Below are 121896 nucleotides of genomic sequence, written 5' to 3'. Positions count from 1 at the left end.
AGTCCCGATCTAGAAAGGGACGCAACTGGCGAATCAGGCGAACCTGATGAAAAATCCTCCTGGTCACGGCCGTCAAGTGCTCTTCTAAAGACAGCCGCGAATCCAGGAGGACGCCCAAGTTACGAGCCCTTTCCGTGGGGGCCAATGATTCGCCCCCAATAGCCAGCGATGGCGCCAGCTGACTATATCGGGACGTCGGAAACCACAGCCACTCGGTCTTGGATGGGTTGAGCCCATGTTGCAAAATTCTCGGAAATACCACTATCCGCCATACTGTGTGGGTGGGTGCCATTCAGATATTATTAAGTTCTTTTAGTTTTGGGCTAGAAAACAACTTAGAAATCTATCAAGCATAGAAGTGATTGAAATGTTAGGGTGTTTTTTCCCCCCCATAAAGGCACTGATTGGCACTTATGCCTTTTCTAAAATAACTTTTCTGGATTTTTGCTGGGTCTAAAAAAAAACATTCCATCGATCAGGGTCCATGACGCATGGATGAAAATAATAAGAAACGCCCCATCAGGAATAACAAGGGTGATTTTTCTTTTTCTCTCCTTTAACCAGCCAGCATAGAAATAACATAGGATGCGACGAGAAGTGTGAATACATTCATGCAGAAAAATGAGGAAACAGCATGTGCGAATGAGTCCCTTGGAATGGAGATCCAGAATGTTTTCCCCAAGCCGAGGAAAACAGGAAATTGAAGAAAAACTCTGTTCTTTCATCGACGTAGTTATGAATCTGGGGTTTTTTCCCCCCAGTGTACAATATACAAGGTGGACATTTGAAAAGAACAGAACAGAACAGAACAGAATAGCAGAGTTGGAAGAGATCTTGGAGGTCTTCTAGTCCAACCCCATGCTCCAGCAGGAAAGGATTGTCCAATCTCTTCTTAAAAGCCTCCAGTGATGGAGCATCCACAATTTCTGAAAGCAAGCCATTCCACTGATTAATTGTATTCGCTATCAGGACATTTCTCTTTAGTTCTAGGTTGCTTCTGTCCTTGATTAGTTTCCATCCGTTGCTTCTTGTCCTGTCTTCAGGTGCTTTGGAGAATAGGTTGACCCCCCTCTTTTCTGTGACAGACCCTCAAACATTAGAAGACTTCTATCATGTCACCCCTAGTCCTTTTCGTTAAACTAGACATACCCAATTCCTGCAACATTCTTCATATGTTTTAGCCTCCAGTCCCCAAATCATCTTTGTTTGCTCTTCTCTTATTCTCTTTTATTCCCGATCCCTTTCTCTCCAAAATCTCCAGGGTATCAAAGGTCACTTTACAAGATGGGAGAGTAGAACTCAGTCTTAGAAGACTTCTATCATGTCACCCCTAGTCCTTTTCGTTAAACTAGACATACCCAATTCCTGCAACATTCTTCATATGTTTTAGCCTCCAGTCCCCAAATCATCTCCGTTTGCTCTTCTCTTATTCTCTTTTATTCCCGATCCCTTTCTCTCCAAAATCTCCAGGGTATCAAAGATCACTTTACAAGATGGGAGAGTAGAACTCAGATCTTCGATGACATCGTTGTGACTAACATTTTGAGTTTTTTAATATCCTTTTCTCACGGACATTTCTTTTGGAGGAGACCCCCCCCCATAGGGTGACGTCCCCACTCAACATCGACACTGGATTTGGATTGCAAGCAAGTCCGCAAGTCTAAAGAAAGAGTGGTCCTCCTTGCAAGGCGATAGCCCAATGTCAGGGGTTGTGTGAATGCTCTGTCGGCGATCGCAAAAGCTACAAGCAGTGGATTTTGGTTTAGTGAAAAGCCCGCTGAGGAACGGGAAGCAAATCCAAGTGTCTGCATTGATTCTGGTGTGGTGGTGGGTGTGTGCCCACATGCCTGTGTATCTTTGGGTTTCAACCTTGATCTTCGACTTTTCCTATCAAACTTCAGGTTCAACAAGTCTCCCCGTCTTTCCTTCTCTCCTGGAGGCGGAGCTTTGCCTACAGAAAGTGTATCCAGCCAGTTTCACAGCAATCTTGAATGGGGCTGGGGAATTCGTCTTCCTCGGCTACGCATGGAGGCGGCCGCAGAGAGTAGTTACGTCCCTGGTTGTTGTCCCAGAATTCCTTCCCCCCCACCAGGTAGCAGAGGGCAAACTCGAGTACCACCCCTGCGGAGAGTGGGACTGGCAGAGGCAGGCGGAAGGCAAAGCGGTCGGCGTGGTCCCGGTCCCGCCCTGCAGGGGCGGCATAAGAGGCGCGAGCTTCGTGCTCGGTAGCCCAAAAGTCCCAGGTGTATCGCACAGAAACCCTTTTCTCATAGGCCAGGTTGATCACACGGATGGTACCAGAAACGCAGGATCCCTCGGCCCGGACACCCTCCAGCAGCACGCACTGAGCCAGAAGACGGGGCAGGAAATCGGGCATGCTCACAGGATCTGGGAACATTGGCTCCAGCAGCCGAGTCTGCAGGTTCAAAGATTCCTGAGGAGGTAAACGACGGGAGAGCAAGGATTAATCATCTTCTTTTAACGACCCCATAATACATCTGGGCAACTGAATGGAGCTAGCAGAGTGTTTTAATGGCCAGATGCCTTTCCTGTCGCCAATGCGGAGTTTTGTTCAGCAGATACATTCTCAGTGTGCCCAGAGAGAGAAATATCTGCCTCTACTTAGGATCGAACTCATAACCTCCTGATTGTGAGGCGAGGGCTACACCTCTAGGTCACCGCACCACTCTGCAAGGAATAATAAATGGAGAAATTGTAGCTTCGTTGCAGTATTAGAGGTAGGGGGTGTGCCATGGAAGGTCAAAAAAGTCAAAATGGTGGCCGTCATGCAATCACAGCACTGCCCTAAGGATTAGAACAGTGATCCTTAAACTGGGCTAATTGGAGCATATTCTGGGGGGGGGGGGGCGGGGGGGCAGTAATGGATAAATTTGTAATTGCTCATTTGTGAGTTGTGGATCCAGTTTAGGGCTGTGGTTGCCAAAGTGCTTATAAAAGACGATTCTGGGTATAATAACATTTTTGGAGACCAGGTTAGGGATAGACCAGGGCTATCAAGAGCCTTGATAGCACAGTGGTCTAAGCACCCTGTTATTAACACAGCTGCCTGCAATTACTGCTGGTTCGAATCTCGCCAAGGCTCAAGGTTGACTCAGCCTTCCATCCTTTCTAAGGTAGGTAAATTGAGGACCCAGTTTGTGGGGGCAATAAGCTGACTTTGTATAAATATACAAAAGTAGGAAGGCTATTGCTTAACGCATTGTAAGCTGCCCTGAGTCTCCGGAGAAGGGCGGCATATAAATCAAATTAAAAAAAAAAATTGCCAATGCTTCAACAATATGCTGGAAATGTGGAAGGGAGGTTGGCACCTTCTTTCATATGTGGTGGCCCTGCCCTGAGACAAAAAAGTTCTGGGTAAAAATACAAAATTGGCTATGAGAAATAGTGGAAGAAGATATAAAACTTTCCCTTGAAATTTTTCTATTAGGAATGATTGGAGATGGACTCCCCAAAGATAAGATACATCTAACAATACATGTCATTACAGCAGCCAGGTTAATTTTTGCAAAATACTGGAAAGACAAACAAACCCCTCCAGAGGTGGCAATAATAAACAAAATTCTAGAATGTGCAGAAATGGTAAAATTAACAAGTGTTCTTAATGATGATACGAATTCAAAATTCAAGGCAGTATGGGAAAGGTGGTATAAATGGTGGAATACTAGAATGGGATTGTAAGAATATGTATATGTTCAATAATCGCAGATTCGAATGTAATAGATATGTATATAATGTATATAACACAAACATGTAACTATACGACACCTCAGATGTTAACAGTGATTGGACGTTTTCTTTTAAAAAAAAATTTTTTTCTTTAAAAAAGTCAATAAAGTATATTAAAAAAAAAATTGGGTTAAACAATTTAAGAATCACTGGATTAGAGGGAAATTGGGTTGATGGGAAGGAAAAAAAATTACAGAAAGATAAGGAAAATGTGTAGGATTGTAGATGTATCAGACAGGGAAACGATGAAAACAAGTACTATATGAGAGATTAAAGGGTGGTACGAATGGATGGGGAAAAGAAATAAAGAAGGTAATAGAGATTAAATATTAACTAATTAACAAAATCTATATGAATAGTATTATATTTAGTCTTAGAGAGTTGAGCACTATTATCTTTAAGTGTTTTGAAATTAAATCTAGCTTCAAGAAACAATATCAAATAAAAGACAAGTAATAATGCATGCAGATGTATATATGTATGTAATTGCACCAATGAACCGAAAATGTACTGATTGTATCACTATATGTTATAATAAAAATTTATATATATATAAAAAAAAGAGAGATTGAAGGGAAGGAAGCGTAAAGCGAAAGGGACCAAAAGAGAGCAAATGATCAAAACCCTGTCTAGGAAGTATAGAATAAGGGAAATGGGGAGAACCAAATGGGATTGCAAGGCTAGAGGAAGAATCAGGAGGAAATGTAATGGAATAGATAAAATAGGTGATGGGGACCTTAAGAGAATATAGATACAAGGGGGAGAGCTGGAATAAGGAGAATCAGGCTATCCCTGAGCAGACGGGGATGAGCCTTCCAGCTGGTGCGCTTGTAGAGAAAAGGATGAAGAGATGATGGGGGGGGTGGGGGAGAGGAGACCAGAAAGGGGAATAGGTCAGGGGAGAGAAAAAGAGAGGAGAAGGTGGTAAACCAAGAAAGATGGGGGAGCTAAGAAATAGAAAGTCAGCAGAGAGAGAGAGAAGGAAAAGATGGAAGGGGCGGGAGAGGGAGAGAGAGAGAAAATATGACAGCAAGATTTTTTTACCTTAAAGCTCTAATCAGTTGGAATGAAGAAATTAATTACCGCATATATTTCAGTTTGGGGCAGATTTCCAGGACCAAGGAGCCTCACTTGGAGCAGAGAAAATGGCATTTTTAGGCTCGCACGATAGAAGAGCCATCCACACAGACCAATCGATAACACGTCTTACTTTCCTTCTTTAGACTCCGAAGACACAGGACCAATTCCACGGTGTTAGGAGCCTTAAGAGCAGGGGTGAAATCCAGCAGGTTCTGGAGAACCGGTAGCAGAAATTTTGAGCAGTTCGGAGAACTGGCAGTGGAAATTTTGAGCAGTTCAGAGAACCGGCAGCGGAAATTTTGAGTAATTCGGAGAACCAGCAAATACCCCCTCTGGCTGGCCCCAGAATGGGGTGGGAATGGAGATTTTGAAATATCTTTCCCCCCAGGAGTGGGGAGGGAATGGGGATTTTGTAGTATTCTTCCCCTGGAGTTGGGTGGGAATGGAGATTTTGCAGTATCCTTCCCCTGGAGTGGGGAGGGAATGGAGATTTTGCAATATCATTCCCCCCAGGAGTGGGGAGGGAATGGGGATTTTGCAGTATCCTTCCCCCCATGAGTGGGGTGGGAATGGGGATTTTGCAGTATCCTTCCCCTGGAGTCGGGTGGGAATTGAGATTTTGCAGTATCCTTCCCCTGCCACGCCCACCAAGTCACGCCCACCACGCCACGCCACGCCACACCACGCCCAAGCCACGCCCACAGAACCGGCAATAAAAAAAATGTGGATTTCACCACTGCTTAAGAGATTGGTCCCTTCCACCCGCATAGCTCAATAATATCTAAAATCCCAAAGCCCAGCTTGAAAAAAAAAAAAAAGAAAAATGAGCAGAAAAAAAAATGTTGAATTGCTAAACCCAAGCCTTTCGGCAGCCGAAACTATGGCTACTAGCCACAATTTCCGAGGATGGCTCATTTCCTGGTAGCCTGCATCTCTAAAGCCTTGAAATGTTCTTTGCGTACCCTATTCCTAGAATTGGTTTTCTTTTCTTCCTGATTCAGATCTGGTTCAAGGCCAGGTTGTGAAGGTGGTAATGCACTGACATTATTATTATTATTATTTTAATTAGAAGGAATGGAAGCTGCCGTCCTTGAATAAAGCTCCTGACCCAGCCTTAACTTCTGGATGGTGCATTATTCAGCAGGTTTAAATGTCCTAGCCCTGTTGCCATGACTTGGTTGTTTTCTCTCTAATGGACTACCGTAGTCCCTTCCGGCAAGACCATCGTGCAAAATAAGGGATGAGAAAAGCTATATACAGAAAACTGCGGTCGTCTCCCGGACGGCTAGATTTTTGCAGCCCACCTTCTCGTCTACATTAACGTTAGCGCCGGGAAACGTCACCCGTAAGATTGTACAGGGGTGTCTGGAAGACATGGTCAAAAAAGGATGGAGAACGAGGCTCTCGTCGGTGGGGTCCAAACTACCTGCTTTTTATGCGCAATAAAAAAAAAAAATCCACAGAGCTTTAACCTGTAGCTATCATCTTATCTTTTTTTGACCCGTGGACAACCCTGTATGATAATTTTATATAGGGAGAAAACTTAAAACGTTTTGCTGACTTAAACTCTAGATCTGAAGGGACCAGGCACGTATTAATTCACTAATTCATGAATTCTGGTGGGACCGGAAGTTGGCAAACGGGCTGTTTCTGGCCTCTGGAGGGCCTCCGGGGGTGGGGGGTGGGGAACGCCGTTTTCGCCCTCCCCAGGCTCCTAGAAAGGCTCTGGAGCCAGGTGAGAGAGAAAAGCGGGCCTTCCCCACCACCACCCCCGAGGCCCTCTGGAGGCAGGAAACAATCTGTTTCCCTACTTCTGGTGGGCCCAGAAAGCCCAAAAATCAGCTGGCTGGCGTGCACATGCACGCTGGAACTGAGCTCGCATGCCCACTGATATGGCTACGCGTGCCACAGGTTCGCCATCATGGGTATAGGTCAGTGGTGGGTTCCTCCTGGTTCGGTCCGGTTCGGCCGAGCCGGTAGCGGTGACGATATGACGTCACCGAACCGGTTCTCCCCCTCCCCGCCCTCCCACGTTATTCTTACCTTTTATTTGGTCCCACCCCCAATCTATTGCTGCCTCCTGAGTCCCAGCTGATGACTAGAGGGAAAAAAACTGTTTAAACTCTTGCCGCGGGGCTTCAAAGGGCCGTCCTACAGCTGATCAGTGTTAAAAGCAAACAAATGAGTCGGGTCGTAAGTGCAAGGACTGGTCGTAAGTGCAAGGACCTTCCAGAAATGACTCTGACCAGCTAGCCACGCCCACCTAGTCACATGACCTCCAAGCCACACCCACAAAATAAGCTACGCTCACAGAACCGGTAGTAAAAAAATTTAGAACCCACCTCTGGTATAGGTTCTCCTGCTTGAGCAAGGGGCTGGACTAGAAGACCTCCAAGGTCCCTTCCAGATTCTATTCTATTCTATTCTATTCTATTCTATTCTATTCTATTCTATTCTATTCTATTCTATTCTATTCTATTCTATTCTATTCTCTCAAGGAAATGAATACCCTGTTCTCCTTTGCTGAGGAAAAGAAAACTCTGAATTGATTGCATGGTTCTAACTTTTATGGAAGGCTCACCCAAACCCACCCCAAGGTGCTTCCGGGTAGGACCGACCCCTGTTACCTTCACCGGTGGGCAGAACGGCAGACACGGCGCGAAGTGGCTGAGTGAGTCGCGCCTCAGCTGGTTGTGGACCCTCTCTGGCACCTGTGGGAGATCGTTAGGCCAGAACTGCCGCACGCTGATCAGCTCCAGGCCCAAGGAGTCGGCGAAGCGCACCCTCTTGCGAGTCCCAGGGCTACGGCTGCGTGATACTCCTCGTATCCTACCCTGAGCCGGGGCCGAGCGAGTCCGGCGCCTTCCCCTCCTTTTGGACCCCTGGAAGAGATGACGGCGTCTCCTCTGGGTCCTGCCTCGTGGCCTGCCCTCGGACTCAGATTCGGAGCCTTCGGTTCCCGAATCCTCCGCGATGCTCGGACGGGCCGTGCGATAATAGGCCCTCTCGTACAAGCCAGCGATGTAGCTTAAGTTGCGGGGAATGTTGCTGGGGGTCAAAGGGGAAGGCGGAGCACGGGCCATAGGAGCAAAGTTGCCGACCCCTCTTCCCTACAGCCCAGCTCACTTGCCCTGTCCAGTCGATTGTGATCGTTTAGTAGTGGTTACCTTTAGGGATCACAGTCCTTGATCAACCCTTCCACGAGACTCGTCCTTGCTCTCACGGTGCTAAGGGGGGTCCCGTCCTAGATCTCCTTGGGTGGGTGGGTGGGGAAGACTTGCCTCTTGATCATTCTCTTGCACGTCTTCTGATCTTCGGAGTGCTGAGATCTCCTCGTTATCCCGTTACCTCCTCGGATCACGGATTCTTAATTCTACTTGCTCCTCTGCAATTGTTCTGCTACTTCACAGGAATTTACACGGGGTGGGTGAGGAATAAACTCTCCCATTGGTGACCTCTGTTTCTCCCATGGAGTCTTCTGCCTGATTTCTTTCTAGGAGTAGAAAAAATGGAATCGTCTGCGCAAGACCTGTGACTTGTAACGTTAGGACCTCTCCTTCAGTGAAAATGTCTTATGTCTGCCTGATCTCTGCTTTTGGTCCTATTGCACCAGCTGTCTAAGCTGTCCTCTGTCCATTTTGATTATCTGCGTCTCCTTGAGCTTAGGCAAATGCTGAGTCTTCAAACACCCTCTCCCTTAGGCTATTGATCGAATGGAGGGGGGGTCTCTTTGCCTCTTGCCAAGGGCTCAATCGTTCCTTTCTGCCTTCTAGCTGTCACTCACCCCGTCCGATGGACTCTCTCTCTCTGGCTCAATCCTTTTATATCTCCGCCGAAGCATGCCCTGTCTGTACAACGACGTGTTTTCCTTGAGAGCTTGCAAGCTTGTGAGCGGGGTTTTTTTTTAGGTTCAGTCCATCCAAAGGTGACTTCAAAATTACTCTCACCGCCAATCGTTGAAAGCCAGACTTCTAGTTTCTGACTGGCTCGATCCTCGAGCAAGGAATCCTTGTGAGAAATCCCAGAATCGCACCCAAAATGAGAGGTTTGGAAGAGCGGAGATAGAAACGTCTCTAGGACGAGACTCCGAAAGGTTTTATGACTTCTGGAAAGGGAGGTCCAGGTGCCAAGGACAAAATGTCTCTTTAAAAAGAGATTCCGTGCCCAGAAATGTTTCCAAGGCGATGAATAATTCAGAAGATCAAATGGAGTTAATGCACTGTCAGAGATATCGAAAGGAGAAAAACCTCACACTCACCGAGGAAGGAGAGTGGACCGAGATTAGGGTGGGGGTGGGGGGGGTCATTGACATGGATCAGTTTGGAAATGGGAGATCAGAAATGGGATCCTGCCATGGGTGGCCTCCATGTTGGCCTGAGGGGTAAAGCAGAGGCACTTTCTGGGCTCCCCAAAACATTGTATAACCTTGGATGTCAAGGAGAAGGGTTGGCTTGGCTTGGGGGATCATTAACTAGGAGTTTCTGTTCATATCTGAATCATCGAATGTTTATTTGTTCAGTCATGAATAATGAAACTCCCATCTTGGATCTACTGAAATTCCCTTGAGCTCTTTGTCATGCAGCATAAAAAGGGTTGAGCTATGCAATTAAAACAAAAAAGGGGGGTTGGTCAATGCAAATTGACCAACTGCCTCCAGTCCACCTGTTTCTGGCCTTCCCAAACTTCTAGTAGGCCTGTTTTCTAGTAGGCAGTCCGGCCGGTCAAACCAGAAGAAGAAACTTTAGGGCAACTTCAGAAAGGTACCTGAATCCAGCTATTTCTTTCTGTCAAATTCTGGAGAGATGGACAGAATTTCTTGGCTGTTCTACAGTCTACGGTAGTAGCAGTTTTAAGACGGGTGGATTTCAACATCCAGAATGCCACATGCTGGCTGAGGAACCAGCTTTAAGATGGGTGGACTTCAATTCCCAGAATTCCCCATGCTGCCTGAGGAAACAGCTTTAAGACAGGTGGACTTTAATGCCCAGAATTCCAGATGCTGGCTGAGGTACCAGTTTCAAGACGGGTGGACTTCAACTCCCAGAATTCCCCATGCTGGCTGAGGAACCACTTTAAGATGGGTGGACTACAACTCCCAGAATTCCCTATGCTGCTGAGGAACCAGCTTTAAGACGGGTGGACTTCAACTCCCAGAATTCCTATGCTGGCTGAGGAACCACTTTAAGACGGGTGGACTTCAACTCCCAGAATTCCTCATGCTTCAAGATGGGTGGACTTCAACTCACAGAATTCCTCATGCTGGCTGAGGAACCAGCTTCAAGACAGGTGGACTTCAACTCCCAGAATTCCCCATGCTTTAAGATGGATGGGCTTCAACTCACAGAATTCCTCATGCTGGCTGAGGAACCAGCTTCAAGACAGGTGGACTTCAACTCCCAGAATTCCCCATGCTTGAGGAACCAGCTTCAAGACAGGTGGACTTCAACTCCCAGAATTCCCCATGCTTTAAGATGGATGGACTTCAACTCACAGAATTCCTCATGCTGGCTGAGGAACCAGCTTCAAGACAGGTGGACTTCAACTCCCAGAATTCCCCATGCTTTAAGATGGATGGGCTTCAACTCCCAGAATTCCTCATGCTGGCTGAGGAACCAGCTTCAAGACAGGTGGACTTCAACTCCCAGAATTCCCCATGCTGGCTGAGGAACCAGGTTTAAGACGGGTGGACTTCAACTCCCAGAATTCCCCATGCTGGCTGAGGAACCAGGTTTAAGACGGGTGGACTTCAACTCCCAGAATTCCCCATGCTGGCTGACGAACCAGGTTTAAGACGGGTGGACTTCAACTCCCAGAATTCCTATGCTGGCTGAGGAACCACTTTAAGACGGGTGGACTTCAACTCCCAGAATTCCTCATGCTGCCTGAGGAAACAGCTTTAAGACAGGTGGACTTCAACTCCCAGAATTCCCCATGCTGGCTGAGGAACCAGGTTTAAGACGGGTGGACTTCAACTCCCAGAATTCCTCATGCTGGCTGAGGAACCAGCTTCAAGACAAGTGGATTTCAACTCCCAGAATTCCCCATGCTGGCTGGTGTCAGAAGAAAAAAAAATCTGGTCCGGTCCCAAGCTGGGAAAAAGACGCTGAAAATAAAATGGAGGCTGGCTGTAAGGAGAGGAGGTCTGTTTATTTGGATGCCAGAAACTTTAGTGACAGCAGCATGTTTTTGGGGTGGCTGATCAAATGGGGTTGGGATAGATGGGCTTTGATACATTCTTCGGGGCTTTGTAATTCAGATGCTTGTCTCTGTGTCCTTTAATATTTTAATGGCTGTTGCCAGATTCCTATGGGGTCATGGCTGGCTGTTCAGACAAAAGGAGAAATGCAAATCCTAGGTGTTTGTCTGAGCTAATCTTGTCAGTTTTGGCTTGCCTAATTGTGCTGCTTATCTGGAGTCTCTTTGCTTCTGAATAGATTGGCCATTATCCATTCTTTCTGAATGGATACAAAATCTCCATTCCTAAAGACTAGCCTCTTCAAGCTTCTGCTTGAGGCTGTTTTCCTGTGGCAGGAAGACTGGGGGCTGCTTTCTGCCTTTAAGAACATTTCTCCATTTCTCCTTTGGAAATAAAGTATTCTGCCTCTTTTAATATTACCAAAAATATTTCATTCTCTAGGAGGGGCTTCCCACACTGGAAAAACCAGCTTCAAGACGGGGGTGGGGTGGGGACTTCAACTCCCAGAATTCCCCATGCTGGCTAGGGAACCAAGGTCCTGCATGTACACGTGTTCCCAATCTTAAAAGATGTGATATTTGAACATAAGGTCTCTTCTCTCTTAAACAAGTCCTATCTACCCATAATCCTTCCCAGCCTGAGTTTTTCCATTTGGATAGTCCTCAACTTACAACTATCTGTTTAGTGGACTTTTCAAGACCAGGAAATCTTTCTCCTTTGAGGTAAAGCCATTTTTGGGGAAAAAATAGCTTATTCGGAAACTTAATACTTGGAAATATTATTCTGGAAGTCCTGGAATCAGAGGTGGGTTTCAGCAGGTTCTGACCAGTTCTGGAGAACCGGTAGCGGAAATTTCGAGTAGTTCGGAGAACCGGTAGTAAAAATTCTGACTGGCCCCGCCCTCATCTATTCTCTGCCTCCCAATTCCCAGCTGATCAGGAGGAAATGGGGATTTTGCAGTAACCTTCCCCTGGAGTAGGGTGGGAATGGAGATTTTACAGTATCCTTCCCCTGCCATGCCCACCAAGCCACGCCCACAGAACTGGTAATAAAAAAAATTGAAACCTACCACTGCCTGGAATACACATGCAAATATTATGAAATACAGATTGTCCTCGATTTACAACTTCAACGGAGCTCAAAATTTCCGTTGCTAAGCGAGACAGTTGCGAAGTGAGCTTTGTCCCATTTTACGACCTTTCCTGCCACAGTCGTTAAAGTGAATCACTGCAGATGTTCCGTCAGTAACACCGTTGTTCAGTGAACCTGGCTCCCCCGTGGATTTTGCTTGTCAGAAGGTCGCAAAGGGGACCCAGGGATGTTGCAACCGTCATAGATATGAACCAGTTGTCAGGTGGCTGAATTTTGATCACTTGATGTGTCCAAGGGGATGTTGCCGTGGTTGTAAGTGTGAAAAATGGCCGTAGGTCACTTTTTTTTCAGGCCGTGGGACCTTCAAATGGTCACTAAATGAATGGTTATAAAGTTAATTTGCCACTTGCAGAAGGTTATTTAAACCCATATGTTGGAAGTAAAATCTGGTCCAGGTCCATGCTGGGAGAAAGATGCCGGAGCCGATGAATTTGGAGGCAAGCCGCAGTAAAGGAGGTCTCCATTTACAGGTAGTCCTCGACTTAGGACCACAACGGAGCCCCAAATTTCCATTGTTAAGTGAGACATTTGTTACGTGAGTGTTGCCCCATTGTGTGACCTTTCTTGCCACGCTTGTTAAGTGAATCACTGCAGTTGATAAGTTAATAACCTGGTTCTTAAGGGAATCCGGCTTCCCCTGTGGACTTGGCTGGCCAGAAGGTCGCAAAAGGGGATCGCGTGATCCCGTGACACAGCTACGGTCATAAGTATGAACCCATGGCCAAGAATCTGAATTTTGATCACACGAGCATGGCGATGCTTCAAAAGTTGTAACTAAACATCCGAACTGCAGTGTTGTTTCTCTGCATGGTTATGTGGGCATATGCCTAATTATGTATGTATGTATGTATGTATGTATGTATTTTGTCTTGTTTGTAGGGTATATTGGAGTTGCCGACCATTTGAGAGCTATATGCAACGAAATTTCATTTTATCATATGCCGATTAGCGTATCTCCCTAACTCTCCCTTTTTAATTGGCTTTTAAACTGGCTTTTAAATTGGGTTTTAAACCTCTTTAGATAAATTTGGATGTTTTTAATCTTTGAGCCTAAATTACTTAATCTGTTTCTTAATAGTTTTTAACTTCTATATGTATTTGTATTTATTATGGCTGTTCACCGCCCTGAGTCCTTCGGGAGTAGGGCGGTATACAAATATGAAAAAATAATAAATAAATAAATAAATAAATAAATAAATAAATAAATAAATAAATAAATAAATAAATATAAATCTAAGTGCTATTGGTATTAAGGCCTATTTCCGCCGCCCCCCCAACCTCCGAAAAGAAACCGGAAGTTGTGCTGAAGGGTCTATTAAGATCGTAGCCCGTCCGCGCGGGGCGGGGCCAAAGGAGCCGTTAAACGTTCTTTCCTTTAAGAGCCAATCAGAAATGTCGGCTTTCCCACCTCAGTGTGGAAAACGAAAGGCGGGCCAAAAGAGATTAAAAAAAAAAATCGACCAATTAGAATAGGAAAAGAGGAACGCCGTTCCCGCCCAGTGGACTAGACCGTGTGCAAAGATTTGCAAAACGTCACTCATTGATGCAATTTGGTTTTGGGGTTGATTGGCTCAAGGCGGGCTGGGAGGCCCAATGAAAACATCCGCCGATAGGATTGACACATTACTTTTCCGCCAATAAGCGACGGCTTTACCTTTTTTTTAAACAAAAGAAAAACTAATCATGCCAAACGACCAATCACGCCTCGAGGATTAAGATTGGCGAGGAAAAGGCGGGCAAAGTCCACCTTCCCTTGCCTCAAACCTCCTTTCTTTCGCGCCCAGCGGGGCCTAACAGATTGACACCCACCTCCTCCATTCAGCTCCGCAACCCCCGAGCCAACAAAAGTTGGTGGTGGTCCCTCCGTCCCAATCAGCGAGCAGCAAACGCTTGAGAGGGGCGGGTCGTCTCCCACTCCCCACACACACACACAAAAAAAACCCCTGAAAAGCCCTTCGCCTCCAAAAATCCACCATTTTGAAGGCGGGTCGAAAGTAGCCAAACCCTTTCCCAATCGCCGACGGACGCCTCTTGATTGACGGCCGAGCCGGGCCAAACCAAGAAGCCGAGCTGAAGGCGCGAGGCAGGGAGCCAATAGAGAGCGTCGGAGCCGAGCCAATAGGAGCGGGCGCGAGACGGGGTAGCCAATCGGAGCGCGGCGGCGGCGGCGGCGAAGGCGGGCGGCCAGTGGTAGTGGCGGCGGCGGCGGCGGTGGCTGTGGTGGCGGCAGCGGCAGCAGTAGCAACAGCGGCGGGCTCTATGGCGTCCGTGAAGGGCACGAGCGGCGGCGGCGGGCGAGGCGCTATCGCGGCCTTGGGGGGCGACGGGGAGCCGGGCGGGGGCCCCGGCGGAGGCCTGCCGTCGCAGTACGGGAACGGGCTGGGGGGAAGCGGCCCCGGGGGGGAGCAGGGCGGGGGGCTCCGCGTGGAGGAGGAGGAGGAGGAGGAGATGCTGATCGAGACGGCGGGCGGAGGAGGCGGCGGCGGCGGCGGCGGCGGCGGGAGCAGAGGCGGCGGCGGCGGCGGCCCCCGGGGCGCCCTCACGACAACGTCGTCCTCCTCCTCCTCCTCGCTGCCCTCCCGGGTTGGGCCGGCCGGCGTGGGCGCCCCCCACCACCACCCTCACCCCGAGGAGCTGGAGGAGGAGGCCGGCCTGGGCGAGGGCGACCCCGGCGACTCCGCCATCGAGGACCCGGTGAGCATCATAATCTCTCCCTCAGTCCCCCCCCCTCAAAAACATACCCACACTTGGGGGGGGGGAGGGAAGAAAGGGGGTCGGGGACTTGGGTGGATGGATGAATGGATGGATGAAGGGAAGGGGAGAGAGGGAGGGAGGGAGGATGAGTGGAGGGGAGGGGAAGGAGGGAGAAAGGGAAAATTTTTTTTAAAAAAAAGGATTAAAGAGGGAGGGAGGAGATGGGGATGAAGAGAGGAAGGAGAGAATTGTAAAAAAAAAGGAAAGAAGGAAGGAGATGGGGATGAGTGTGGAAGGGAGGAAGGAAAGAATTGCAAAAAGGAGAAGGAAGGAAGGAGATGGGGATGAGTGTGGAAGGGAGGAAGGAAAGAATTGCAAAAAGGAGAAGGAAGGAAGGAGATGGGGATGAGTGTGGAAGGGAGGAAGGAGAGAATTGTAGAAAAAGGAAAGAAGGAAGGAGATGGGGATGAGTGTGGACGGAAGGGAGGAAGGCAAGAATTTTTAAAAGGAAGATTAAAGGGAGGGAGGAAAGATGGGGATAAGTGTGGAAGGGAGGAAGGAAAGGATTGCAAAGAAGAGGAAAAGAGGGAGAAGGAAGGAAGGAGATGGGGATGAAGAGAAGAAGGAGAGAATTGTAAAAAAAAAAGAAAAAGGAAAGAAGGAAGGAGATGGGGATGAGTGTGGTAGGGAGGGAGGAAAGAATTTTAAAAAGAAAAAAAGATTGGGAGGAAGCAAGGAAGGAGATGGGGATGAGTGTGGAAGGGAGGAAGGAAAGAATTGCAAAAAAGAAAAGGGAAGGAAGGAAGGCGATGGGGATGGGGATGAGTGGAAGGGAGGAAGGAGAGAAATTTGTAAAAAAGGAGGAAGGAAGGAAATGGGGATGAGTGGAAAAGGGAGGAAGGAGAGAAATTTGTAAAGAAAAGAAGGGAGGAAGGAAGGAAATGGGGATGAGTGGAAGGGAGGAAGGAGAGAATTGTAGAAAAAGAAAAAGGAAAGAAGGAAGGAGATGGGGATGAGTGTGGAAGGGAGGAAGGAAAGAATTGCAAAAAGGAGAAGGAAGGAAGGAGATGGGGATGAGTGTGGAAGGGAAGGGAGGAAGGCAAGAATTTTTAAAAGGAAGATTAAAGGGAGGGAGGAAAGATGGGGATAAGTGTGGAAGGGAGGAAGGAAAGGATTGCAAAGAAGAGAAAAAGGGAGAAGGAAGGAAGGGGATGAGGGTGGAAGGGAGGAAGGAAAGAAATTTAAAAAGAAAAAAGGGAGATTGGGAGGAAGCAAGGAAGGAGATGGGGATGAGTGTGGAAGGGAGGAAGGAAAGAATTGGAAAAAAGAGAAAAAGGGGGAAGGAAGGCGATGGGGATGAGTGGGAAAGGGAGGAAGAGAAATTTGTAAAAAAAAGAAAGGGAGGAAGGAAGGAGATGGGTATGGGGATTAGTGGAAGGGAGGAAGGAAAGAATTGCAAAAAAGAGAAAAAGGGAGAAGAAAGGAAGGAGATGGGGATGAGTGTGGAAGGGAGGAAGGAAAGAATTGTAAAAAGAAGAGGGAGGAAGGAGATGGGGATAAGTAGAAGGGAGGAAGGAAAGAATTAAAAAGATTAAAGAGGGAGGGAGGGAGGAGATGGGGATGAGTGTGGAAGGGAGGAAGGAGAAAAAAAAGATTAAAGAGGATAAGTGGAAGGGAAGAAGGAAAGAATTTTAAAAAGGGAAAATTAAAGAGGGAGATTGGGAAGGAGGAAGGAAGGAGATGGGGATAAGTGGAAGGGAGGAAGGAAATAATTTAAAAGGAAGGAAAGAATTTTTAAAACTGAAAAAGGGTGAGTGATAGGAAGGAAGGGGAGATGGGAATAAGGAAGGAAAGAATTCAAAAAAAGCAAAAATGAAATAGGAAGGGAGGAGTTGGAGTAAGAAGGGAGGAAGGAAAGAGTTAAAAATAGGAAAAATGAAAGGAAGGAAGAGAATTCTTAAAAGAAAAAATGAAAGTGGGAGGTTGGGAAGAAGAGAAGGGTGTAGATGGGAATGGAAGGAAGGAAAGAATTTAAAAACGAAAAAATAGGAAGGAAGGCGATGGGAATAAGACGAATGGAGGAAAAGAATTTTTTAAAAAGGAAACATTCAAGAAGGAGGGTGGAAGGAAGGAAGGAGATGGAGTAAGTGGAAGGGAGGAAGGCAAGAATTTTAAAAAAGGAAAAAAATGAAAAAGGAAGGAAGGCAAGAATTAAAAAAAAAAAAAATCCTCTTCTTCCTCCCTGACCCGGATCTGTCTCTTCTTTGCCCCGCATGCTTGGCTGGAGAACAATAAGAGGAGGGATGGAAACCCCTCTTTCTTTAAAAAAAAAAAAACATATGATTTTAAAATTTTATTTTGTGGACTAGAGCCCGTTTGCTTCGGCGCCAGAGAAGCTGATCGGGGAGGAAGCACGATCTGTTTTATTTTTTTATGCGCATTTTGAAAAAAAGAAAAGAAAAGGGAAGGGAAGGGCGGCTCTTTGCTGGGCAGGAGGAGGAAAGATGGGATTGAGCCATGGGGCTTAATGGGAGATGAGGGGGTGGGGAGAGAGGATTGAAAAGGGGGGGGGTCTTAAGGCAATGCAGATCCTGGAGGGATTTTGTGTGTGTGGGGGTGCGTCTGGGAGACATGTGGCTGCTTAAAAACGGAATCAAAATTAGATGGAAATCAAAGCGGGATGCTTTGATGGGACGATAGAGCTCCAGGGCAGGGAGAGCCTCCATTGCTTCTCAGCGTGGGAACAAAGAGTGTTTAGCGGAGGATGGGAGCTTTCCCGCTATTTGGGCCAATCGGGGAGGGGGGGAAGACCCCCTTTCCTTAAAGGCTGAGGGGGCTTCTGCCATCTGGAACAATGGCTTCCGGGGGTGGGGCAGCCCAGACAGAGCTGGGCATTTTTGTGTGTGTGTGTGTGTGTGTGTGTGTGTGTGTATGTGTATACACATATACACATACACATAAATATAAAGAAGGGATGTAGTGGCTCAGTGGCTAAGACGCTGAGCTTGTCGATCAAAAAGTCGGCAGTTCAGCAATTCGAATCCCTAGCGCCGCCTAATGGGATGAGTTCCCGTTACTTGTGCCAGCTTCTGCCAACCTAGCAGTTCGAAAGCACATAAAAAATGCAAGTAGAAAAATAGGGGCCACCTTTGGTGGGAAGGTCACAGCGTTCCGTGCGCCTTTGGCGTTGAGTCATGCCAGCCACATGACCACCGAGACCACGTCTTCGGACAGCGCTGGCTGGCTCTTTGGCTTAGAAACGGAGATGAGCACCGCCCCCTAGAGTCGGGAACGACTAGCACATATGTGCGAGGGGAACCGTTAGCGAGGGAAAAAATCAGGAGGCAGAGGAGGGGTGGGCAGCTGTTTGGAATGGTGTACAGGTAACCCTCAACTTACGACCCCCAATTGAGCCCTGCAGTGCGGTCACTAAGCGAGATATCGGTGAAGTGAATTTTGCCTCCTTTTACGACCTTTCGTAAAAGTGAATCACTGCAGTTGTGGAGTTGGTAAAACGGTTCTTAAGCGACTCTAGCTTCCCCGTTGACGTTGCCCGTCTGAAGGTCGCAAAAGAGGGATCATCACCTGACCCCTGGGACGTGACAATGGTCGTAAACAGGAGTCGGTTACCAAGCACCCGAATTTTGATCACGTGACCGTGGGGAATGCCGCAACGGTCGTAAGTGTGAAAAACGGTCCGAAGTCGCTTCTTTTCAGTGCCGTCGTAACTTCGAACGGTCACAGAATGGACTCTTGCAAGTCGAGGGACTACCTGTATTACCCACAATTGCATCCTAATTGGCAATGCAATTAGTCCTTGATTTACAACCACAATTGGGGTCTCGAATTTTCATTGCTAAGGAAGACAGTTGTTTGCCTGATTTTACAACCGACCTTGCCATGGTGGTTGAGGGAATCACAGGGTGGTTAAACGAATCCGGTCCCCCACTTCCCCCCCATTGACTTTGCTAGTTGGAAGCCGTCCAAAAAAGGTCACAAATGGTGGAATTGTGTGACTCCAAGACAGTGCCACAATTGTAAATATGTGCTGGTTGCCAAAATTTCGATCAGCGTCACTGTGGAGATGCCGCCCTGGCCGTAAGTGTGAGGACCGGTGGTAACTCATTTTTTTCCCCCAGTGGCGTTATAATATCGAATGTCACTCAACGAATAACTATGTCAAGGACTACCTGTGGTTTTGCTGTAGAATGGATACAGGCGGCCTTCGACTTACAATAATTCATTTAGTGACCATTCAAAGTCACGACGACACTGGAAAAAAGTGATTTAGAACCGTTTTTCACATTACAGCATCCTCGTGGTCACGTGATCGAAATTCAGACCCTTGGCAAGTGACTCACATTTATGACGGATGGGGCTGTCTCGCGCAATCCCCCGTCTGACGAGCAAAGTCAACGGGGAAAGCCAGATTCACCGAACCGTCGTGCGACCAGCAAAACAACTGCACGGATTCACTTAACGGTGGCAAGAATGGTCGTAACCTTGGGGTTAACCCATGTCTCGCTTACCAACAGAAATATTTGGGCTCCGGTGTCGTAAATAAGTCAAGGACTACCTATACTTCTTTCAGAAGGAGCCTTTGGGTGGGACCACCCAAAGGGCATTTTATTTTATTTATTTTTGCTCATTGCTGCTCGCCCATTCCTCCCCAGGAGCTGGAAGCCATCAAAGCCAGGGTACGAGAGATGGAGGAAGAAGCCGAGAAGTTGAAAGAATTGCAAAATGAAGTGGAGAAACAGATGAACATGAGCCCCCCACCCGGAAACGGTGAGACCCCCCCCTCCCCCCCCCAGGAAATTCTGAATTTCAGCCATTTTCTCAATCAGGAGAGCCATTTTAATTATTCAGGACTGTAGACGCACACACTCGCACACAGTGTCTTAAATGGGTGTGAGTTTGGGTTTCTATCCGTGAGTATATATGACAACAGCCTCTCTGGTCTAGTGGTTAAGGCACCAGGTGAGAAAGTGGGAGATTGTGAGTTCTAGTCCCACCTTAGTCATGAAAGCCGGCTGGGTGACTTTGGCCCCCAATCACCAGGAGCAGGTGAGTTCTAGTCCCACCTTTGGGCACGAAAACCAGCTAGGTGTCTTTGGGCCAATCACCAGGAGACTGTGAATTCTAGTTTGCCTCAGGCATGAAAGCCGGCTGGGTAAGTTTCGGTCTCTTCCTGTCTCAGCCCAAGCCACCTCACAAGGTGGTGGTTACGGGGAAAATAGGAGGAAGCTATGTTGAATATGTTCACCGCCTTGAGTTATTCGTAAAAAACAAAAAGTGGGATGCAGATAAATAAAATATACGTGTCTTTGTGCACAGGGTATACCGGAACTCCGGTCCCATAGGCCAATCACAATAGGTTTTATTTATTTATTTTCTCAAGAGAAGAGATGATTGTGCTTTTAGAAATGATCACAGGTCATAAATTGGACCAAGCATTAAGGAAGTGTTTAGAAGGAAATGGCAACCATTCAAATACTTAATAGAAGTATATAGTCAAATAAATTATGGGCCCTCAGTTCTGGTACACCCTGTGCCTATCTAGGAGTGGGTCTGTGCTTGTGTGTTTGTGTATATATACACTTAAACACACACCCTCCCAAAAATCTCTAGATCGTCCCTCGCTGAGTTGACTGAATCGTATCTTTGCTCTCTTTAAGCTGGAACGGCCTGGCAGGGTGATGTTAAATGACACCTTGGGAGCACAGAAAGACAGATTGCCTTGGGATGATCACGTGTTTTGGTTGATTTCCTGTAAAGTAGAAACACGTACTTGTACTGAAAAGGAGTCAAAAAAATTTTTTGCATTAGCTAAACTTGACTAGGAAATTCGGGCCCTGAAAGAGAGGAAAAAGCAGTCTGTTGTTGACTTGGATCTTAGGCAGGGTGGATTTGATTTAAATCGAGTTGATTTAAATCACAATTTAAATCATGATTTAAATCACTAGTAAAAAGGCTTGATTTAAATCAACTCGATTTAAATCATAATTTTTAAAGAGCAACTGTCATCTCTGCTACTCCTTTGACCCATTGTTGACTCACCGATAGTCCCAGTGTTGCAGAATATACAGCCTCGTGCTCCATAACTAAGCTCCATTTCATGCTGAATAAACTAAATTATTTATGTATCCTAAATAGAAAACTATCTTACGATAGATTTTTACCCCAAAAGTTTTTTATTAAAATAAATTCGATAAAAATCAAAAAAATCCGATTTAAATAAAAAAAAATCTGATTTTTTTTTTGATTTTTTAAAAAAAAATCATTGATTTTTATCCACTCTGATCTTAGGCAGAATTGCTACCTTCAGAGTCAGGATAGATAGATAAACCTAACCCTAAACCAGGAGTAGGCAACACGCGGCTCTGGAGCCGCATGTGGCTCTTTCGTCCCTCTGCTGCAGCTCCCTATCGCCGGTTGGCTCCACAATTGATAGGACTTTCAGTTAGGACAGGTAGAGGAAAAAAGACGCCACGCTAGGAGGAGACACTATGGTGGGGGAACCGGACTTCCGATTGGCTTCAGAATTGAATGGGGGGGTGGGGCTTCCGGTTAGGACCTTTGTGGCTCTTTTGAGTATTTAAGGTTGCCGACCCCTGCCCTAAACCCTCATCCTTTACCTAAGGCTGTTCCTGAATACCGGCAGGAAGGACTAAATTCTCCCACGGCCTCTCAAAGTTGCTTTTTTAAAAAGGCAACTGGAGTGCTTTTTGTTAAGGAAGAAGAAAACATTTCGCTTCTCATCCAAGAAGCTTCATCGATGAGGTCTTCTAGTCCAACCCCCTGCCCAGGCCGGAAACCTTATACCATTTCAGACAAAGGGTTGTCCAATCTCTTCTTAAAAACTCCCAGTGTTGGAGCACCCACAACTTCTGGTGGCAAACGGTTCCACTGGTTAATTGTCCTCACTGTTAGGAAGTTTCTCCTCAGTTCTAAATTGCTTCTCTCCTTGATTGGTTTCCACCCATTGCTTCTTGTCCTGCCCTCAGGTGCTTTGGAGAATAGCTTGATTCCCTCTTCTTTGTGGCAGCCCCTGAGATATTGGAACACTGCTATCATGTCTCCCCTAGTCCTTCTTTTCATTAAACTAGACATACCCAGTTCCTGCAACTGTTCTTCACATGTTTTGGCCTCCAGTCCCCTAATCACATTTGTTGCTCTTCTCTGCACTCTTTCTAGAGTCTCCACATCTTTTTTACATAGTGGTGACCAAAACTGGATGCAGGATTCCAAGGGTGGCCTTACCAAGGCCTTATAAAGTGGTATTAACACTTCACATGATCTTGATTCTATTCCTCTATTAATACAGCCGGTGTTGGCTTTTTTGGCAATGTCTTCTAGACATAAGAACGGTTTTTTCCTGAACGCCATCTCTCTGCTGAACAAATAATTCCCTCAACACTGTCAAACTAGTTACTAAGTCTGCATTACTGTTATTCTTCTCATTGTTCCTATCTCTCATCTCCTCCCACTTATGACTGTATGACTGTAACCTTGTTGCTGGTATCCTTAAGATTTATATTGACTGCTTCCCTATGACTATCATTAAGTGTTGCACCTTATGATTCTTTTTTTTTTTTTTTATGTACTCAGAGCGTATGCACCAAGACAAATTCCTTGTGTGTCCAATCACACTTGGCCAATAAAGAATTCTATTCTATTCTATTCCTCACGGAAAATACAGTCTGGTTGCTTTTTTTGAAAAAGCACCTTTGCGACAATGATGACCTGGACATCTCTGGAGATTCCTCAGTCATCCAGGTCATGGTTGTCCCAAACGTGCTTTTCCCAACAGGCAACTGGACTTTCTGGTTTTTCTTTGAAGACTTCTCTTTCGCTTCTCCTCCAGGAGCTTCTTCAGCTCTGATTGGATGGTGGAGAATGGAAGGATTTACACTCCTTGCAGACAGCTAATCATTTTCCATTTGCATCCTTTTAGCCAGTCCTTAAAGCCACCTGGAGGTATGTTATCGGTTACCTGCGTGGTGGAAATGAGTGTGGAGCCTTCTTGGAACTCTTGAAAGGATTATGTTGTAGATTGGAGGTAGATGACATCATATCCCTCCCCCTCTGTTGAGAGAAGGCTGTCCAATTTTGACATAGATGACCTTTTTTTGACCCTTCTTTCAAACCAGTGGTCCTCTCTGTCCAAAATGGAGACTTTTGCTGTCTTCAAAAGAGTGGCCTCTGTCTTAAATGAGGATGGATGGCTGGATCTTGTCCTGATGGGTTTGTTCTCCTTTATTGTGCCATGTGTTTCAGAAGTGGCTGTTTTGTTTCCCCAATGTCCAGATCTGCACATGGCTCGCTGCATTATACTGCATATACCACGTTGCTCAGTTTGTTTCTAGGTGTTTTTATCCTTGGGGTGGAAAAGCCTCTGCCTTAGTGTGTTCTTGGGTTTGAAGCATGCACATATGTTGTGTTGGCTGAAGATCCTCCTGAGCTTTTCCGATGTCCCTGCAACGTATGGAATGACGACGTTGCTTCGTTCATTGTTCTCTTCGTCGTCTTGTTATGGAGGAGCTCCTGTGGGATCTTTTTTTTGAAGATTTGATGAAGGCCACACGTTCCGAGGGTTTCCTTGATGTGTAACTGGTAGGCTGGACTTGACCTCGGCGGTGTAGGGTTCTGATGACGTCCATTTTGTGCTCCATTGTGGGTGGTGGGAATCAAAATATAAATATTGATCTCTGTGTGTGGGTTTTCTGTAAACTTCAATGTTAAGGCTTCTCTCTTCCTTAATGTGTACTGCACAATCCAGGAAGGCTACAGACTATTTTCCTTAACATCTTCCCATGCGAATTTGATGTATCCGTCCACAGAGTTGATTCTGTTGGATGAAGGCTTCCAGTTCCTGTGTTTTGATCTTGAGCCAGGTATCGTCCACATACCTATACCAATGAGGGGGTGGAATTCCTGGGTGGATGGAGTCTAGGGCTTTGATTTCTACCTCTTCCATGTAGAGATTGGCCACCGTGGGGAGACCCATGGCCCAGCTGTGTTTTTTTGTCTGTAGAAACCTTCATTGCATTTAAAATCAAGCAGAGGTCCATATATGTGTGCGGTCTGGGCTGGGGTTGGTTCTGTCACCTAAGGGGCTGTCTTCAGAGGTGGTATTTAGCCGGTTAAAACCAGTAGTGACACCCGGGCGGTGATCGCTACCGGATCGCCGAACCACAGGGAAAAATCGCTACTGGATCGGGCGATCCGGTAGCATTTCACCCCTGAGCTGCGCCATGGCTTTACCTGCGTCCCCCATTGTGGCCAATCTCTACATGGAAGAGGTAGAAACCAAAGCCCTAGACGCTTTCCCAGGAATTCCACCCCCTCAATGGTAAGGTATGTGGACGATATTTGGGTCAAGATCAAAAAACAGGAATTGGAAGCGTTCAGCAAACATATCAATGCGGTGGACGGATACATCAAATTCGCATGGGAAGATATTAAGGAAAATAGTCCATAGCTGTGATGGTGAACCTATGGCGCGCGTGCCACAGGTGGCACACGGAGCCATATCTGTGGGCACGTGGGTGTTGCCCTAGTTCAGCTCCAGCGTGCATGCGCACGTCGGCCAGCTGATTTTCAGGACTTCCTGTCCCACCGGAAGTCGGGAAACAGGCCGTTTCTGGCCTCCGGGGGTGTGTGGGGAAAGCTGTTTTTGCCTTCCCCAGGTTCCTAGAAAGCCTCTGGGGCCCGGGGAGGGTGAAAAAACGGTTCTACCGGAAGTCGGGAAACGAACTGTTTCCAGCCGCTGGAGGGGTGGGGAAGGCCGTTTTTGCCCTCCCCAGGCTCCAAGAAAGCCTCGAGCCTGGGGAGGGTGAAAAACGGGCCCACCGGGCCATCACGTGCCAAAAGTGTGGGGAGCACGGGGGTTACTGCACACATGCATGGAGGCAGGGATCATTGAATTATGGGTGTGGGCAATCCCCCTCGAGCTTTCCCCCGCTTTTGGCATCACTGTTCTATAGCCTTCCTTGATTGTGCAGTACATATTAAGGAAGACAAAAGTCTTAACACTGACATTTACAGGCACCCCCCTCCCTTTCCATCAATATTTACATTTTGATTCCCATCAACCCACTGGAGCACAAACTGGAAGTCATCAGAACCCTACACCACCAAGCTGAAGGCCTGCCTGCCAGCAGCGATGGGAAAGAAAAAGGACAATACATCAAGGAACCTTGATGGTACAGTAGTCTAAGTACCCTGTTATTAACACAGCTGCCTGCAATTACTGCTGGTTCGAATCTCCAAGGCTCAAGGTTGACTCAGCCTTCCCTCCTTTCTAAGGTAGGTTAAATGAGGACCCAGTTTGTGGGGGCAATAAGCTGACTTTGTATAAAATATACAAAAGTATGAAGGCTATTGCTTAACGCATTGTAAGCCGCCCTGAGTCTCTGGAGAAGGGTGGCATATAAATCAAATTAAAAAAAAAAAAAAGGAAGCCCTTGGAATGTGTGGCCATGCCAAGTGGGCCTTCATCAAATCTTCAAAAAAGATCCCACAGGAGCTCCTCCATAACAATGGAGAGAACAATGAACAAAGCAACGTCATCTTTTCATACGTTGCAAGAATATCGGAAAACGCTCAGGAGGATCTTCGGCCAACACAACATACGTACACACTTCAAACCCAAGAATACACAAAAGGCAGAAGCTTGTCCACCCCAAGGATAAAACACCTAGACCAAACGGAGCAATGTGGTATATGCAGTCCAATGCAGCGAGCCATGTGCAGATCCGTACATTGGGGAAACAAAACAGCCACTTCCTAAACGCATGACACAACAAAGGAGAAGAAACCCTTAAAACCCATTTTTTCAAGCAAGCTGGGCTAGCTTAAGAAGAAATTTTTAAATGTTTTAAATGTTTTAATTGGTAGTGAGTTTTAATTGGGCCAAATTTATATATCTTTTAATTGTTTTTTAATATTTGTACTGCATGTTTTTTTTTTAATTCTGGCTGTACACCGCCCTGAGTCCTCAGGGAGAAGGGCGGTATAGAAATTCAATAATAATAAATAAATAAATAAACAGATCAGGACTTATTTCAGCTGTCCATCTGCAAATAAAAGACAGAGGCCAATCTTTTGAAGCCAGCAAAGTCCCCATTTTGGACAGAGAGGACCGCTGGTTCGAAAAAGGGGTCAAAGAGGCCATCTATTTCCAAATTGAACAGCCCTCTCTCAACAAAGGGGGACGGATACCACATAATCTTATCTCCAGTCTACAACACGGTTCCAAAAAAAGGCTCCATAGCCATTTGCACCACTCAGGTGACCCTGAGGGGATTTTAACGACCCCTCACTAAAAGGATGCAAATGTCCAGCTGTCTGCCAGGAGTATAAATCCTTCCGTTCCCCACCATCCTGTCAGAGCTGAAGAAGCTTCTTGGGAGGAGAAACGAAATGCCTTTGAAGAAAAATAAGCAGAAAGTCCAGCTGCCTCTTTTAGGAAAATGAGAATTTTGGGATGACTGAGAATCGCCATAGACATTTTTCCTTCCACATTGTTTAATAATTCTGCCTCTATTTCTCTCTCTCTCTCTCTCTCTCTAGCTGGCCCAGTCATCATGTCTTTAGAAGAAAAGATGGAAGCCGACGCCAGATCTATATACGTAGGAAATGTGAGTTTTTCCCCCCCCCTCTCCTAGCTTTCTTCAAGCGAGGACAAAACCAGCAGGCTCACCTCCTGAACTGTCCCGTCTTCCATTTCAGGTAGATTACGGGGCAACCGCAGAAGAGTTGGAAGCCCACTTCCATGGCTGTGGTTCCGTCAATCGTGTGACTATCCTGTGTGACAAATACACGGGCCATCCCAAGGGGTGAGTGGAATTTTTCTTTGGTGTGTGGAATTTGTCTTTTGGCTTGAAAGCTTCTTTTAAAGCTCAAAAGGTGGTACAGTAGAATATAGGTAGGCCGCCACCCTTTCGTTTAGTTGACCGTTTGAAGTTACAACGGCGCTGAAAAAGATGGGGGACTTACTTAACGACAGTTGCGGGGTCCTCATGGTCACATGATCGAAATTCGGACACTTGGCAACTGTATTATATGACGGTTGTCGTATGCTGGGGGGAGTCCTGTGATCCCCCCCTTTTTGCAAACGGGGTTAATGGGGGAGCCAGATTCATTTCACAGCCATGGTGCCAGGGGTGAAGTCCAGCAGGTTCTGGAGAACCAGTAGCGGAAATTTTCAGTAGTTCGGAGAGGCAAATGCTACCACTGGCTGGCCCCAGAGGGGGGTCGGAATGGAGATTTTGCAGTATCCTTCCCCTGGAGTGGGGAGGGAATGGGGATTTTGCAGTATCCTTCTGGAGTGGGGAGGGAATGGGGATTTTGCAATATCCTTCCCCCAGGAGTGGGGTGGGAATGGGGATTTTGCAGAATCCTTCCCCTGCCATGCCCACCAAGCCACGCCCACAGAACCAGTAGCAAAAAAAAAAATTTTTTTTTTTCACCACTGCATGGTGCCAAGCAGAGGTGGGATTTACTTACCTTCCCTACCGGTTCGCAAATGCACGGCCTTCTGCGTATACGCAAGAGTCGCACATTGCGGGTGGGCGGAGCCTCATGCAGTTGCTGCTATCGGTTCGCGCGATCCGGACAGAGCCGGCTGAATCCCACCCCTGATGCCAACTTAACCACAGTGGAGAGCAAGGTCGTAAAAAGGGGCGAAGCTCGCTCGAGCAACTGCCTCGCTTAGCAGCTGACATTTGGGGCCCAGTTGCGGTCGTAAGTCGAGGACTACCTGTAAGTGAACCCCTCCCTGCTTAATAGTACGAAGTGTCTAATCGTCCATCCCCCTTCCGCCCATTTTCTCCAGGTTCGCCTACATAGAATTTTCCGACAAGGAATCGGTGCGGACTTCCTTAGCGTTAGACGAGTCCCTCTTTAGGGGGAGACAGATCAAGGTGGGTATGCCCTTTTCACACACACACACACACACACACACACACACACACACACACACACACACACACCGTGCACTGTGCCCGACCCCTGAATAACTCTTGCAGCCAACCCTTGAACCCGAACCACCTAAGACTAAGTGAGAAGAAGGTGAGGTTTTCTGCTTCGGATCTCTTCCCTTCAGGATCACTCCAATCTGGAATTCCCCCTGTACATTCTCTCTCCCTCTCCCTCCCTCCCTCTCTGTCTCCCTCCCTCCCTCCCTCCCTCTGTCTCTCTCTCCCTCCCTCCCTCTCTGTCTCTCTCTCTGTCTCCCTCCTTCCCTCTCTCTCTCTGCTTGGTGGTTTTCTCACAGACGTTTCGTGACCCAGCTAGGGAACGTCATCAGTGCTAGAAGGCAGCAGGGTTTGTGCAGTGAAGGGAGAAGGAAGGAAGGATGATGTTGCCAAGTTTGGTAACGAAACATCAAGAAAATCTCCGAGCTCAGACAGCACCAGTGACTCCTCAATCCTCCTCTTCTTCTTTTCTCTCACTTCTCTTCTTCCTGCTTCACTCCACAAATCCCACTCCTTTGTAACACTGATGATATTCTTTGACTGGGTAATGAAGTGTCTGCAAAAAACTCCACCCAGCTCAGAGAGCACCAAGAACCCCTCACATGTCATCCTCCTCTTCTTTCTTCTCTTTCTCTTTCTCTTTCTTTTCTCTCGTCTTTTCCTCCTGCTTCTCTTCACAAATGCCACTCCCTTCTAGCACTGATGATGTTCCCTAGTCTTGAAACGTCTGCAAGAAACCATAGTCCCCCTCCTCTTTTTCCTTTTCCTTCTCTCTCCTCTTCTTCCCTTCTCCTCAACTCCATCAACCCCACTCTCTTCTAACACTGATGATGTCACCTAGTTGCGACACGAAACGCCTGCAAGCAAACCGCCTAGCTCAGAGAGCACCAAGGACCCCACAGTAGCAACTGTTCTCTTCTACTTGAAATTCCCTCTGCTAACAGACAGGTGTCTGCATTTTCTTAGGGTCGTGATGGCGAACTATGGCACGCATGCCACAGGTGGCACGTGGAACCATATCAATGGGCACACGAGCATTGCCCTAGATGAGCTCCGGCGTGCGCCAGCTGATTTTTGAGCCTTCCGGGCCCACCGGAAGTTGGGAAACAGGTTGTTTCCAGCCTCCAGGGGGTGGGGAAGGCACGTTTTTCGCTCTCCTCAGGCTCCAGAGGCTCCAAAGAGAGAGGCCTAGAAAGGCTCTGGAGCCTGGGGAGAGTGAAAAACGGGTCTTCTGGTCCCACCGGAAGTCGGCAAATGGGCCGTTTCTGGCTTCCGGAGGGCCTCTGAGGGGGTGGGGAAGGCCATTTTCACCCTCCCCATGCTCCTAAAAAGCCTCTGGAGCCTGCAGAGAGTGAAAAATGGGCCTTCCGGTCCCATCGGAAGTTCGCAAACGGGCTGTTTCTGGCCTGTGGGGGGTGGGGAAGGCTGTTTTCACCCTCCCCAGGCTCCAAGAAAGCCTCTGGAGCCTGGGGAGGGCGAAAAACGGGCCTACTGTGTGCCAAAAGCAGGGGGAGCACCGGGGAGGGGGTGTTGTGCACAGGGGAGGTGCATTGAATTATGGGTGTGGGCGTGCATGCGGCCCCCTCCCCCCTGGTGCTCCGGCCGTTTTGGCACGTGACAGCAAAAAAAGTTCGCCATCACTGTCCTAGGGCCGTGATGGCGAACCTATGACACGTGTACCACAGGTGGCACGCGGAGCCATATTAGTGGGCACGCCAGCTCAGCTCTGGGGCGCATGCGCGCGCCGGCCAGCTGATTTTCAGGCCTTCTGGGCCCACCAGAAGTAGGGAAACAGCCTGTTTCCTGCCGCGGGGGGGGGCGTTTTTTTTTCTTACCTGGCTCCAGATCCTCTCTGTATCTGGGAAGGGCGAAAACAGCCTTTCCCACTTCCTTGGAGGCCCTATGGAGGTTCAAAGGGCCCATTTCCCCACTCCTGGTGGAACAGGAAGTGATGTTTTTTTCCTGTCCCCAGCCTCCAGGGACTCCTAGAGAGGCTCCTAGAGACTCCTAGAGGTTCTGGAGGCTGGGGACAGCAAAAAATGTCACTTCCTGTCCCACCGAGAGTTGGGAAATGGGCTTTTTCAGCCTCCGTAGGGCCTCCAAGGGAGTGGGAAAGGCTGTTTTCGCCGTTCCCAGATACACAGAGAGGATCTGGAGCCAGGTAAGAAAGAAAAACGGGCCTACCGGGCCATCATGTTCCAGGAGCGGGGAGGGGGAGGAGGTTACGCACACATGCGCGTGGGCACGTGCGCGCGCGACCCTCCCCCGTCTCCTGGCACGCGATGGCAAAAAGGTTAGCCATCACTGTCCTAACAAGCAGAAAGATCAGGCATTCTCACCCACCACACCTCCTCATCCTTTTCTTACTACCACCCCCCTCACCCTTGAGTCTGACCTGCACAATTCTCTTCCTTTTTCAGGTGATTCCCAAACGGACCAACCGGCCAGGCATCAGCACCACAGACAGAGGCTTTCCCAGGACCCGGTACCGAGGGCGAGGCTCCGGCTACAGCAGTTCCAGGGCCCGTTTCTACAGTGGCTTCAGCAGCAGGCCGCCCCGAGGGCGTGCTTACAGGTCTGACCCTTAAAAGGGAACGGCATGTTGGGGAGGGGTGTATGTGTGTGTGTGTCGATCCACAGTAGGTGGTCAGATTCACGCAGATGGCTAGGTAGCAATCCCAGGCTTAAAACAGTCCGGCATCTCTTCGATCAAGTGAAACAGACCCATGAAAGGGCTCGTGCAAGCCAGATTACTTTACTTTTCGGAGTATAAGAGGCACTGTGGGCCCCCCCCCCAAAAAAAGTGAGTGGAAATGTCTGTCCATCTTATACAGCGAATGTGGCCGAAGCCCAGCCCCCACCCTTCGGCCTCTGCCTCCCAGCAATTTACCTCCTTGCAGCAAATAGCCTGGTCAGCTTCAGCGCAGCCTGATTTAGCACAAGCAGCTGATTGGCGGTTGGATCGGCCTCCCGGAATACCGCCGATCAGCTGTTCCAGGTTGCAGGGATCAGTATCGTCACTGCCCATCGCCACAGTCACCTATTGCTGCCTCCACATGTACCATTTTCGGCCCTCCGTGCTTCCCGTTTTTGGCCTCCGCACGCCCCATTTTCGACCCCCGCACATCCCATTTTCAGCCCATTCCAGGTGGCAGGGATAGGGGGTGGCAGCTGGAACGGGCCAAAAATGGGGCGCATGGAGGCCAAAATTGGGGCACACAGAGGTGTAACTAGATGACAGCGGGAATGGGTGCCGATGGGTGATGTTGATCCCCGCATCCTGCAACAGCTGATTGGCGGTATTCCAGGAGGCAGATCCAACCACCAATCAGCTGCTTGTACTAAATCAGGCTGTGCTGAAGCTGACCACACTGTTTCCTGCAAGGAGGCAAATTGCTGGGAGGCAGAGGCAGATTTTTTCCTCTTGTTTTCCTCCCCAAAAGCTAGGTGCGTCTTACACTTCGGAGCGTCTTATCGTCCGAAAAATACGGTAGTTGATTTTAGGTAAAAATGGAATTCCCTTCATTGATCCACAAGAAACAGATCCATGAAAGGGCTCTTGGAAGCAGGGTGGATTTGATTTAAATCAAGTCGATTGAAATCGCAATTGAAATCGCTAGTAAAAAGGGCTTGATTTAAATCGAGTCGATTGAAATCATGATTTTTAAAGGGCAGCTGTCACCTCTGTTCCGCAGCGGCTCCTCCTCTGACTCACCGCTGTTGACTCACCGATAGTCTCAATTTCGCAGAATACACATCCTCCTGCTACATAACTTAAGCTCCATTTCACGCTGCATAAACTAAAGTATGAATGTATCTTAAATAGCAAACGATCGTGAGATAGATTTTTTACTCCAAAAGCATTGTATTAAAATAAATTAGATAAAAAAACCAATTTAAATAAAAAAAGCCATCAATTTTTATCTACCCTGCATTGCAAGCCAGATTAGTTGATTTGGGTAAAAAAAAAAAAAAGAGTTTGAAAGCCAATTTAACGACGATCCGGCGATCCTAGAATTTGTCCCGTTTTCCTGAGCTTTCCAATCAACTGGCACTCCTCGATGTACGACCACCGTCGAGCCCAAAATGGGCGTTGCTACGTGAGATGTACGTTAAGTGAGTCCTGCCCCTTGCTAAGTTGAGACATTTGTTAAGTGAGTCCTGCCCCATTTTATGACATTTCTTCTTGCATTTGTTAAGGGAATCACTGCACTTGTCAAATTAGCCAAACGGTTGTTAAGTGAATCCGGCTTCCCTGTCGACTTTGCTTGTCTGAAGGTCGCAAAAGGGGATCGCGGGACTCCGGGATGCCGCAAACCGTCATAAATGCGAATCAATTGTCAAACATCTGAATGTAAATTGCATGACCCTGGGGAGGCTGCAATGGTCGTAAGTGTCAGTCCCGTTGTAACTTTGAACGGTCACTAAGTGAACTGTTGTAAGTCAAGGATTGTCTCTTGTCAGGTTCAAGTAGCCCTCGACTTACAACAGTTTGTTTTAACAACTGCCTGAAGTTACAATGGCACTGAAAAAAGTGACTTGGGGCGTTTTTCACACTTATAACTGTTTTTCACACTTATGACCATTGCAGCATCCCCGTGGTCATGGGATCAAAATTTCGGACACTTGGCAACTGACTCACACTTACGACGGTTGCAGTGTCCTGAGGTGACACGATCCCCTTTTTGTGACCTTTTGATAAGTAAAAAAAACAAGGCAGTCATCACTTAAACCAGGGGTCAGCAACCTTAAACAATCAAAGAGACATTTGGACCCCTTTTCCACAGAAAAGAAAACACCGGGAGCCACAAAACTTTCCCGTGCCTATTTCTTGAGCGGCCACAAAACTAGCATATGTAGTTGAATAGTTTTCTTGGATTTATCCATGGTTGGCAAGTTCAATAAATCGCGTGCTGGCGGGTGTCACACATTGGCGATTATGATGCATATTTTGAGTGACGGAGCTGCAGCAGAGGGGTGAAAGAGCCACATGCGGCTCCAGAGCTGCAGGTTGCTGACTCCTGACTTAAACTGTGTTACTAGCTTAAGAACCGCAGCGATTCGCTTAACAGCCGTGGCCTGAAGAGTCAGTCGTAAAATGGGGCACAGCTCTTTTAACCAATGTCTTGCTTAGCAACAGAAACGTTGGGCTCCCTCGCAGTAGTCCGTTGAGGACTACTTACCTTATAAACCTCATGTTTTTCAGGAACCTCTGAGAGTCAAAACGTTTTTTGACGTCATCAGGTTCTTGAATGAAAAGTCGATTAAAATTTCAAATTAGCTTCAGAACGTCAAAAGCCAAAGCAAGATAATTAAAAAAAAAAGTGACAAAGTCGTAGGGGCAGAGATTGCCAAAATTCTCAAGCCTTTTTTGGGAGATGCCGAAGCCTCCAGTTTTTCACTGAAAAATCCATTTTCTGTAGTTTTTAAAAGCTGCTTATTTTTATTTTTTAGAAAAAATACCTTTTTCATTAACCTGTTTCCTTCTTTTCTTCACAGGGGCCGGGCCAGAGCGACCTCATGGTATTCCCCTTACTAAAAACAAAACAAAAAAAAGTGGTTTTTTAGGAAGGAGGAAAAAAAAAAAGAAAAAAAAATGAAGATTGTTACCATGATGGAAAAAAAAATTATATATATATATATATATATACTGTTGGTGGGAGGAGGATGTTTCTTACACTGTGCAGAGAAAGAGGGTTGACATATACTGGAGGGAGGGGAGAAAGAAAGAAAGAGAAAGAAAGAAAGAAAGACGAAAAAAAATATTTGTGGGTCAGCCGAGCTGTTGTTAAAAAACACCTGGTAGTATTGTTGAAAGAGTTTCCCTCTCCGCCCTTCCTTTCCTTTTGCAGATTTTTTTTTGGGGGAGGATTCTTCCTCTGTGTTTTTAGGAGGGGGGGCAATGCTGGGAAGGGCGTCCCCATCCCCTCCGAAATTCTGTAATTCTTTTGTTTCTCTTCCACTGCTCCCTCGCTCCATTCTGTGTCTTCGTATGTCTGCGCATTTATTTCCCTGCTTGGTTCCCGCTGCCTTTGTCGCTTTGCCCTGCTCTTCTTTCCTTCCTTCCTTCAACCCAGACTAGCCAGGAAGAAGCTGGCATTCACGGCTTCGTCGCTACCTTTTTTCCAGACGTCCCTCGCCCGACCTATGTTTCCACCCGGGACATCTTCAAATGCCCCATCCCGTTCTGGCTGGAGGTTGCAGAAGGGATCCATCCCTGCCTCTTACTCTCCATCACCCTTTCGCTCCAATCTCGGAATTTTGTCCTGCACCCAAATGTATTGTTCTAAAAAAGACTGATTCCTGTTTAAAAAACGGGTTTCTTCCCCCTTCCTTCCTTCCTTCCTTCCTTCCTTCCTTCCTTCCTTCCCTCCCTCCCTCCCTCCCACCCATCCGGTGCCCACCATACAGGTTGTAGGTGTTCCCACACCCCTCATTCTTCCTCCCATGTGTGTGTCTCTTCTAGGGAGGGGGGGTTGTTATATGCCTTGTTTGAGTGTCTTTATCTTTACAGATTCCTTTATTTTTTAGCCTGAAGAAATACACCGAAACCTGATGCTGTAGAGAACCAGGGGCAGGGAAAAAAAAAAAAAAGACCACCCTGGAGGGGTTTTTTTTTGGGTGGGTGGGTGTTGAGAAAAGCCAGACTGACTTTTTTTTAAAAAAAAAATAAAAAAAAGGGGGGAGAGAGAAAAAAAAAAAAAGAGGGGAAAAAAATATTCCAGGTCGGAGGGAGGCTAAACAGAGGAAGAAGCAGAATGTTATAAGGGTGGAAAAAAAAATAAAAAAAAAAATAATAAAGATGTTTTTGGAAGAAACCAGTGTGGGGTGTATGATTTTGTTAGCCGATGCCGAAAGGCGGAGGTATATTCCCATACAGGTGGTTCTCGACTTAGCGACAGTTCGAGGTAACTGTTGTGGTCCGCCAGCAGCCTGCGGAGCTGGCAGCGGAGTCGGACAGTGAAGAGGCTGGGGAGGACCATGAGCCAGTCCTGGAGTCTGGGGAGGGCTCGGACGTGGGCTCTGTGTCGGAGGCAGAGAATGGAGCCAGGGCCATCTGGGAGTGATGCGCGGATTCCGGAGCCTCCAGAGTCGGACATCAGACAGGCAGAGGAACAGGAGGAGCCTGTTCCTAGTGCGCACATGTGCAGAGCTGCCAGAAGGCAAGAACAGTTAAAACAAAAGGGACGACTGAGAAGTAAGGCCTGAAGATGATTGGCCTCTCCCATAAGGCATAAAAGAGGAGCAAAGGCACATGGGCCCCTTGCAGGAAAGCAACATTGTTAATGCTGTTCCCAGTCGGCATCTCTGATTCTGGACACACTGTGGCTTTGCCAAGTAGGTCTTTGGCAGTGTGTCAAGGGAGATAAAGGTTGGTGATTCTCCCGAAGGACTTTTTGTAACTAATTGGGACTCAGCTGTGAATGAACGTAATTCACAGACTACGTCACAACAGTGGCTTAATGACTGTTTTTCTCTTCGAACGGTCTCCAAAGTTCAAACGGTCACCAAGTGAACTGTTGTAAGTCGAGGACTACCTCGTCAGGTTCACGTTTTCCACATAACAGTTCATTTAACGACTTCGAAGTTACAACAGCACTGAAAACAGCTCAATGACCCTTTTTCTCAGTTAATGACCGTTGCAGTGTCCCCAGATGCTCGCGTGATCAGAATTCAAACACTTGCTAACCGACTCACATTTACGACAGTTGCTGGGATGGGGAAAATCCCGGTGGTGTTTTTTTTGGTTTTTGGGCAACCTTTCGACAAGCAAACTTAACAGGCTGGGAAGCCAGATTCATTTTACAACTGTCTCGTTCACTTAACAACTTGCAGCGATTCACTTCAAACCCCTGGCAAGAAAGGTCATAAAATGGCAGTGAAGTTGACAACCGGAAAGCTTGAGCTCAATTGTTGTTAAGGACTACCTGCAGAATGGAGTGCTCCGGTTTACGACTGCATATTCCTCCGGGTGACCCAAGTTGGCTGATGCAGGCAGTCCTTGGCTTAACAACCACTCGCTTAGTGACAGTCCAAAGTTCACAACAGCACTGGAAAAAAGGTGATTTAGAACCGGTTCTCGCGCTTGCGACCATCACTGCATTCCTCAGGATCGAGTCATCGAGAGTTTGCTGCTTTAGAACAGGTTTCATCCAGGGGTCACATGACAGGCAAAGTTAGTGGTGGAAACGATTTGCTTAACGACTGCATGGTTTTCTTTAACTCGGGCGATTTGCTTTGTGGCTCAAATGATAATATTGGATGCGACTTTAAGCTCCTTGTTTTGTCACAAAAATCTGGTCTCGATTGTCGTAAATCGAGAACTCCCTATAGAGCCTGGCATTTCCTTATTCCTGCTTGGAGAATGTTAAAAAATTGCATAACTTAAGAAAGTTCTTATGATTTGCAAAGTGGAAATCCCTACTGATGAGAGCTGGGACTTGATTTACAACCGTCCCATTTACTGACCGAAATTACGATGCTGCTGAAATAAAGCGAGTTATGGCTATTTTTCACGCAACCGTTGCTGCATTCTCATGAGTCACACTATCAAAATTCATATGCTCGGCAACCAACTATTCATGACGATTTGCAGCGTTCCTGGCGTCATGGAATCCTCTTTTCACAACGCGACGTGAATCACTTAACAACCTCTTTACTCACTTAACAATGGCAGCAATTCACTTTGAACAACTCCGGCAAGGAAGGTTGTAATACGGAGCAAAACTCACTTGGCTGTTTCACTTAGTGACAGAAATCTTGGGGCGCAATCGTGGTTGTAAGTCGAGGACTATGTATATTGAGTTTTAAGAGACGAATCGCATTCAAGTCGGGTTTTTGGTAGTTTTGACGCTTGTGTGGATTTCAACTCCCAGAATTCCCCAGCCAGGTCTTTCTTAACCTCTGACCCTTTAAGAGGTGTGGACTTCCCAGAAGTCTTGCTGGCTAGGGAATTCTGGGAGTAGTATTTTACAAACATGGCTACTTTTAAGATGTGTGGACTTCAACTCCCAGAATTCCCCAGCCAGCATAGTTGACTGAAGAATTTTGGGAGTTGAAGTCAATGCATTACAACTGCCAAGCTTAAAAAACACTGGGCTGAAAACTCAGTAGGGCCTCTAGTGGTCAGGAGTGGAATTACCCACGAGAGCTGAATTTAACCCATATCCAACGCACATATCCAACGCAACTGTTGAACCTTTGAATAACAAAATTGGAGGGAACCTTGGAAGTCTTCTAGTCCAACCCACTGCTCAGGCAGGAAACCCTATACTATTTCAGACAAATGGTTGTCCAATCTCTTCTTAAAAACCTCCACTGATGGAGCACCCACAACTTCTGGTGGCAAGCAGTCCCGCTGGTTAATTGTTCTGATTGTCAAGAAATTTCTCCTTAATTCCAGGTTGCTTCTCTCCTTGATCAGTTTCCATCCATTGTTTCTTATCCTGCCGTCTGGTGCTTTGGAGAATAGGTGGACCCTTGGTGGACGACTTCTTTGTGGTAGCCCCCCAAATACTGCTATCATGTCTCCCTAGGCCTTCCTTTCTCTAGACTAGCCATACCCAATTCCTACAACCGCTCTTCCTGTTTTAACCTCCAGTGCCCTAATCATCTTTGTTGCTCTTCTCTGCACTCTTTCCAGTCGCTCAACATCTTTTTTTTTAATATCGTGACAACCAAAACCTGATTGGCGGGTGGATCGGCCTCCTGGAATACCCAGGAATACCCAATCAGCTGTTCCCAGAGGTGAATTTTAGCAACAAGTTCGTTGGTTGTGAGCTCTGTGCCATGCTTTTTTTTCCTGCCTCTGAAAGCCTCCGAAACAGTTTCAGAAAAAAGCCTCTGAAGCTCTGTTTCTGAGGCTTTTTTCTGCAGTTCTGTTTGGAGGCTTTTCTTCTGAAGCTTCGTTTCTGATGCTTTTTTCAGCCTCTGAAACCTCTGTTTGAGAAGCTGGGCGTAGCTACATTCAGAGTATAAGACGCACCCAGATAGTGTGGTCTTACCAAGGCCTTATAAAGTCCTGAATAGAATCGAATCGAATCGAATCAGAGTTGGAAGGGATCTTCGATGTCTTCTAGTCCAGGGGTCTGCAACCTTGAATACTCAGAGCCATTTGGACCCATTTCCCACAGAAAAGAAAACACCGGGAGCTACAAAACTCTTCCTGTGCCTGACTATTTCTTGAGCGGCCACAAAACTAGCATATGTAGTTGAATTAAACCTGTTTTCTTATGAAACTTTTCTTTTCTTGGATTTATCTATGGTTGGCCTACCGGGGGTCGAAAAGCTCAATAAATTGCGTACCAGCGGGTGTCACACATTGGCGGTTGTGACGCATATTTTGAGCCACAGCAGAGGGGTGAAAGTGCCCCATGCGGCTCCAGGGCCGCAGGTTGCTGACCCCTGTTCTAGTCCAACCTCCTGCTTAGGCAGGAAACCCTACACTACTTCCGACAAATGGGTTATCCAACATCTTAAAAATTTGTTGGAGCATTCACAACTTCTGGAGACAAGTTGTTCCGCTGATTAATTGTTCTAAAGATAAAGGTAAAGGTTCCCCTTGGACATATGTGCTAGTCGTTCCCGACTCTAGGGGGTGGTGTTCATCCCCGTTTCAAAGCCGAAAAGCCAGCGTTATCCGAAGACGTCTCCATGGTCATGTGGCTGGCATGACTAAACGCCAAAGGCACATGGAACGCTTTCCCTTCCCACCAAAGGTGGTCCTTATTTTTCCACTTGCATTTTTTACGTGCTTTCGAACTGCTAGGTTGGCAGAAGCTGGGAGAAGTTAATGGGAGCTCACCCCGTTACGCGGCACGAGGGATTCGAACCGCTGAACTGCGAACCTTTCGATTGACAAGCTCAGCGTCTTAGCTACTGAGCCACCGCGTCCCTTTCTCTAGCCTAGCCATACCCAATTCCTACAACCGTTCTTGATTTAGTCCCCCAATCATTTTTGTTGCTCTCCTCTGCACTCTTTCCAGTCTCAACATCTTTTTTTAAATATTGTGGACGCTCGCTTTGTGCGTCAGCCTTCCACGCGTGCACCCAGCCTCAAAAACGTCCCTAAACAGGACGGCGTAGAGCCAGGACGAGTGGGTGGGACCATCCGCAATCTCTGCTACCGATTCGCCCGAACCAGCTGAATATCTCCTCTGCTCCTCTAACAGAAACTCCGAAGCTTAGCCAGGGTTTTCTGAATGGATTATATATTTCCTTTTATTTAGCTTATTAACAGTCAGTGTTTTATTTCCCTTCCGAGATTACAAAGCAGTCCAAAAAATTTTGAGCCTACTAGGGGCTTGGGTGGGGTGGGGGGTTGCATGTTTAACTCCCAGGGGAGCAAAAGGGGGTAGTGTTTGCACACACGCGTGTGTGTCGGCCTGAGTGGTCCTTCCCTGGGTGTGGTGTTGTCTCATTACTTCAGCCATCATCTCTCCTTTATCGGTAATAAAACCCACTATTAATTCTGAGCCTCCCCCAAAAAATGATTGGCAACCGATTAAAAATGGAACATACAGGAAGTTCTCGATTTACAACGGTGGGCTTAGCCACCAAATTTCCAACGGCCCCACTAACAAGCAATGTTTTTCACACTTATGACCGTGGCAGCATCTCAACCATTACTGTGAACAAAATTCAGAGGCTTACTGAGTCATATTTATGACGGTAGTGAAGGGGGAAGAAAGATTCACCGAACAACTGTGTTACCAACTGAACTGTTGCAATTCACTTAACAACCGTGGGGAGAAAGGTCGGAAAATGGGGCAGAACTCACTGAACTCTCAGCCGCAGACATTTGGGGCTCCATCGTCGTCATAAATCGAGGACTACCTGTATGTTCCAGATTTGGAGGTGAGGGAACTGACCGCTGAAGTCTTTGTATAAAGCGGTTTGATTTGTTTCTCTTTGCTGTGAGCTTAAATGAAGAACTGATCAGCCAAAATGTGCCGATCAATCATTTTTGGAGCTCAGACCAAACTCGCTGTTCGTCACGAAAAGCAACGAAGAACATTGCTCGTCTGATCTAGCCATCGGTTTCTTTCCGGGAGGGAAGGATTTAAAATACCGTATTTTTCAGAGTATAAGATACACCTTCGTTTTTGGGAAGGAAAATAAGAAAAAAGCTGATTGGCGGGTGGATCGGCCTCCTGGAATACCCAGGAATACCCAATCAGCTGTTCCCAGAGGTGAATTTTAGCAACAAGTTCGTTGGTTGTGAGCTCTGTGCCTTGCTTTTTTTTTCAGCCTCTGAAAGCCTCTGAAACAGTTTCAGAAAAAAAGCCTCTGAAGCTTTGTTTCTGAGGCTTTTTTCTGCAGTTCTGTATGGAGGCTTTTTTTCTGCAGCTGTTTGGAGGCTTTTCTTCTGAAGCTTCGTTTCTGACGCTTTTTTCAGCCTCTGAAACCTCCGTTTGAGAAGCTGGGCGCGGCTACATTCGGAGTATAAGACGCACCCAGATTTTCACATTCTTTTTTGGGGGGGAAAGGTGCGTCTTATACTCTGAAAAATACGGTAAGTCTTAGTTTTTTGGGGATTTGGTCACCTCTGGTCCAACGTCCTGAACGTGAGCCCTTTAGAAAGAGAAGTGTGTCACAGACACAATTATTAAAAACAAGATGAATGCATAGGATCAAACCCTTGGATGCTGTCTCGGACGTCAGTCCGCAGACTCCCAGCCCCTAATCCCCCTGTCTTACATTGGTAAAACGGAAATAAAAACAGAATTATCTCCCGCCAAACCCCAAATCGTCCCTCGCAGAACTCTTTTTAAAAAAAATCCGAGAGGGATTTTAAAAACCGGAGGATTAGCCCAACCTCCTAGCTAAGCATTTCGACACACAGCCCTTCACTGAGGAACTCTTGATCCCGTATCCTTCAGTTCATAAGCCTCGTCGCCGAAAGCAGATATAAAAATTCTCTTCCGGGGAGAAAGTGTTCCGATTTTTCTCTTTTCTCCTTGAAAGTCCGCGGAGAATCGTCTGTCGGTTTGACTTGACCTTAAATTTAAAAATTTCAGTTCGTCTCTGGAGTAAAGGCGCGGTGGGTACATCAAAGGTTTTTCGTGCTGCTTCCAAATTCAGTGTTTTTCGACCTGAAGCACTTGAAGATGTATGGACTTCAACTCCCAGAATTCCTTGGTCGTTTTCCGGGAACAAAATGGTGGACAATTGGTTCACTTCACAATCGCGATGGTTCAGTTAATGACCATGGATTCACTTAACCATTGTGATAATTCACTTTAACCATGATTCCCTTAACGAGCACTGCCAAAAAAAAAAAAAAAAAGTCATCAAATCAAGCTGGTCACGGGATGATCCATTTAACGACTGGCACGACTTTACGACCATAATTCTCGGCTCCATTATGGCCCTAAATTTAGGACTATCTTATTTTATTTTTTTCCTATTTTGTCTGTTATTTAATTTCTGTTATTTTCAAGGCAGGCCGCAGGACACCCAAGGGTGTATATTATCATCCGTCCTAATGAAAAGGAATGAAAATTAACGTAATTATGTTAATTATTAAGGAAGTGGGAAAAAAGAAACCCACACAACTACCCTGAAGTTCGCAATGCAAATTTTAAAAAAGGCAACAGGCGTTTTAAGTGTTGGAAATCCACACATCTTCAAGTAGTACAAGGTCGAAAAGAACTGCTCTAGCTAATTTTGGGGCAACTAGCTATGAATCCTAGTTTTCCAATTTTTAGTCCGACCATTTAAATAAACGAGTTTGTGCTGCTGGTGCAGCCGAGATGAAGCGACTCCTTTCGTGCAACGTCAGAAGCAGAAAAAGCCAAAATTTGATATTTTTTTCCCTCCTGGCCTCCATTCGGCTCTTGCGTTTGCTGGTCGAGCCCACCCGTTGAGGCCAAAACCAAGCCCGCCGTGGCATCAGCTGGTGGGATTTGGGGTAGAGAGCAACGGGACGTCGTCTCGCCGTGACACGCCGTGGGAGTCCCGGTCCGCAGACTCGCCGGCCCGCCGGAGCAGCGAAGGCCTCCGGTAAAGTTCTCCATCCTGCAAGCTTTCGGGCAAGGGTTTGCGTTTGGTCTCAGGCAGCAAGAGGAGGCAAAGCAGGGCCAGGATGTTGAGGGAGGCCAGGACGATGTGTTCGAGGAAGGAGCCGTGCTGTTCTCGCACCCGCAACAGTGGGGCGCTCAGCCCTCCGAGAGACGCCAGGCCCAGCGTGATGCCGAGACCCTTCCCTCTGCAGAAGAAAATTGGCTTGTTAGATTAGGAGGAGGTCTCAAGTTTTCCGCAGGGAGGAAAGGATGCAGGAAGGAAGGAAGGAGAAAGGACAAGTGATAGAGAGGAGGGAAGGAAGGAAGGAAAAGAAAGAAAGAGGGAGGGAGGGAGGGAAAGGAAGGAAAGAAAAAAGATAGGAAGGAAGACGAAAGGAAAAGAGGAAGGAAGGAAGGAAAAGATAATAGGAAGGAAGAAAAGAGGAAGGAAGGAGAAGGGAGGAAGGAGAAAGGACAAATGATAGGGAGGGAGGAAGGAAGGAAGAAAAAGAAAGAGGGAGGGAGGGAGGTAAAGTGAAAGGAAAAGAGGAAGGGAGGAAGGATAAAGGAAGGAAGGAAAATATAAATAGGAAGGAAGGAAGGAGAGAAGGATGGGAGGGAGGGAGGGAGGGAGGGAAAGAAAGAAATAGAAAGGAAGGAAGGAAGGAAGGAGGGTCCAGGAAGGAAGGAACAAGTACAGAGAAAGAAAGGCAGAATGGAAGAAGAAAGGAAAAGATGGATGGATGGGAGGAAGGAATGAGAAAGAAAAGAGAAATAGTAAGGGAAGGAAGGAGTTAGGAAGGAGAAACGAAAAGGGATGGATAGCTGGAAGGAAGGGAGGGAGGAAGGACAAAGGACAAGTGATAGAGAGGAGGGAAGGAAGGAAAAGAAAGAGGGAGGGAGGGAAAGGAAGGAAAGAAGGAAAAGAGATAGGAAGGAAGACAAGGAAGGAAGGAAGGATAAAGGAAGGAAAAGATAAATAGGAAGAAAGAAGAGGAAGGAAGGAGAAGGGAAGGAGGGAGGAAGGAAGGAAGGAAGGAGAAAGGACAAGTGATAGGGAGGAAGGAAGGAAGGAAAAGAAGGAGGGAGGGGAAGTAAAATGAAAGGAAAAGAGGAAGGAAGGAAGGATAAAGGAAGGAAGGAAAATATAAATAGGAAGGAAGGAAGAAGAAGGATGGGAGGGAGGGAAAGAAAGAAATAAAAAGGAAGGAAGGAAGGAAGAAGTACAGAGAAAGAAAGGCAGAATGGAAGAAGAAAGGAAAAGATGGATGGATGGGAGGGAGGGAGGGAGGAACGAATGAGAAAGAAAAGAGAAATAGTAAGGGAAGGAAGGAGTTAGGAAGGAGAAACGAAAAGGGATGGCTGGCTGGAAGGAAGGGAGGGAGGAAAGAGGGAACGAAGGAAGGAGCAAAAGCTGTAATCATGAGGACTAGACACTTGAAGGCAAACTGGACGGAAAGGTAAGGAAGGGTGTGAATTTACACTGGAGATTTCCCCCCCACCTCCCCGAAAGCTGTTTTTCTGTCCTTGAACTCAGCGTTCCCCAACCTTTCCGGATTGGTGGCCCGAAGCTCTATTTTTCTACTCCGGGACCCCCTCCCTATTCTCTCGGGGGTCTTTTCCACCTGACCTGATGACGGTGGGGATGACTTCTGCAGCAAAGAAGATGCTGAGGGAGCCGGCTGCGTGGGAAGTGAAGAGTCCAAGAATGGAAAACGTCCTTCGGGCCGCCTTGTTGAGATCTACAACGGAAGACAAAACGGAAAGTGTGAAATGACAAAAAAAGGGAGATCGAACAGGCTGGGGCTGCTGGGAGTTGTAGTCCCACAACATCTGGACAGCCGCACATTCCCAAAAGTAGGATGACCCCCCCCCCAACAGCCATTTATAGCTATCCCACCAGAGAGAGACAAAAGGCATTTGATAAAGTTAATGTCAGACTTTGATGCTATCTCATAGTAAATGAATTTCCAAACTGCCAATCTTTAAGAAAATCTTCTCTTTAATTGAGCACAGCAACCGGATCATGACTCGATGCGGACAAGACTGATCTTTTGCCCCCCAATCCCTCCCTTTCTGATCCCCAATTATCTGCTTTTCATTGGCTATCTTCCAAGTCACTCCACTGACTTCTTGTCTAGTCATTTCCCAGGAATGTCTCCCCCCTCCTCATTTCCACGACGACCGGGCTTCAAAGGGATTTAGCAGGCAAAAGTTCAGGGTTTATCTCTCTCCTCTCTATGCCAGCGGTGAGACGCTGACAAATTTCAAAGTTTTCTTGGATCATTCCTCCCAATTTTTCTATTTCCCAGGGAGGCTTTAAAATAGATTTTGTTTTTTTAATTCTTCTCCTGAAATTTAAAGCTGATTTTATTTAGGAATTGATTTTTTTAAATAGGAGAAAGGAATATTGTCTCTTTTTTTTTGTCCTACAACATAACGGCAAGATTTATGGCTTGACACCCGCAGACGATTAATACGGAGTAGCCCTTTTTTGTACAACGACCTTTGAAATAAACTCATTTATTCTATTTATACACCAGTTTATAGCTTACTCCACCTTGATAACTTGTTTCTCAACCTTGATAACTTGAGGACCTGTGGACTTCGACTCCCAGAATTAACTCAGCCAGCATGTCCACAGAAGGGCTGTGACGTCATATCGTCACCGCTACCGGCTCGGCCGAACCGGACCAAACCGGGAGGAACCCACCCACCAAGGACTAGAAGGGCCTCTAAGATCTCTTCTAACTCTCCTGTTCTGTTCTGTTCTGTTCTACTCTACTCTAATCTATTCTAAGGGGTTGGACTAGAAGACCTCTAAGATCCCTTCATTCCATTCCATTCCACTCCACTCCACTCCACTCTACTCTAGCTTTACGTCTTAGGCTGCAAGACGATTTTCCTTGGAAACCGAGCTTGCGGTTCTTACATTCTCCCAGCCCCAGCAGGATCAGAGAGGAGATGCCGGTCAGGGTAGTTGTGAGGAGCAAAATCCCGCGACGTCCACACCGGTGTACGGTGAGGCACAGAAAGAGGCACCCGAGACCGGCGCTGCCAGCCGACAACAGGAAGGGGAAGTAGAACTTGGCGCGTGGGTCCTCCATGGACTCCCAGGCCTGCTGGTAACAGTGGCTGATCGCGTGGGCTATGAACCTGGAGGAGAGCGAGCCGAAGGGAGAAATCTTATTGGTTTAAGTTTACGGGTTCCGGGTCTCAAAAGCACAAGAACAAGGAAGGATACTCCAGACAAAATTAGGATGGAAGGAAGAATCTCATCGACGTTAAGAGGCAAATAAGAAAGTCAGTTTTGTCTAATAATTAAGGCATCAGACTAGAAAGCAAGAAACTGTGAGTTCAAGTCCTGCCATAGACATAAAAGACGGCTGGGTTACTTTGTGCCAATCGCCAGGAGACGGGAAGTTCTAGTGCTGCCTTAGGCACGAAAGCTGTCTGGGTGACTTTGAGCCAATCACCAGGAGACGGTGACTTCTAGTCCTGCCTTAGGCATGAAAGCTGTCTGGGTGATTTTGGACCAATCACCAGGAGACAGTGAGTTCTAGTCCCGCCTTAGGTCTAAAATCTGGCTGGGTGACTTTGGGCCAATCAGGAGGAGACGGGGAGTTCTAGTCCCACATTATGCATGAAAGACAACTTGGGTGACTTTGGGCCAATCACCAGGAGGGGGAGTTCTAGTCCCATCTTGGGCATGAAAACTGGCTGGGTGACTTTGGACCAGCCCTTCCCCACCTCACAGAATTGTTGTTGTGAGGAAAATAGGAGGAGGAAGGTGTATTAGGTATGTTCCCCGCTGTTCTGTCCCCGTCCCACACGCACACACACCAACAGACGTTCAAGAGTTAAAGACTAAACCAGCCGACAAAATCCTTTTCCTTATGATAACAGAACTTGGCAACAACCTAGTGGCTGCCTGCCAAGAGTTTATTACTTACGAAGAGGAGAGATAACTTCTCCCTGCTTCTGGTACATCAAAAGAAACAGCTCAATAATTACAGTCAATAAAGTCCAGAGATAATCCAGCAAAGTCTATTATAGCAAAAGTCCGGCAATGCAGAATGGCGTGGAAGCTTTCAGCTTTGTTCATCACAAGGTTTGACTGGCCACCACGCTCCCTTTTATACCTTGGGGGGCGTGGTCCAGTGACTCAGCCTAATCTTGGGCACGCCTTTTCTTCTGTTGCGCGCGCTTATCTCTGCAACGCTGGCGTGGATCCAGCCAAGACTCATTACCCTCATCACTGTCCATCTGTGGCTGCGTGGACGTGCTTGGACCCCGGCCCTATCTCTTGCCCTTCGGCGGACACCGAAGGCATTGCCAGAGAGGAAGGTCCTGGAGAAGGAGGCCTTGCCAACTCCTCTCCTTCACTCTCGGAGTCCTTTCCTGCCGATGACACAGGCTCAGGTAACGGAGCCACAATACCCGCCTTGAATTATTTATAAAAAATATTACAGGCAGGATATAAATGAAATAAATAAAACTGAAAGCAGAGCTCCCTAAAAAATTTGCGCTAGCAACTTGTCCCCTCTACTAAGTTCTCCTTACTTCAATTTTCATTGAGTCCCCCCCACCCCGTTCTAAGAATTTATACATCTCTCAGCCATCCACAAGTCCACCCCACCATTCCTGAAGCCTCCATAGGATCTAGTAGCATACGAGGTTCAACTTACGTGGTAAAACCAAGGATCAGAATGTTTTTCCAGATGTTCCTGCAGGACAGGAGGGTGCGGAATGAGATCTGGGCAGCTGCAGGTAGATGACAAATGTTGTCCAGCTCTGCAGGGTTGGTGGGAGATGGGAGGGACGAGATCATGAGTGTGGAGGAAGGAAAAACGAAGGTCCATCAGTGGAGATGTTATCACACTATTGTGACCTAGGCTTGCTGAGTTATTACAACACACAATTAGTCCCAAACAACCCTATTTTATTGTAACAGCTGAGAATTACGTTCATTCCCAGCTGAGTCCCAATTACCGTATATACTCGCGTATAAGCCGACCCGAATAGAAGCCGAGGCACCTCATTTTACCACAAAAAACTGGGAAAACTTATTGACTCGAGTATAAGCCTAGGGTGGGAAATGCAGCAGCTACTGGTAAATTTCAAAAATAAAAATACAGCACAAAGAAGCAAGAAGGTTCTTGCCCAGTACGGCACGGACAACACAGAGGCTGCTGGCGTGCGGGAGAAAAGAAGAGCGGTGATATCAGCAAGTTATCAGACCACCCACAGAGGCTGCAGGCGCCCACAGATGAGTGGGAGAGACCGGAGAACACCCACACTGCACCGGAGAACAGGTAAGTGGGACCCTCATTCGAGTATAAGCCGAGGGGGGCTTTTTCAGCATAAAAAATGTGCTGAAAAACTCAGTTTATACACGAGTATATACGGTAGTTGCAAAACAAGCCCTTCGGAAGAAGTCCTGCCAAAGGCCTTACTTGGCAAAGCCCCACAAAGTTCAGAAACAAACAAGAGATGCCAACTGGAAACAGAGTTAGCAACGTTGCTTTCCTGCAAAAAGGCCCAAGTGCCTTTGTTTCTCTTTTAAACCTTATGGGAGGGGCCAATCATCTCCTGGCCTTACTCCCGAGTCGTCCCTTTTGCTTTAGCTGCTCTTGCCTTCTGCCAGCTCTGCGCATGCGTGCGCTAGGAACAGGCTCCTCCTGTTCCTCTGCCTCTCTGCTGCCCGACTCTGCGGGCTCCAGAATCCGCACATCACTCCCAGATGGCCCTGGCCCCATCTCTGCCTCCGACGCAGAGCCCTCGTCCGGGCCTTCCCCAGACTCCAGGACTGGCCCATGTTCCTCCCCAGCCTTCTAACTGTCCAACTCTGCTGCCAGCTCCATAGGCTGCTGGCAGACCACAACACACGCCATCCTCGACACAACTTTGGGTCAGGATGGACAGAGAGCGGACGTCAAGAGTTTCTCAATCTCAGCAGCTTAAAGATGTGTGGACTTCAGAATTCCACCGTCAGCAGTCAGCTGAGGAATTCTGGGAGTTGAAGTCCACCACCTTAACATTCGTAAGGTTGCTAACAGCCATGCTGGCTGTGGAATTCTGGGAGTTGAGGTCCACCCGTCTTCAATTTACTAAGGTTCCTAACAGCCATATTGGATGAGGAATTCTGGGAGTTGAAGTCCACCCATCTTCAAGTGGCCACGGCTGAAAAACAGTGTCCTAAAGGCCTCAAAGCCAGCCATGGGAATTCTGGGAGTTGAAGTTCCCACGTCTTATCTTGACTCACAAACAAGCAGTTACAAAGTGCTCCTATATCCCAGAATTGTGCTGAAAGGATCTCCAGTTTAAAATTCACACTCTGTGCTACGGTAATGCTGTAACGCCCAGCCAACTAACTGGAATGACGGGTTTATTTTGGCAAGCTGCAATACTCACCATCCAGGGCCTCGCGGGTCTCGGGTTCCTGGGCGTTGCCATCTTGGCACAGGGCTAAGAAGACGTCCTTGGCCTGAGCTGTTCGACGGGTGGCCAAGAGCCAACGGGGAGATTCAGGGTACAACCCTGGGCAGCTAGGAAGAAAGGGAGGAAGGGAGAATTTAAAAAAAGAGGAAAAATTAAAGAGGGAAGGAGGGATGGAGAGAGGGAGGGAGGGAGGAAGGAAGGAATTTAAAAAAGAAAAAATGAAGGAGGGAGGGAGGGAGGGAGGAAGGAAGGAAGGAATTTAAAAAAGAAAAAATGAAGGAGGGAGGAAGGAAGGAAGGAAGGAAGGAAGGAAGGAAGGAGGGAATTTAAAAAAGAAAAAAGTAAAGGAGGAGGAAAAGGAGGAGGAAAGAAGGAGAGAATTTTAAAAAAATATTAAGTAGGGAGGGAGGCAGGAAGAAAGAAAGAAAGAAAGGAGGGAATTTAAAAAAGAAAAAAGGGAGGAAAAGAAGGAGGGAGGGAAGATTTTAAAAAAGAAATATTAAGTAGGGAGGGAGGCAGGGAGGCAGGAAGAAAGGAAGGAAGGAGAGAATTTTTTTAAAAAAAAGCGGGAGGGAGGGCGGAAGGAAGGAAGGAGGCAGAAGGGTGGAAGAGGAAGGAAGGAAGGGAGAGAATTTTAAAAAGGAAATGTTAAGGAGGGAGGGAGGAAGGAAGGAAGGAAGGGAGGGAATTTAAAAAAGAAAAAAGGGAGGAAAAGGAGGAGGGAGGGAGGGATTTTAAAAAGGAAATATTAAGTAGGGAGGGAGGCAGGGAGGAAGGAAGGAAGGAGAGAATTTTTTTAAAAAAAGCGGGAGGGAGGGCGGAAGGAAGGAAGGAGGTAGAAGGGTGGAAGAGGAAGGAAGGAAGGGAGAGAATTTTAAAAAGGAAATGTTAAGTAGGGAGGGAGGGAGGGAGGAAGGAGGGAATTTAAAAAAGAAAAATTAAAGAGGGAAGGAAGGAAAGGAGGAGAGAATTTTAAAAAGGAAATATTAAGTAGGGAAGGAGGAAGAAAGGAAGGAAGGGAGAGAATTTAAAAAAGGAAATATTAAGTAGGGATGGATGGATGGAGGAAGGAAGGAAGGAGTCTCCGGAGAAGGGCGGCATATAAATCAATTTTTTTTTAAAAAAAAAAGGAATTTAAAAAAGAAAAAAATTAAAGTGGGAGGAAGGGAGGGCGGAAGGAAGGAAGGAGGTAGAAGGGTGGAAGAGGAAGGAAGGGAAGAGAGACTTTTAAAAAGGAAATATTAAGTAGCGAGAGAAGAAGAAAGGAAGGAAGGAGGGAATTTAAAAAAGAAAAATTAAAGAGGGAGGAAAGGAAGGAAAGAAAGAAGGCAGGGAGGTTTGTCTAATTCATGTTGAATAAAAATAAAAAGCCAAAACAGGAAGGAAGCTCGTCTTCCAAACCAACCATTCTGCTAATAAATAGGGAGAAACAAGCCTCAACCAGCGAAGATGAACAAACAAACAAGGACTAAACATGGCCGCAGGGACTTCCTTGCCAAGATTTCAAGATTGCGTGGTTCTAGAACAATAAAACGGCGTTGGAGAGACCCTGGGTGCCCTTTCCTTGATATGGCCCACTTGGAAGGGCTGCGAAATTTCTCCCAAATTGTCTCTCTCAACGCGTGGCCAAAACGGGCCTTCGGATGAACGCCACCATTTTAGACAAAACTGGAAACGCAAGGAACAGAAGCCTCATGTGTCTCTCGCTCGGCTCCCAGCGGCCCCGTGGGAAACCTTATTAAGACATTTCCATGGCAATTGCTGAAGTTCAAGATGTCCATTTGTCTTCTCGCTATGCCGATTGTCCTCTGGCAGGCGGCAAGAGGGCAGGAAGTAACCCGAGGTCTACTATTTATGCAGATTTATGCGCGGCATAATTTTGCCTCACATTCCTGAAATGCATAAAGAGCAGCGCATCTCTTTGGTTTCCCCCCCTCCTTCATCTCTTAAGTTTTCTTTATTTTTATTTTTTTACAAACATGTCACATCAATGTGTGAACAGCGTGGCACCTGAGGGCCTTGCATTCTAATACAAATAAAACTAGTAAAATTAGTTGTAGATATTACATTCAATCAACTTATGAATTTCTAATAACGATACACAATTATTATAAACTGCAATCTGTCATCATTCAATTATTCCATGTTTTCTCTTACTGTTACTTTTATTTTATTATATTAAAAAGTCTACCCTAACATTCCCCCTTCTCTTATTTCTATCACTTATTCTAACTTTTAATCATGTCACCTTTTACTGAAACACATTTTATTTCTATCCTACCTAACCTTCTAGTCGTGTCACCTACCTTAACAAAAAAAAAAAAGAAAAAAGGAAAAAATAAAGAGAGAAAAGGAAAAGCAAATCAGAACAACAAAGAAGAGAAATCATCTATCCGTCGTCTCTTGCCCGCTTCAATACTTTAGTTGCTATGCGTTTTTTAATTTGCATCTCCTTGGTTTTATAAGGGATTTTCCTCTCCACCACGTGTTCTCGACTTACGACAATTGAGTACCAAATCTGAATGTGAATCACCTGATCACGGGGATGCTGCAACAGTCATTAAGTGTGAAAAACGGTCATAAATCACTTTTTTCAGTGCCGTCGTAACTTTGGACAGTCAGTAAGCGAACTGTTGGAATTGTAATTCTCACCACTGAACTGCATCATGCCGGATTCCCAGTCTTTTTTTATATATATATATATATAATATATTATATATGTGTTTTTCTTTTAGCCAGGTTTTTCCTACATAACCAAGATTTTTCTGCAGCCCTAGCTCAGTGGAGTCACATCCACTCGATTCTGGGCTTTTTTTCTTCTGGCAGCCAGCAGGCCCTATGCTGCCTGGTGAGAGACTTATATAGATCTATTTCTGGCTCGTTAGCCATCATCAATAAGCCACACCCACATCTCATGTATCCTCCCTGTAAAGGTACAATATCTATTTTCTTACTCTTCGTAGGTTTTATGTGTGTTTTATGTGGAAAAATACACATAAAACCTACGAAGAGTAAGAAAATAGATATTGTACCTTTACAGGGAGGATACATGAGATGTGGGTGTGGCTTACTGATGATGGCTAATGAGCCAGAAATAGATCTATATAAGTCTCTCACCAGGCAGCCTAGGCCCTGCTCCCATATTGGGGTAGACCAGATGTTTTGACAGAAAAAAACACTTTATATATAATAGTGAAATAATATTATTTACTTATACATAGTAATAATCTTTAGAGTTGTGCGGTGGCCTAGAGGTGGAGCTCTAGCCTCACAATCAAGAGGGCTGTGAGTTCGATCCTAGGTAGAGGCAGATATTTCTCTCTCTGGGCCCAATGAGAATATATCTGCTGAACAAAACTCTTCATTGGCAACAGGAAGGGCATCCGGCCAGTAAAATATTAAAACACTCTGCTCCATTCAGTTGCCCAGACTCCACCCCCGCAAGGGATTATGGGGTCGTTAAATGATGATGGTGATACACAATAATAATTTTCAACTTCTAATTTCTGCCTCTATTATCTAACTATTGATAGAACCAATCCCATGTTGAAAAATATTCTGTATCTTCTTTATCCTTTATCTTTAATGCTAATCCATCCACTTCTGCGCAATCTAGTGTTTTTTTTAAATAATTTTGTCATTTGTAGAAGTTTCCTCATTTTTCAAGTACTGCGCAAATACAATTCTCGCTGCGGTCAAGACATGTAGTATTAAATATATATATATATTCCCTTTGTCATATTTTTCCGGCAATATACCTAACAAAAATATTTCTGGCTTTTAAATATATGTTGCTTTATCGTTTTTCTCTAACTGTGTTTGTATTTTCACCCGAAATTTTTTTTTTGTCTTTAGATTCCCAAAGCTGGATGGGGAAGAGCATCAAGATGGTGTGATATTGATTTTCATTCTCACCCTTTCCTGGGGCTGAGTGGCCATTTCTCTCCTTTGAATGGTTCTGGCATCCCCCCTTCCTCAACGTTGCTTGACCCAGTTTGGAGAAAGGGAAGCCAACTTACCCGTACAGCAGGCAAACCCCCATTCCGGCTGAGATCACCCCTTGCAGAACTCGCCAACTGCCGCAGACCCACGCCAGACCCAGGAGGAGGAACCGTCCTCCCACCTGGACGAGGTCTCCCGCCATGGCTACCGGTAGCCGTTGCGAAGGACAACACAACTCCAAACCTAGGGAAGGACAGAAGGCAGGCGGGGCACTGTAATTTAAGAGGCGGGATACAGGTACAAGTCCTCACCGTATGACCATAATGTAGCACAATCCACAATCAATATATATTTATATATACCGTATTTTTCGGAGTATAAGACGCACTGTAGTATAAGACACACCTATTCTATTCTATTCTATTCTATTTCTATTCTATTCCTATATTCTATTCTTTCTATATTCTATTCTATTTCTTTATCCTACCCTACCCTACCCTACCCTTCCCTACTCTATTCTATTCTATTCTTTCTATATTCTATTCTATTCCTATATTCTATTCTTTTTCTTTATCCTACCCTACCCTACTCTACTCTATTCCTATTTCATTCCAATATTCTATCCTATCCTATCCCTCTATTCTATTCTTTTTTCTATATTCTATTCTATTCCTATATTCTATTTTATTATTTCTATATTCTATTCTATTTCTTTATCCTACCCTACCCTACCCTACCGTTTCCTATTCTATTCTATTCTTTCTATACTCTATTCTATTTCTTTATCCTATCCTACCCTTTCCTATTCTATTCTATTCTATTCCTATATTCTCTTCTATTCTATATTCTCTTCTATTCTTTCTATATTCTATTTCTTTATCCTACCCTACCCTACCCTACCCTATTCCATTCCAATATTCTATCCTATCCTATCCCTCTATTCTATTCTTTTTTCTATATTCTATTCTATTCCTATATTCTATTTTATTATTTCTATATTCTATTCTATTTCTTTATCCTACCCTACCCTACCCTACCCTTTCCTATTCTATTCTTTCTATATTCTATTTTATTATTTCTATATTCTATTCTATTTCTTTATCCTACCCTACCTTATTCTATTCTATCCTATCCTATTCCATATTTCCTCTCTCCTCTCCTCTCCTCTCCTCTCTCATTCTCTCTTCCATTCCATATTTTCTATTCTATTCTATTCTATTCTATTCTATTCTATTCTATTCTATTCTATTCTATTCTATTCTATTCTAATTCTAATTCTAATTCTAATCTATTCTATTTCTATTCTATTCCTATATTCTATTCTATTCTTTCTATATTCTATTGTATTTCTATATTCTATCCTATCCCTCTATTCTATTATTCTATTCCATTCCATTCCATTCTGCAGGGGGTTGGACTAGAGGACCTCCACGGTACCTTCCAACCCTGTTTTTGTCCTGTCCTGTCCTGTGTCCTGTCCTGTTGCTGTGGGAAATTTAAAAAGTCAGTTTTGCCCCATTTTACGACTTTTCCTGCCACGTTTGTTAAGAGAATCACTGCAGTCCGTAATTTAGTAACATGGTTGTTAAGTGAAACTAGCTTCCCAATTAACTCTGCTAGTCAGAAGTTCGCAAAACGGGAACATTTCACTCCGGGACATTGCAAATGTCATAAACATGAGTCCGTGGTCAAGCCTCCAAATGTAAATCACGGGACCACGGTCGTTAAGTGTGGAAAAATGGTCACAAGTCACTTTTTTGCAGGGCCGCGGTAACTTTGAATGGTCGCTAAATGGAACCGTTGTAAATCGAGGACTATCTGTAATCCAAATTATAGCTGAAAATTTAGAGCAGCATTCTCCAAAGTTGGCAATTTTAAGATGTGTGGACTTCTAACTCCCAGAATTGCTTGGGTCATTTTCCGGGAAAAAAAAAAAAATATGGACAAGGCATATTTAATTGTAATGTTCACTTTAAGAACCACGATTCGCTTAACAAACACTGCAAAAAAAAAAAAAAGTCATAAAATCAACTTGATCACTACCGGTTCGGGCCAGTTCGCCTGAACCACTAGTAAAAAATGCTTCCGGTTCGCCAAATCCGTAGTAAAAAATGCTTCCGGTTCGCCGAATCAATAGTAAAAAATGCTTCCGGTTCACCGAATCCATAGTAAAAAATGCTTCCGGTTCACCGAATCCGTAGTAAAAAATGCTTCCGGTTTGCCGAATTGGTAGTAAGAAATGCTCATTTAATGACTGGCATGACTTACGACGATAATTTTGGCCTTCATTATGGTCCTAAGTGGAAGACTACCTAATTTTTTTTCCTCTCTATTTTGTCTTTTATTTAATTTCAGTTATTTTCAAGGCAGGCCCCAGGACATATAATATTATCCGTCTTAATGAAAAGGAATGAAAATTAACATAATTATATTAATTAAGCAAGCAAAAAAACAAAAAGAAAAACCACATACAGCCTTTGAGAAAATTAGCTCGAAGTCCAGGATGCAAATTTTGTAAAGGCAACAAGCCGTTAAGTGCTTCTCCAAGTTTAAGAATAAGGGCAGGGGATGATGGGGTTTGTAATCCATGCCTGAAGAAGCATTTCTCAAACCTCCCTGAATTTATGGCCTGTAAAACATCCACGTTGCAAGCTTGGATTAATTTTGGAATTGCTGCATTTCAAAGTCCGACTTATTTCGAGATTGGACAATCCAGAATACCAGAGTTGGAAGGACCCTTGGAGGTCTTCTAGTCCAACCTCCTGCTCGAGAAGACCCTATATCACGCTGGACAAACAGTCCTTAAAAATCTCCAGTGATGGGAGAACCCACAAGTTCTGGTGGCAAGCTGTTCCACCGGTTAATTGTCCTCCCTGTTAGGAAGTTCCTCCTTCATTCCAGGTTGCTTCTCTCCTTGATGAGTTTCCACCCGCTGCTTCTTGTCCTGCCTTCAGGTGCTTTGGAGAATAGCTTGACTCCCTCTTCTTTGGGGCAGCACCTCAAATATTGGAACACTGCCATCATGTTTCCCCTAAGTTCTTCTTTTCACTAGATTTGACATACTAGATTTGACAAAGATGATGAGGGGACTGGAGGCTAAAACTTATGAAGAACGGTTGCAGGAACTGGTTATGTCTATAAGCATTTTTTACTATCAGTTCAGCAAACCGGAAGCATTTTTTACTACCAGTTCAGCGAACCAGAAGCATTTTTTACTACTGATTCGGCGAATCGGAAGCATTTTTTACTACGGATTCGGTGAACCTCAAGCATTTTTTACTACCACTTCAGCGAACCGGAAGCATTTTTTACTACCGATTCGGCAAACCGGAAGCATTTTTTACTACGGATTCGGTGAACCTCAAGCATTTTTTACTAGCACTTCAGCGAACCGGAAGCATTTTTTACTACGGATTCGGCGAACCGGAAGCATTTTTTACTACCACTTCAGCGAACCGGAAGCATTTTTTACTACCAGTTCAGCGAACCAGAAGCATTTTTTTACTACCACTTCAGTGAACAGGAAGCATTTTTTACTACCAGTTCAGCGAACCGGAAGCATTTTTTACTAGTGGTTCAGGCGAACTGGCCTGAACCAGTAGCATTTCAACCCTGGGCTTCAGGCCTTGCCATCTTTTAAAATGTATTTACAGCCAACGCTTCAGTTCATAAGCCACTCTTGTGGGTCTCTTCCAGCAGTCCAAAGAAATCAAAGTTTTGGGGACGATGTGGTACTTACGGGTAATGTAGAGGGCGAGTTGCATGGCGCCCAGCATCGTGCCCCACAGGCACCGGCCTAGTATGAAGACGGAGGGGGAAGACGCGAAGGCTGCCAGGACGCCCGCTGGGCAGCCGAGAGCCAGAGCCAGGAGGAAGGTACTCCGTCGCCCTACGCTGTAAGAAGAGCAACGGAAATGGAGAGATTACAGGGCAGTCCTCGACGTACGACCAAAATAGGCAGTTTGTTAAGCGAGGCATGCCAGATTTCGCCCCCTTTTTCGCAAAACGGTGGTTAAAACGCATTGTTGATCGCAAGTGGTTTTGTACATCAGTTTTGCGACCTATCTTGCCATCGTTGTTAAGTGAATCACAGCTGTTGTTAAGTAAGTAACACAGTTGTTAAGCGAATCTGGCTTCCCCCCCCCCAATGACAGTGTTTCAGGAGCCGGCTGGGAAGGTCACAAATGGCGATCACGTGACCCACAGCGGTCATAAGTGTGAAGACTGGTTGGAAGTGCCTTTTTACAGCGCCAAAGAATCGTTAAAACAAATGTTTCTAAGTGGAGGGCTAGCAGTCCTCGACTTACGACCACCACGAAGCCTAAAAGTTCCCATCGCCAAGCGAGACATTTGTTAAGGTGCATCTTGCCCCATATTACGACGTTTCTTGCCGCCGTTGCTAAGCAAACCACTGCAGTGGTCAAGTTAGCAACATGGTTGTTAAGTGAATCTGGCTGCCCCTTTGCTTGTCAAAACGTCGCTAAAGGAGGATCACGTGATGCCAGAACGCTGCGGCCGTCATAAATACGAGTCAGTTGCCAAGCGTCTGCATTTTGATCACGTGACCTGCAACGGTCGTGAGTGTGAAAAACGGTCGTAAGTCACCTTCTTCAGTGCTGCTGTAACTCTGCACGGCCACTAAACAAACTGTTGTAAGTGGGTGGACTACCTATACTTGAGTTTTCCTTCTTTCTTTCTTCCCTTCCATTTTTCTCTTTCCTTCCTTCCTTTCCTTTCTTTTTTCACTTTCCTTCCTTCCGTCTTTCTTTCTTCCTTTCCTTTCTCCCTTTCTTTCTTTTTTTGTTCCTTTTCTTTTTCCTTCCTTTCTTTTTTCTCTTTTCTTCCTTCCATCTTCCTTCCTTTTCTTTCCTTCCTCCCTTCCTTTGTTCCTTTTTTCCTTCCTTCCTTCCTTCCATCTTTCTTTCTTTCTTTTCTCGCTTTCTTTCTTTCCTTTCTCCCTTTCTTGCTTTTTTGGTTCCTTTTCTTTTTCCTTCCTTTCTTTTTTCTCTTTTCTTCCTTCCGTCTTTCTTCCTTTTCTTTCCTTCCTCCCTTTCTTTGTTCCTTTTTTCCTTTCTTCCTTCCCTTTTTTCTCTTTCCTTCCTTCCTTCCATCTTTCTTTCCTTTTCTCGCTTTCTTTCTTGTCTCCCTTTCTTGCTTTTTTGTTCCTTTTCTTTTTCCTTCCTTCCTTTTTTCTTTTCTTCCTTGTCTTCCTTCCTCCCTTTCTTTGTTCCTTTTCTTTTTCCTTCCTTCCTTCCCTTTTTTCTTCCCTTCCTTCCATCTTTCTTTCGTCCTTTTCTTTCTTTCCTTCCTCCCTTTCTTGCTTTTTGTTCCTTTTCTTTTTCCTTCCTTTTTTCTTTTCTTCCTTCCGTCTTTCTTCCTTTTCTTTCCTTCCTCCCTTTCTTTTTATTTTTTTTATTTTTTTATTTAATAGAATAATAGAATAAAAAAAGGATAAGGTTAGTGTAGATTTTATTTTTTATTTGTATATCTTGGCTGAAGTTAATATATTCTGTAAACCTTCCTCCCTTTCTTTGTTCCTTTTCTTTTTCCTTCCTTCCTTCTTTTTTCTCTTTCCTTCCTTCCAACTTCCTTTTCTTGCTTTCTTTCTTTCCTTCCTCCCTTTCTTGCTTTTTTGTTCCTTTTCACTTTCCTTCCTTCCCTCTTTCTTGCTTATTTTTTTCCTCCCTCCCTCCCTTCCTTCCTTCCTCCCTCCCTTTCTTTCGTTCCTTCTTTCCTTCCTTCCGTCATTCATTCATTTATTTTATATGCCACCCATCTGGAGGTGCCCCTAGGTGGTTTGCAATCCGTAAAAAAATAAATAACTAATAAAAAAAACTATGAAAACCATAAATAGTTACCCCATTTAGTTGACAAAACGAAAAACTCCCGTGTCCCAACCTTCCAACTTACCTGTCCGCCAGGTGACCCAGGAAAACGGCTCCTGCAGCGAAGCCCAGGAGGAAACAGATCTGCTCCAGAGGGATCACCCAGCTGCCGGAATGATCCAGGGACCACTGTGGAGAAAAAAATAAAAAATACAAATTCCTTCATTCACGCCTCAGAAGGAATAACTGCCTTAATTTAAATCTGATATTGGAAGGAATGTGGTTCCATCTTTCCAGACTGTTGCATCTTTGCAGTCCTCGGCTTACAACCCATTTGAGGTTACAACAGCGCTGGAAAAAGCAACTTAGGGATCGGTCCTTGTGTTTACTACCTCTGAGTTGCAGGTAGTCCTCGACTTATGACCGTAGTGGAGCTGAAAATTTCTATGGCTTGGTTCTTTCTATCCCTCTGTTAACACAGCCTAAAATTGCATTGGCTTTTTTGGGGGCAGCTGCAGCCCATCACTGGCTCACACTCCTGGCTTAGCGTCGAACTACCGTAGTCCTCGGCTTACAACAGTTCGCTTAGTGTCCGTTCAGAGTCACAACGGCCCTGAAAAAAGTGACTTATGACCATTTTTCACGCTTACAGCCCTTGTAGTATTCCCATCCCCCCCCCGGTCGCGTGATCAAAATTCAGAGGCAACCGACTCGTAGTTATGACGGTCGCAGAGCCCCCTTTGGGGCGGGGGTCACGCGATTCCCCTTCTACGACCTTCGGACGAGCAAAGTCAAAGGGGAAAGCAGATTCACTTAACAACCGAGCGACTAACGTAACCAGGGGTGGGATTGAAAAATTTCAGCAGCCGGTTCGCTGCCCAGTTGCTGGGTGGGTGTGTGGCCTACTCGGCCTCCTGCACCATGGTGTGTGGGGGGGGGGGCATTTTTGCCCTCCCCAGGCTCCGGAGGCTTTCTTGGAGCCTCCAGGAGGGTGAAAACGGCCTCCCCCGGGCACTGGAGGCCCTCTGGAGGCTGGAAATTGGGCCGTTTCCAGACTTCCATTAGGCCCATTTTTCGCCCTACCAGAGTCTCCGTTCGTGCCCTGCACTTACCAAGCCATGTGGAGACTCCTGGGAGGGGTGGGGAGGGTCAGCCAGTCCTTGGATCAACCGGTTCGGCGAACCAGATTAAAATTAACATCCGTTTTGCCCGAACCGGCTGAATCCCACCCCTGAACGTAACCCCTGCAGCCATTCGCTTAACAACGGTGGCGAGAAAGGTCGTAAAATGGGGCAAAACTCACTGAGCCACTGTTTCCTTTAGCAAATTTGGGGCTCCGCGGTGGTCGTATGTCAAGAACCATGCGAATTCATTAAGCGTTCCATTTATTCCCACGTATGCTTTCTTTTCGTCCTATCTTTCTTTTGCCACGTTCAGAACTCAAATTTCAGGTCTCTTAAGTTATGAAAAAAAAACCGTCCGTAACTCGAGTCTATTCGTTTTAAATGTTTGGTTTTTTTTCCCTTAAAAAATTAGAAGCAAGCAATAAAATTTCTCGTTCCGGAGATTTAAAAATCCGGTTTCCCCGATTCCCAAAAAGCTACACCGCGTTTCCTAAATGGGCTTCCCGGCCACGTCTCGAATAAAATCCAAAGAAAATCTCTTGCTGATCCCTTTTAGAAATTGCTGTAACTTTTTTTTCTTTTTGTTTGTAGAGAAAAACAATGCCCGGTTTCTCCATTGTTAGGCCAAGAAGCCGCCTCGACGCAGTTTAAACAACTTCGCAAACAATCCATAATCTGTGTTTTAACACGTTTCCAGTCGCACCCTCTGCATATCACTTTTTTAACATTCTCATAGCATTTTCGACATTTTTTAGTTTGGTTTTTCCTTGGTGGCCTCCGATAGGTGCAACTCGGAGCCGCATGAAACACTTAAAAGCGAAATGGATTACAAATTTTTTATTCACTTTTATTAACTTGTACTTCATAATCGATATATATAAAAGCGCAAACCGCTCACGCCGTAATCACGAAATCTCCAGAACCGTAAAGCCTACAAGCTTGAATTTTGCCATGTAGGTTCCTCTTGGCTTCTAGGTGCTCGCTAAGAAAGGATTTTTTGAAATGACCATCAGAGCATTAGTATTTCTATATTATGATTAACATGCTCTGATGCTAAGGAATTGTACTCCCCCTCCCCATCTCAAAAGAAATCTATTCCAAATGCAAAACACAAGCAGAGGAGAGGAGTTTCACTTTCAGTTTTACTTTCACAGCAGCAAGCAGCTTTACTACAGAATAGTTGAGCTAAGCCATGCCCAGCCTTCTTCTTGCTCACACAGCAAATACTGTTTGAGTTTCCAAACACCCCTCAACTCTCTCACACACTGACAGGATGCTAGCCAGATAAATACCGATGGATGCCGCGGGCTGGGACGTTCTACTCCCCCTCCCTCTCTGTTCCAACTGCCAGTTGCATTATGTTAGCACACTCTGATGCTACGGAGTTACACATTCTACATTAAGTTTCAGGTTGTAAGTGTCAATTTATCAAGCCCGAGCACATAGTTTCGTAGCGAAGCACGGGCGTCCAGCTAGTTCCACATAAATTCACAATTCTACTTTATTGTAAAGCTACGGTAATAGAATTCTACTTTATCGTAAGGCTACATTAACGGCGAGCGTGAAAGTAAGTGCTCAACTTATGACCACAATGCAGCTGAGAAAAATTCCGTTGCTAGGCAAGATCACGTGACTGTGGGATGCTGCCACAGTTGTAAGTACGAAGACTTATTGTAAGTCACTTCTGTTGGCGCCGAACAATTGTTAAACAAACAGTCATAAATCGAGGATTATCTATACAGGTAATCCTCGATTTATGACCACAATGGAGTCCCAAATTTCCATTGCTAAGCAAGACAGTTGAGTTTTGCCTCATTTTACGACCTGTCTTGCCACCGTTGTTAAGTGAATCACTGCAGTTGTTCTGCGTTCTGCATTGTTATTAAGTGAATCTGGCTTCCCCCTTGACTTTGCTTGTCAGAAGGTCGCAAAAGGGGATCACGTGACCTCCGGGACACCACGACCGTCATAAGTATGAGTCAGCTGCCCAGTGTCGCAATTTTGATGACATGACCATAGGGATGTTGCGACGGTTGTTAAGTGTGAAAAACGCACATAAGTCACTTTTTTTTCAGCGCCATTGTAATTTCGGTCGCTAAATGAACAGTTGTAAATCCAGGACTACCTGTTTCAATCTCCCACCATCTCTTTTAAAGCCTGAAGGTTCTTCTTTCTCTTTCTTTACCCATTGTGCAGCTCTGGGATTAGGCTGCCCCTTATCTATTTCCTAGGTCGCATTTCTCTGCATTTTTGAAGTCTTTTGCATAAATGATTACAATGAGAATATATCTGTTGAACAAAACTCAGCACTGGTGACAGGAAGGGCATCCGGCCAGTAAACACTCAGCTCTATTTAGTTGCCCAGACTCCATCCCGCAAGGAATTATGGGGTCATTAAAAGATGATTACATCAGGAAAACGAAGTGGTGGAGATACTCACCTCCGTCACTGGATTGCTGGTAAGGATGGGGAGTCCCCCAGACTCCCCACTTTGACCGTGGGGGCCATGACAGGTGGCATTATCGGGCAGCTTGGTGCCGTTGGGGTCCCCGCAGCGATGCAGAGGGGTGAGAGCGAAGAGGGCATCCGAACCCAAGGCCAAACCCACGAGGACACAGGGGAGACAGCTGAGAGCCAGCAGAACGCGCTGCCGACGTTGGCCCCGGGCCCCCAGGCGTCCCAGCAGCCATTCAAAGGAGGGAGGGCCCACCTCCGAAGCCGAGGTGCTAAAATCCCTTCGGGGACCCCCGGGATCTGGGATCGGGGGGCTGGTGTCCATGGGAAGCGTCTGCGGAAGGGGAAAAATGGAACAAATAAGGCAATAAGGAAGACGTACAAGAGAGAAAATGGAGAAGGGAAAAAAAAGAAGGGTTTAAAGGAGTATTTTTTTTGAAACGTGGCCCCTTTAAGACGGGTGGACTTCAACTCCCAGAATTCCTCACGGCTGGAGAATTCTGGGAGTTGAAGTCCACCCGTCTTAAAGGGGCCAGCACTGCTTTAAATGAACGGCTGCATCTGTAAACAGCCTTGCCTTGATTTCTGAACCCCAGCAAAACTTCACAGATGATGTGATACCTCACTACGCCCAATACAAATAGTCCTCGACTTACAACAGTTCATTTTCGCGACCGTTCAACGTTACAACGGCCTTGACAAAAGTGACTTATGACTCATGACCACTGCAGCATCCCCATCCCCATCCAACCGACAATCAGCTGCTTGTGCTAATCAGGCTGTGCTGAAGCTGAAGCTGAAGCGGGCCGTTTGCTGCAAGGAGGCAGATTTTTTTTCCTTGTGCTAATCAGGCTGTGCAGAAACTGAAACTGAAACTGAAGCAGGCTGTTTGCTGCAAGGAGGCAAATTGCTAAGAGACAGAGGCAATTACATTTGGATGCTTGACAAGTGGTTCATATTTATGACGGTCGCCGGATCCCCTTTTGCGACCTTCGGACAAGCCGGATTCACTTAACGACCATGCGACTCGCTTAACAGCTGCAGCGATCGACTTCACAAATACGACGAGAAAAAGTCGCAAAATGGGGCAAAAACTCACTTCCCGGTCTCCCACAGCAATATAAATTCGGGGCTCCGCTGCGGTCGTAAGTCGAGGACTACTTGTTACAGAAATACCGAACTCAGGTTAAAATAAACCAAGAATCTTGGCATATGGGGAGAGGAAAGGTGACTGTGGGAGGCCAGACAAGTAAGTTGCCCTGCAATTCCCACAATCAGCAGCATGGGGGCGCCATTTCCCTTCGGTCAAGGGGTCCCAACCGCACAGTCCGTATGGCCAGATTCATGAGTGTCAGGAATTTAACAGGTCAGATCCTTCGGACAACCATTTGGCCCCAAACCATCGCCCCTCCCTCGGAGACCACCCTGGCACCCACACACTGCATTTGGAGGAAGGGTCCCCGGGGCTGGCTGTGGATTCTAGGCTTTGCAATCCATCCGGGGGGGTGGGGTGGGGATGCTAGGCTTTGCATCTGGGGAAGCTGGCTGTGGATTCTAGGCTTTGCAATCCATCGGGGGGGGATGCTAGGCTTTGCATCTGGGGAAGCTGGCTGTGGATGCTAGGCTTTGCAATCCATCCGGGGGGGGGGATGCTAGGCCTTGTATCTGGAGAAGTTGGCTGTGGATGCTAGGTTTTGCAATCCATCCAGGGGATGCTAGGCCTTGCATCTGGGGAAGCTGGCTGTGGATTCTAGGCTTTGCAATCCATCCGGGGGGATGCTAGGCCTTGCATCTGGGGAAGCTGGCTGTGGATTCTAGGCTTTGCAATCCATCTGGGAAATGCCAGAACTTGCAAGTGGGGATGCTAGGCATTGTAATCCATCCAGGGATTCTAGGCTTTGCATTTGGGGAAGCTGGCCGGGGATTCTAGGTTTTGCAATCCATCCGGGGGATGGTAGGCTTTGCATCTGCGGAAGCTGGCTGTGGATTCTAGGTTTTGCAATCCATCCGGGGGATTCTAGGCATTTGCATCTGGGGAATGCTGGCTGTGGATGCTAGGCTTTGCAATCCATCTGGGGGATGCCAGACCTTGCATCTGGGGAAGCTGGCCGTGGATTCTAGGCTTTGCAATCCATCCGGGAAACGCCAGGCCTTGCAACTGGGGATGCTAGACTTTGCAATCCATCCAGGGATTCTAGGCATTGCATTTGGGGAAGCTGGCTGGGGATACTAGGTTTTGCAATCCATCCGGGGGATTCTAGGCCTTGCATGCGGAGGGAATGCTGGCTGGGGATGCTAGGCTTTGCAATCCATCCTGGGGGGCGGAAGGGGAGGGGGGGGAATGGCCAGCCAGGCCTCGCAACCCCAATCCACCCGGGAAGCCGGCCACAAGGGAGGGGCCCTAAGGCAGGCAGATGGGCTTTGTAGTGGGCCAGGCTGAGGAAGAAAGGCCGGAAAGCAGGGAAAAAGAGACAAAAGCAGCGTTCAACCCGATCCCTTTTCCCGACCAGGCTGTTTCTTTCTTTCTTTCTTTTTTTTAAAAGGGGGGGGCAACTAAGCCAGGATTGGGGGGGGGGGAGAAGCCCAGCCTGGCCATCCTCAACTCACCAAACGCCAAGCGGGCGCCCACCGACGGCTGCAAGACACCCCAAAGCCCAGCCTCCACCGCCCGGGAGGTTGAGGCCGAGCAAGCCGGCAGTCCCCGCCCCGAGGCCGCCTCTTCCTCCACCCGGAGCCGCCGCCCCCAGCCCGACGCAACGGCCTCCGGGAGGCTTCCTTTCGCGACCCACGATCTGCAACCTGGCGCCCGCTGCAAATTTACCCTCTTTTAAGTGCAATCGGCAGCTTCGGGGATTTGGGGAGGGGGGCGTCGCAGTAGCAGCAGCAGCCCCTCCAAGGGGGCAGGCGTGGGTGGAGGAGGATGGGGAAGGAATTTAAAAAAAACAAAACAAAAAAAAACCCTTGCGCGCGATCCTAAGCTTTTGCGCAGGGAGCGTGGAGACTTTTAGGATCGGGCGCAGCGGCTGCCCGAGCTGCTCCCGGGGTGGGGGGGGGTCGCTGGTCGGAGGGAGCCTTCCGCAATGGGCTTTTTGGGTGGTTTATTTATTTATTTATTTGGGGTGGGTGGGGTTAACGAGGAAGGAAGGCATGCCGGGAGATGTAGTTCAGAAGAGTCCGGGCCGCAAGCAGTCTTGGCCGATCCGGATCCGAAGGTGGGGATTTAAAATCTTGGGGGCTGATTTTTTTTTGGGGGGGGGGGGGGGGGGCTGAGTTGATTTGATTGGCTGGACGTGCTTTTGTGATTGATTTCTTAGGCGGTATTGGCGTCCGGTATATATATATAGATGGGAGGCGGCGTGACCCGTTTTGAGAGCTGGGGGGGGGGGCGACGAAATTGCATCTGAATATCTATGCTGATCCCTCTGGCATTCGAAGGGACAGTAAAGTTGTTATTGTTCTGTTCTGTTCCATATTTTCTATTCTATTCTATTCTATTCTATCCTATCCCATTCCATTCCATTCCATTCCATTCCATTCTATTCTATTCTATTCTATTCCACTCCATATTTTATTTTATTTTCTATTCTATTCTATTCCACTCCATATATTCTATTCTATTCCATTCCATTCCATTTTTATTTTATTTTCTATTCTATTCTATTCTATTCTATTCTATTCCACTCCATATTTTCTATTCTATTCCACTCCATATATTCCATTCCATTCCATTCCATTCCATTCCATATTTTATTTTATTTTCTATTCTATTCTATTCCACTCCATATATTCTATTCTATTCCATTCCATTCCATTTTTATTTTATTTTCTATTCTATTCTATTCTATTCTATTCTATTCTATTCTATTCTATTCTATTCTATTCTATTCTATTCCACTCCATATATTCTATTCTATTCCACTCCATATATTCCATTCCATTCCATTCCATTCTATTCCATTCCATATTTTATTTTATTTTATTTTATTTTCTATTCTAGTCTATTCCACTCCATATATTCTATTCTATTCCATTCCATTCCATTTTTATTTTATTTTCTATTCTATTCTATTCTATTCTATTCTATTCTATTCTATTCTATTCTATTCTATTCTATTCTATTCCACTCCATATATTCTATTCTATTCCACTCCATATATTCCATTCCATTCCATTCCATTCTATTCCATTCCATATTTTATTTTATTTTATTTTCTGTTCTGTTCTGTTCTGTTCTGTTCTGTTCTATTGTATTCTATCCTATCCTATCCTATCCTATCCTATCCTATCCTATCCTATCCTATCCTATCCTATCCTATCCTATCCTATCCCATTCCATTCCATTCCATATTCTATTCTATTCTATTCCACTCCATATTTTCTATTCTATTCCACTCCATATATTCCATTCCATTCCATTCCATATTTTATTTTATTTTCTATTCTATTCTATTCTATTCTATTCTATTCTATTCTATTCTATTCTATTCTATTCTATTCTATTCCACTCCATATATTCTATTCTATTCCACTCCATATATTCCATTCCATTCCATTCCATTCTATTCCATTCCATATTTTATTTTATTTTATTTTATTTTATTTTATTTTCTGTTCTGTTCTGTTCTGTTCTATTGTATTCTATTGTATTCTATCCTATCCTATCCTATCCTATCCTATCCTATCCTATCCTATCCTATTCTCTCTTCTAGTGCATTCTGTTCTATATTTTCTATCCTATCCTATCCTATCCTATCCTATCCTATCCTATCCTATCCTATCCTATCCTATCCTATCCCATTCCATTCCATTCCATTCCATATTCTATTCTATTCTATTCCACTCCATATTTTCTATTCTATTCCACTCCATATATTCCATTCCATTCCATTCCATTCCATTCCATATTTTATTTTATTTTCTATTCTATTCTATTCCACTCCATATATTCTATTCTATTCCATTCCATTCCATTTTTATTTTATTTTCTATTCTATTCTATTCTATTCTATTCTATTCTATTCTATTCTATTCCACTTCATATATTCTATTCTATTCCACTCCATATATTCCATTCCATTCTATTCCATTCCATATTTTATTTTATTTTATTTTATTTTATTTTCTGTTCTGTTCTGTTCTGTTCTATTGTATTCTATTGTATTCTATCCTATCCTATCCTATCCTATCCTATCCTATCCCATTCCATTCCATTCCATATTCTATTCTATTCTATTCCACTCCATATTTTCTATTCTATTCCACTCCATATATTCTATTCTATTCCATTCCATTCCATTTTTATTTTATTTTCTATTCTATTCTATTCTATTCTATTCTATTCTATTCTATTCTATTCTATTCTATTCTATTCCACTCCATATATTCTATTCTATTCCACTCCATATATTCCATTCCATTCTATTCCATTCCATATTTTATTTTATTTTATTTTATTTTATTTTATTTTATTTTATTTTCTGTTCTGTTCTGTTCTGTTCTGTTCTGTTCTATTGTATTCTATTGTATTCTATCCTATCCTATCCTATCCTATCCTATCCCATTCCATTCCATTCCATATTCTATTCTATTCTATTCCACTCCATATTTTCTATTCTATTCCACTCCATATATTCCATTCCATTCCATTCCATTCCATATTTTATTTTATTTTCTATTCTATTCTATTCTATTCTATTCCACTCCATATATTCTATTCTATTCTATTCTATTCTATTCCATTTTTATTTTATTTTCTATTCTATTCTATTCTACTCCATATATTCTATTCTATTCCATTCCATTCCATTCCATTCCATTCCATATTTTATTTTATTTTCTATTCTATTCTATTCTATTCTATTCTATTCTATTCTATTCTATTCTATTCTATTCCATATTTTATTTTCTATTCTATTCTATTCTATTCTATTCCAGTCCATCTATTCTATTCTATTCTATTCTATTCTATTCTATTCTATTCTATTCTATTCCATTCCATTCCATTCCATTCCATTCCATATTTTATTCTATTCTATTCTATTCCATTCCATTCCATTCCACTCCATATTTTATTTTATTTTATTTTCTATTCTATTCTATTCTATTCTATTCTATTCTATTCTATTCTATTCTATTCTATTCTATTCTATTCTATTCTATTCTATTCTACTCCATATATTCTATTATATTCCATTCCATTCCATTCCATTCCATATTTTATTTTATTTTATTTTCTATTCTATTCTATTCTATTCTATTCTATTCTATTCTATTCTATTCTATTCTATTCCATATTTTATTTTCTATTCTATTCCATTCCATTCCATTCCATTCCATTCCATTCCATTCCATTCCATTCCATTCCACTGCATATTGCCTAGCCTAGCCCATTTTATTTATTCTATTCTTATTCTATTTATTCTATTCTATTCGAATTCTCTAATGGCAGAAAGTGAAGAGGAACTAAAGCGCCTCTTGATGCGGGTAAAGGAGAAGAGTGCAAATGTTGGCTTGGTACTCAACCTTAAGAAAGCTAAGATCATGGCACCCGACCCCCTCAATTCCTGGCAAATAGATGGGGAAGAAATGGAGGTAGTGACAGATGTTATTTTCCTGGGCTCCAAGATCACCGCAGATGGGGACTGCAGCCAAGAAATGAAAAGACGCTTGTTCCTGGGGAGGAAAGTTATGGCAAAGTTAGACAGCATCCTAAAAAGCAGAGACATCACCCAGCCAATAAAAGTGCGTATAGTCAAGGCGATGGTTTTCCCAGTTGCAATGTCTGGCTGTGAAAGTTGGACCATAAGAAAGGTTGAGCGCCAGAGAATGGAGGCCTTTGAATTCTGGTGCTGGAGAAGACTCCTGCGAGTCCCTTGGACTGCAAGGCGATCCAACCGGTCGGTCCTAGAGGAGATCAACCCTGACTGCTCTTTAGAAGGCCAGATCCTGAAGATGAAACTCAAAATATTTTGGCCACCTAATGAGAAGGAAGGACTCACTGGAGAAGAGCCTCATGCTGGGAACGATGGAGGGTGAAAGAAGAAGGGGACGGCAGAGAACGAGGTGGCTGGATGGAGTCACCGAAGCAGTCGGCGGGAGCTTCAATGGACTCCGGAGGATGGTAGAGGACAGGAAGGCCTGGAGGAACGTAGTCCATGGGGTCGCGATGGGTCGGACACGACTTCACAACTAACAACAACAAAATCCTACCCTATGTCAGCGTTTCAACGCTGGCATAGAGAGCAGAGGAGAGCGAGAGATAAACTCTGAAACTTTTGCCTGCCAAATCCCTTTGAAGTCGGGTTGTCGTGGAAATGAGGGGAGGGGGCACATTCCTGGGAAATGACGAGAAAAGAAGTCTGAAGAATGACTTGGAAGAGAGCCAATGAGAAGCAGAGATTTGGGGATCGGAAAGGGAGGGATTGGTGGGCAAAAGGTCAGTCTTGTCCGCGTGGAGTCATGATCCGGTGACTGTGCTTAATTAAAGAAAGATTTCCTTAAAGATTGGCAGTTTGGAAATTCATTTAATTTTGAGATAGCATCGTAGTCTGACACCCTACTCTATTCTATTCGTGCACAACTGAATGGGTTCATGTCAGAGTGATGCCTGATTTTAAACTCCCCTCCAATTCTTTCTTAACCTCTGTCCCTTTAATAGGTGTGGACTTCAACTCCCAGAAGTCTTGCTGGCTGGGGAATTCTGGGAGTCGAAGTCCACCGATCTTAAAAGGGGCCGATGTTGAGAAACACAGCGCTGGGGTCTCTACAAGCAGCAAACTTCTTTTCATTGCCTGTAAAATCTGCTTTAAAAGATGTATATATCCTAATATAGCTAGTCCTTGACTTATGGCCACAATTGTGCCTAACGTTCATGCTCAGCGGGACAGTTGCTAAGTAAATTTTGCCCCTTTCTTGCCACAGTTGCAGTTCTTGAGTTAGTAACACAGTTGTTAAGGGAATCTGGTGACCCCTTTCCCCCCCCCCAACTTTGAATGATCATTACATCATCTTCTGGGTAACTGAATGGAGCTGAGTATTTAATGGCCGGATACCCTTCCTGTCGTCAATGCAGAGTTATACCGGTATTCAGCAGATATATTCTCATTGTGCCGAGAGAGAGAGATATCTGCCTCTACCTAGGATCAAGCTCGCAGCCTCCTGATTGTGAGGCAAGAGCTCCACCTCTAGGCCACCGCACCACTCCTGAACACGAGAGGTTGTAAATCAAAGATTACCTGCCTTCCAATCATCTATATATATAAAAATGGCTATGTGTGTTTGTGTGTGTGTTCCAGCATAACTCTGGAACGCCTCGAGCAATTTCAACTAAACTTGGTACACAGATGTCTTACTCTCTGGAAAAAAATACTGTGGGGGGTAAGACACCCCCTAACAACCCTCAGGGAGTGTGTGTCTGTGTATCTGTATCTCTGTGTGTATCCCAGCATAACTCTGGAACGCCTGGGCCACTGAAATGAAAAGGAATGAATTATATCTATAGTGTCAAATCACAGTACTTTTGACAGTGATAGTGTGCATTTTGGATTCAAGTTCTGTTAAGATTCAGCCTGTTGTGCCTTAAAATGGCTTCTACTGTACGGCAGTGGAGTTGCCATGGTAACGACTTCACAGTACTCCACAAGGGGGCTCCCTCTGGTAAAGGGGGATTGGTTCTTTAAAAAAAACAACAAACACCCTAGGCCCTCAGTTTCAAGCAAAGAGGGCAAGTTGTCGGGGGAGGTGCCTGCTAATGCAGATAATCACCTCAAAGGCAGGATTGGGATAAATAACCCGGGCAACACCAGGTTATCAGCTACCATGTTTTCCTGAAAATAAGACCCTGTCTTATATTTTTTTGAACCCTGAAATAAGCGCTTGGCCTTATTGCCATGCCCTCAAAAGCCCGATTGGGCTTATTATCAGGGGATGTCTTATTTTGGGGGAAACGGGGTAGTTGAAAATAAAATTAAAGGTGTCCCACGAAAAACGTCAGACCTGTGGATCAGACAGGTAGTTCTCAACTTACGACCACAATTGAGAGCAGAATTTCCATTGTTAAGTAGGTTGGTTGTTTAAACGACTCGCACTCCCATTTTACGCCACGGTTTTTAAGTGACTCCCTGAAGTCACTAAGTGAATCAAATGGTCATTAAGCAAATCCAGCTTCCCCCATTGACTCTGCTTGTTGGACGTCAGCTGGGAAAGCCGGTAAATCGCGATCACATGACCCCCCCCAGGATGTCGCAACCGTGATTTGTACATGCTGGTTGCTAAGCGCCCAAATTTGATTACATCACCATAGAGATGCTGCAATGGTCCAGTCATAAGCAGAGGTGGTATTCAACCGGTTCGGACCAGTTCCTCCGAACTGGTAGCCGAAATCGCAGGTGGGCCCGTTCCCCCCCCCTCGGCTCTATGTCATCCTATGAACGAAGCGGTAGTAACATAATCCGAAACCCACTGCTGGTCATAAATCACTTTTTTCAGAACCGTTGTCACTTCGAAACGGTCCCTTAAAAATGGTTATAAGTCGAGGACTAGCTGCACAGCTGGATGGAGAAGGAAGGAACGTGTCAAAAATTTAAAAACACAGCCGGTTTTTTTTTCCATCTATTTTATTATCATCAAACCTAGAGAGATTCTGAGAAATATTTCCTGAGGGGGAAAAAAAAATACTTTGTCTCCGTTTACTGATATCCTGAAGGCGTTCTCTGCTAATTCAAGTCTTTTCGACTGTGGTCACTTTAAGAGGGGTTGGACTTCAACTCCCAGAATTCCCCAGCCAGGAATTCTGGGAGTTGAAGTCCACCCCCTATTAAAGTGACCACGGCTGAGAAATACTATCGTAATTGCTTCGTCAATTCAGTTAATAACCTTTTATGTTGCTTGACCTGCCAATCCTTGACACAATATCGTTTATTGCAGCTAATCGAGGGGACCGAGGGGGCGGCAGGGGGCTGGCAACGAGACACCCGTTTGGCAGCCATTTTCTTCTTCCTCGTTTCCTGTTAAGCCTCTGGGGGGGGGGATGGTCCGGACACACCGGATGCCGTTCCCCTCCTTTCGACCATCAGGAGCGTCCAGAAAGCAGCGAAGGTTCCCCCATCCCAAATCTGTTCATCTCTGTAGATGACGGGGTCGCCCTTCCAGATTAAAGAGTCTGTGCTGAAAACCGGCAGCGGATGAGGCCCCGAGTTCAAGAGACGCTGGCGAGAGGGCCAAAACCAGGGACATTCTTTGGCTAGGAAGATTGGCAAGGGCGTGAGGAAGGAGGTCAAGATCAGGTCCTTGAGATACGACAGGGTGCACATGCATCGGCCGTGGTGGATCTGGTCTTGACCGATGAATGAGCTGGGCCGAAGCGGAAGACGGGTACCGATTCCCGGACCGTCACTGGCCAGGTTGGGACCCGCCAGGCACCCTCCGAAGAAAGAGAGATCTACTGTCCCATCGTCCACCGTAGGGTGGAGCGGCAGCCGTGCGGAGTCCCGGATCAAGAGGGCGCCAAGGTGGCCAGCAAGGTGGTGAAAGCCAGAGCTTGACGTGACAACTCCGCCACGCAACTCTGCATCTCCTGGGCGGCGGGCGGCGACGGGTAGCTCAAAGCGGCGCTCTTGACCGACTGGACTGCTTCCTTCAAGGCTTGGCACAGCGCTGTGCTAGCCGCCCCCACCCTGGCCCGCACGGCCGCCGAAGACGCCAGGCGGGAGACGGTGTCGCCCACGAACACCAGCTTGTGCGCCGTGACGATGACAAATTTGCCGTGGGGCACGAAGACGCGGGGCGGCTGGTGGGCCCCGGCGCTGGCCGAGAGGGCCTCGATGGCCGACAGGAGGGTGCGGTAGTGCGTCTGGCACTGCCCCGTGTAGAACTGCAGCAGCTGGCTGTCCTCCGGGGATGGTGGCACCTGGCGAGGAGAGAGGAGGTTAGGACATTGATGACCTTAGGAACTCTTCGCCACTGGAAATTTACATTTCCTGCAGTACGCCACTCTCCAGAAGCGGAATTTTTCCCAGGGATCTAAAAGGGTTTTATCAAAAGTATTTCAACGTGGCGGGATCCATAACGTGGGGTCAAAAAAGTCAAGATGGTGGCCACGACAGTGTGATCGGAGCTCAGTAGGTTTTTCGGGGGCATCAAAAACAGAGGATCAATAGCGTTGCTACTGACATTTTGACGGTATTTTATGATTAAGATCATGATTTATCACTTGTGTGTATGTACACTGAGAATTTATGCACCAGGGACAAATTCTTTGTGTGTCCAATCAAACTTGGCCAATCAAGAATCCTATTCTGTTCTGTTCTGTTCTGTTCTGTTCTGTTCTGTTCTGTTCTGTTCTGTTCTATTCTATTCTATTCTATTCTATTCTATTCTATTCTATTCTATTCTATTCTATTCTATTCTATTCTATTCTATTCTATTCTATTCCATTCCTATTCCTATTTTTATTCCTATATTCTATTCTATTCTATTTCTATTTCTATTTCTATTCCTATTTTCTATTTGATTCGATTCCTATATTCTATTCTATTCTATTCTATTCGATTCGATTCTATTCTTATTCCTATTTTCTATTCTATTCTACTCTACTCTATTCGATTCGATTCTATTCTATTCCTATTTTTATTCCTATATTCTATTCCTATTTTCTATTCTATTCTATTCTATTCTATTCTATTCTATTCTATTCTATTCTATTCTATTCTATTCTATTCTATTCTATTCTATTCTATTCTATTTCTATTCTTCTATAATCTATTCTATTCTATTCCTATTTGATTCGATTCCTATTTTCTATTCGATTCTATTCCTGTTTTCTATTCTACTCTACTCCACTCCACTCCACTCCACTCCACTCCACTCCATTCCATTCTTCCCTATTTTCAATTCTATTCTATTCCTCTATTCTATTTTTATTCCTCTATTCCATTCTGTTCCGTTCCCTTCCATTCCGTTCCGTATTTTCTATTCCATTCCATTCTTATTTTTTTCACCAATCCCCCCCTCCCCCCTCCGTGGACCCCTCTGTTTACACAATGTGTTGTGGTTCAGATACACAATGACTCCAATCAGCGGGTGCAAATTCCACTGGGGGGGTGCATTTCAATAGGACTTCTGCAAGGGAAGGGAAGGGACGGGCAGGAGCCAAAGGTCGGCTTCGGATTTTGCAAACGTGGCTTTCCACAAATCTCTCTCGGCTTCTGCTCTTTAAGCCCTGAGACCCCGAGGTCATAAATTTGGGTGTGGGGGGGGGGACACAGTGAGAGCAAAGGGGTTATGAAGTTAAAAAGAAGAGATACCATTTCTTCCGTTGGGGTTGCCTCTCCCGAGACCGTAAGTGTAGGGCTTTCGTCCGGCGTGGTAGCTTTCGGCTGGATTTTATCTGCCCCCTGGAGAGAGGAGAGAAGGAAGCAAAAGGAAGGAAAGGAAGGAAAAAAGGAAGGAAGGAAGGAGATGAACAGAAGATGGAGGGGAGGGAGGAGGGAAGGGAGGGGAGGGGAGGAGAGAAGAAGCAAAGGGTAACAGTGAGGAAGGGAGGGAGGGGGGGAGGGAGGGAGGGAAGGAAGGAAATTTAAAAATAAAGGGGAAGGAAAGGAAAGGAAGATCGAAAAGATGGAAGGGAGGGAGGGAGGGAGGAAGGAAAAGAAACAAAGAATAGAGAGGGAGGGGGAAGGAAGGGAATTTAAAAATAAAGGGGAAGAAAAGGAAAGGAAGATAGAAAAGATAGAAGGAAGGAAGGAAGGAGAAGAAAAAAGGAATCGAGGGTGGGGGAAGGAAGGAAGGAATTTTAAAAATAAAAGGGAAGAAAAGGAAAGGGAGAGAGGAAAGATGGAAGGGAGGAAGGAAGGAAAAGAAAGAGTAGAGAGGGAGGGGGAAGGAAGGAAATTTAAAAATAAACAGGAAGAAAAGGAAAGGAAGATAGAAAAGGTAGAAGGAAGGAAGGAAGGAAGAAGAAAAAAGGAATGGGAAGGAAGGAAGGAATTTTTAAAAATAAAAGGGAAGAAAAGGAAAGGAAGATAGGAAAGATAGAAGGAAGGGAGGGAGGGAAGGAGGAAGGAAAGGAAAAAAGGAATAGAGAGGGAGGGGGAAGGAAGGAAATTTAAAAATAAAGGGGAAGAAAAGGAAAGGAAGATAGAAAGGAAGGAAGGAGAAGAAAAAAGGAATAGAGGGAGGGAGAAGGAAGGAAGGAATTTTAAAAATAAAGAGGAAGAAAAGGAAAGGAAGATGGAAAAGAAGGAAGGAAAGGAATTTTAAAAGTAAGAGAGAAAAGAAAAGGAAGGTCAAAAGGAAGGAAGGAAGGTGGAAGATGAGAAAAGAAAGAAAGAAAAGAACAAGGAAGAGGAAGAGACCAAAAGGAAAAGAAGAAAGAACAACAAAGAAAAAGCACATTTTATTTGCTGAGTCTTAGAATAAATGAGACAGAAAAACCAAATGCCAGAAACACAATTAAGAAACGCTTTTGGGAAAAAACACAACCAACCAACAACCACGATGAATTCAGATCACCGCGGGGAAGATTTGCCCCCCCCCAAAAAACTTCTTCTGATCCGGGGGTCCGACCAGACCCGCCCCCTCTTTCCTCGTCCATCATTCTTTTTCCTTCGTTCTTTCACTCAGCCCATCATTTTCGGCCTCGCCGCTCAAGTCGGCGAATCCGACGTTCCGCCTTCAGCGAATTTGCGCGGGACGCCTCGCCAACACCTCTCTTTGCCCCCCCTCCCCGACACCCCCCCCTCGATGCCTTTCGCAATCCGCTGTAATCCCCAAACGCTGTCCGGTGTGTTGAGTTCAGCAAAAAAATTTTGTGTGTGTACGCTGGAGGTTTTGAAATTCGCCCCTCGGGCTACGACATGTTTTTCAGCCCTAATTTGAATTTTCGGTATGCAGTTCGTTCGCGCCCCGCCAAATATTTTCGGCTAGCTGGAACAAGCAAAAAACGGATCCTTTGTGCTTTTTTTAAACGGCCAAAAAATTTTTTTCACCCTTTCTGCCTCCTCCGTGTAGAATGAATCCTGGGATTCGGAAAGGCCTCGGCGCAATGCAGGGACTCCTCGATTTACGGCAGGGACTCCTCGACTTGGGCGTCCTCCTGGATTCACGGATTCTTTAGAAGAGCACTTGACGGCCGTGACCGGGAGGATTTTTCATCAGGTTCGCCTGATCCGCCAGTTGCGGATCTTTCTAGATCGGGACTCCCTACGCATGGTCACTCATGCCCTCGTCACCTCCCGTCTGGACTATTGTAACGCTCTCTACATGGGGCTCCCCTTGAGGTGCACTCGGAGGCTCCAATTGGCGCGGGTGGTTATGGGAGCGACGTGGCGTTCCCATGTAACACCTCTCCTGCGCGAGCTGCACTGGCTCCCGGTGGTCTTCCGGGTGCGCTTCAAGGTTTTGGTTATCATCTTTAGAGCGCTCCACGGCTTAGGACCTGGTTATCTACGGGACCGCCTGCTACCACCAATAGCCTCCCACCAGTCAGTACGCCCCCATAGAGAGGGGCTCCTCCGGGTGCCGTCGGCCAAACAATGTCGACTGGCGGCCCCTAAGGGGAGAACCTTCTCTGTGGAGGCATCTACGATCTGGAACGAGCTCCCCCCGGAGATACGGAGAATCCCGGATCTGCGCACCTTCCGTCGCGCGCTCAAGACTTTCTTATTTCATCAAGCTGGCCTGGCCTAAATCTTCTCCCCTTTTAAATGTAAATTTTAATTGGTTTTTAAATTATTGGGTATTTTAAATTTGTCTCAGCCAAATTATTTAATTCGTTTTTATTCTATTTTAAATTTTTGCATTTGTGTGTTTTATTCTGTGGCTGTTCACCGCCCTGAGTCTTTCGGGAGTAGGGCGGCATAGAAATCCAATAAAATAAAATAAATAAAATAAATAAATAAACGGGTGGAAACTCATCATGGAGAGAAGCAACCTGGAATGAAAGAGGAACTTCCTAACAGGGAGGACAATTAACCGGTGGAACAGCTTGCCACCAGAAGTTGTGGGTTCTCCCATCACTGGAGATTTTTAAGGACTATTTGTCCAGCGTGATATAGGGTCTTCTCGAGCAGGAGGTTGGACTACAAGACCTCCAAGGGTCCTTCCAACTCTGGTATTCTGGATTGTCCAATCTCGAAATAAGTCGGACCTTGAAATGCAGCAATTCCAAAATTAATCCAAGCTTGCAACGTGGATGTTTTACAGGCCATAAATTCAGGGAGGGAAATTTTCTTTCCGCTGGGAAATCCCTTCCTGATTTCGTGCTTGCGACGGAAAAACAAATAAATGAAGCTTCGATTTTGTTCTTGACGACTTGATAGGTTGGTTGCTCTAGAAATGTATATCGGTAGTCCCCAGCTTACGACCACGATTGAGCCCAGAATTTACGTCGCTAAGTGGGAAATTTGTGAAGTGAGTTTTGCCCCCATTTTACGACCTGTCTTTGCCACCATTGTTAAGTGAATCGCTGCAGGGGTTAAATTAAGGCACACAGTCGTTAAGTCAGTCTGGCTTCTCCGTTGACTTTGCTCGTCAGACGGTCATAAAAGTGGATCACGTGATCCCGAGACATAAACCATCATAAATAAGGAGTCCGTTGCCAAGCGTCTGACATTTGATCCCGTGACCATGGGGAATGTGGCAATGGTCATAAGTGTGAAAAATCGTAAGTCACTTTTTTTCAGCGCCATTCTAACTTCAAACGGCCACTAAATGAACTGTTGTAAGTCGAGGACCATCCGTAGCCCAGTGCCCACAATACAGGTAGTCCTCGACTTACAACAGTTCGTTTTAGTGACCGTTCAAAGTTACAACGGGACTGAAAAAAGCGACTTGGGACTGTTTTTCAACGGATCGCAATTCAGGCGGCTTGCCAACCAGTTCATACTTACGACCGTGGCCGTGTCACAGAGTCACGTCATCCCTTTCTGCGACCTTCCGCCAAGCAAAATCAACGGGGAAGACTGCTTCACTTAACAACCGTGGGGCTAACTTATCCACTGCAACGATTCACTTAACGACGGTGGCAAAAAAAAAGTTGGTAAAATGGAGGGAAAACTCCCTTCAGACCCGTTTCACTTAACAACCGAAGTTTTGGGCTCCATTGTGGTCGTATGTCGAGGCCTACCTGTACACCGGGAGTTAAAAACCTAACAAAGCCCGAACGATTTTCACTCAAAAGAAAAGGCAGCCATTGTTTCAAAGAATCCGCTTTTAAAATTTACAATGACTCTGGCGGATCGGTGTCGGGTTCGAGACAGAGCAGGTTCCCTCAATTCACGCTGTGCTCGAGTGAGTTTTGCACGCCACCGTTCTAATATGAAGATCATTTTGGGTTAATGTTCACCTTTCTTTGCGGGAAGGAAAAAATGGAAATATTTTGAGGCTAGCGAGCGGGTGTACAAGAATGAGGGAAAATAAACTTGATTTCGCCAAAACGTCAAACGGGATCGAAAAAATACACTTTCCTCAAAATTGTGGAAAGTGTATTTTTGAGGTTGGATGGCTAATAATACCACTTTTTTTTATGGAGTTTCAAGATAATCCTACTCCACTGCTGGAATGGCCTGGGAATAGCCCAGATCTTCATCCAATTGAAAATCGATGGAGCCGACAAAAGAAACTGGTTAGTCAGAAACGACCCAGCAATAAAACCCAGTTAATAGAAGCCATCATTCAATCTTGGTTTCACATTAGAACAGCTGCGGAACTAAAAGACTTGATTCACTCCATGGGAAGACGTTGTAAGGCCGTCATTCACGCTAAAAGGGACCCGACGAAGTACTAACTGACGTGGTGATCATTTTTGTATCTCTCGTTTTTTTTCTACGGGTTTCCCTTTTCTTCTTTAGACTGTAACTGCTATTCTAATAGAAAATCCTTGGTAAAAGTGATTGCATTACATTCTTGATTAAATTACCTTTCCATTGATGTGTAACTTTATAGTACTACTCCCCCGCCCCAAAAAAGTGGTGTTATTAGCTACTTTTAGAAAATACACTTTTCCCAAAAGCTTTCCACAATTTCGGCCGCCGCGGTTTACAACGCGCAAATTTAAGAGTTCAACTTTAAGTGACAACCTCACATTTAAGTTCTGATTTTAAACGAGGCAATTTTCAAAGGCGTCTGTGCCAGAGGAGGAAGCAAAAACTGCCATTTATAAAAGGGTACGGGGCAGGGGAGGTCGAAAAAGTCAAAATGGCCCCAGCAAGGGTGGGATGGAAGCCCCGCCCCTTTTGGTATGGGGCGTGCAAAGAGGATGGGGGGGGCTGTATAGTCCTCAACCTGATGTCAGCGTTTCAACGCTGGCATAGAGAGCAGAGGAGAGCGAGAGATAAACTCTGAAACTTTTGCCTGCCAAATCCCTTTGAAGTTGGGTTGTCGTGGAAATGAGGGGAGGGGGCACATTCCTGGGAAATGACGAGAAAAGGAGTCTGAAGAATGACTTGGAAGATAGCCAATGAGAAGCAGAGATTTGGGGATCGGAAAGGGAGGGATTGGGGGGCAAAAGGTCAGTCTTGTCCGCGCGTAGTCATGATCCGATGGCTGTGCTCAATTAAAGAAAGATTTTCTTAAAGATCGGCAGTTTGGAAATTCATTTAATTTTGAGATAGCATCGCAGTCTGACACCTACGACCACAATTGGGCCCGTTTCTATGGCTACGCGAAAGAGTTTGAAAGCCGAGTTTTGAGTGAATTGTTCTCACCGTTAGGAAGTTTTTTCCTTAATTCCAAGTTGTTTCTCTCCTTGATTAGTTTCCATCAGTTGCTTTTTGACTTGCCTTGTGGTTCTTTGGAGAATAAATTGACCCCCCCCCCTTCTTCTTTGGGGCAGCCCCTCAAATACTGGAAGACTCCTATTATGTCCCCTCCAGTCCTTATTTCCTCTAGGCTGGCTAAACTCAAATCCCACAACCGTTCTTCATACGTTTTACTCTCTAGGCCAGTGATGGCTAACCTTTTTGCCATCGTGTGCCAGGAGATGGGAGGGGGGGGCAGGGGCCCCGACTCACACATGCACTTGTGACCCCCCCTCCTCCCGCTCCTGGCATGCGATGGCCCGGTAGGCCCGTTTTTCTTTCTCACCCGGCTCCACATCCTCTCTATGCATCTGGGGAGGGCTAAAACAGCCTTCCCTACCCGCTCGGAGGCCTGAAACGGCCTGTTTCCCAACTTCCGGTTGGACAGGAAGTGATGGTTTTTGCTGTCCCCAGCCTCCAGAGCCTCTCACCTGGAGCCAGGTGAGAAAGAAAAACAGGCCTTCCTCACCCCATCCCCCTCAGGCCGTCTGGAGGCAGGAAACAGCCTGTTTCCCTACTTCTGGTGGGCCCAGAAGGCCTGAAGCTGAGCTGGCGTGCCCACTGATATGGCTACACGTGCCACCTGGGGCACCTGTGCCATATGTTCACCATCACGGCTCTAGGCCTCAACATCTGTTTTTGTAATGTGGGGACCAAAACTGGTTACTAAATGAGTGGTTCTAAGTTGTGGGTTGCCCACCTCTAACCAGGGATGAAATCCAGCAGGTTCTGGAGAATTGGTAGCGGAAATTTTGGGCAGTTCGGAGAACCGGCAAATACCACCTCTGGCTGGCCCCAGTGGGGTGGGAATGGAGATTTTGCAATATCCTTCCCACAGGAGTAGGGAGGGAATGGGGATTTTGCAGTATCCATCCCCCTAAAGTGGGATGGGAATGGGGATTTTGCAGTATCCTTCCCCACCACGCCCACCAAGCCACGCCCACAGAACTGGTAGTAAAAAAAGTTGGATTTCACCACTGCCTTTAACCCAGTAAAAACCAAAGGCCTGGGTCTCCATTTAGAATACAGAAGAGTCCTCGACTTACGATTTGATCACTTAGTGACCGTTCAAAGTTCCAATTCTCCCCCTGGTCACATGAACCATATTTTGGGCGCTCGGGGCAACCAGGCTGCATTAGTGGCCATTTGCAATCCCCATCCCCGTGGTCGCAACACCATGATTTACAACTTTTTTTTTTTGCTCCCCTTAACGACCGCTGTGTTCACTGAATGACTTCTGCAAAAAAACAAAAACCACCAAAAAAATGCAAAACGGATTTTTGGTCACGTGGTGACACACTTTTGCAAATTTATATTTACTGACAAAGAAATAATGGGAGACTAGTATAGATCTATTTCAAGCTATTTAGCTCTCATCAGCTAGCCATACCCTTCTGGGATTCGAACCTGGGCTTGCCTGCATATTAGGCAGATGTATTAACCTTTAAGCCAGAAGGGTATGGCTAGCTGATGAGAGCTAATTAGCTTGAAATAGATCTATACTAGTCTCCCTTTATTTCTTTGTCAGTAAATATAAATTTGCTATATATGTATGTATGTATGTATGTGTGTGTGTGTGTGTGTGTATATATATGTAGGTCTTTGGTTATTTGGGTTTTCTCCCGCGTAAAATTGGAAGTGTCTTGGCGACGTTTCGACGAAGTCTCATTCGTCATCTTCAGGCTGGTGTTTTCAGCTTCGTGCTTCTAGGAGCAATGTGTAGTCGCAGCTGTTTCTTCCTTTTAACTGCCAGTGGGGGTGTGAACTGATTGGGTGGGAGCTTTGCTGTGTTTTGATTGGTGGAGGTGTGTTCTGATTGGTTGGGGGGTTGGCTGTGCTCTGATTGGATGGGGGGGTTGGCTCTGCTCTGATTGGCTGGGGGTGTGTTCTGTTTGGGTGGGGGCTTGGTTGTGCTTGGGTTAGTCTGAGTTGCAGGGGGATTTGAGCTGGTGAGCTACTCAATTTTACGCGGGAGAAAACCCGAATAACCAAAGACCTACATACAAACACCTGCGAAAACCTCAGAAAACACACACACACATAAATATTTAATATAAATTAATTAATTAATTATATAGATAGATAGATAGATAGATAGATAGATAGATAGATAATATATATATAATATAAATATATCACATAATAATATATATAAATAAATATATATTTATAATATAATTAATTTTATAATAATTACAGTCGTAAGTCGAGGACTATCTGCAAAAGCATTGTGGCATCTAGATGACGTCCCAATGTCAAGAACAGGATAGCGATTAACCTCGTGCGGTGGCCGTCCTTACCTTCAGGTGGACATAATCGTACTCATCGGCCAGACGGATCCCTTCGTATTCATTGTGGACGTCATCCCTGGCTAGGTCCAGCTGGTCTCCTGCCCCGAGACCCCCCAGCCGGGGCGGAGGGGGAGGCAGCGGACGGTCCTGGATGCTACCCTTCCGCATGACGTTGGGTGACGGGGGTGGTAGCTCGCCGGAAAGCCGCTCCTCGCTAGGAAGAGCGGGCAGCGGACGGCGGGACAGACTCTCCGCGGACGGCAGCCGGGGACGAGTGGGGGGTCCCGGGTCCCTTAGATTGAGTCCTTGGAGGGCTCCCTCCAGGGGCGGGGTGCTGGGCGTCAGCAGAGGAACGTCATAAATAGCCCCGTCTTCCTCTTCGTCATCTTCGTCCTTTCCACTTGCCCGGATGTCTTCAGGAGATTCGTACAAGTTAAGCAAGGCGGAAGCGCGGCGTAAATTGGATGGGATGGCGTAGATCAGCGGCCCTTCGCAGTTTTCTTCCTCCTCCTCCTCCTCCTCTTCTACCTCCTCTTGCGCCAGGGCTTTCTTGAAGGCGAGCGGCACATCGTAAGCCTCGTCCGCATTTGGTGGGGCGCTAGGCTGGGGGGCGACCCGGGCGACTTTTTTGACCCGTGGGGCAGGCGAATCGTACGTGTCCAAAACCACATCGCGGAGCAAGGACGAGGGTACGTCGTAAACCTACGAACGGGAAAAAAAGAGGATAAAGAAGACGACGGTTCCAAATGACAGCCTGTTTTGGGTCAGGCATCCAGCTAAGCCAGAAACTCGCTTTGGGGCCCACATGCTGGGAGAATCCAGCTATTAACTATAGTTTATGGTTCAGTGCGTTTGAGCAGTACAACATGGCTGGATCAGGGATGGAGAGCTCAGCATGGATGATCAACGCAGTCGCTTTGATTATAAACTGCAGTTTATGGCTTAATCTATTATTTTTGCTTTGGTGGTTTAGCCCACGGATCATGGTTAAAACGAACCATGGCTTACATTATGTGTCAAGATAATGCTTCCCCCCCCCAATCTAGAACTCTTGAAGATGTTGTGGACTTCAACTCCCAGAATTCCCATGGCTGGCTTCGGGGCCTTTCAACCTTGGCCCCATGAAGATGTGTCTGGCTGAGGAATTCTGGGAATTGAAGTCCACACGTTGTCAAGTAGTGAGGTTAAGAAACAGTAAGATAGAGGATAAAAGACCTCAATTGACACATTCTCTATTCTCATCGTTTTAACTTGCATTTCAATAAAATATCTGCATATATTTTGATATCCCCCCCTCCCCATTCCATCTCTTTCCTCAGGAAAAATTAGGAATAAAGATAGGTTTCTTCCTATACGACTTTAAAAAAAAAACATTTCAGTAGAAACCTTTGAGCATCTCAGGTACTCCTCGGCTTACGACCACAACCGCGCCCCAACTTTCTGTGGTTAATCAAAACCGTCGTTAAGCGGGTTTTGCCCCGTTTTACGACCTTTCTCACCGCAGTTGTTAAGTGAATCACTGCGGGTGTTAAGCAGAGGTGGGATTCACATACTTGTAGCAAGCAGTTTGCCCAGCACCAGAAATGTAAGCGCGTGCTGTCGGCGCACGGGTGCGGCGTCACAAAACACGGCAATTCGCTCGCTCGCAGGCGCCATCCATCCATGCATGCAACATCAAACAAAATGGCAATTCAGTTGCGCACACAGTTCACGTAGCGATATAGGACAGGATTGCACCCGGGTGGGTGGGTGGTACCACCCGCAGATCGCCACTACCGATTCGCCCGAACCGGCTGAATATCACCTCTGGTATTAAGTCAGTAACACGGTTGTTAAGGGAACTTGGCCTCCCCCATTGACTTCGCTTTTCAAAAGGTCGCAAAAGCGGATCACGTAACCCCGGGATGCTGCAACCGTCAGAAATACATGCGGGTTTCCAAGCGTCTGAATTTTTGATCACGTGACCCCGGGGGAGGTGCAACGGTTATAAGTGTGAAAAACGGTCCCAAGCAGGAATGAAATGCTCCTGGTTCGGACCGGATCACCCAATCCGGTAGCAATGGAGGCAGTTGGTTCGGAGAACCGGTAGCAAAAATCCCTGCCCCCCCCCATTGCCCAGCTGAGCCGCGCAATAATCAGAGGCTTTTTAAATTTATTTTTAAAAGCATTTTTTCTACAACCTCTTTGGCCGAAAAATGCTTTTAAAAGTAAAAAAAAAAAAAAAGCCTCTGATGATGATCGCTCGGCTCAGCTGGGATCATCAGAGGCTTTTAAAACCCATTTTTTTCTACAACCTCTTCGGCTGAATTCACACCTGAATTCAGCTTCGGCTGAACCATTTCTGACAAATGGCAGTCTAGTCTCTTCTTGAAAGCCTCCACCGATGAAGGTCCCACAACTTCCGAAGGCAACTTCTGTTCCACTGGTTGACTGTTCTTACTGTCAAAAAAATTCCTCCTTATTTCTACGTTGAATCTCTCCTTGATCGGTTTCCATCCATTATTCCTTGTCTGGCCTTCGGGTGCTTTGGAGAATAGATGGACCCCTTCTTCTTTGGGGAAGCCCCTCAAAAATTGGAAGACTGCTATCCTGTCTCTCCTGGTCCTTCTCTTCACTAGACTAGCCAGGCCCAGTTCCTGCAACCGTTCGTCGTATGTTTTAGCCTCCAGTCCCCTCATCATCTTAGTTGCTCTTCTCTGCACTCTTTCTAGAGTCTCCACATCTTTTTTTATAGTGTGGTGACCAAAACTGGATGCAGGATTCCAGGTGTGGACTTACTAAGGCTTTATAGAGTGGTGTTAGTACCACACTTGATCTTCATCTGTTCATATAACCCAGTGGTGAAATCCAATATTTTTTTTTACTACCGGTTCTGTGAGCGTGGCTCGGTGGGCGTGGTAGGGGAAGGATACTGCAAAATCTCCATTCCCAACCCCACTCCTGGGGGAAGGATATTGCAAAATCTCCATTCCCATCCCACTCTGGGGCCTGTCAGAGGTGGCATTTGCCGGTTCTCCGAACTACTCAAAACTTCTGCTACCGGTTCTTCTCTGTGGGGGCACCTACGATCTGGAACGAGCTCCCCCCCGGAGATACGGAGGATCCCGGATCTGCGTACCTTCCGTCGCGCGCTTAAGACGTTCCTATTTCATCAAGCTGGCCTGACCTAAATTTTCCTCTTTTAAATGGGAATTTTAAATTTGGTTTTATATTATTGGGGTTTTAAAATGGTTCAGCCAAATTTATTTAATTTGTTTTATCTCTATTTTAAATTTTGTATCTATATGTTTTATTTTATGGCTGTTCACTGCCCTGAGTCCTTCGGGAGTAGGGCGGTATACAAATTAAATAAATAAATAAAAAATAACTAACTAACTAACTAACTAACTAACTAACTAACTAACTAACTAACTAACTAACTCAAAATTTCCGCTACCGGTTCTCTGAACTACTCAAAATTTCCGCTACCGGTTCTCCTAACTACTCAAAATTTCCGCTACCGGTTCTCCGAACTACTCAAAATTTCCGCTACCGGTTCTCCAGAACCTGTCAGAATCTGCTGGATTTCCCCCCCTGATGTAACCCTCTGTTTGACCAAACTTGCCTTCTGTCTAATCTGGGAGTGGCAGATGCCCCTCTGGCACTGACCGATATCTCCAGCTTCAAAAAGGCACCGGGGACGCTCCGAAAAATTTACAGTCTAGCTTTTCTTTTTAAACCTCCCCAGCTGCTACCTCCGCATTCTCACCTGTCCTTCCCGCCCGAGTGTTTCTCCATCTAAGGCGAATGTTGGGTTTGTCTGGGGAAGGAAAAAAGAGGGCCCCATCGCAGGCAGCTGTCCCCTTTATAAAGGGCTCAGATACAATTACTCTCGGTGGCAGGACAGGCGTAAAATTTAATCCAACAGACGCGGGCAGTTGTCGTCCCCGCCCGCCTCCCCCTTCTCCCCCGCCTCTCCGTTCCCCTGCTCTGGAGGCTTTGCCAGCCGCCACCGGGCACACCAGCTTATGGCAACTGGGGCCGAGATCAAATGTGCCCCCTCCCCAACTCAGCTGAGATTTCGACTACCCAGGTCAGATTTAGAATAGAAATCTGTTGGCCAGCTTTCAGGTGGCCATAACATATAATATAAGAAAAGATAAAAAAGAGAATAAAATATAACAATAAGAAAAGATAAATGAAAATAAAATAAAATAGTAAAGTAAAACCACGGAATAGATTTAGAATAGTAAAATAAAAAAGAAGTTGAATGAAAAGAACGGCGTAGAATAATAAAATAGAACAGTAGAATAATAAAATACAGTAAAATAAATTAGCGGAATAATAAAACAACGAATAAATACGTAAGATAATAAAATAACAGTAAAGTAAAATAAAATAAAATAACAGAGTAGGGTAGAGGAACAAAGTAATAAAATAAATAAAATAATGAAATAAATTAGTAAAAATAAAATAAGAGAGTAGAACAATAAGCCAAAATAAAAAATCATCATAAACTAAAATTAAAATAAAAATAATAAAACAAAACAAAATAAAATAATAAAATAAAATAATGTAAAATAAAGTGAAATAAAGTAAAATAAAAAATAAAATAAATGAGTAAAAATAAAATAATAGAGAATAAGCTAAAATAAAAATCATAATAAACTAAAATTAAAATTAAAACAAAACAAAACAGAATACAAATAATAAAATAAAATAAAATAAAATAAAGTAAAATAAAATAAAGTAAAATAAATAAATAAAATAAAGTAAAATAAAATAAAGTAAAATAAAATAAAATAAAATAATATAATATAATAAAATAAAATAAATAATAAAATAAAATAAAATAAAATAAAATAAAATAAAATAAAATAAAATAAAATAAAATAAGGACGATGCTAGCCCTGCCATCTGGGTTGACAATTTACGACGATTCGTTTAGTGACCATTTGAAGAGACTTTGAACCGTTTTTCACCCTTGAACCGTTGCCCCATCCCCACAATCACGTGATCAAAAACCAGACGCTTGGCAACTGACTCCTACTTATGACGGTTGCAGTGCCTGCAGTGCCGCAGGTCACGTTAAACCCGTTTTGCGACCTTCTGACAAGCAAAGCCAATGGTGAAGCCGGACTCACTTTAACAACCACGTGACTCACTTAACGACGGCAGTGATTGCAACTGCAACGACACACTTAACAACTGTGACAAGAAAAGGCCAAGGTTGGAGTAGGCTACGGCTGTCCATGTAAACAGGACGACGGCCATCTTCTCCTTCGGTTTTGTTCTCTCGAAGTACCTCCACAGAATCTTCTCTTCTGGTCCCCCGAGGCACCCTGTAGATCCCCTCTGGGGGCAGCGGGCAGGGCCTTGCGGGTGGTGGTATCTCGTAGACCTGGGGTGGAAGAAAAAGACAAGGAGAAACCAGAAATCAGGGTCTGGAGAGAAGGAGAAGGTCCCTGGAGCTTCAAACCATATCTCAGATACGTTCGCCCAACGTCGCTAAGCTAAAATGGGGATGGAGAGTTCTTGGTGTGGTGTGGTGTGGTGTAGAGGAAACCAGCTTCCATCATGGTTGGTTGGGCGACCCATCCCACCGGACCTCAAAAGCAAGGACGTTTTGGGGGTAAAGGTCTTAGGGGGTTTAGAAGATCGAAGGGTTCCTCCCTCTTCTAGAAGGCATCCTTCTCCACCCTGGAACCCTGGTAGATCTGGTGGAGCACAATTCCCATCATCCACACACAGCTAAAAGGGGCGGGGGGCGGACATCTTAATGCATTCTGGACATTGTCAGGATGTTAGAGGTGGAAGAGAAGTTGTTGAAGGCCGGCTTTCTCAGCTTTGGTAGAAGTTTGAGAAGATGGTAGACAAGTCCCCGTTTCATGTCGCCTCTCCACGGTGACACCATGGAAAGAAACAAGCAGGAGAAGAACCTCGAGGTCCCCCCTTCTCACCTCCTGTTCTTCTTTCCTTTGATCTCTTCTTCTCCATCCGTCCATGGATCCGTCTGAGATCTTTCCCATCAGTAGACCCTCCTTCTTCGGGACCTGGTAGACCTCTGCTGGGGTGTGATTTGGGTGAAATCCCGACTCAGGGAGGACCTTCACTCTGTTGGCGGGAACGATCCCTTGCTGCCCGTGCAAGGAACATAGGTGCCAGCCCTCCAGGCCGGTCCCTTCTGGCTGGAGAAGGACCATGAGGTCCCCCTTGTGGAAGGAGAGTTCGTCTGGACACTCGGCCGTGTTGTCGTACAGAGCGCGACACAACTGCGCCTGTGGATGAAAAACAAGGTAGATATTCAGGGCTCAAGTCGCACTTTCCAAAGCTTGGCCTTAAGCCGTGCTCTCTAGACTACAACTCCCGGAATTCCCAGACTACAACTCCCGGAATTCCTAGACCACAACTCCCGGAATTCCTAGACCACAACTCCTGGAATTCCTAGACAATTCCCAGAATCTCCTAGACAACTCCCAGAATTCCCAGACCACAACTCCCAGAATTCCTAGACAACTCCCAGAATTCCTAGACCACAGCTCCCAGAATTCCCAGACTACAACTCCCAGAATTCCCAGACCACAACTCCCAGAATTCCCAGACCACAACTCCCGGAATTCCCAGACTCCTGGAATTCCTAGACCACAACTCCCGGAATTCCCAGACCACAACTCCTGGAATTCCTAGACAATTCCCAGAATCTCCTAGACAACTCCCAGAATTCCCAGACCACAACTCCCAGAATTCCTAGACCACAACTCCCAGAATTCCCAGACCACAACTCCCAGAATTCCCAGACAACTCCCAGAATTTCTAGATCACAACTACCAGAATTCCCAGACTACAACTCCCCGAATTCCTAGACTACAACTCCCCAAATTCCCAAACTACAACTCCCAGAATTCCAAGACCACAACTCCTAGAATTCCTAGACAACTCCCCGAATTCCCAGACTAGAACTCCCCAGATTCCAAGACGACAACTCCCCAGATTCCAAGATGACAACTCCCAGAATTCCTAGACAACTCCCAGAATTCCCAGACTACAACTCCCAGAATTACTAGACAACTCCCCGAATTCCCAGACTAGAACTCCCCGAATTCCAAGACAACTCCTAGAATTCCTAGACTACAACTCCCCGAATTCCTAGACAACTCCCCAAATTCCCAGACTAGAACTCCCCGAATTCCAAGACGACAACTCCCCGAATTCCTAGACAACTCCCCGAATTCCCAGCTCACGTGACTGGTTAGTTATCCACCACCAAGATGCTAAAAATTTTTTTTTTTTTTTGCAATACAAGTTGGGACCAGAGAAACTTTTAGTGTTTCTCTGTATGAGAATCTCCCCTTCTATAACAGGTAGTCCTTGTTTAGCGACTGCCTCGCTCAGCGACCGTTTGCGGTCACAACGGTGATGAAAACGGAACTTTTTGCAGCCAGCTCTTGCGTTTACGACCGCCGCAGGTCTGCAAAGCGAAGGAAAGCGGAACTGAGCTTGCCAGATCGTGTTTCACTTTGCGACCGACAAATCAAGTTGCCCAATTATGGTCGCTAAGCGAGGACTGTCTGTATATTAAAAACGCTCTAGGCTTCTGCGCTAGATCTCTATATGCGGGGAGAGGACACATTTAAAAATATATATGTATGAGAAAAATTATTTTACCACAGGACAAAGTTACATAGGTATTTCTTACAACTACCGCTCCCATCATGCCCAGCTCTTCTACTTTTTCCATCTGCCACCCGGGGAAGCCATCCCATCATCCTGTTCCCCAAGGAACCTAGAAACATCTGGTTGAGAAAGCCCGAGGCCAAAATAAATGGCAAATTTGCTCTCCCTGCATGTAGAAAACTAGTGCCTCAGGGACAATGTTAGCTCTTCGCTGGCGGGGAGTTTTGGAACGGGCCTTAAGCCAGCCATTTTCCCTTCCCTGATATTCTGAATGGGCTCTACCCACTAGGGATGGCACCCTGGCACCGATAAGCTCCGTTGTTTAAATCCATGCTTGAGTTCCTCCGAAAAATAGCGAGGCAAAAAGACTTTTGGCTGGGAAATCTGCCCAAAAATTTGGGAACAGAAAGAACCGAGAACAAATTCCGGCCATTGCTCGGCGTCCCCGTTTATAAACAATTGCCGAGTTTTGCAAGCAAAACTTGGGGATTTTTTTTTTGTTTTTTTTTAAACCAAAAACCCAGTTTCTAAACATTTCCCGGACTAATCAGCAATCCAGATAGTCCTCGACTTACGACACTTCGCTTAGGGACCGTTCAAAGTTACGACGAGACGAAGGGACCGTTTTGCATGCAGCATTCACAGCGATTTACAGTCGGATGCTTGACATCTGACTCACGGTTATGACCGGTCGCAGTGTCCTGTGATTTCTTTTGCGACCGTCAATCCGGAAGCCAGATTCGGTTAACAACCGTGTCACTTACTTAACAACGGCTACGATGATTGACCCCCCCCTCATAAACTACTAAAAAAGCGACCCCGCTTTTGGCACACGATGCCACGGTGGGCCCAGTAGGCCCATTTTTTGCCCTCCCCAGGCTCCAGAGGCTTTCTAGGAGCCTGGGGAGGGCAAAAACAGCCTTCCCCACTGCCCCGGAGGCCCTCTGGAGGCCAGAAAAGGCCCGTTTCCCCAATTTCCAGTGGGCCCGAAAGGCCCAAAAGTCAGCTGGCCAGCGCACGCATGCAGGCTGGAGCTGAGCTAGGGCAATGCTCACGTGCCCACAGATATGGCTTTGCGTGCCACCTGTGGCACGCGTGTGATAGGTTCGCCATCACGGGTTTCTATCATGCCACAAAAAGTTAAAAAAATAAGTACAGGTGGTTCTTGACTTACAAGTAGTTCACTTAGTGGACCGTTCGAAGTTACAGCGGCACTGAAAAAAAGTGACGTAGGAGCTTTTTTCCACACTTACGACCGCTGCAACATCCTCACACTCCCATTATCGGAATTCAGAGCCTTGGCAGCTGACTCGTATTTATGACGGTTGCGGGGGCCCGGAGTCAGGCGGTCCCCTTTTTGCGACTGTCCCGACCAGCAATGTCCATGGGGAAGCCAGATTCACTTAACAACCGTGTCACTCGCTTAACAACGGCAATTCATTTAACAACCGTGTCACTCGCTTAACAACGGCAGCGATTCATTTAACAACCGTGGCAAGAAAGGTCGTAAAAAGGGGTCAAAACTCACTTCAGCAACATCTCGCCTAGCGGCAGACATTTTGGGCTCCATTGTGGTCATAAGTTGAGGACTAGAGCTGTAATTTCCTTCCCCCCCGCCAGCTTTTGCTTAAGTGATCCCAGAGTCCTGCAAACTGTATAATAATCAATATTAAAATATAATATAAATCTTTTTTTTTTGATGGTGTGATGGCGGATAAGATGTTGACGGTTACTTGGCGGATAAGGAAAAAAGCGAAATAACCCATCTGGGTGTTGACAAATAAAATTTCGCCAGAAATGATCTCATTCGGGGGAGTTTAAGACACAGCTCTTTAACTAGGAAGGTTGATGAATTTCAGCCAAAAATTTCCATTATTTATGAGAAATATTTTAAATCATCCAACGCAAAGTTAGAGTGAGGCCTAACTTTGCACATCAAGAAAAACTGCCGTATTTTTCAAACCGGCGAGGGGAGAGTCCTCTCTTAAGCACGGACAAAGGATTCCTAAACCCATAAACCACTCCATTGCCCTTTAGAGGCAGTCCTCGACTTACGACCACATTTGGAGCCCAACATTTCTGTTGCTAAGCGAGACCTTTGTGAAGCAAGTTTTACAACCTGTCTTGCCCACCGCTGCGAAGTGAATCCTTGCGACTGTTCGGTTATTCACAACGTCGTTAAGCGAACCCGTTGAGTTTGCTTGTCAGAAGGCCGCAAAAGGGGATCACACGACACCCCCCCCGGGGGACACGGCGACCGTCATAAATACGAGTCGGTTGCCGAGCGTCTGAATTCGGATCACGGGACGCTGGGGATGGCTCAGGGGTCGTTAAGCGTGAAACACGGTCGTAAGTCGCTTTTTTTTCCAGCGCCGGCGTAACTTCGAACGGTCACTAAGCGAATTGTTGTAAGTGGAGGACTGCCACAACGCACAAAAAGTCCTTTTCCAAAGACGCAGATTGAAAAAATGAACCTGAAAACATTTTCACCCGGAGTGAAAAACCCCTCAGGTAGAACAGGAGCTGCTAAGCAAGCGCGGATTTTTAGGGGAAATGAAAAGTTATTTCCAAAAGTAATTCAGGAGAGCCTTGAGTTTTTCTCTCTCCTCCCCCAACCCCCCCAAAACCTTTTTCTGCGCCCCTTTTTCTCAAACCCAAGTCAACAATACATCAAAGCCTTCCCTGACACTTATCAGTTTCCAGATAATAAGGAGGCCCAAATAACCTTGGAATGCAAATCTTTTCATTTAAGGTCGAAATTGTTCTCAATCCTGTTTTACTACAAATTGTGGTCAGGGTAACCTTTTCTTTCTTTCTTTCTCTTTCCTTTCTTTCTTTTCTTTCTCTTCCTTCCCTGGTTCTTTTTTTTCTTTCTTTTTTCATTCTCTTTTCCTTCCTTCCTTGATTCTTCTTCCTTTCTCTTTTTTCTTTCTCTTTCCCTTCCTTCCTTGATTCTTTTTTCCTTTTTTCTTCCTTCCTTCCTTTTTCTCTTGCTCTTTTCGCTCTATTTTTACCTTCCTTTCTTGACTCATTCAGTCCTCCTTCCTTTCTCACTTTCTTCTTTTTCCTTCCCTTCTCTTGCTTTCCTTTTTCTCTCCCTTCCTCCATCCTTCCTTCCTTGATTCTTAATTTCTCCCTCCCTCCCTTCTTTTTCTTTATTTTCTTTCTTTCTCTTCCCTTCATTCTTTTTTTCCTTTTTTCTTCCTTTCTTCTCTCTTGCTCTTTCCGCTCTATTTTTACCTTCCTTTCTTGACTCATTCAGTCCTCCTTCCTTTCTCACTTTCTTTTCTTTTTCCTTCCTTTCTCTTGCTTTCCTTTTTCTCTCCCTTCCATCCTTCCTTCCTTGATTCTTAATTTCTCCCTCCCTCCCTTCTTTTTATTTTCTTTCTTTCTTTCTCTTCCCTTCCCTCGATTCTTTTTCTTTCCTTTTTTCTTTCTTCCTTCCTTTTTCTCTTGCTCTTTCCGCTCTATTTTTACCTTCCCTTCTTGACTCATTCAGTCCTCCTTCCTTTCTCACTTTTTCTTTTTCCTTCCTTTCTTTCCTTTTTCTCTCCCTTCCCTCCTTTCCTCCATCCTTCCTTCTTTGATTCTTAATTTCTCCCTCCCTTTATTTTCTTTCATTCTTTTTTCTTTCTTTCCCTTCCTTCTTTGATTTTTTTTCTTTTCTTCCTTCCTTCCTTCCTTTTTTCTCTTGCTCTTTCCGCTTTTTACCTTCCTTTCTTGACTCATTCAGTCCTCCTTCCTCTTTCTCTTTTCTTCCTTTCTCTTGCTTTTTCCTTTTTCTCTCCCTTCCTCCATCCTTCCTTCCTTGATTCTTAATTTCCCCCTCCCTTCTTTTTCTTCTTTCTTTTCTTTCTTTTCCTTCCTTCCTTTCTCTTTCTCCCCCCTCCCTCCCTCTCTTTCTTTTTCTTTCTCTCCTACTTACACTTGCAGACATGTTGGGCCTCCAACATCAAACAAAGGGATCAGAAGACCTGAACAGCCTCCGCGAACCAGAATGACACCTTAATATATTAAGACTCTTGACAAAATAAAGCCAGTCTTTCGAAGCATTTTTTTTCTCTTCTGCTTTAGTACGTTGTGCCCGGAGGGAGAACAACAACAGGGGAAGAAAAAAAAAAAGAATTCCTGAGAAATTTAAAATAGATTTTTCCTCATCTTAAACAAGCCAACAAACCACAAACATAGAAGCTATAACTCTCCATTTCCTTGGCAAGATGATTCCTGATGAGTATTCCAATGGAAAGTGAGGGAAAGAAAAAAAAATCTCTAATATATATATATATATATTTGTGTGCAGTGACTGTGGTTTCCTTAGAAGTTTGTCCAGTTGCAATTTGCAATTCCCTATGATTATTCCCCCAGTAGTTTTTCTGAGGTTTTCCACATTTCTGGGTCAGCAAAATTAGGCCAGAAAAGTGATTTGAGCAACTCTTGATTGCTTCCAGTTCCAGACCGAAAGGATTGAGCAAAAGAAGAGAAGAATGCAACAAGCTGGAACACAGATCTGTGAGGCGAGCCGAAAGTGGAAAAGCAGCATTTAAGGGGACTTTTTTTTTTTCCAACAAGCTTGTTTTAAAAACTGGAATAAGGAGAAACAGCCAGATTTATTTTTTTTTTTTTGCAATGTCATGGAATCCAACAAAAGAAATCAGAAGTTTCCTTCTTGGCAACGAACAGGCCCAAATGATCCACAGCTCATGGAATCGATCAAACTTTTCCTCTTAAATCCAGAATTTTTTTTAAAAAAAACACAAAAACAAAAACAAAAAAGCTACGGTAGTTCAGAAATTCCTTCAAAAATATTCAGCGAGCAGGTTTTATTTTTATTTATTTATTCCTGAGAACAAGCATAGATGGGAACCCACGTTGTTATCGTTCATATTTGGCCATTTTTTTTTCTCCGCTCCTCTGCTTGGTTAAATATCGAGTCAAACTTTCACCCAATTCCGAAAAGGCCTGGCATGGATCCCGTTCCAAGAAAATTCCCAAATCGCCCACCAATCCGACGCGTATCTCAAACGAGCCTTGGCGAAAGTAACTCCGGGAACGTTGAGGCATTTCCAAATCAACGTAATCCTTCCAGAAAAGCCAGCTTCTCGCTCCTTTTCAAGGGTTAAAAAAAAGGCGAGGTTCGGATCCAGAATAATTCTAATTTCAAGAGAGGTTTCCACCTTCCCGAATCATCCCCCCCATCAAATCTTCCGGCAAATGTCCTCGGGGATGGCCAGATAATCTTGTTTTCATGCGTCCAATTGAACGGCAGGCGGGAATGTCCCGAGTCAGCAGGGAGACGTTGCAAAAATGCAGATACGCTTTCTTCTGTCGGCCCAAATATTTATTTCAGAATTGACAGGCAGGGAGGAGGGAGGGTTGAGTTTGCGAGCAAATTTCCCCCACATTTCTTAAAAAGTTATGGAAGGGACCCAAGTTCCCAGGCCAAAGGTGGCGGCATCCCATTCCAGTCAGACCAGTTGAGTCCCCTGCTGTGTCCCAGTCGGTCACCTGCTGAGACCAAAATACAAAGAGTCATTGTAAGGATTGGATTCCAGCCTTAACTTAAAGAAAATGACTTTCCCAAAATCCCAGCCGGCTGCTCTCTTCCCTCCTTTGGGTCCAACCCAAAGGGAGATTTCTTGCATTCTGGGAGAAGGTTAATAAAATTAATAATCTTCTGTTTTTCTTTCCTTGCTTCCTTCTTTCCCTCCGTCTCCTTCCTTTCATCATCCCTCCACCCTCCCTCCCTCTTTTTTCCTTCTTTCCCTGCTTCTTCCTTTCTTCTCCTTCCTTTTTTCCCCTTCAACTTTTTCCTTCCCTTCCCTTCCTTCCTTTTTCCTTTCATTCCCATCTCTTTCCTTCATTCTTCCCCGCCCTTCTTCCTTCTTTTTGTCCTTCCTCCCTTCTCTCATTTTCCCTTCTTTTTCCTTCATTCTTCCTCTTGTTATTTTCCCTCCCTCCCTTCCTCCTTCCTTTCTCTTTTTCTCTTTCCCTTCCTTCCTTGATTCTTCCTTCCTCCCTCCCTCCCTTTTTTCTTCCTCTTCTATCCTTCCTTCCTTCTCTTTCCTTTTTTCTTCCTTCCTCCCCTTCCCCATCTATTTCCTCTCCTACCATCCTTTCTTCCTCTTTTCCTTCCTTCCTCTCATTCCCATCTCCTTCCTTCCTTTTTTCCCTCCCTTCTTCCTTCTTTCCTTTTCCTTCCTTATCTTTTCTTCCCTCCTTTCCCTTTTCCCCCTTCCTTCCTCTTGTCTATTTTCCCTACCTTTCTTTTTCTTTCTCTTTCCTTCCTCTTTCTTTCTCTTTCTTTCCTTCCTTCATTTCCTTCCTCCCTCCCTTTTTTCCTTCCTCTTCTATCCTCCTATCCTTCCCTCCCTCCCTTCTTCTCATTCCCATCTCCTTCCTTCCTTTTTTCCCTCCCTTCTTCTCCTTCCTTCTTTCCCTTTTTCTTCCTTTTTTCCCTTCCTTCCTCTTGTCTATTTTTTCTTTTTTCTTTTCTTTCTCCCTTTTTCTCTTCTTCCTCTTTTTTCTTCCTTCATTTCCTCCCTCCCTCCCTTTTTTCCTTCTTCTATCCTTCTTTCCTTCCCTCCATCCTCCCTTCCTCATTCCCATCTTCTTCCTTCCTTTTTCCCCTCCTTTCTTCTTTCTTTTCCCCTTTTCCTTCCTTTTCTTCCCTCTTTTCTTCCTTTTTTCCCTTCCTTCGTCTATTTTCTTTCTTTTCCTTTCTTTCCTCCCTCTTTCTCTCTTCTTTCTCTTTCTTTCCTTCCTTCATTTCCTCCCTCCCTCTTTTTTCCTTCCTCTTCTACCCTTCTTTCCTTCCCTCCCTCCTCCCTTCCTCATTCCCATCTTCTTCTTTCCTTTTTCCCCTCCTTTCTTCTTTCCCCTTTTCCTTCCTTTTCTTCCTTCCCTCTTTTCTTCCTTCTTTTTTCCCTTCCATCCTCGTCTATTTTCTTTTCTTTCTTTCTTTCTTTCTTTCTTTCTTTCTTTCTTTCTTTCTTTCTTTCTTTCTTTCTCTTTCTTTCTTTCTTTCTTTCTTTCTTTCTTCCTTCCTTCCTTCCTTCTCTCTCTCTTTCTTTCCTCCCTCTTTCTCTCTTCTTTCTCTTTCTTTTCTTTTTTTCACTTTTCTTTCCTTCCCTCCCTCCCTCCTTCTTATACCTCCGGAGCCCTTTCTCAAAATTCAAAGTTGTGAATTTTCACGCCCCCCTCCCGTCCTCCTCCCCAGCAAGAGACTTCAGCGGGGGACCCCAGCCCACCCCCTTCCCCTTCTCGGTTGTGGGGGTCGCCCTTCCAAGCCAAGCAGCCCCCCAATACCCCCCCACCCCCCCACCCCCCATCAGCCCAGCTGCCTTTTCGCCTCTCCCAGCCGCATCCCGACTCAGCAATTTCTCCCCCTCCAAGCCTTGCTCCGACGCGTGGCTGGCTGGCTGGCTGACTCCCGGGTGGGGGGATCGCAGGCAGCCCACCCACCCAAAAGAAAACCAACCCAGCATCATCGGGAGATGCAAACGGAGCAGAAAATTAAAAAAAAAAGGGGGGGGTGGTTGATCAGGACTGGGGGGGACCCCCAAAACCCTCCTCCCTCCCTCCCCCCCAATCCAGCCCAAGGGAGAGGGAGGGGGGGTGCTTACTTGGTCGCCCCCCACCCCACCCCACCCACCCGCGACCCCCGCCGGCGCCCTCCTCGCCTCCTCTCCGTCCAGGCTGCCAAGTCGGCGGCTCAGCCTCCTTCTGCGCCGGCGCTTCTCCTCCTCCTCCTTGGAGGGAGGGAGAGGGGGGGCTTTGCCCCCTTGGAGGTCTCCCCCTCCCCTTCTTTCTTCTACCCCCCCACTCAGTCCTAGTCCCCCCCCCCCTCCTCCTCCTCCTGCCCATCTTGGGGGTCCCCAAGCCAAGACCCCCCCCCAAAAATACCTTTTCTCTCCTCCTCCTCCTGGCTCTGCAGCGCCCAGGATGGGGGAAAAGGGGGCTGGCCGGCGCCCACCCCCCCCTCCGTCTCCCACAGCCCCCCCCTTTTCTCCCCCCCACCCCACCCCACCCCGGGCACACACGTCCCTGCTTGTGTCGCCCGCCTGCCTCCCTCCCTCCCTTCCCAACTCCCGGGTCCTAAACAGGCCTCTCTGCCAGCCAGGCTTTGGGGGGAAAGAGGGGGTAGGGAGGGTGGAGGGGAGAAACGCGGTTCCCCCCCCCCCACAACCGGGCTAGAGTGAGGGTCTTGAGGACTAGCGCCATGGGCAGTCCCCCCTCCCCAGGAGAAGGTTCCTCCAGACGGCGGGAAGGCAGGGTTTCCCACACACACCCCGTGTGGGGCTGCGGGAGTCGTGGTGGGGTTCACCCATCCCCATGGGTGTAATACCTTTTTTAAATTTTTTTTAAAAAATTTAAATTTTAATTTGTCTTATAAATTTGGGGGGTTTTAAATTTTGTTTTCTGGGCCAAATTATTTAATTGTATTTTAATGGTTTTTTAACATTTGCATTATACATATATAATACATATATAATACATATATATACATGTATTATACATATATACATATATAATACATTTGTATTATATATTTTATCTTTTGGCTGTTCACCGCCCTGAGTCCTTCGGGAGTAGGGCGGTATACAAATTCAATAAATAATAATAATAATAATAATAATAATAATAATAATAATAATAATAATAATAATAATAATAATAATAATACCTGCCCACCCCCCACCTCCGGGTTGGATTCAAGGGGTACCGGAAGGTCTTCTGGATTGGGGGGATTTTCCTCCTCAGGGTCACAAATGGCGGGCAGAGGGCATAAGGAAAAAAAGGGAGGAAGGGAGGGAAGGAAGGAAGGAGATAGGAATGAGGAGAAGGAAGGAAGGAAGGAGAAGGAAAGAAGGCAGGGAGGAAGGAGATAGGAATGAGGAGAAGGAAGGAAGGAAAGAAGGGGGAGTGAGGAGGAAGAAGAAAGGAAGGAGATAGAAATGAGAAGGAAGGAAGGAAGGGAATGAGGCGAAGGAAGGAAGAAGGGAAGGAGAAGGAAAGAAGGCAGGGAGGAAAGAAGGAAGGAGATAGGAATGAGAAGGAAGGAAGGGAAGGAGGCGAAGAAAGGAAGGAGACGGAAAGAAGGCAGGGAAGAAGGAGATAGGAATGAGGAGAAGGAAGGAAGGGGGAAGGAGGGGAAGTAAGGAAGAAAGGAAGGAGAAGGAAAGAAGGCAGGGAGGAAGGAGATAGGAATGAGGAGAAGGGAGGAAGGGGGAAGGAAGGAAGCGGGAATGAGGAAGAAGGAAGAAAGGAAGGAGAAGGAAAGAAGGCAGGGAGGAAGGAAGGAAGGAGATAGGAATGAGAAAGAAGGAAGGAAGGGAATGAGGCGAAGGAAGGAAGAAAGGAAGGAGAAGGAAAGAAGGCAGGGAGGAAGGAGATAGGAATGAGAAGGAAGGGGGAATAAGAAGGAAGGAAGGGGGAATGACGAGGAGAAGGAAGGAAGGAGATAGGAATGAGAAGGAAAGAAGGAAGAAGATGAAGGAGGGAGGGAGGGAAGGAGATTGGAATGAGGAGAAGGAAGGAAGGAAGGGAAGGAGATAGGAAAGGAGGGAAGGATATGGGAATGAGGAGAAGGAAGAAAAGGGAGAAGGAAAGAGATGGGAATGAGGAGAAGAAAGGAAGGAAGGAAATGGGAATGAGAAGAAAGGAAGGAAAGAAAGAAAGAAAGAAAGAAAAAGAAAAAGAAAAACACTTCCACAGGAATGGGTCTTGTCCAAGTCATTCTATTCTCCCAACCCCAAACTGGGATTTTAAATTGAGTCTGGGAAACCACCTTCTCCCTTTTGTATCTCTACCAACCAGCAGGTCGCTATCCAACTGGTACACCTCTCTCTGCCCCACTTCCCCATCCGTCACCTTGACCCCACCCTGACTTTTTTTCCATACACCACACTGTGAAATCACGGCTGGCTGGGGAATTCTGGGAGTCGAAGTCCACAGGTCTTAAAAAAGTGGCCAAGGTTGGACACACCTGTCCTGCAGACGCCAAGCGGTGTGGCCTTTTGCAATTGACCAATGAAAAAGTTGTCAGTGTCCAGATTTTCCTTTCAATAGGATACCCCATGTGCCAATAACCCCTGGAAACCCCGCCCCCGGTCCGTTTACCTCAATCCTTTAATTTCTGAATCTTGTCACTCTTGTCATTTCTCCTAATTTTTGTCTTCTATTCTACAATCCCCTGATGTTGCCACACCAACGATTCACCCTTCCCTTTTATTCAACCACGATTAAACCTGGTTTGTTTGGGCCAAGACTTTCTCAGTTTGTAGTGGGAAGTCCCACAATATTTTAACCTGCTCATTTTCAATTTTTTCCAGCTCGATATTCCCACTTAATTTTACATTACTGGCAGACAATTAAGTTTATAAGAAATCATTTGTGTTACTGTTTGTGTGAACTTCAGGATGACCTGAATATAGGTAGCCCTCAAATTACAACAGTTTGTTTAGTGACCATTCAGAGTTACAACGGCACTGGGGAAAAAAATGACTTGCGACCGTTTCTCACACTTACGACCGTATACAGAGGACTATCTGTATACAATCTACCATTTCTTCTGCTTCTTTGCATAACCTATATCGGTGATGGCTAACATTTTTGCCATCACGTGCCAAAAGTGTGCCCCCCCCCCCATGTTCCCTCAGCTTTTGGCACGCAATGGCACGGTGGGCCCGGTAGGTCCATTTTTCGTTCTCCCCAGGCTCCAGAGCCTTTCTAGGAGCCTGGGGAGGGCAAAAACGGCCTTTCCCATCCCAGAGGCCCTCCGGAGGCCAGAAAGAGCATGTTTCCTGACTTCTGGTGGGCCCAGAAGGTCCGAAAATCAGCTGGCCGGCGCACCCATGCCATAGGTTCACCATCACGGACCTATATTATTATTATTATTATTATTATTATTATTATTATTATTATTATTATTATTATTATCTCTTTTATTCATTAAACATGAAACTCAGCCAGCTGAACTGAATTTAGTTAAACTTCTTCTTGTTGTTATCCCAGCCTGATCTATTTCCAATAAAGCAGCTGGATCTCAGACAGATAATTATTAAATGAAAAAGATCGAAGCTGCAAAAGTTGAAATTTTGGGGAATTTTGCCCAGAAATTAACTTAATTAGAAGAGATTGTGTGGGTGGATATGACAAGAGCAGGCTGCAATATTATGGATTATTTCTCCAATGGACACAGCTGATGGCAGCTCTGGGCCAATTTTGCATTTGGGAATTAACGCAATGTCAGTTGGTGTTTGGGAAAGGAGACCACTAAGAGATCCTGAGACTGTTTCTTTCTGGGAAAAAAACCCGTAAAAGCAATTCTACATTTTTGCTAACAAAACTGCGTCGTCGTGCCTAAAAGTCACCAGTGAGCTGAGAGCATATTTGCTTTATGATTCCTTTGAGATAACCAATGGGCAAGCAACGTCCCTGGCAGCCATTTTGTGAAAGTGCCCCAAAGAACTACCAGCTACTAATCGTGCTCAAGCAGGGGGTTGGATTAGATGACCTCCAAGGTCCCGTCCAACTCTGATATTTTATGTATAATTCCTTGCATTTTAGACAAAGGAGCGTTGGTCCTTCAACCCTCCGTTTATTTTATTTATTGCATTAACCATTGCTTTATTCAGCCTTAAACGAGTTTTGATTTACTATGCTGAGCTTAGGTTTGTTTTTTTCTTTGGGGGGGTATCTCCAACATATAATCATTTTAAATTTAGCTCCTAACTTTAAATTAGTGAACCGCAGTCTTAACAGAGAGAATTTAACATGATGCTTACTGCATTTTTTATGGTTTGTGCAAATGTCATAGGAGCCTCTGATTTTAAAGGATAAAATTTTGAATCTTTTGAAAATAGAATGGAATGGAATGGAATGGAATGGAATGGAATAGAATAGAATAGAATAGAATAGAATAGAATAGAATAGAATAGAATAGAATAGAATAGAATAGAATAGAATAGAAATTATGGAATGGAATAGAATAGAATGGAATGGAATGGAATGGAATGGAATGGAATGGAATGGAATAGAATAGAATAGAATAGAATAGAATAGAATAGAATAGAATAGAATAGAATAGAACAGAACAGAATAGAATAGAATAGAATAGAAATTATGGAATGGAATGGAATGGAATGGAATGGAATGGAATGGAATAGAATAGAATAGAATAGAATAGAATAGAATAGAATAGAATAGAATAGAATAGAATAGAATAGAAATTATGGAATGGAATAGAATGGAATGGAATAGAATAGAATAGAATAGAATAGAACAGAATAGAATAGAATAGAATAGAATAGAAATTATGGAATGGAATGGAATGGAATGGAATAGAATAGAATAGAATAGAATAGAATAGAATAGAATAGAATAGAATAGAATAGAATAGAATAGAATAGAATAGAAATTATGGAATGGAATGGAATGGAATGGAATGGAATGGAATAGAATAGAATAGAATAGAATAGAATAGAATAGAATAGAATAGAATAGAATAGAATAACAGAGTCGGAAGGGACCTTGGAGGTCTTCTAGTCCAACCCCCTGCTTAAGCAGGAAACCCTCCACCACTTCAGACAAATGGTTATCCAACATCTTCTTTAAAATTTCCAGTGTTGGAGCATTCACAACTTCTGGAGGCAAGTTGTTCCACCGATTAATTGTTCTGTCAGGAAATTTCTCCTCAGTTCTAAATTTATTTATAATTTTTAATTTATTTTAAAGGGAAAGATTTGCATTTATCTGCAGATATCCACGGATTTCATTCACTAACAATGAGATCCACTGAAGCAGAAGGCTTGTGAATTACGACTAAATATACCCAGAACTTTAATTTTTCATTATTTCAGGACACATTTTATGATTACAGGGAGGCACAGTGGTTACATTCACACATACAAATATTGTTTTAATTTTAAACTTGGTGGTTTTGTTTTTTGAGGTTTGGGGTGCTGGACACAACCAGCCTGTTTGATTCACTCTTCTGTAAATCCGGAAAGTGAATTAAGTCGGTAATTAAATTATTAAATTTAAAACTCAATTAAATCATGTCTCCGTATTGCATCTCCCAAGACCCACAAATAAATCAATTATAATTCCAACTTAGTTCATCTAACAAATACATTTATTGGGGTCTGGATGCAACAGAAGAAATGCTGGCTTGCATGTTAAGGCTGTTTGCTTGCAATTTTGTTCTTTCTACAGATTATCTGGACCGATGATCTCATTTGTGTAATGACACCATTGATATTTTTACACATTACAACACTTCTGTGCCATTATGCAGAAGACACAAAAAGCACAAATTTAACACCGAAGAGAAACCAGAGTTACTTCGAACACTGTATTGACATGTAAAGCAAAAACAAGTTAAATGGAATTCATTTTTAAACAAACCGGATTTACAACTTTTTACAATTCCGCTTTGTTTTTTTAAAATTGGATTAGAAGAACATAACTAACCTGTTTTGGGACATAGAGTTATCCTGAGTCCCTTCGGGGAGAAGGGCGGGATATAAATTTAATAAGTAAATAAAATAAATAAAGTTTATAAAAACTGTCACTCGTAGAGTCATTTGAAAGACAAAAAACCCCCCAAAACCCACAAGACATAGCACAGGATTTTTAAATGCGATAAATGAAAAGAAAAGGAAGGAAGGAAGGAAGAAGAATATTTCAAAAATTCACATGCATCTAAAACCACGTCGAGGAAAAAGGACAGGAAAAAGGACTTTGAACCAAGCTTCAGGAGACAGGGAGTTCTAGTCCTGCCTGAGGCAGGAAAGCCGGCTGGGTGACTTTGAACCAGAGGTGGGATTCAGCCGGTTCGGACGGGTACTGGCGAACTGGTGGTTAAAATTCTGCCCAGTTCGGCGAACCGGCTAATCCCACCACTGGCTGGGCCAGCCCCCGCCCGTTTTTCAGGCCGTTTTTCAGGCTGTATTCGGCCGAAAAAAGGAGCAAAAATGGCCGTTTTCTGGCCCATTTTTTGCTGTTTTCTGGCCTGTTTTTTGGCCATTTTCAGGGTGTTTTCTAGGCCATTTTCCGGGCTGTTTTCTAAAAATGGCCGAAAAATGGCCCCCAAAACAGCCATTTTCAGGCCATTTTTTGGCCTGTTTTTTGGCCATTTTTCAGCCATTTACAGGCCATTTTCCGGGCCATTTTCGGCTGTTTTGGGGGCAGAAAACGGTCCGAAAATGACCAAAAAACAGACCGAAAAAGGAAGGAAGGAAGGAAGGAAGGAAGGAAGGAAGGAAGAAAGGAAGGAAGGAAGGAAAGAGATGGGAAGGAGGAGGAAGGAGGGAAAGAAGGAAGGAAGGAAGGAAGGAAGGAAAGAAAGTAAGGAGAATGAAGAAAAGGAAGGAGGGAAAGAAGGAAGGAGGGAGGGAAAGAAAGAAGGAAGGAGAGAAGGACGGAAGGAAGGAAAGAAGGAAAGAAAGAAAAAGATGGGAAGGAGGAGGAAGGAGAGAAAGAAGGATGGAAGGAAAGAAGGAAGGAAGGAAAGGGTAATGAGAAGGAAGGAGGGAAAGAAGGAAGGAAGGAGAGAAGGACGGAAGGAAGGAAGGAAGGAAAGAAAGATTGGAAGGAGGAGAAGGAAGGAGGGAAAGAAGGAAGGAAGGAGATAAAGATGGAAGGACAGAAAGAAGGAAGGAAGGAAACAAAGAAAGAGATGGGAAGGAGAAGATGGAAGGACGGAAAGAAAGAAGGAAGGAAAGGGGAATGAAGAGAAGGAAGGAGGGAAAGAAGGAAGGAAGGAGAGAAGGACAGAAGGAAGGAAGGAAAGAAAGAAAGAGAAGGGAAGGAGGAGAAGGAAGGAGGGAAAGAAAGAAAGAAAGAGATGGGAACAAGGAGAAGGAAGGAAAGGAAGGAAGGAAGGAAAGTAGGAAGGAAGGAAAGAAGGAAAGAGAAAGGGGAATGAAGAGAAGGAGAGAAGGAAGGAAAGGAAGGAAGGAAAGAAAGAAAGAAGGAAGGAAAGAAAGAGATGGGAACGAGGAGAAGGAGGGAAAGAAGGAACGGAGGAAGGAGAGAAAGAAGGGGTTAATCCAGCTTTTGCCCAGTCTCTTTCCGAATTGCCTGCCGCAGAAGTATTGTCAATCCTTCTCCTATTTATTTCTTATTTTTGGGGCGCAAAATGGGCTTTAATTGTAAATTGCTTCTGAGGAGTCAGTGGGATTTATTGCGTCTGCCACCTCAGGTGTGAAATGTTGGCTGTTATGACACCATATATTGCTTTTTAATAAGCTCCGCCTCCGATGTCTTCCTTTCCTTGGGGATGGGAGCAGAATGCTTTGCGGGTCTCTCCCCATCCTTTCACTGGGGGGGGGGGGAGAGGGGGCATTTGCACCAGGAAACTGAGGGTTGGTTAACCTTTTCATTTCTGGAGGCGTTGCGTATAGGCCAGAGGTGAGTTTTACACAAGTCTACAGCCGGTTCGCCATGCACCGAAAATGTGACAGCGTCCGCCTTCCGCGCATACGCACGGCTTGCACACATGTGCGCGGCTTAGAAAACATGGCTAAATAGGATGGCATAGCGCCGGGGTGGGTGAGCGGGCCCACCCGCATTTCGCCACTACCAGTTTACCCGAACCGGTCCGATCCGGCTAAATACCACCACTGGTATAGTCCCAAGGTCTGGGGAAAGGGAGAGTGGCCGGAACGCGGGGCTGGGTGTGATGAGTGATGTCGAGTTGGCCACACCCACCCAGTCACATGACCACCTGGCCACGCCTACCCAGCCAGTGATTAGGGCAGAGAACCGGTTGTTAAATTATTTGAATCCTACCACTGGTTTGAACCGATCACCAGGAGACGGTGAGTTCTAGTCCTGCCTGAGGCAGGAAAGCCAGTTGGGTGACTTTGAACTGATCACCAGGAGATGGTGAGTTCTAGTCCTGCCTGAGGCAGGAAAGCCAGCTGGGAGACTTTGCACCAATCACCAGGTGACGGTGAGTTCTAGTCCTGCCTGAGGCAAGAAAGCCATGTGGGTGACTTTGAACCGATCACCAGGAGACGGTGAGTTCTAGTCCTGCCTGAGGCAGGAAAGCCAGCTGGGAGACTTTGCACCAATTACCAGGAGACGGTGAGTTCTAGTCCTGCCTGAGGCAAGAAAGCCATCTGGGTGACTTTGAACCGATCACCAGGAGACGGTGAGTTCTAGTCCTGCCTGAGGCAAGAAAGCCATCTGAGTGACTTTGAACCGATCACCAGGAGACGGTGAGTTCTAGTCCTGCCTTAGCCACAAAAGCTGTGTCCTCAACTTATAATACTTCATTTAATGACCATTCAGAGTTACCACTCCACTGAAAAAAGTGACTTACGACCATTTTTCACACTTACAAGCAATGCAGCATCCCCTTGGTCACATGATCGAAATTGGCAAGTAGCTCATATTTATGACGGTGGCAGGATCCTGGGGTCAAGTGATTCTCCTTTTGCGACCTTCCAACAAGCAAACTCAATGGGAAAGCCAGATTCACTTAAGAACCCGTGTTCCTAAATTAACAACCGCAGTGACCGGTTAAGAACGGTGGCGAGAAAGATCGTAAAACGGGGTAAAAATTCACTGCCTCACTTAGCAACAGAAATGTGGGGGCTCAACTGCGGTCGTAAGTCGAGGACTACCTGTATCCCCCTCACTATGTTTGAAACTGACAATATGCTCATCTGCACCAAGGGGAAGGGGCACCACGCAAATGGCACTCTGAAAAAAAAAATTAAACAATTTTGCACTCTGCACATGCTCTCAAGGGAATTCAGCTTAGGTTATTCCTGGATATCTTGGAGGTACAGAAATTTGCTTCAGAAGCAGATTGTGAGGGAAGATTTTTTTTGGGGGGTGGGGATTTGATTTAAGAACAACCCAAACCTAGAAAAAAAATAATATAATATAATAAAATAAAATAATGAAACAAAATAAAAAACAAACTAAAATAAATAAAAAATGAATAAAATAAATAAAAAATGAATAAAATAATAAAATGAATAAAATAATAAAAGGGACTCCTTAAACACGGTCACTCATGCCCTCGTCACTTCCCGCCTGGACTACTGCAATGCTCTCTACATGGGGCTCCCCTTGAGGAGCACCCGGAGGCTCCAACTGGCGCAGAGTGCGGCCGCGCGGGTGGTTATGGGAGCGACATGGCGTTCCCATGTAACACCTCTCCTGCGCGAGCTGCACTGGCTCCCGGTGGTCTTCCGTGTGCGCTTCAAGGTCTTGGTTACCACCTTTAGAGCGCTCCATGGCTTAGGGCCTGGTTATTTACGGGACCGCCTGCTGCCGCAAATGGCCTCTCACTGGCCGGTACCCTCTCACAGAGAGAGACTTCTCCGGGTGCCGTCGGCCAAACAATGTCGGCCGGCGGCCCCCAGGGGGAGAGCCTTCTCAGTGGGGGCACCTACTATCTGGAATGAGCTCCCCCCGGAGATACGGAGGATCCCGGATCTACTCACCTTCCGCCGCGCTCTTAAAACCTTTTTATTCTATCAGGCTGGCCTGGCCTAATTTTTCCCCTTTTTCCTTTTAAAATACAAATTTTAAATTGGTTTTAATTTATTGGGGTGTTTTAAATCGGTCTTCAGCCAAATTATTTAATCCGGTTTTATTCTGTTTTAATTTTTGTAGTAGTGTGTTTTTATCTTGTGGCTTGTTCACCGGCCTGAGTCCTTTGGGAGTAGGGCGGTATACAAATCAAATAAAACAAACAAATAAACAAACAAGAACAACCCAGACATAGAAAAAATAAAATAATATAATAAAATAAAATAATGAAAGAAAATAAAAAATAAACTAAAATAAATAAATAAATGAATAAAATAATAAAATGAATAAAATAATAAAATAAAATAATAAAAAATAAATAAATCATAAATAAATAAAATTAAATTAAAACAAATAAGAAAATAAAATAAAATAATGAAACAAAATAAAAACTAAACTAAAATAAGTAAAAATGAATAAAATAAAATAAAAAATAATAAAAAAATAAATAAAATAAAATAAAAACAAATAATAAACTCAAATAAAATAATGAAAAAATAAAAAATAAACTAAAATAAAGAAAAATGAATAAAATAAAATAAAATAAAAAAAATACTGTAAATAAAATAAATAAAATAAAATAAAATAAATAAATCATAAATAAATGAAATAAAATAAAAACAAATAAAAAATAAAATAAAATAATGAAACAAAATAAAAAATAAACTAAAATAAATAAAAAATGTATAAAATAAAATAAAAATAATAAAAAATAAATAAAATAAAATAAAAACAAATAAGCTCAAATAAAATAATGAAAAAATAAAAAATAAAATAAAATAAAGAAAAAATGAATAAAATAAAATAAAAAATAATAAAAAATAAATAAAATAAAAACAAATAATAAACTAAAATAAAATAATGAAAAAATAAAAAATGAATAAAATAAAATAAAATAAAATACTATAAATAAAATAAAATAAAATAAAATAAAATAAAATTTGAAGGTTTATTCTTCCATTTCCTGATTTTTTCTGCTGACGGATGGCTCTATGTATATTTTGCTATGGTGACCCATTCTGTTTGACTAACCACGCTGGCATTTTCCTTGATTCGTTGTCCTTGGTTCCACTTTGCTTTTTAACTTGGCTTAAACCCCAGAGTCGAATTTGCATGGATGCAAATATTGTACAATTCCCACAGAAAATCACCTTTGCTTTCTCTCCACAACACAACAAACGCACAAGGACGTCGCTAACAGGTGTAATTGTGCAGACGTGCAGGTCAGAGACCGAATGAATTAATCTTCCCCTTTTTCTCCTCTGGGTCATTTGTGAGGGGAAAAAAAACAACAACGGTCTAATTGCACAAATATTTCCACCCTTGTTGTCACAACACCGGAGCCCCGAGGCACAGAAATTTAAAAAAATAGGCAGAAATGGGAGTTTTAAAGCTTTTGAGGTGACTTATAAGATACACTAATGCAGTGTTTCTAAGCGGGGGGCCCTTTAAGATGGGTGGACTTCAACTCCCAGAATTCCCTAGCCAGCCATGCCAAACCAGCCTTCTGATTGCCGTTCATTCGTTCATACGTTCCTTCGTTTCTTCATTCCTTCGTTCATTCAATTCAGCTATGGACAGTTGGTTCCTTGATACAGGTAGTCCTCGACTTACAACAGTTCATTTAGTGACCGTTCAAAGTTGCAACGGCCCTGAAACAAGTGACTAACGAATGGTACCATCGCAGCATCTCTATGATTGTGGGATCAAAACTCAGACTTGTGACTGTTCTTCACACTTACGACCATCGCAGCGTCCCTGTGGTCATGTGATCAAAATTCAGATGCTTGGCAAACTGACTCATATTTACAACGGTTACATTGTCCCGGGGTCATGTGATCCCCTTCGGCGACCTTCCAACAAGCAGTCAATGGGGAAGGCCGATTCACTTAACAACCATGTGACTCACTTAACGACTGTGGTGATTCACTTAACAACCGTGTTCCTAACTGAACTGTAGCAAGTCCCTTAACAACCTTTCTAATTCTTCTAATTCTAATTCTACTTCTTCTAATTCTAATTATTCTAATTCTACTTCTAATTCTTCTACTTCTAATTCTTCTAATTCTACTTCTTCTAATTCTACTTCTAATTATTCTACTTCTAATTCTTCTATTTATTCTAACTCTACTTCTAATCTTCTAATTCTACTTCTTCTAATTCTAATTATTCTACTTCTAATTATTCTACTTCTAATTATTCTAATTCTTTCTAATTATTCTAATTATTCTAATTCTAATGCTAATTCTTCTAATTCTACTTCTAATTATTCTACTTTTAATTATTCTAATTCTACTTCTAATTATCCTACTTCTAATTATTCTTATTCTAATTCTAATTATTCTAATTCTACTTCTACTTATTCTAATTCTAATTCTTCTAATTCTTTCTAATTATTCTACTTCTTCTAATTCTAATTATTCTACTTCTACTTCTACTTATTCTAATTCTAATTCTTCTAATTCTTTCTAATTATTCTAATTCTTCTAATTCTAATGCTAATTCTTCTCATTCTACTTCTAATTATTCTACTTCTAATTCTTCTAATTCTACTTCTAATTCTAATCTACTTCTACTGCTAATTCTTCTAATTCTACTTCTTCTAATTCTAATTATTCTACTTCTAATTCTTCTAATTCTAATTATTCTAATTCTTTCTAATTATTCTAATTCTAATGCTAATTTTTCTAATTCTACTTCTAATTATTCTACTTCTAATTATTCTTATTCTAATTCTAATTCTTCTAATTCTTCTAATTTTTCTAACTCTACTTCTAATTCTTCTACTTCTTCTAATTCTAATTATTCTACTTCTACTTCTACTTATTCTAATTCTAATTCTTTCTAATTATTCTAATTCTTCTAATTCTAATGCTAATTCTTCTAATTCTACTTCTAATTATTCTACTACTTCTTCTAATTCTACTTCTAATTATTCTAATTCTAATTATTCTAATTCTAATTATTCTACTTCTAATTCTTCGAATTCTACTTCTAATTATTCTAATTCTAATTCTTCTACTTCTACTGCTAATTCTTCTAATTCTAATTCTTCTAATTCTAATTCTAATTCTAATTCTTCTAATTTTCATAATTTTAACCCGGTCAGAGCTTGGTGTGTGTGGAGCATCTGATAAACACAGTGGATGGAATGCCTGCTAACTCACCTGGGCCTTGTTCCCTGCCGTTCCCTCTCAAAGGCACCCATTGTCCTCCAGGTGAGTCAGAGTTCAGGTAGACCTGGCGGAGAGGCAGCAAGGGGGAATTCCTGGAAAAGATTATGAAATTCTGAGGGAACTGGAGTTTGTTTTGTTTTCCCAAAACCACAAGGAAATCCCTTCCTATGGGGCATTCCCAGGTTCTCCCCACCACCTGTTGTCAGGTGTGAATGTTGTTGCTTGGATACCTGCGAATGGACTAAGGTTTCCTGTTGCCTAGCAACCCTGATGTGATTGTGCTTGCGTTGGGTTTCCTGCCTGAACAGGGGGTTGGACTAGAGGACCTCCGAGGTCCCTTCCCACTCTGTTATTCTTTCCCGCTAGTTGTTAGCCCTTTGTTTGTTGCACTTTTATCCATAAAAACCACAAGTGGGGACTGCACGAGGGGATCGTTTCGATCTATTCTAGAGCCTCGAGTTACGAAGCACGATGGAGCCCCAAAGTTCCGTCGTTAAGCGAGACAGTTTTTAAGGGAGGGTTTGCCCTCATTGTACGAAATTTCTTGCCACAGTTCTTAAACGTTGCCACTTAAGAATCTCCATGGCTCAGCGCAAACGACAGGTAAGTCCTTGATTTAGGACCACAATGGAGCCCACAATTTCTGTTGCTAACCGAGACGGCCGTTAAGTGAGTTTTGCCCTGTTTTTCAACCTTTCTAGCCGCCGTTGTTCGGGGAATCGCTGCACATGTTAAGTGAGTCATACAGTTGTTAAGCGAATCCGACTTCCCCACTGATTTTGCTTGTCAGGAGGTCGCAAAAGGGGATCGTGTGACCTCCCCCCCCCGGGGATGCTGCACCCGTCATAACTATGAGTCAGTTGACAAGCGCCTGAATTTTGACACGTGACCACGGGGAACGCTACAACGGTCGTAAGGGTGAACAATGGTCATAATGGCATTTCCCCCCCCCCAGTGCCGTTGTAACTTCAAATGGTCGTTAAACGAATCGTCGTAATTTGAGGACTGTCTATATACTGTGAATGAGGCCTTAGAATAATTTTTTTAGTGAAATAATAATAACCCGTTTGGAATCCACAGTAATCCTCCACTTACAACCATTCATTGAATGATTTTATGACTGGTCCTCGCACTTATGACTGTTTTGGCATCACGTGGTCAAAATTTGAGTGTTCGGCAGCTTTCGGCATTGTGGGAAGTCATGTGATCATTCGGCTGGCTTCCGGCCAGCAAAGTCACTGGGAGAAACGACTGCACGGTTCGCTTAACAACCGTGGCAAAAAAAAAGCCAAGGTCATAAAATCAGGCATGACCTGCCTTGCTTAGCAACAGAGGTTGTGTCCCCGGTTGTGGTCATAAGATGAGGACTACCTGGATATATATTGGATTTGTTTCTAGAGGATCGGCTGTCTGGGAACGACTGCCCAAAGGCATGTGCAGAGTTCGGAAAGGCAGAGGCCATGATGAGCAGAACCCTGCAAGGTAGGCCAGTCTGCCTGTTTTTATGTTGCAGATACAGATAATCCACGACTTACAATAATTCGTTTAGTGACCGAAGTTACAATAGCATCCCCACGGTGAGGTGATCAAAATTCAGCTGCTTGACTCATATTTATGACGGTTGCAGTATCCCGTCTCGCTTAGCAACAGAAGTTTTGGGCTCAATTGTGGTCGTAAATTGAGGACTACCTGTCGTTTGCGCTGAGCCATGGAGGCTCAACTGGCAAGGAAGTGGATTGTGGTGGGATCGACCAATACAGGTAGTCCTCGACTTACAGCAGTTCATTTAGTGACCGATCAAAGTCACAGCGACTTATGACCGTTGTTCACAGTTACGACTGTTGCAGAATCCCCAATGATCATGTGATCAAAATTCAGATGGTTCATATTTATGACGGTCGCAGTTTCCCCGGGTCCTTCTGACAAGAAAAGTCCATGGGGAAGCCAGATTCACTTAACAACCGGGTGACTAATGTGTCAATGGCAACTTAACGACGGAGGCAAGAAAGGTCGTATAATGAGTCAAAACTCACTTAACACGTGTCTCGCTTAGCAACGGAAATTTGGGGCTCAATTTTGGTCGCAATTGGAGGATTATCTGTAAAAAGGAAGTTTCTTGCTGCCAGGGGTTAATAAGAAAGGTGTGAAAAGCAGCAGAAAGGATCCTGAGGGAGGGGACGGCCATTTTGTGAGTGCGCCTGCCCTCCCTCGCCTTGGCGGCCACGCCCACCTAACTGGCGTGTTTTGTGAATGGATCGATGGGGCAGCCCTTATGCAAATGAGCGGGCTCCGCCCCCTCTTCAAAGTGGGGAGCACTTTGTGAATGGGCCAACCGCATACTCGTCAGCCATCTTGGGAACGGAAAGAGGTGCCCATTAACCCCAAATGGTGGCTTATCCTTTCAATAGCATCCTCAACACTGTCGAACAGGGAGCAAGCCAAGATGGCAGCTTGGCGCCATTTTGTTCACAGGTCTTTCGCATTTTGTAAGACCTCGCCTTACAACCATTCATTTAGTGACCCTTCGAAGTTACAACGGCACTGGGGAAAAAAAAAAGACTTCTGACCGGCTTTTCACACTTACGACCATTCCTGCATCTCCGCTATCCCCTGATCAAAATTTGGACGTCGGGCAAACTGATCCGTATTTACGACGGTTGCAGTGTTCCGGGGCTCACTTAACAAGCAAGGTCAATGGGGAAGTCAGATTCGCTTAACAACCGTGCGACTCGCTTCATCACGGCAGTGATTCTCTTAACAACGGGGCCAAGGAAAATTGTAAAATGGGGCAAAACTCCCTTAACGACTATATCGCTTGCTCTTTCGGGACCTTCTGACTAGCAAAGTTAATGGGGAAGCCAGATTCACTTAGCGACCGTCTTCCGAACTTAACTGCTGCGGCGATTCACTTAACAACCGTGGCGAGAAAAGTCGTGAAATGGAGCAGAGCCACTTAACGACGGTCTCCCTCAGCCACAGACATGGTGGGCTCCGTTTGCGGTCCTAAGTCGAAGGCCTCCCTGTTATTTTCCCTCCCACTACCCCCTCACCCAGTGAGCTGAGGTGCGCCGAAGAGCCTCCAGCTCTAGTGGCAGTCTATCTGTTACGGTCTTTTCCAATCTTGCACCGAAGGCTTGATCGCACTGAATGAATTGATCCGACCGAGCGGGATTCTCCAGAGAGATCACCTCCCCCTCTCCACTCCCTGGTGGTCTGGGGGGAGGATGCCCCCCCCCGTGATCAGAAAGGTGGGCAGTTTGGTGGTTCGAATCCCTAGTACAGATCTCCCGCATGGGGTTGGACTAGATGACCTCCAAGGTCCCTGCTACTATGACGGACTTTAATGTCCGTCACAGTAACAGGGGTCCTAAAGGGTCTTAGGGTTCCTTTTTACTCATATCCTTTTCACGTCTTCAAAAACCACATTTCTACTTTTTAATCTGTCCTCTTATATGTGCTTGGCAAATCAATAAATAAAAAAGAAAATAAAAAGAAATAAAAAGAAATAAAAATAAATAAAATAAAACAAAATAAAACAAACAATAAAAAACAAAAAAATAAAAAAAACTTAATAAGGTATAAAATAAAATAAAATGAAACAATAAAAATAAAATAAAACAATAAAATATAAAAGTAAAATAAAAATAAAAAATAAATATAAATAAATAAATAAAAATATAAAAATAAATACAATAAATACAATAAAACAAACAATAAAAAATAAAAAAATAAAAAAACTTAATAAAGTATAAAATAAAATAAAACTTAATAAAAATAAAATAAAACAATAAAATATAAAATAAAGTAAAATAAAAATAATAAATAAATAAATAAATATAAATAAATAAAAATAAAAAACAAATAAATAAAAATAAATAAAAAAATATAAATATAAATAAAAAACAAACAAATAAAATAAATAAAATAAATAAAATAAAATAATAAAATAAAAGTTAATAAAATATAAAATGAAACTTAATAAAAATAAAATAAAAGTTAATAAAATATAAAATGAAATTAAATTAAAGTAAAATTAAATTATATTAAATTAAATAAATAATAAAATAAAATAAATAAATAAATAAATAAATAAATATAAATATAAAAATAAAAATTAATAAAATAAAATAAAATAAATAAATCTCGGGGACCGGGAGTGGGGGGGTGTTTCACCTACACGGTTGGCAAGCCGCCAAGAAACCCAAAGAGAGCGGCTTCCCTCAGATGCAGAAAATCCCTCCATTGAAAAAGCGAATCCTTTCATTTGCAAAACAAAATGGGGAAGGGGGAGAGGGCCCCCTCCCCACCCACAAGGGGGTTCCCCTCCCAACCCCCCCCCCCTCATTTCAAATTCCATCCAGGTTTGGATGGAATTTTAAAACAAAAAAAACCACCATTCATCCAGGAAGGGCTATCCCGCCTCATTTGCAAATCAGCTACCCAGGAATGGAAAGTTCTTCTGGCAATAAAATAAAAGAGTTGGAGCTGAAAAGGACTCACTGGAGATACAAGGAGCTTCCATACACACCATGGACCACCTGGGCCTGGTAAGTCCTGAAAAGCTCTCCCTCGAACCCGGCAGCCCAGCTAAGGGGGCTCGGCCGGATCTTGGCTGGCAAAGGCAGCGGAGTAAGGTGGCTCCTGGCGGGTGGGAAATGGTCCTGCTAGGATCAAGGAAACAGGTTTGGTTATGTCCTCTCTATCTTTTCCTTCCTTCCTTCCTTCCTTCCTTCCTTTCCCCATACTTATCTCTTTTCTTCTTTCCCTCCTTCTCCTCCTCCTCCTTCCCATCTCCTTTCTTCCTCCCTCCCTTCCTTTCTTCTACTCCTCCTTCCCATCTTTCCTTCCTTCTCCTCCTTCTCAGCTCCTTCCTTCCTTTCTCCCTTCTCCTCATTCCCATCCCTTTCCTTCCTTCCTTTCTTCCTTCCTTCCTTCTTTCCTCCATACTTCTTTTCTTCTTTCCCTCCTTCTCCTCCTCCTCCTTCCCATCTCCTTCCTTCCTTCCTCCGTCCCTCCCTCCTGCCCTTCCTTCTCCTCATTCCCATCTCCTTCCTTCCTTCCTTCCCCATTCTCCTCTCCTTTCTTCTTTCCCTCCTTCCTCCTCCTCATTCCCATCTCCCTCCCTCCCTCCTTCCCTTCCCATTCACATATCCTTCCTTTCCCCTGCCCTTCCCTTTTTTCTCCTTCCCAAGTCAGTCTTGATCCCAGTGACTCTCAATTAATGCCTGAAGTTTTTTTGGGATGAATTAATTCGTGATCCGACCAGCGGAAACTCACCCAGCTGGCTTTCCACCTCAAGCAAGAACTAGAACTCGCCACCCCATTTTCTAGCCTGGCAGTTTAACTCCTATATCCTTTTCCCTGGTCACACTTAACTTCCTCAGTTCAAAATCTCTCTGTGTGTGTGTGTGTTTGTGACAACCAACCAACTTGCATTGTCCCCAAGCCAGGTTTCGTGGTTGCCTTAGATCGGGGGTATCCAACCTTGGACACTTTTAACACCTGTGGATTTCAAGCAGTCAAGGTGCGACACCCCTGCCTTAGATTCACGGGGTCTCTGTGTTTTCCGAACCCTTGTGCCTCGATGTTCTGTGGAAAGGGTTCGGAGTGTGGCTTTTGACCAGGGTTGTGACTGTGTTAGTGAGTGACCACAAGCTCGTTGTGGCCCGCCAGCGGAGCTGGTGGCAGACTCAGACAGTGAGGAGGTTGGGGAGGAACATGGGCCAGTCCCGGAGTCTGGGGAAGTCTCTGACGAGGGCTCTGCGTCGGAGGCAGAGCTGGGACCAGGGCCGTCTGACAGTTGTCAGCTGCCTTCGGAGTCGGACATCAGTGGGGCAGAAGAACAGCTGGACCCTGTTCCCAGTGTGCGCATGCGCAGAGCTGCCAGGAGAAGGGAACAGCTAAGGAACAAGGGTCGACTCAGGAGTAAAGCCACAGGTGGACGGTGAATGGCCCCTCCCAGAGGGAATAAAAGAGGAGCAACAGGGGAGTGGAGTTTGCAGGAGACAATTAGTTCGCTTAATTGGTTCGTGACTCTCCGAGATTCCTTGCCAAGTTTGGAAGATATCGGCCTGGCAGCTCTCCAAGCCAGATAAGGTCTGTGACTGTAAATTCTCCCTTGAAAGACTTTGCTGGATGTGAATGAGAAGAATTCACAGTAACCTTGGCAACTTTAAGACTTGTGGACTTCAACTCGCAGAATTCCCCTAGCTAGCGGGCAAGAGTTTACCACAATTTGTTGTGACCTAGGCTTACCGAGTCATTACAAGACACGATTAGTCCCCAAAAAAACCTATTTTATTGTAACAGAATGAGAATTACGTTCATTCCCAGCTGAGTCCCAATTAGTTGCAAAACAAGTCCTCTTGGAATAATCACCAACCTTTATCTTCTTTGACGCCCTGCCAAAGGCCTTACTTGGCAAAGCCCCACGAAGTTCAGAAACGAACAAGAGATGCCGACTGGAAACAGAGTTAGCAACGTTGCTTTCCTGCAAAAGGCCCAAGTGCCTTTGTTTCTCTTTTAAGCCTTATGGGAGGGGCCAATCATTTCCTGGCCTTACTCCTGAGTCGTCCCTTTTGCTTTAGCTGCTCTTGCCTTCTGGCAGCTCTGTGCATGCGTGCACTAGGAACAGGCTCCTCGTGTTCCTCTGCCTCTCTGCTGTCCGACTCTGGAGGCTCCAGAGTCCGCGCATCACTCCCAGGTGGCCCTGGCCCCATCTCTGCCTCCGACGCAGAGCCTTTGTGCCTTCCCCAGACTCCAGGACTGCCCCATGTTCCTCCTCAGCTTCCTCACTGTCCGATTCCGCTGCCAGCTCCGCAGGCTGCTGGCGGACCACAACAGAATTCAGCATGGATAGGATAAGAAGAAACGTGGCTAGACTATTCTATTTTTTGATAGGGAAAGTTTCTTAATAGATAGCGGGAATGCGGTCGACGTAACATATCTTGACTTCAGCAAAGTGCGAAAACAAAGAACTGGCTGGGGAATTCTGGGAGTTGAAGTCCATAAAGTCTTAAAAACTCAGCAGCACCTTGGCAAGGATTTCCTGCTTTCTAGCGAATATAAACCACACGACCCAGCTGATCTATCGGTTTGCCTGAACTGGTAGCTTTTTTTTATTACCGGTTCTCCTGAACCGGTGCGAACCGGGAGCATTTCACCCCTGGAGGGGTGGGAAGTTCCGAAACCTCTGGAAAACCCCGATTTGCACCCTGGGACCTCTGCCCCACTGCCAGCCTGCCTTCTACCCCCTCTCCAATCCTCTCTTCCCTCTTCCAGGCCGTCATCAGTGTCCTGTTTGTAGCTTCCCTGCTACGCCAAGCTCATGGGTGCTTTTCAGAGCATGACTGCTGTAATCACAGCCGGATCCACAATTTGGGGAGAAGCTTCCGAGTGCAATATCCGGGCTCCACCTCTCCCTACGCCACGGATTCAGCCACGGATTGCCAAGCGACGTCCAGTGGTACCGTGTCCCAACGATCTATCTCTCCTTGGAGTTACAAGTAAGAAAAACCGCCTACAAAATGGAGCCCAAAATTTTGTCTTGCTAAGAGAGAAGGTTGCGAAGGGAGTTTGGCCCCATTTTACGACCTTTCCTTGCCACCATTGTTAAGTGAATCGCTGCAGTTGTTAAGTTAGGAACATGGGTGTTAAGCTTCCCCATTGATTTTGCTGGTCAGAAGGTCACAAAAGGGGATCAGGAGATCCCAAGGACACTGTAGCCGTCATAAATGCGAGTCGGTTGCCGAGCATCTCCTTTTTGATCTTGTGACCATGAAGAAGCTGCAATGGTCGTCACTTTCCGCCTGGACTACTGTAATGCTCTCTACATGGGGCTCCCCTTGAAGAGCACCCGGAGGCTTCAACTGCTCCAGAATGCGGCCGCGCGGCTGATTGTGGGAGCGTCATGGCGCTCCCATGCAATACCTCTCCTGCGCGAGCTGCACTGGCTTCCGGTGGTCCTCTGGGTGCGACAAGGTGTTGGTGACCACCTTTAGAGCGCTCCTTGGCTCAGGACCTGTGTACCTACGAAACCCCCTTCTGCCTCCGGTAGCCTCCCACCGGCCAGTACGCTCCCACAGAGAGGGGCTCCTCAGGGTGCCGTCGGTCAAACGATGTCGACTGGCGGCCTCCAGGGGGAGAGCTTTCTCTGTGGGAGCAACTGCCCTCTGGAACGAGCTCCCCCCCGGAGATACGGAGGATTCCGGATTTACGTACTTTCCGCCGGGCCCTCAAGACTTTTTTATTTCAACAAGCCGGGCTGGCCTAACTTCTCCAATTACTTAATTTTAATTTTAAAAGGGGTATTTTAATTGTTGGGCCAAAATTGTTTAATATGTTTTTTAAACTGTTCTTAAATTTTTGTATTCTGTGTGTTTACCTGTGGCTGTTCACCTCCCTGAGTCCTTCGAGAGAACGGCGGTATATAAATTTAAATAAATAATAAATTAAATAAATAATAATAATACCGGAAATACCAGAAGTCTGGAAATGAGCCAATGTCCGGCCTTCGGAGGCGGCCCTTTTTGCCTTCGTGGAGGCTTGAGGAAAACCTCCAGAGCCTGGGGAGGGCGAAAACGCCCCCCCACCATGGTGCAGGAGGCTGAGTAGGCCATGTCCCCATGACCACGGCCAGCCAACAACCGGGCTGAGAACCGGTTGCTAAAATTTTTCAATCTCACCCGTGAGACCACCCCTTCCCACAATCTTGGCTGGGCTTCCGGTGTCGGATGCGATTCTTACCTAACTCTCCTTGTCTCCCTCCAGGAAGGATTTCAGCGCCACGCGTTACCCGCAGAACCTCTGGCAGGCGTCCTGCTCTTGCGACAATTGTCTGTCCTTCAACTCGACCCCTCAGCAGAACGTGATGACCTACAACAAGTTGGAACTGAAAGGCAATTCAGTCACTGTGCGAAGCGGGATTCTGGTCTTCTATCGGAAACACTGTCCCGACCAACCGGGCTTGTTTTATCTGCAACCTAGCAATTATATGATTAACGTGGCTTGTGCTTGCGTGGTTCCCAGGCTGGAAAGTGTAAGCTCTTAAAAAAAAGGAAATAGCACCTACCTATTTTGGATTGTCTATCCTTCACCCTTGGTAACTCTTCAAATTTACAACGGCGCTGGAAATAAGTCACTTACAACCGGTCCTTGCACCTAACGTCCCCAACGTTACCCGAGATCCAAAATTTACACACAGCTCATCTTCGACGTACGATGGGATGACCCCGTGGTGTGGCACGAAAGCAACACAGCCAGAGAACAGATCTCACAAACTTCCCTTTATCGCTCCAACTTTGCCCCCAAATGTCCTCATTTTGACTACAAGTCCTGGAGTAAAGCTTCTGGCTGCGAGTAGTCCAGTAAGCAAGGTGAGCAAAAGCAGTAACCAAGGCCAGAAATCCAATAAGCCAGGTTTGCAAAACAGGAACCAGGGCAAGAAGTTCAGTGATGCAGGCAAACCGGACAAGCTCCCACAAGACAGAACACAGTAATCTCCAGGCGTCGGCAAGTGCACACGAGGCTCCACAGATTCAACGCTTGTTCCCGATAAATGCCACTGGCACCTCCCACTGGCACCTCCTTACATCTCAGTCCCCAGGTGTGCCTTGTGAAGGGGGGTCGGAGCACTATCCTCCCTCATAGCTGGCTCTCTCTGCGTTGTTCTCGCCTTCTATCTACTCTCCATGCTCTAGGATCAGGAGGGGGTAGTCTTTGTTCTTCGCCTGAGCTCTTGTCTCTCCTGCTCCTCCATTTCTCTAAGGCTTTCTAATCCTGAAAAGTCATGCCCGGATTGGCTCTGCCCTTCCCCAGTTCCTCCAAAGCCAATGGAGCCGCCCCCTCGATCTCTCTCAGCTCCTGTTCCAGCTCATCTTCCCTCACAGATTCAGACTCCGACTGGGGGCATGACATACAACTACAATTGAGTCCAATGTTTAGGAGACATTGTGTTGAGTGAGTTTTTTGCCCCGTTTTACGACCTTTCTTGCTACCCTGGTCCAGCGAATCCTTGCTGTTGTTAAGTGAGTAACCCAGTTGTTAAGTGAATCTGGCTTCCCCATTGATTTTGCTGGCCAGAAAGGTCGCAAAAGTGGAATCACATGACCTCAGGGGCCCAGCGACGGTCATAAGTACGAGTCAGTTGCCAAGCATCTGAATTTCGATCGCAGGGCCATGGGGGTGCCACAACGGTCATACGTGTGAAACAAAAAACAACCAAGTTTTTTTTCAGGGCTGTTGTAACTTTGAATGGTCGCTAAACGAACTGTTGTAAGTTGAGGATTACTTGTATATGTGTTGTGTATTTATGATGGAGTCACATGATTGTCGTTTGCAAGCATCCCAGCCGGCAAAGCCAATGGGGGAAAGCAGGATTCGCTTAACGACTATATGATTCACTTAACGACTGCAAGGATTCACGGAACAATTTGGCATTAAAAAAAAAGGGTTGAGAAATCAAGCCCGTCTGACTCATCTCATAAACCGTCTCGCTTAGCGACTAAAATTCTCATCTCAATTCTGGTCGTACGTCAAGGACTACCGACGTCGCTAAATTTTATATTTTATATATAATAAAATACAGGACTCAGTATGATAAAAATGGAGATAGTGCAGGGGTGAAATGCTCCCGGTTCGGACCGGATTGCCTGATCCAGTAGCGATGGAGGCGGGCAGTTCGGAGAACCGGTAGCAAAAATCCCTGCCCCTCCTCCCCGTTGCCAGCTGAGCTGCATAATCATCAGAGGCTTTTTCTTTTAATTTTTAAAAGCATTTTCGGCTGAAAAAATGCTTTTAAAAGTAAAAAATAGCCTCTGCTGATTGCACGGCTCAGCTGGGATCGTCAGAGGTTTTTAAAAGCATTTTTTCTACAACCTGCTTTTAAAAAGCTCTGACGATCCCAGCTGAGTTGCCTGATTGGCAGAGGCTTTTTTTCTTTTAAATGCCTCTGACGATCCAAGCTGAGTTGCCTGATTGGCAGAAGCTTTTTTTCTTTTAAATGCCTCTGACGATCCAAGCTGAGTTGCCTGATCGGCAGAGGCTTTTAAAAGAAAAAAAAGCCTCTGCCGATCAGGCAACTCAGCTGGGATCGTCAGAGCCTTTTGAAAGCATTTTTTTACAACCTTTTCGCCGAAGAGGTTGTAGAAAAAATGGTTTTAAAAGAAAAAAAAAAATTGGCCACGCCCACCCAGTCACATTACCCCCACCACCATCAAGCCACGCCCACAGAACCGGTAGTAACAAATTTTAGATTTCACCACTGAGATAGTGGTTTGAACGTATTAGAAATACCTGCGTATTTGAATAATATTTGCGTTAGACAAGGACACAGGAAGGAATTGTAAATGTCTATTGTTACGATGTATTATATTTCCCTTTCAATTTATTTTATGAAACGACTTTTTTATCTTAAGGATGTTACGTAGTTTGGCGAATTACATTTTTGCAAGAAAACAACCAAGCTCCGAGAACACCAAAGTCCCTTCCCTTTTTACAATATATATATATATTCTTTTTTTTCCCCTTTCCCTTTGACAATGTATCTCCAATGTGATGATCCTTGCATATTGCTCCTTTCCCCTCCCCTCTTTTTTCGTTATTCATGAAAAAGCAATAAAATATAACTAAGTTAAAAAGTAGCTTGTTCCGTCCTCGCCGCGGTGGGTTTCACATTTTCGGTTCTCCCTGCGCGTACGCCTTCCATGCATGTGCCCGGCCTAGTGGTGGGTTGCCCCTGGTTTGGACCGGTTCTATAGAACCGGTAGTAAAACTGGAGGGAGGCTCCAC

The 121896-nt window shown here is 45.2% G+C and overlaps 4 protein-coding genes and 1 long non-coding RNA gene across 11 annotated transcripts; 2 read left to right on the top strand and 3 right to left on the bottom strand.

Moving 5' to 3' along the window:
* Window positions 1–538: 538 nt before the first annotated feature.
* On the bottom strand, window positions 539–8022 carry PPP1R3E (protein phosphatase 1 regulatory subunit 3E). The gene is made up of 2 exons (XM_034406343.3): window positions 7455–8022; window positions 539–2434 (listed from the first exon to the last, which is right to left on the bottom strand). Exons 1-2 carry the CDS (start codon window positions 7908–7910, stop codon window positions 1952–1954), a joined length of 939 nt encoding a protein of 312 aa, XP_034262234.1. The 5' UTR covers window positions 7911–8022; the 3' UTR covers window positions 539–1951.
* A 5908-nt stretch (window positions 8023–13930) lies between these two features.
* Window positions 13931–33533, top strand: PABPN1 (poly(A) binding protein nuclear 1). 2 transcript variants are annotated; one of them, XM_087891693.1, is made up of 7 exons: window positions 13931–14315; window positions 19543–19657; window positions 26447–26514; window positions 26606–26712; window positions 27711–27798; window positions 30273–30427; window positions 33352–33533. In XM_087891693.1, exons 2-7 carry the CDS (start codon window positions 19576–19578, stop codon window positions 33389–33391), a joined length of 540 nt encoding a protein of 179 aa, XP_087747819.1. In that variant the 5' UTR covers window positions 13931–14315; window positions 19543–19575; the 3' UTR covers window positions 33392–33533. The 2 variants fall into 2 exon arrangements, with proteins under 2 accessions (XP_087747819.1, XP_087747818.1); XM_087891692.1 differs by lacking the exon at window positions 13931–14315 and adding an exon at window positions 14363–14869.
* Window positions 33534–39045: 5512 nt separating this feature from the next.
* Window positions 39046–64736, bottom strand: SLC22A17 (solute carrier family 22 member 17). Of its 2 annotated transcripts, none has more exons than XM_034406349.3 (10): window positions 64249–64736; window positions 61628–61975; window positions 58149–58252; window positions 55978–56132; window positions 52316–52481; window positions 48270–48403; window positions 46544–46649; window positions 44788–45011; window positions 43486–43597; window positions 39046–42061 (listed from the first exon to the last, which is right to left on the bottom strand). In XM_034406349.3, the coding sequence occupies exons 2-10, from the start codon at window positions 61964–61966 to the stop codon at window positions 41746–41748; spliced, it is 1656 nt and encodes a 551-aa protein (XP_034262240.2). In that variant the 5' UTR covers window positions 61967–61975; window positions 64249–64736; the 3' UTR covers window positions 39046–41745. The 2 variants fall into 2 exon arrangements, with proteins under 2 accessions (XP_034262240.2, XP_087747817.1); XM_087891691.1 differs by having other exon boundaries at window positions 64463–64732.
* A 50-nt stretch (window positions 64737–64786) lies between these two features.
* Window positions 64787–69142, top strand: LOC148113602 (uncharacterized). The gene is made up of 2 exons (XR_015734303.1): window positions 64787–64853; window positions 68090–69142. It is a non-coding gene; the product is annotated as an uncharacterized LOC148113602 (long non-coding RNA).
* Window positions 69143–70461: 1319 nt separating this feature from the next.
* Window positions 70462–97469, bottom strand: EFS (embryonal Fyn-associated substrate). Of its 5 annotated transcripts, none has more exons than XM_087891687.1 (7): window positions 97283–97469; window positions 93306–94888; window positions 87667–87984; window positions 87012–87107; window positions 81737–82429; window positions 73944–74033; window positions 70462–72547 (listed from the first exon to the last, which is right to left on the bottom strand). In XM_087891687.1, the coding sequence occupies exons 2-7, from the start codon at window positions 93315–93317 to the stop codon at window positions 72134–72136; spliced, it is 1623 nt and encodes a 540-aa protein (XP_087747813.1). In that variant the 5' UTR covers window positions 93318–94888; window positions 97283–97469; the 3' UTR covers window positions 70462–72133. The 5 variants fall into 5 exon arrangements, with proteins under 5 accessions (XP_087747813.1, XP_087747816.1, XP_087747814.1 ...); XM_087891690.1 differs by having other exon boundaries at window positions 93306–94885; XM_087891688.1 differs by lacking the exon at window positions 97283–97469 and adding an exon at window positions 97003–97106.
* Window positions 97470–121896: the final 24427 nt, after the last annotated feature.

Source organism: Pantherophis guttatus, chromosome 4 (genome assembly GCF_059756535.1).
Source record: "Pantherophis guttatus breed Tessera chromosome 4, ASM5975653v1, whole genome shotgun sequence".
Taxonomy (NCBI): Eukaryota; Metazoa; Chordata; class Lepidosauria; order Squamata; family Colubridae; genus Pantherophis; species Pantherophis guttatus.
The sequence above is the reverse complement of the archived record's forward strand: the minus strand, read 5'-3'. Positions and strand labels throughout refer to the sequence as shown.

Coding starts and splice junctions, on each gene's coding strand:
- PPP1R3E (XM_034406343.3), bottom strand. CDS start 7,910: ATGGCCCGTGCTCCGCCTTCCCCTTTGACCCCCAGCAACATTCCCCGC. Junction 2,435..7,454: donor CGTTCTGCCCACCGGTGAAG/GTAACAGGGGTC, acceptor TTACCTCCTCAG/GAATCTTTGAACCTGCAGAC.
- SLC22A17 (XM_034406349.3), bottom strand. CDS start 61,966: ATGGACACCAGCCCCCCGATCCCAGATCCCGGGGGTCCCCGAAGGGAT. Junction 56,133..58,148: donor CTGGGTCACCTGGCGGACAG/GTAAGTTGGAAG, acceptor CTCTTCTTACAG/CGTAGGGCGACGGAGTACCT. Junction 52,482..55,977: donor ACTCGCCCTCTACATTACCC/GTAAGTACCACA, acceptor GTCCTTCCCTAG/GTTTGGAGTTGTGTTGTCCT.
- EFS (XM_087891687.1), bottom strand. Junction 74,034..81,736: donor ACGATTATGTCCACCTGAAG/GTAAGGACGGCC, acceptor TCCTCTCTCCAG/GGGGCAGATAAAATCCAGCC. Junction 72,548..73,943: donor CAACCCCAACGGAAGAAATG/GTATCTCTTCTT, acceptor TCTCCTCGCCAG/GTGCCACCATCCCCGGAGGA.
- PABPN1 (XM_087891692.1), top strand. CDS start 14,435: ATGGCGTCCGTGAAGGGCACGAGCGGCGGCGGCGGGCGAGGCGCTATC. Junction 19,658..26,446: donor GAGCCCCCCACCCGGAAACG/GTGAGACCCCCC, acceptor CTCTCTCTCTAG/CTGGCCCAGTCATCATGTCT. Junction 27,799..30,272: donor TTAGGGGGAGACAGATCAAG/GTGGGTATGCCC, acceptor TTCCTTTTTCAG/GTGATTCCCAAACGGACCAA.